The sequence below is a fragment of the Carcharhinus amblyrhynchos genome, chromosome 30 (genome assembly GCF_965287045.1).
Source record: "Carcharhinus amblyrhynchos chromosome 30, sCarAmb.v2.hapA, whole genome shotgun sequence".
Lineage (NCBI taxonomy): Eukaryota > Metazoa > Chordata > Chondrichthyes > Carcharhiniformes > Carcharhinidae > Carcharhinus > Carcharhinus amblyrhynchos.
In genome coordinates this window covers 19,790,451-19,897,281 of record NC_137353.1, presented here as the reverse complement: position 1 = coordinate 19,897,281, position 106,831 = coordinate 19,790,451, and the positions used below count along the sequence as shown (strand labels likewise).

The window sequence follows — 106,831 nt, the reverse complement described above, 5'->3', positions numbered from 1 at the left end:
TGTCCCACTATGGAGATTTAAGCAGGAAATCTAGGCCAACACTCCAGTTCTGAGGAATGTGGTGCTATTGAAGATGCTGCCTTTTAAATACCATGGTATACTATGGTCTAATCAGGCAAAAATAAAGAAGTTCATGGCATTTCTTGGAGCAGGACAACTCTGCCAGGTATCTTGGCCAATATTTATCCTTCAGCCAACATTAGTTAAAAATGCAGGTCATTATCACATTGCTGTTTGTGGGACTTTACTACATGCAAACTGGTTGCTGCATTTCTTTTAAAGTCTATTTATTAGTTGCAAGTAAGGCATACATTAACACTGCAATGAAGTCACTGTGAAATTCCCCTTGTTGCCACAGTCCCGTGCCTGTTCAAGTCAATGCACCCTAACCAGCACATCTTTCCAGAATGCAGGAGGAAACTAGAGCACCCGGAGGAAACCCGCACAGACGGAGAAGGTTCAAACTCCACGCATAGTGACCCAGCCGGGAATCGAACCCAGATCCCTGGCACTGTGAAGCAGCAGTGCTAACCATTGTGCTACTATACCCTTGCAACAATACCCTTAGTAGAAGATGGTTTTGGTGGGTGGTTAAGTAACTTCACCAGTAAATGCCGAGGAAATCCCATTAAAAAGCAGATGAACCAATTCTTAACAAGGAGCATCTTCAGTCTGTAAAATATGATGCAGCTTCAACATGAGAAACATTGGGTAATCCAAAACACCACAAAGGTTGATGCGGTATTTCCTCTGGGCGAATTTCATAATGAGAAACATAATCTCAAAAAATAGAACTAATCCTGTTCATGGGGTGATGTCAGGAAGTAGTTCTTCACATATGATAGTGTGGGGTGGCACAATGGTTAGCACTGTTGCCTCAGTGTCAGGGACCCGGGTTCAATTTTGGCTTGGGCTACTGTCTGTGCGGAGTCTGCATGTTCTCCCTATGTCTCCGTGGTTTTCCTCCGGGTGCTCCGGTTTCCTCCCACAGTCCGAAAAATGTGCTGGTTAGGCGCGTTGGCCATGCTAAATTCTCCCTCAGTGTATCTGAACAGGTGCTGGAGTGTGGTGACGAGGGGATTTTCACAGTAACTTCATTGCAGTGTTAATGTAATCCTACTTGTGGCTAATTAATAAATAAGCTTAAACTCATAATGAGAAGCATAAGCTAAGAAAATAGAGCTAGCCCTGTTCATGGGATAATGTCAGGAACTACCTCTTCACACACACAATTTCTACTCCTTTTGTGGTTTTGGGAATTGCTGGCAAGGTCACTATTTAAGCCATGCTTGATTGGAAGGCTGGTGCAGACATGATGGGTCAGATGGCCCCCTGCGCAGTAACAATTCTGTGATCCGCACTACCTGCTCCTAAACAGTGTCCTGCTGGACCATTTCACCATGCTAACACCTTCTTTCCACTTTATGTAGCAGGCTCCCAAGGATATGCAGCTCGAACAGAGAGATGAACCTTCACACTAAAACCCACTCTGGTGCTTGTGATTTTAAAATCATCTTCTTAAATCCCACTGTAATTTGGTCTTTCAATCCCATTACTTTTTAACCCTCACTCTTGTGTTTGGTTTTAGGATCATTTATTTTCTAAATTGGGCTTTGCTTTTATGTCCCAGTACATGCTGTTTTTTTTAAACTGTTGTGATCCCAGTTCATGTTACTACTGGACAGTGGGATGGAGCCTGACCTAATAGATTCCAGCTTTTATTTCTTGTTTAGAGACATGGACAAACAGTCACAGGACTGCTGATTAACTTCTAACAAAAGAATGGAACATTATTGAATATGATAAGATTAACACCATAAGATGTAGGAGCAAAATTAGGCCATTTAGCCCATCAAGTCTGCTTCACCATTCAGTCATGGCTATGTTTCTCAACCCCATTCTCCCACTCTTTTGCCCATAAACTTTGATCCCTTTAAGACACAGACGGGTTCTTGATTGGTAAATACACTCAACGACCTAGCTTCCATAGCCTTCTGCAGCAATGAATTCCGTAGATTCACCAGCCTCTAGCTGAAGAAATTCCTCATCTCGGTTCTAACGGGTTGTCCCTTGATTCTGAGGCTGTGCCCTTGGATCCTAGTTTCTCCTACAAATGGAAACATCTTCCCCATGTACACTCTATCCAGACTTTTCAATATTCTGTAAGTTTCAATGAGATCCCCCTTTCATCCAAAAGTTCATCAAGTACAGACCCAGAGTCTGCATACATCAAGCAACTACAAGACAATAACTATAATATACTACTCCCATTTTTAAGAATAACATAAGTTATAAAATCCATCTCGTACTCTAATGTTCTCAGTAAGTACACAGTCCATGTAAAACAATAGGCAAATTATGGTCAGTCAAACCACACCGTGAAACCAAATGACAGGAGCCACCCAAAACAACCAAATCCCCAGATGCTTATCACACTGAGACACAACTGGTCTCACAAGAACTGCATTTGACACAGTTTTCCAAGCTCTGCTCTCAAAGAACACACTTTGAAATCTTTGCTTTCTCTCAGTTGCCTTCACCAATGGACCCAGACGAGGATTTTAACCTTTCCTTTCAGTATTCCCCTGCCCTACATTGTTGCATGCATTTACGCTTGCACACTATCTCTCAGGTACCCAGCCATGCCAACAGAACACCACTGCTTCACAGGCTGCATTAAGACATCACCAACCTGAGAATTACTTCAGATATCCAGCTTCTTAGTAATTAATGTTTCAAGGTCTGCACCTTTCAACCCCCTCTTTAACTGGGAGACTTTCTCTGCCCTTTAACTTAAGTGAACAGTACCTTGTTCAGATTCTGGTTCTTTGTCCCTTTGACTTCAGTCTCCCTGGGTCCCCTCTTTACATTCCCTGATTTCTGGAACTTTCTGTTCTTTAGTTTCTGCCCCTCTGTATTGTCTTGCCTGTACTGGCAGCCTTTGCAGGAAGTTTCTTGCTTTTTGGTTGCATGGTTCCAGACTGAAAACAAGTGTTTCTGCTTTTCAGTCTTGGGCCCTGGTTGCTAAACAACAGCCTAATTTTTTTTAACTCTCTCATTCTTACGTTGTAAAAACTTAATTATAATGCAAAAGTGAAACAGTCATAGACCAGCTAGCACTTGTGTTTAAAATGAGACTAAACTAAAATTTCAACTCTTAGCCCAAAAATACAGAAACATGAAAATTAAACTTACTTCTAACACACACTACAAATATAAATTTCTTGAATTATCTCTATTTCCTAACAAAACCACAATCTTGGATTTTCTTCTTTTAAAAGCAAGTGTATTTTCTCTCCAGTTCACTGTGACCATTGCTCAATGAGGTTCCTTTCTCTTTTTAGAAGTCTCACTGCTCCATTATCTTAGGGGGAGGTGATGGCCTAGTGGTATTATCGCTAGACTATTAAGCCAGGAATTTCAGCTGATGCTCTGGGAACCCAGGTTCAAATCCTGCTGCAACAGATGCCAAAATATGAATTCAATAAAAAATATCTGGAATTAAGAATCTACTGATGACCATGAACCCACTCTTGAAAAAACCCATCTGGTTCACTAATGTCCTTTAGGGAAAGGAATCTGCTTTCCTTACCTAGTTGCTGGAGCAGGGTGACTTCTTGTGAGCTGTGCCCAGTACACCTTCTAATCCTATCTTTTATACATTAACGCTGCAAAGAAGTTACTGTAAAATTCCCCTAGTCAGCACAGTCTGGTGCCTGTTTGGGTTAATCCACCTAACCAGCACACCTTTCGGACTGTGGGAGGAAACTGGAGAACCCGGAGGGAAACCTATGCAGACACAGGGAGAACTTGCAAACTCCACACAGACAGTGACCCAAGCCGGGAATCAAACCTGGGTCCCTGGTGCTGTGAGACAGCAGTGCTAACCACTGTGCCACCATGCCACTCCATCTATCAGCACAGTGTAAGAATATTTTGAATATGATAATTGTAGCATATTTTTAAAGTTAAATTCCCCTAGTCTCCTATTTGAGTCAATGCACCTAACTAGCATATCTTTCAGACTCGTTCTATGCTTCTAAAACTTCATTCTAACTCTTCTAAACACTCTAACAATGCTTTAATTCAATTGCTTATGGCTATACCATTACATTCTGCGCTCTCTCGTTTCCTTCTTTATGAACGGTATGCTTTGCCTGTATAGTGCGCAAGAAACAATACTTTTCACCGTATGTTAATACATGTGACAATAATAAATCAAATCAAAATCAAAAAGAGTCTGGCCTACATGTGACTGCAGAGACGCAGCAACGTGGTTGACCCTCAGCTACCCTTGGGTAACTAGGAATGTGCAATGAATGCTGGCCAGCCAGCGCCTCCTATGTTGAATGAATAAAAAAAACTATTTCAAAAATCAAAACATTGCACATTAAGTGAAATTATAATATGAAATTATAAAATGAAATTGCACATTCTCCCTGTGTGGGCTTCCTCTGGTTGTTCTGGTTTCCTCCCACAGTCTGAAAGACATGCTGGTTAGGTGGATTGACCCGAACAGTGCCGGACCGTGGCGACGAGGGGAAATAACTTCTTTGCAGTGTTAATGTATGCTTTAATTGTGACTAATAAATGAAGTTTAGCTTGGTGTAGGGTGTATGAGCTGGAAGGCATTAAGATTAGCTTTTCATTAATTGGGTGTGCCGCAGACAAAGTGTGTGATTTCAGATAAAACATGAGTGCAATAATGGTGAAGCAGTGCTTTACATTTTTATTTCTCCAGAGTTATCTGCGCAGACAGAAGTGAATTAAATGTGAGGATTAAAGACTTTGCTTCCCACTTGTAGGGTTTAAGACATAAACCTAGGGATTATGACGTCAGCAGAGGAGAAATCGAGTTGAGAGAGCAGAGTGCATTGATAATTCGCCATGATCTGAAACTGCCTGAATCAAATGCATTTACAACCTGTCATTACAAATAACCTGTGATATAAACCTCTATTCGACAGCATTTTATTGAAGATAACCTTCGTCTTGTCACCGAGTAAATCACAGCATTGGGTGAGTTCCTGCTGGTAGTGACAGGGGAAAGAATAAATAAACGTTATTTTCCTCTCGCAAGTTAATACTTTAGAAATGCAGCGGTTTGGCATAATGGAAATTCCAGTCATTTGGATCTGAGCATTAAAGATATGCTAGACTTTTGATAAAGAATGTAGTTAAGCGTAATTGCACGATGAGTTATGAAACTACAAGAAAGACAGGTACTTAGGTTGGATGAACAGCTAATGAACGTTCATGCTTTTAAGCATTTTTGTTTAACAGAGGTATTCACATGAACCTAAAGCATAGTTTGTGCTGCTCTTCAGAATCAGCTCCTGTATAGCTGGGAGGGGAGAAATAAAGCCTACACATTTTACAGCACATGTAAGCCGCTGACTTCTACATGGGCCATATGGTGGCAGATGTGAGTGGATGCTTAGTTTTATATCCAGTGCATACAGTAGGTTTATTTACGGCGCTAATATCTCTAATACGTTTTAAAACACTTCCTGATTTACCCCATCTTGCTTTTATTCGGTGACCTGTACTTGGTACCTTTCTCCTTAGCTTCTTAATTTACACCCTGTCATTACAAATATCCCGTGATATAAACTTCAATTCTATGACATTTTACTGAGTTGGGGCAGCACAGTGATTAGTACTGCTGCCTCACAGCACCAGGGACCCGGGTTCAATTCTATGTCACTATCTGTATGGAATCTGCACTTTTTCCCCGTGTCTGCGTGGGTTTCTTCCAGGTGCTCCAGTTTCCTCCCACAGTCCAAAGATGTGCGGGTTAGGTGGATTGGCCATGCTAAGTTGCCTCTTAGTGTCAGGGGGATTAGCTAGGGTAAATACATAGGGTTATGGGGATAGGTCCTGGATGGGATTGTGGTTGGTGCAGACTCGATGGGCTGAATGGCCTCCTTCTGCACTGTAGGACTCTATGCTTCTAATAATATTAATACTAGGTGAGTCTTACTAATAACTGATATTCCTACTTAAAAAAAAAATAGTTGGGCTTTTAATGATGAAGCTTTGTCTCACGTGGAGCCAGGTTTGGTGAAATCTGTTCTCGGCATGGGGCTCGCACTGTTCAGCTGAATGGAGGAGGTCAGTAACAGAGAAAGAGAGAAGGGCCACAGCATTAATTCCCAGTCTGAATCATCTTATGATGGTTTAAAAGAGCTGGCGCTCGATATTTATGCTTCTGTCAAGTGTAGGGGGGGCCGGGCAATTCAGTCGAATGGTGAAGGGGACTGATTGCGTTTGAGTGGACAATTTGCTCTCATTAGTTGGGTTAGGGAGGACGAGGGCTCACAATCTCATGTCATGTAAGGCCAACAGATGTCAAGAAGTGCTTCTTTTGCCAGGGAGCAGTGGATCCCTGGAACAAGTCCCCAGTTTGTGTGGTGGACGCAGATTCATTAAGCTGGGGTTGGGCCTGTTCCTGTCTGTGATAGAAATCACCTTGTGCCAAAGGTAGGTACTGAGTGACATTAAGGAAAGGACTGATTTTCTGGACTGGCTTCAGTTTCCTCTGAGACACTCGTGCATCTCCCAGGAATTTGTCTGGTTAGGGGGTGGGGTGATCATATTGTGACGCAAATCTGCCATTCTTACCCAGCCTGGCCTACGTGTGACTCCAGAGCCACAGCAATGTAGTTGACTCTCAACTGCCCTCCAAGGGCAACTAGGGATGGGCTATAAATGCTGGCCAGCCAGCGACACTCATGTCCTTACCATTGCTGCTTTCGAACTTACTTCTCTTTTAAATGACAAAGGAGTTTATCGGACATATAACTTTGCAACTATTGGTTGCAAGATCCAAACAGGTTGCTGAAATAATTCTGTGATAACAGATCAGTGATCACTGAGCAATTCATTAAGGAAATCGCCAGCTAATCGATGCTCATGTTCCTTGCTGACAAGTCCCGAAGCCTGTGCGGAGTTTTTTGTTTCAATCTCTGATGAGGTCACTTGGCATCATCTCCATCTCGAGCTGCCCTCAAGCTAAAGCCGTAGATCTTATGTTACATTCAATCAAACAGCGATTCAATAAAGTTTATTGATTTATTAGTGTCACAAGTAAGCTTATATTAACACTGCAATGCAGTCACTGTCAAAATCCCCCAGTCGCCACACTCTGGGAGAACTTAGCACGGCCGATGCACCTAATGAGCATGTCTTTCAGACTGCGGGAAGGAACTGGAGGAAACCCATGTAGATACTGGGAGTATGTGCAAACTCCACACAGACAGTGACCCAAACCAGGAATCAAACTGTGGTCCCTGGTGCTGTGAGACAGCAGTGCTAACCACTGTGCCGTCCTTACTGAATACGGACATAAGATATCTATGACAAAAGTATAAATGTTTATGATTCAATGAAAGTGGCCTGGCTCACTTATAAATGCTGTTAAAATACTGAATGCCTGTCAAAAACCAACATTTGCTGAGGATAGGGAATGCTCTCAGGATCTCTAAGAAAAGAATTCTGTGCCTTCAGAACTCGCCGTCCTCGTTCTAGATCCACTCGTGCAAAAATGTTGCTTTTCACTTCAAATCCTGACCTATCCTGCAGCACAGTGGTACAGTGGTTAGCACTGCTGCCTCACAGCGCCAGGGACCTGGGTTCAATTCTGGCTTCGGGTCATTGTCTGTGCAGAGTTTGCACATTCGTCCTGTGTCTGTGTGAGCTTCCTCCGGGTGCTCCAGTTTCCTCCCACAGTCTGAAAGATGTGCTGGTTAGGTACACTGGCCATGCTGAATTCTCCCTCAGTGTACCCGAACAGGTGCCGGAGTGTGGTGACTAGGGGATTTTCACAGTAACTTCATTGCAGTGTTAATGTAAGCCTATGTGAATACATAAGCTTCACATTCCCATTGTAACTACTTCTCATGTGTCAAGCATGAGGTTATTGAGTTTCTGTTTTCACAAATAAAAAAACAAATTTGAAATATGAAATATGAAAACATGAATAAAAACCAGGAAATCTAATGTAATAAGAAGGGTTTTTCACTAATTCAGTCACCTTGTTTGAATGACTCCTGTGATCGCTGTTTATTCACTGGTGTTTAAACATGCATATTGTTTCTTTCAGTAGTCAAATCTTTCACGTTTGCAGGTTGACATGAAAGCTATTCGGCCCATCGAGCCTGCTGTACTGTTCAAGCATACCATGGCTGATTCACCTACCCCTTCACAATCCCAGTCCTGCCCCATATCCCATGATGTCATTAATATCCAGAAAACAATTGATTTGTCCCTTGAACATGCTCATAGCATGGTAATTAGCACTGCTGACTCAGGCCAGTGACCGGGTTCGATTCCCAGCTCGGGTCACTTGTGTGGAGTCTGCACGTTCTCCCCATGCCTGCATGGGTTTCCTTCGGGTGCTGCAGTTTCCTCCCACAGTCCAAAAGATGTGCTGTTTAGGTGCATTGGTCATGCTAAATTTTCCCTCAGTGTACCCGAACAGGTGGCGGAATGTGGCGACTAGGGGATTTTCACAGTAACTTCATTGCAGTGTTAATGGAAGTCTACATGTGACACTAATAAATAGACTTTAAAAACTTTTAAACAGTGATTAAGCTTCCACAGCCCTTTGGGCTGGAGATAGATGAATCAATATTATAATTGGACAAAGCAGAACTGCAGTCTACCGTTCATTCATTTCATGGGAAGTATTCATGCATTACATTAGCGTAAGAATCATATGCAAGTGTGCAATGTACATTGTAAAAATAACAATAGAAACTGTTGCTTTGGGATTTATTATTCTGCCCATTACTTTAATGTAGCATAGGTTAGAATTAATGCAGTGCAACCTAAGTGTATGCAAACCCAATTTAAAGAATTGACCTTTTATCGTCACACATTGACCCATGGTAGATCAATGGTATGTAATGCATTGACCCTCGTGGATTCATATTAATCTCAGGCAGTCTCCAGTGTTTGTTCTGTTCATGCAGTGAGGCTAAAGAACAACTTGTCAGTAGCAACTAGTTCTGCAAAGCAAGTACATCCTCAGATCCGACAGGCGTTTGTTTCCTTTAGAATTCAGTGATAGTAGGAATGATGGAGCCAGTGATTGGGAACCTCTGTTTATAATCTGTGTTCTTGTTTTGCAGAGGTGCGAGGAAAGTCCTCATTATGGATTTGAAATGGCCACATCTTGGGATGGCTTTTTTTATAGTTGTCTCCATCATCATGACTTGCTGTTTTGTGTGGCAGTACAGGCTCCCAAAGCAAGGCGAGGGTAAGTGTGAGGACCTTTGTCACAGACTGAGGTTTGCCGTTGTCATTAGAGTTGTTCTTTTCCCTTTCCATAGCCTTGGGATATCTTTACAGCCCATGAACCTTTTTTGTAGTCGAATCAGCGCTGTAGTGTAGGAGCGGCACTGTGGCGCAGTGGTTGGTATGATGGTGCAATGGTTAGCATTGTTGCCTCACAGCACCAGGAATCTAGGTTCACTTCCAGACTTGGGTCACTGTCAGTATGGACCATTAGATATAAGAGCAGAATTAGGCCATTCAGCCCATCGAGTCTGCTTTGCCATTCAATCATGACTGACATGATTCTCATCCCCATTCTCCTGCCTTCTCTCTGTAACCCTTAATCCCTTAATTGATCAAGAACCTATTTATTTCTGTCTTAAAAACACTCAATGATCTGGCCTCCACAGCCTTCTGTGGGAATGAGTTCCACTGATTCACCAATCTCTGGCTGAAGAAATTCCTCCTCATTTCAGTTTTAAAGGTCCATTCCTTCACTCTGAGGTTATGCCCTCGGGCTTTAGCCTTTCCCACTAGTGGAAATATCGTCTCCATGTCCACTCTATCTAGGCTCCGCAATATTCTGGAGTCTGCACATTCTCCCTGGGTCTGCGTGGGTTTCCTCCAGGTGCTCCGGTTTCCTCCCACACGCCAGAGATGTGCGGGTTGGGTGAATTGGCCATGCTAAATTACCCCTTAGTGTCAGGGGATCATACAGGGTAAATACGTGGTGATGCGGGGATAGGGTGGGATTGTTATCGGTGCAGGCTCAATGGGCCTCCTCCTGCGCTGTGGCGATTCTATTCTATTCTGAGGTGTGGTGACCAGCTACTGCAAAGGGCAATCACCTGATAACATAAGAACATAAGAACATAAGAAATAGGAGCAGGAGTAGGCCATCTGGCCCTTCGAGATAACCTGTTTCAGTGATGTTAATTGGAGGATAAGGAAGATGTTTTCTGTCCTTTCCCAAAATAGTTGTGTGGGATCTTGTACATTCACCCAAGAGAGGAGACTGAGTCTTGGTTTAACATCTCATCCGATAGCGCAAAACTACCTCAGAGTGTCAGCATGAACTTCTGTGCTCAGGAGTGCGACTCACAGTCTGAATGTTTCTAATTCAAAAGTGAGGGAGTGCTATCAGGTCTGAGGTGGCAATGCTGGCGTTGGACTGGGGTGGAGCACAGTAAGAAGACTCACAACACCAGATTAAAGTCCAACAGGTTTATTTGGAATCATGAGCTGTCCTTCCTCAGGTGAGTGGAGAATTGTGTTCACAAACACGGCATATAAAGACAGAGATGCAACTGCAAGATAACTGTGCTGCAATTGTGTCTCTGTCTACATGTGCCATGTTTTGTGAACCCAAATCTCCACTCATCTGAGGAAGGAGCAGCATTCCAACAGTTCATGATGCTAAATAAACCTGTTGGACTTTAACCTTGTGTTGTGAGAGTTCTTATCAGACCTGATGACCAATTTCCTGATCTCAGTTATCTCCCAGAGAAAGCTTTTGGCTGTTTTCCCTGCTGCTATCTCTGTTCGTTTGTGATTAGTCCTTTATTACAGCCCTATGCTGTGGCTCATTACCAAATTGGATCAAGTTCGCCGCTTAGTTAATTGTGTTATTTTTCTGGGAGTTTGAGTCCTCCAAATGAATCTTCCTTGCCGGATTATTTCTCTGTTGGATTTCAGATGAATCTACTTTGTCTAAAGAGCAAGAGGCAGTTCAGATGTGCCCCAGGCATCCCAAGCCTGTGCCGTTGGTACATCCCGTGCTGATTTTAAAAGAAGCTCTTGAGAAGGTTAGTAACTGTGTCCGCGTTAAAAGCTATTGGGAAATCAGGGTACGGTTCTGGCCAACTTGGGCGAGCTGTTAGTGTAAAAATCTTTGGAAAGTTGCTCACGTGTCAGCAGAATAACACCAAGTCAGAGGCGTCACTCGAAGGATGTACAATTAAAAGGTTAAAAATTAGTATACAATAATGGAACCCCCAGTGACATTGCCAATGAATAATTGGAATGGAAAGAACAGCTTTCATTAGATAGGGATTTGGTAAATTTAGCAAGCGATGAATTGAAGTTTATTTGTTAACCCAAAATCTCAGGATTGTGAAAATGAACATAAGAAACTTTGAGAATTGTCATTCTGTCCATTTCTCGGATATGATGTGGATTAGAATTAAGGCATTGCAGTTAAGTGCCACTGATATCAACTAGCACATTGTTTCTCTGCAGGTAGATGAGCAGCTTTTAAGGATTTATGTATCTCTGTTTGTAACAGAATGGCTGCCTTTCCTGTCCATTTCCATATATACATATATGGCTTCCTTAACGGCACCAAAATTCAACTCCAGAAGGGAATGAATCAACTGGGCTTTCGCAATCCTGTATCACAGGATTGTTACGGTGCAGAAAGAGGCCATTCAGCCCATTGTATCTGCACCAGCTCTCCAAACGGGCCTTATGGCTTAGTGTCATTCCCCTGCATTTTCCCTGCACATTGCTTCTATTCAAATAGTCGTCTAATGCCCTCTTGAATGCCTATGTGGAGTCTGCATGTTCTCCCTCTCTGTGTTCTTCCGGGTGCTCCAGTTTCCTCCCACAGTCCAAAGACGTGAAGGTTAGGTGGATTTGCCATGCTATATTCCCCCTTAGTGTCCCAAGATGTGTAGGTTAGGGGGATTAGTGGGGTAAATGTGGGGATAGGGCAGGGGGTTGGGGCCTGGGTAAGGTGCTGTGTTGAGAGTCAGTGCAGACTTGATGGGCTGAAAGACCTCCTTCTGCACTGAAGGGATTCTATGATTCGTGGGTGCTGTTGGAGCTGCACCCATCCAGATTATCCCACCATACTCCTCACTTGTGTCTTATAGATGGTGGACAGGCTTTGGAGAGTCAGGAGGTGAGTTACTCACCACAGAGTCCCCAGCCTCTGACCTGCTCTTGTAACCACATTACTTATATGGCTGGTCCAGTTCAGTTTCAGATCAGTGATAACCCCCAGGATATTGATAGTGGGGCACTCAGCTGCTGAATGTCAAGGCAAGCTGGTTGGATTCTCTCTTGTTGGAGATGGTCATTGCCTGGCACTAGTGTGGTGTAAGTATTACCTACCGCTTAAACAGCCCAAATCTGAATGTTATCCAGGTTTGCTGCATTTGGGCATGGACTGCTTTAGTATCTGAGCGGTTACAAATGGTGCTGAACATTGTGCAGTCATCGGCAAACATCCTCACTTCTTACCTTAAGATGAAAAGATTGGTGAAGCAGCTGAAGAAGGCTGATCCCGGGACACCATCCTTCGGAACCCCTGCAGTCATATCAGAGAATCATAGAATCCCCACAGTGCAGAAGGAGGCCATTCAGCCCATCAAATCTGCACCGACCACAGTCCCACCTAGGACTGACCCACATACTTATCCTGATAATCCCCCTGACACTAAGAGATAATTTAGCATAGCCAATCCATCCAAACCTGGAGTGTGGGAGGAAACTGTAAATTTCAGGTGCTTTCCAGATTTACCCCTAGTTCCTGAGATTGTGTTTTTTTTATTTATTCGTGGGACCTGGGTGTCACTGGCTAGGCCAGCATTTGTTGCCCATTCCTAGATGTCCTTGGAGGGCAGTTGACAGTCAACCACATTGCTGTGGCTCTGGAGTTACATGTAGGTCAGACCAGGTAAGGACGGCAGATTTCCTTCCCTAAAGGACATTAGTGAACCAGATGGGTTTTACTGACAATCAACAATAGTTTCATGATCATCAGTAATTCCAGACTTTTTTAATTGAATTCAGATTCCACCATCTGCCATGGTGGGGTTCGAACCTGGACCACAGAACTTTAGCTGAGTCACTGGTTTAATAGTCCAGCAATAATACCACAAGGCCATTGCCTGCCGCATTGCTGCTGCTACAAACTTGTACCAATTATTGCATTACAGTCAGGACAATGTGCTTTTCTGAAACTTAATTTTTTGGGGGAAGCAGAAGATTTTTTTTTATTCATTTGTGGTACATGGGCGTCGCTGGCTGGCCAACATTTATTGCCCATCTGTAGTTGTCTGAGGGTAATTAAGAGTCAACCACATTGCTGTGGTTCTGGAGTCACATGTAGGCCAGGCCAGGTAAGGATGGCGGATATTCTTCCATCATTAGTAAATCAGATGAGTTTTTCCTGACAATCAACAATGGTTTCATGGCCATCAGTAGATTCTTAATTCCCCATAGTTTTATTGAATTCAAATTCCACCATCTGCCGTGGCAGGATTTGAACCCAGATCCCCAGAACATTAGCTGAGTTTCTGGATTAATAGTCTAGAGATAATACCACTAAGCCATGGCCTTCCCATTTATTATATGATGTGTATTATAAATATATATATATTATTTTAGAGTGGCACAGTGGCTAGCACGGCTGCCTCACAGCGCAAGGGTCCTGAGTTCAATTCCGGCCTCAGATACTGTCTTGTGGAGTTTGCATGTTCTCCTCATGTCTGCTTGGGTTTCCTCCGGGTGCTCCAATTTCTCCCCACAGTCCAAAGATATGTGGTTTAGGTTGATTGACCATGCTAAATTGCCCCTTAGTGTTAGGGGAAGTAGCTGGGATAAATGCATGGAGTTACAGGAATAGGGCCTGGGTGCGGTTGTGGTCGGTACAGACTCGATGGGCCGATTGGCCTCCCTCTGTATTGTAGGGATTCTATGATATTATAAGAACATAAGAACATAAGAAATAGGAGCAGAAGTAGGCCATCTAGCCCTTCGAGCCTGCCCCGCCATTCAATAAGATCATGGCTGATCTGTCGCTGCTCAGTTCCACTTTCCTGCTTTCTCCCCATAACCCTCAATCCCCTCTCTTATCAAAAACCCATCAACCCGCGTCTTAAAAATATTTAGCGAGGCAGCCTCCACCACTTCAACGGGCAGAGAATTCCAGAGATTCACCACCCTTTGAGTGAAGAAGTTCCTCCTCAACTCCGTTCTAAACCGCCCCCCTTTTATCTTGAGGCTGTGCCCCCTAGTCCTACTGTCTTTTTTGAGCGGGAAGAGTCTCTCCACCTCTATCCTATCCATCCCATTCATCATCTTATACGTCTCAATGAGATCTCCCCTCATTCTTCTAAACTCTAACGAGTACAAGCCCAGTTTATTCAGCCTCTCCTCATAGCTCAATCCCCTCAACTCCGGTATCAGCCTAGTAAACCTCCTCTGCACTCCCTCCAAGGCCAAAATATCTTTGCGCAGGTGCGGCGCCCAAAACTGCACACAGTACTCCAGCTGCGGCCTCACCAATGCCCTATACAGCTGCAGCAAGACCTCCCTACTTTTATATTCAATCCCCCTCGCTATGAAGGCCAGCATCCCATTCGCCTTCCTGACCACCTGCTGCACCTGCAAGCTGGGTTTTTGCGACTCATGCACAAGGACCCCGAGGTCCCTCTGCACCGCCGCCTGCTGCAGTTTTTCGCCCCGTAAGTAATAGTCCTTCCTACCATTCTTCCTACCAAAGTGGACCAACTGCACCCAGGCCCTATTCCTGTAACTCCATGCATTTATCCCAGCTACTTCCCCTAACACTAAGGGGCAATTTAGCATGGTCAATCAACCTAAACCACATATCTTTGGACTGTGGGGAGAAATTGGAGCACCTGGAGGAAACCCAAGCAGACATGAGGAGAACATGCAAACTCCACAAGACAGTGTCTGAGGCTTATTTGTCAATGATATCAAATTGTAACATTGCTGTTATATTGCCAATGACAAACCATGTGAATGCATTACAAGTAAAATGTAAGATTTATCATGTATTAGGGTTGAGATGTGATGGGCCAACATTAATCTGGATAATGCAGATTAAGGCAATATGAAAGGATTCTGATTTTAGTTTGGTTAATGGAACTTTGCAATTGAGTTAATATGAGAAAGTCTCCACTGCCAAAGGCTGATAAATAAAAGGATTGGGGAATATTCCTAAATCCTTGCTTGAAAGCATCTAGTCAGTGGAAATAACCAAAGGATCTGGTTGGAAAGCATTTAATGAAAGGAGGCAGGATGATCGAAGATTGAGGGGATTTGTGGCATGGGGCTTCAGAATAATGAATGGTAAACATTTAGTGGACGTTTTGCTTATATTATAATTTGACTTCAACAGAAATAAAACTGGATGAAAGTATAAGACAGAGTTGCTATAACACACATTACACTATTGCACAAAGTCAGGATCCATCCCATTCACTGAGAAGTTATCATATTTCTCACTGTACATTTCCAACAAAATTATGAGCAGAATATTACATTCCCTCCCTGACGGGTTTGGGCTTGGGGGCAGCTCCAAACCTTTTAGCATGACTACCCACCACCCTCCCTTGAGCCCTGACCTCTGCAATTTTATGCTAGTGCAGCCCTGGCCCCCGTTGAAGCCTCCAAGTGGCCAATTATTGACCACTTAAAGATCATTTCCCACCCAACCTCTTAGTTTTTAGGCTGGCTGGAGTGGTTCAGGGGCAGGGGGGGGAGCCCGAAAAGAAACCTGCTCAGGCTTCAGATGGGAAGTTGGTGGGGGGGGCAAGCAGGGTGGGGAAGAGGGGTTTGTTTCCATCTAGAGCCTCCTTTTAACATTGGGCACCATGCTGCGCACCCCCCCTCCCTCCCACATCCCCCCCAGAAAAAAATAGGTCTCGCCTCTGCAAATGCTGTGTTTCCCCCTGCTGGCCTCTCTGTCAATGCTTCCCACTCCCCTCTGGCCATTCCCTGGGCTTCACCTCTCCAACCCACCCTGAGACCCTTTAACTGATCCAAGACTCCCAGGACTTGGACTCTGAGGATTGATTGTTGTCCCAGACCTGTCCAGTGCAACGTCTGTAGCTGCTGAGACTATAGGACTGCCTTCCCGGGTTGGGGTTGGGGTTGGGCTGCGGTCCCATCTCCAGCCAATTAACACTTGTTGGAGCATCAAATGGCTGCGTGGCAAGAAGTATCAGCAAAAATGAGGAGACAGTGGTAATGACATTGAACTAATAATCCAGATGCCCAGGCTAATGATTGAGGGATGTGGGTTCACATCTCATCATGGCAACTGGTGGGATTGGAAATCAGTTAATAAATCTCCAACTGAGAGTTAGTCTCAGTAATAGTGACCATGAAACCATCGCTGACTGTCATTTAAACCTTTCTGGTTCACTAATGTCCTATCTGGTTCACTAATGGTGGGGGGGCAAACAGGGTGGGGGAGAAGGCTTTGCTTCCATCTAGAGCCTCCTTTTAACATTGGGCACCATGCTACACAAGGAATCTGCCATCCTTACCTGGAAGGAGGGAAGGAAATCTGCCATCCTTACCTGGTCTGGCCTATTTGTGACTCTTAACAAGCCTCTGAAAAGACCTAGCAAGGTCAGTTCAAGGGCAATAAGGGATAAGCAACAAATGCTGGCCCAGCCAGCATCCCATGAAAGAATAAAGGGGGAAAAAAAGCAATGTGTTTGCTGCTGACATCTCAGATAGTGGGAAGGGAACCCTCACCACCCCCCAAAGGTCCTTTCCTCTTCCTCTTTGAAAATTCAGAATTAAAAGTTAGGTATATAATTGTGTTTTACAGGTTGACTCTCTTCTATGCAGTCAAATACACACAATGAGTCTGCCATCCATTTCAGCCATTGTCATTTATAATGACACTGTTCTGTGGACTGGAAACTTTGGAAAAAGAAATGTATCAGATGAGTTTTCACCCCCACCAAATGAATATACTGCCTACAGGTAACTTTACAACTCCTATCATTTTCCTATCTCGCTCTTCACAGGAAGCATATTTGTGAATAATTCCATATTGCTTATGTAAGGTACTTTTACCTCAGGCCAAGCCAAGAAATAAGATTTATTTATGAAAGATTTCACTCCACAAATCACCAGATGGGTTGAGGTGAAGGGGCCCATTGATCTCCCACTTACCAAATTGTCCCGTTGCAGTACAAGCTGTATCTTTAGAAGCAAGATACAGCGATGTTTAAACCATCCTTCTGGATAAGATCAGCATAATCAGGATGCCACGCAGTCCGGACATTCTCTCTTCCACCTTCTTTTGTCAAGAAAAAGATACATAAGTCTGAGGTCACACACAAACCGACTCAAGAACAACTTTTTCCCTGCTGCCATCAGATTTTTGAATGGACCTACCCTGCATTAAGTTGATTTGTTTTACACCCTAGCCATGACTGTAACACTATATTCTGCACTCTCTCCTTTCCTTCTCTATGAATGTTATGTTTTGTCTGTATAGCGCGCAAGAAACAATACTTTTTACTGTATCTTAATACATGTGACAATAATAAATTGAATCAAATCAAATTTGTTGCCCACCCCTTGAACTGAGTGGCTTCTTTGGCCATTTCAGAGGGCAGTTAAGAGCCAATCACGCTGATGTGGATATGGAATTAGATCATGTAAGGATGGCAGATTTCCTCCCTAAAGAATATTGGTGAATCATTGTGCCAACTTTTTTTTGTTATATTCATTTGTGGACATGGGCATCGCTAGCTGAAGAGGAGCTAAAGAGTCTTTAGCTCTGACGAAGGGTCATCCATTCTCGAAACATTGACTCTACTCTCTCCATGGATGCTGTCAGACCTGCTGAGATTTTCCAGCACTTTCTGTTTCAGATTTCCAGCGTTTTGCCCTCAAAATGCTGTGACTGTTACAAGAATAAATACTGATTTATATTTTCTGTTCACTTATATTTACATTCACTCACACCGTTCGTCACCTCAGGATGTTCCAAAGAAATATGAGCCGTAGTTAGCATCAGTCTGGCCACCAGGAGAACTTTCCTCGTTGTGTTAAATAGAATCATGGGATTTTTTTTTGAACCTCCATCTGAATGGGCTGATGGGGAATTAAGCCCCACACCAGAATCCATCGTGAAGTTTCAGCTGTGTTTTGGCTCAGGAATTAAGCCAAACCCTCTCGGATGGAAGTAAATGATCCCACAGCATGAGGAGTTCTCCTGGCTGGCATTTAGTCCACAACCAACTGCAACAGATTATCTTGTCATTGTTTCTTTGTGGAAACTTATCATGTACAAATTGGCTTCCACATCTGTTAATATCAGTGCTAGTATAAACCGGAGAAATAATGTAATTGAGCAATAATACAATCATAAAATGTATTTTATCTTCAGCAAGTTTATTCTTCATACAGCTCAGTATGGAAACAAACTTCTTATGCCCCCAACTCTTCCAGCTGCATTCGTTTATACTCTTCATAGAATCCTACAGTGCAGAAGGAGGTCATTCAGCCCATCGACCACAATCCCACCCAGACACCATCCCTGTAACCCTATACATTTACGCTAGTTGTTCCGCCTGACACTAAGGAGCAATTTAGCATGGCCAGTCCACCAAACTTGCACATCTCTGGACTGAGAGGAAACGGGGGCACTCGCAGGAAACCCATGCAGACATGGGGAGAACGTGCAAACTCCATCCAGACAACGACCCAAGCCAGGAATCGAACCTGGGTCTCTGGCGCTGCGAGGCAGCAGTGCTAACCATTGCGCCAGTGTGCCGCCCTCATTTGGAGGTCGAGCCAATAACCATCCTCTGTCTTTAATAAGGCAATTAGCCTAACAATGGAATTGTTAAAGCCTGTACTTGCTGATAGGCAACATTTCATTCCATTACATCAGAACTGACACTTAAAATTAATGATTGACTGTAAGGCACTTTAGGACATCCAAAGGTCACAGAAAGTGGTGTTTGAATGCAAATTATTTCCTTTTCTTTTCTACTCAAAAACATTTGGCAGAATATCCAATGGGACGTGCAAATGGTCAAAGCTGACTACAACTGGGAAGCATGCTTTTATACTGTTTATTGCCTGTGAGATGCTTACAGAATGTGGCATCCAATGATATCAGACTGTCACGGACTGTAGATTTAACTGAGCAGTTTTCAAAAGAACAAAATCAGCAGCATCCTCAGCACCATTTCCACTTGTGAGAGAATTTCTGGGTTTGGAATTTCTGGGTTTAAATTGAAAATTTGGAATTGGTGGTAACAGCCTTTAAGGCAATTAATTCTGGAAGTGATTCCAAAAGATCCAGGGATATGGCTGTTTGACTAGGAACATAAACAGGAACAGTTAGGAGATGTGAAAAGGTGGAACATACAAAGGAATATCACAGCAATCCTAAACTCAGTGTTAATAGTGTCAGTGTCAGGGCAAGCACAACGCACAATGGTTAGCATTGCTGCCTCACAGCGGCCCAATTCCAGTCTTGGGTCACTGTCTGTGTGGAGTTTGTACATTCTCCCTATGTCTGCGTGGGTTCCCTCCCACAGTCCAAAGATGTGCAGGTTAGGTAGATTGGCCATGCTAAATTGCCCTTTAATGTTGGGGTATTAGCCGGGTAAGTACATGGGGTTACGGAGATAGGTCCTGGGTGGGATTGTTGTCAGCGCAGGCTCAAAGGACCGAATGGCCTCCTTCTGCACTGTAGGGATTCTATGATTCGAATCAATGATCCACTAAAAGGACATGTGATAGCGAGAGCTACCTGCTACTGGTAACGGCACAGCTAGGCCAGGATGAGTAGCGACTGAGCCACCATAGGCCCATGGTTTCACTGGGTCAGTTGGTGGAAAGCACTCATGTTAGGAAGCAGCCAGACCTGTACCAATTCAGCTGGGAAATCATTTGAATAATGGACTAATTTGGTTATAAAAGATAAAGCTTGAGTGGTAACCCAGATCCAGACAAAATCAGTGGTGTGGAAAAGAAAGTAATATAGATATTGTGGGTTCCTTGAACTGTCATTTTTTAAGTTTGAGCTTTCCTTAAAGATTTTTTAAAGTTTATTTATTAGTGTCACAAGTAGGCGTACATCAACACAGCAATGAAGTTACTGTGAAAATCCCCGAGTTGCCACACCCCAAGCACTTGTTTAGATACACTGAGGGAGAATTTAGCACGGCCAATGCACCTAACCAGCACATCTTTCAGACTGTGGGAGGAAACCCACACAGACACGGGGAGAACATGCAGACTCCACACAGTGACCCAAGTCAGGAATCAAACCCAGGTCCCTGGCACTGTGAAGCAGCAGTGCTAACCACTGTGCAATCCTAAAAGTTCAGAGTTCACTCTAAGAATGGTACAGGCTAACCATGATGGGGAGAACATCTGGATATCCAGATGCAGTGGCCCTTATGCCCATGGATGTAGACGCCACAGCCAAAGCATCGTTAGAAATGTTTGCTTAGCTCACGTCAAAATTCGGAGCAAATCCTTTTCGTCTTCATCAGAAGGTAAAGGTGGAACAGCGACTGTTCATGCACTTACTTTTGCACATTTTCATTATTATAATACGTATTTTGAGATTCCTTCTTAACGCCACTTAGTGTGTGACACGTTGTGATATCAAACTGGGTGAAAATCTCAAAATCATTTCTCTTGTTTCAGGATTGCGAGCATTTCCAAAATATTCCCTGCTATAATGCTATACAAACTCTGGCAAGATGGGAAAATTACATCTCTGGACGATCCACTCACAAAATATGTCAAAAACTTTACAGTCAAAAACCCACTGGGAAATTCAAAATTGCCAGAACATAAGTACAAGGCAGAAGACTTGGTATTTGAGAGAGGGGAAGCCAGTACAAAAGTATCATCTGTGACCTTGAAACGGATGGCCAGTCAGCTGTCGGGTAAGAAAAATATTTTGTAGAATCCCGACAGTGCAGAAGGAGGCCATTCAGTCCATCGAGTCTGCACTGCAATCCCACCTAAACTTTATTCCCGTAACCCCACATAATTACTTGCTAATCCCCTGACACTAGGGTCAACTTAGCATGGCCAATCAACCTAACAAAATATGTCCTCAAACAAAATACTGCTTCCTCTGACATGGTAAATATTATCTAATTTTAAAAGAAGCAAATATTAGGTCATGAAATAGAGTTAACCTGGAATACACCAAAAACATTCCCAGTGTGTCCCTTAGCTAGTTATAAGCAGAATTTTCACACATATATGCACACATGTGAAGAGCATTGCAAGTCAAAAGGATATATTAGAAATTTCGCACGGAGTTCAGGAAGTCCCATCCTGTAAATTGAATCATAGAATCCCTACAGTGCAGAAAGAGGCCATTCAGCCCATCAAGCCTACACTCACTACCATCCCTCCCAGACCCTGTCCCCATAACACCATGCATTCACCCTAGCTGGACCCCGACACTAAAAGACAATTTGGAATGGTCAATCCACCTAACCCACACAGCTTTGGACTATGGGAGGAAACTGGAGCACCCGGAGGAAACCCACGCAGGCACAGGGAGAATGTGCAGACTCCGTACAGACAGTGAAGCCTGAAGCCGGGAATCACTCCCATGAACTTGTTGGCCTTGATTACAGAGCTAGGTAAATTCTGTCTGAATTGTTTTCCAGGGTTACCCAGGCGCCTCCGGTCAACAAGTCTGCTCTGGGATGGAAACACTGAGATGGCGCTGAACCTTCTGCAGGACGATCTTCTCGTTGCGGATCCTGGCACAAGGTCAGAGTTCATCCTTCAGCACGGAAATTTTAAACTTTAAGAGACTGGGATCTGAGGGCACTGCCTCAGAGTAAAGGAACAACCCTTTAGAACTGAGCTGAGGAGGAATTTCTTCAGCCAGAGGGTGGGGAAATCTGTGGAATATATTGCCACAGGAGGCTGTGGAGGCCAGGACATTGAGTGCGTGTAAGATGGAGACAGGTAGATTCTTGATTGGTAAGAGGATCAAAGATTACTGGGAAAAGGCAGGAGAATGGGGTTGAGAAACATATCTGCTATGATTGAATGGCAGAACAGACTCGATGGGCCGAATAACCTAATATCTTATGTCTTAATCTTTTCATGCTTAATAAATGTTACACTCTTTTGTTAAAAGTTAATCAGCAGCCTTGTGACTCTGTTCATCAATGATTGAATGGCAGAGCAGACTCGATGGGCAGAATGGCCTAGCTCTACTCCTATATCTTATGGTAAAGAATTGATGACCAATTAGAATTTATGGATGATTCTTGATTTTTAAAAATAAGATTATATGTCCTTATCCAGTTAAATATTCCACTGTATTGTTAGTTTACACAAATAATTAATGAAGCTTTTCATGGGAGGAGCATAACGGGGTCTGGCTTCAAACCGCCTTGTACAAAACAAAGGGTGAATCGTGTAACTCACTGCACTAACAGCAGAAGCACTTTTAATCTGGTTTTCATCACAGGCATCAGTACAAAAGCTGCTTCAGGATACGTCTGATTGGGACTTTACTGCTACCATGACTGATCTACAAAGCTCCGATGAGATTGCAGTCACAGGCAGATATCCAGGTGGAATGTGTGCATCTTGTGCTGTTACAGTGGGAGTTGCACCTCAGGCAGGAGTTACGGTGCAACTAACCCACATCCGAGACACATTGGGCTCATCCTGAAACTGGAAAATCCCACCCGAGGTCAGTGGACCTTTCCATCGTCCGCCCCTCGCCCACTCCGATTCCTGTGGCAAGCAAACCGGGAAAATCCCGGCCACTGAGTGAAAGAGGAGGTAGATTACAACAACTGGTGTTATTAGTGCTCTGAAGAGACTTTCTAAGCTTGACTGGCAGTCACTGTGTGCCATTCAACATAATGGGCAATGCTTCACATCAGAGTAACAGAAGAATGTTGTGAGATCACACCCACCACTCGCGATCTCATCATTAGCTTTTAAGAGACTTCTGGATGAGTACATGGGATTTAATAGGATTGAGGTTTATAGGTAAGCCTAGTAGGTAGGGATATGATCAGTGCAACTTGTGGGCCGAAGGGCCTGTTTGTGCTGTAGTTTTCTATGTTCTAGCCTAAGCGTGTGGGGGAACCGTTAACAGAAAGTTGTGCATTGGTTTCCTCAGCAAATCCAATTTTACAATCTGATTTTGGGGGCTGGAGCATGTAAGCAGTGTAACCTCCTCACTGAGCAAATAGCTGCTGGTTCGGGAAGACCAGCCAATCAACCTTATAAAAGGTTGAATTGCAAAAGAAGCAAGTGTGATGTGTGAAAAGAAACTTTTTTACACAGCGAGTATTTTGGGTCTGGAATGCACTGCCTGGAAATGTGGTGGAGGCAGGTTCAATCGAGCCATTCGAGGGCAATAAGATGATTATCTGAATAGAAACAAAGTGCAAAGACATGGGGGAAAGCAGGGAAATGTCACTAAGTCATAACACTCGGTGGCACGGTGGTTAGCACTGCTGCCTCACAGCGCCAGGTTCGATTCCAGCTTGGGTCACTGTCTGTGTGGAGTCTGCACATTCTCCCCGTGTCTGCGTGGGTCTCCTCCAGGTGCTCTGGTTTCCTCCCACAGTCTGAAAGACGTGCTAGTTAAGTGCATTGACCATGCTAAATTCTCGCTCAGTGTATACGATCAGGTGCCAGAGTGTGGCGACTAGGGGATTTTCACAGTAACTTTGTCGCAGTGTTAACATAAGCCTACTTGTGACTAATAAAATAAACTTGTTTGGAGAGGGGTGCAGACATGATGGGCCAAATGGCCTCCTCCTGCGCCATAACAGTTCTGGGATTGCCTCCCCTGTGCATACTGGAAGATCTTCACCTTGAGGAGAAGCAGTAACGTATCTTCATATCACTCTCTGTAAACTTAGCTGCTGTCTGCCCTGAATCTGGCACTGCTGTTTCCACTGAGCTCTCAGACCCTGTTCCTCTCCTTTGGGGCCACTTGTTGATGGAAATGAGCTCTTTGCTCTGCCCAGTAATGTATGTGTTTCTGATGGATCCAGCCATGAGTTAGTTGGCGGTAGCAAGCCCCATTCTGCTTTACTTTCTGCGATGAATCAGACACTGAGGAATTTGTTATCGAGGAATAAAAATTTGTTGGACCTTCAGAAACAATTTAAGTAAATTGGCAGACCTGTGTCCAGATTATTTAATCAGTAACAAATGTACGGAGCAACTCCCTTTCCAAATGTGGATTTAGGACTTGTAAGAACAAAAAAGGCACATTAAAATCACGACAGAATGTTAATAGAACCCTAACCGTGCAGAAGGAGGCCATTCAGCCCATCAAATCTACATTGACCACAATCTCACCAAGGCCCTAACCCCTTATCCTGCTAATCCCCCTGACATGATGTGGACATGCTGGCGTTGGACTGGGGTAAACACAGTAAGAAGTCTCATAACACCAGGGTAAAGTCCAATGGGTTCATTTGTAGCAAAAGCTTTCGGAACTGGCTGTTCCTTCGTCAGGTGGGTGGGAACTCAAATAATCCCCCTGACACTCAGGGGCAATTTACAATGGCCAATCAACCTAACCCGCACGTCATGTGGAAAGTGGGAGAAAACCCATGCAGACACGGGGAGAATGTGCAATCTCTACTCAGAGAGTCACCCGAGACTGGAATCGAACCCGTGTCCCCAGAGCTGGGAGGCTGCAGTGCCACTGTGTCACCCATATGTTGTATTGTCGGTAACAATTTGCTGCATAATTTTGATTTTATTCAATGTGCTTAAGTAAAGAAGAAAATACACAAAATGAACTCTAACTGAGTAACAATTATTATTCTCTCTTTCTTAGATGCCATTACAGTAATTTGGCATTTTCCCTGCTGGCTCACATTCTGGCCAGCAAAGTTGCTGGATCGGAGTATCAGCGCTGGATAACTGAGAATATTTTGGCTAAAATAGGAATGGAGCACACTGGATTCGAGTTCACGCACTCGGTCCGTTCCCAGCTGGCGGTCGGTGTGTACAGCAATGGTCAACCGGCGCAGCTATACAACCTCGGCTGGTACCGACCCTCTGGCCAGATGTATTCGACCACCGCTGACCTGGCTAAGTTGGCGATGGTTCTCCTGGGGGCTGTTCACAGGCACCTCCTGGAGCCTGACACCATCAAAATGATGCTGACCCCAGTGTTCAGGTGCTCGGAGGATTACTTTGCCAGCAAAACAGGAACGCCGTGGGAAATCAGTGAGCTGTTTGGATATGATATCATTAAGAAAGACGGTGACTTGGATGGTTACTCCGCTAGCTTCTCCCTGGTTCCCAAGCTCAAACTGGGATTCATCATTCTGATGTCAGGGGCCCGACCCCAGGAGACGGACTTGACTACAGGAGTTTACAAGCACCTAATACCCGCCATGGAGTCTGCCTTTCGACAGAGCCACAGGGTCCTTTACCCACCTCCCCACTCCAAGCCTTACGTTGGTTATTACACATTCGCAAACTTGACCTTTTATGAGATCAAGAAGGATGAGGATGGAGTATTAGTGATGCAGCAATTTGGCCCTCACATTGAAAAGCTGATACCCGAGAGATACAGGACTATCAAGCTATGTTACTTAGAAGAGAGGATATTTCAAATTGTATTTGAGAAAGAATATCCGTGTGTTCTGAAATTTAGCACAGCCTCAGTGTCTCTCGAAGCACAGGATGGACAACTGTTCAATTTCTTCCAGTTCAACAGGAAAGGCTTGTCCACTGGTTTTGATGCTCCGGGTCTAAATACCTATAATATCCTCCGCATTAACCGAAAACCAAAATTCTGAGAATCGGCACAGAACGTGCAGCTGTTTTAGGAATATTTGAAAAGCCATTTGTCGAGTCAAGAACATTTAGAAATACTGCAACAAGGAAAAGAAACCTTTCTCCCTGCAGGGCCCCTCTATGATCACTCAATCAAGATTTACCATCATCTGTGATCCCACACTTAGTAGAACAACATGGCCAGGAATCGCCTTGCAGCTGTTTCCCCCCTCCCACCCCACCCTGGCCTGATCCCTTGATGAAGATATAACACTGGAAAAGTATTAACTCTAAAGGATATTCCCAACCTACATTTCTGCTGTTTACTTCCTCACAGAATTGTTGTTAGAACCTCCATAACTATTTTTTAAATGTTTATTTATTAGTGTCACAAATATGCTTACGTTAACACTGCAATGAAGTTACTGTGAAAATCCCTTAGTCGTCACACTCCGGTGCCTGTTCGGGTACACTGACTTTTCTATATATTCATAACTTTGGGGCAGCACGGTGACACCGTGGTTAGCACTGCCAGGGACCCAGGTTCAATTCTGGCCTCAGTTCACTGTCTGTGTGGAGTTTGCACATTCTCCCCATGTCTGCGTGGGTTTCCTCCGGGTGCTCCGGTTTCCTCCCACAGTCCAAAGATGTGCAGGTAGGTGGATTGGCTGTGCAAAATTGACCCTAGTGTCAGGGGGATTAGCAGGGTAAATAAGTGGCTTTACAACTGTAGGTGGGATTGTGTTTGGTGCAGACTTGATGGGTTGAATGGCCTCATTCTGCACTGTAGGGATTCTATGATTTACATCCAGCTTTTCTGATCACTGATCCAACTTGTCCAGCTCCCTTCTAATATCAAACAATGGTTTACATCATTGGCCACTGAACACAGTTCAATGTCGTTTGGACATCTTGGAAATGTTTGCCCTTCTTAGTCACTTGTATAAAAGTTACAAACAACACTGATCCTTGTGAAAATCCAGTGGCAAATCCACCATTCCCCCTCTCACACACACACCAGCCACTACCAAAAGAGAAAATGCTGGAAAATCTCAGCAGGTCTGTCAGGAGACAGAAGAGCTGATGTTTCGAATCCAGATGACCCTTTGTCAAAGCTAAAAGGCATAGAAAGTGGGAGATATTTGTGCTGTAGGATGAGGGACCCTACAACAGTACACTATTGTCCACTTCCCAGCCTGATAATTAAATCGTGTCTCTGAACCCTTGTCTGCTTTGTGCAATGCTGTCCAATAGTTACAGGTAAAGTATTAAGCAGCTGGTGAGGATGAGAGTTAGAACGGCATTCATCTCCTGTAGCGACACATCATTGTGTGGGACAGCTGTCTTTTCGCCCGAGCAGCACATTTTTGCACCACGTTGCTTGCTGACTCAAAGTGCTTGATGGAGCCTCTCTGTGCGGAGTGAAGTGAAGAGTTTGCAAACATTGAAGCAGTGCTGAAAATCGTCAAGAGACCTGGCGGAAGATTTTTAAATTCCACAGTCCACATTGTCCAATCCTGATAAAACAACAAGGTCTAAAATTATCAATATTCTCCTGACCCACCAGGACCTGGACTCAGTGGTGAAGACTTTGATGGTAATTTTGCGCCCCAATGCTGGATGCAAAACACCACTTTTAACACAGCTATTTCATCATTCAATGTGTTTGTGCCATCTTTACTATTTGTAGGACTGTACTAATTTATGTCAATAAATAAAATTGATTGAAATTTGTGGATGTAGTGATACTGCCGAGAGCCTTAAATGTGCCCTTGTGATTTTGCCAATTATCATAGAATCCCTACAGAACAGAAGGAGACCATTTGGCCCATCGAGTCTGCACTGACTCTACGACAGAACATCTTACCCCAGCCTACCTTCCTTGCCCTATCCCCATTGAGATCATGTTGAAATTGCTCCCATAAGCTACAGGAGCAGAATTAGACCATTCAGCCCATCAAGTCTGCACTGCCATTCAATCATGGCTGATATGATTCTCATTCCCATTCTCCTGCCTCCTCCCCATAACCCTTGATCCCCTAATTGATCAAGAACCTCTCTATCTCTATATTAACGATCTCAATGACCCACCTCCACAGCCTTCTGTGGCAATGAGTTCCACAGATTCACCACTCTCTGGCTGAAGAAATTCCTCCTCATTTCAGTTTTAAAGGAGCATCCTTTCACTCTGAGGTTGTGCTCTCTGGTTCTAATCTCTCCCACTAGTGGAAACATCCTCTCCATGTCCACTCTATCTAGGCCTCTGAGTATTCCATAAGTTTCAATTCGATCCCCTCTCATTCTTCTAAACTCCATCGAGTATAGACCCAAACTCCTCAACCTCCTCATATGGCAAACCCTTCATTCCTGGGATCCCGGCAAGATCTCCAGTGTTAACCCAACTAATCCATAGTTTTGAGAACTCACAATCATAATGGGTAACCAGTGTACCCCATTCCATCCTAATTACTGACCTGCCTCATGCCAATAGTTAGAAGTCAGGGATTGCTTACACCACTAATGTTGAGAGAGATTAATAATAGCAGAGCTGCTCACAGTTCTAAGAAATAGTTTTAAGAAATAGTGCTTGTACCAAAATGGAATGAACTGGAAGTTAAACAGCTATGCATGAAAGGAGAAAGGGAAAAGTCACTTCGACAAGTTGGTGCCAAGTTAGTAAGGAACCTGCAGGATCCAAAATAAGGAAAATGTTAGAGACTATTTATAAAGATCTTAACCAATGAGCACAACTCAACATTGATTTATAGAGAGTTGGTCACGCTTGACTGATCAAATTCTTTAAGGAAATAAATGTACAGGCAAAGAAAAGACTACGTGGCATAAATCAAAAACAGAAAATGCTGGAAAATTTCAGCAGATCTGATAGTATCTGTGGAGAGAGAATAGAGAACATAAGAACTAGGAGCAGGAGAAGACCAACTGGCCCATTGAGTCTGCTCTGCCATCAAATAAGCTGATCTTTTTGTGGACTCAGCTCCACTTACCCGCCCACTCACCAAAACCCTTAATTCCTTTACTGTTCAAAAATCTATGTCTTTGCCTTAAAAATATTCAACGTGGTAGCTTCAACTGCTTCACTGGGCAGGGAATTCCAGAGATTCACAATGCTTTGTATGAAGAAGTTACTCCTCAACTCAGTCCTAAATCTGCTTCCCCTTATTTTGAGGCCATCCCCTTAGTTCTAGTTTCACCCACCAGTGGAAGCAACCTCCCTGCTTCCTCTTATTTATTCTCTTCATAATTTTATATGTTTCTATAAGATCCCACCTCATTCTTTTAAACTCCAATGAGTATAATCCTAGTCTATTCAGCCTCTCCTCATAAGCCAACCCTCTCAACTCCGAAATCAACCTAGTGAATCTTCTCTGCACTCCCTCCAGTGCCAGTATATCCTTTCTCAAGTAAGGAGACCAAAACTGTACACAGTACTTCGGGTGTGGCCTCACCAACATCTTATACAGCAACATAACCTCCCTCTTTTTAAACTTCATCCCTCTAGCAACGAAGGACAAAATTCCATTTGCCTTCTTGATTACCTGCTGCATCTGGAAACCAACTTCTTGTGATTCATGCACAAGGACACCCAGGTCCCTCTGCACAGCAGCATGCTGCAATTTTTTACCACTTAAATAATAATCCATTTTGCTGTTATTCCCGCCAAAATGGATGACCTCACATCTACCAATATGGTACTCCATCTTGCCCACTCACTTAGACTATCTATATCCCTTTGCAGACTTCCAGTGTCATCTGCACACTTTGTTCTGCCACTCATTTTAGTGCCATCTGCGAATTTTAACACACTGCAGTTGGTCCCTAACTCCAAATTATCGATGGAAATTGTAAACAACTGTGGTCTCAACAGTGATCCCTGAAGCACACCACTAGTCACTGATCACCAAGCAGAAAAACACCATTTACCCCTTTGCTTTCTGTTAGTTAACCAATCCTCTATCCATGCTAATACATTGCCTGCAACACTATGCAGCAGCCTTTGGTGCATGCGGCACCTTGTCAAATGCCTTCTGGAAACTCAGATACACCACATCCACAGATTCCCCATTGTCCACTGTACATGTAATGTCCTCAAAGAACTCTAGTAAATTAGTACATTATTCCAGTAAATTAGATCCAATGTTTTGAGTCTGGATAGCCCTTTGTCAAAGTGAATGTGGTATATTTGGTTTTTCAAAACATGTTGGCTGAAAGGGCACAGGCAACGATGCAAAAACAATTAAAGCTGATGGAATGAACCTTAACGTGGCTGGAGAAAGGTGACCACTTCAAACAGGAAAAGAGAGATCTTACAGAGAAATGTAGATGGTTGGATTATATTTCAGGATTAACACAAGAGGAAGTGGATGTGAGATTAAACTAATAAATGGCAATTTTAGAAATAATACTGTGAAATCTTCACAAAAAGGATCGACACGTGGAATAGAATTGCAGGTAGATCACAGAATCCCTACAATGCAGAGAAGGCCAGTCAGACCATCGAGTCTGTACTGAGCACAATCCCACCCAGGCCCTATTCCCATAACCCCACACATTTACCCTGCTAATCCCCATGAAACTCAGGGGCAATTTATCATGGCCAATCCACCTAACCCGCACATCTTTGTATTGTAGGAGGAAACCGGAGCACTCAGAGGAAACCCACACAGAGATGGGGAGAATGTGCAAACTCCACACAGACAGTAATCCAAGGCTAGAATTGAACCCAGGTCCCTGGTGCTGTGAGGCAGGAGCGCTGACCACTGTGTCACTATGCTGTCCCAAGGTGGTGGTAGAGGTTAGTATTCCAGATAAAGCATATAGTATCCCAGATAGAGTGCATAGTTTCTCAGATAGAGTGTAGTATCCCAGATGGAGTGCATAGTATCCCAGATAGGACAATTAGTACACCAGACAGAGTGTGGTATCACAGATAGACTGTATTATCCATTGAACCGTGCAGAGTAAGGATGGAACCCTCTTGAGAAACAGGAAATATCAGCCTTTGATGGAGAGAACACTTCAAAGAACTGTGATACAATCACCAATGAGGAAAATTCCCAACTCCTCATCAAAGATGATCTTGGACTCCCACTGGATGTGGATGAAGACAAGGCTGACATTAAACCCGTGAGGAATGGAAAAGCCACAGGAGTGAGAGGGATCATCCAGCTGAGATTTCCAACTGGGAGAAGAGAAGAGATCGCCCTCTTCATCACCATTCCGGAACAGGGAAGGAATTCCAGGGATGCCGTCATCACCGCTATCTTCAAGGAAGGAGACAAAGCGGACTGTGGGAACTAACGAGGAATCTCCCTACCCCCCAACACCGGGAAGATCACCTGAATCCTGACTAGTCACCTCCTCCCAGTCTCTGAAGTAATCCTTCCGGAGAAACAGTGCAATATTCCAGAAACAGTGTCAGTATTACAGAAAGTATTCAAGATATACTATAGTATTCCAGACACTAGAGGAAATAAGGAGTCTGGGACTAGTTTAGGACTAATTAGATGCTGCAATGGGTGATTTTAAGATCTTTCTGCATGGGTGGGTTTTTTTTATAACAAATGGTTTTCCACATCTGTGCAGTGTTAGGATCTTGCGAGCAGAGAGTGCTCAAGTTCTGAATCAGAGGCACAATCTGATATAAGGGATACAGGCAGACAGGCCTGTGTTTGAAGGCAAGCTGGGATTCTGGGGTAGCTAGGGATGCTTTTAGTGGGGATGATGACCAAGAGGTGACTTGTTGGAATGAGTCAGTGAGGCCTGGGCAGAGATATAGCTTCTACTTCCATTGCTGCAGATCCCCAGGGCTCCTTAACCCTGATGTGGAGATGCCGGCGTTGGACTGGGGTAGGCACAGTAAGAAGTCTCACAACACCAGGTTAAAGTCCAGCAGGTTTATTTGGTAGCACGAGCTTTCTGAGTGCTGCTCCTTCATCAGGTGGGTAGGAGGGCAAATAAGCAGGGCAAATAAAGACACAAACTCAATTTACAAAATAATGGTTGGAATGTGAGTCTTTACAGGCAATCAAGTCTTAAAGGTACAGACAATGTGAGTGGAGAGAGGGCCAAGCACAGGTTGAAGAGATGTGTATTGTCCCCAGACAGGACAGTTAGTGAGATTTTGCAGCCCAGGCAAGTCGTGGGAGTTATAGATAGTGTGACATAAACCCAAGATCCCAGTTGAGGCCGTCCTCATGTGTGTGGAACTTGGCCCTTAACCCTGCTACTGAGTCGCTGTCGGGCAGGGCAGAAACTAAGCCAGAGGGAACCCTCTCTGCACTGCGTGGATGGCCATTCCAGCACTGAAACCCATGGACAGGATTACATTGACATCCAGAGCATTGAAACCCAGGGGCAGTAGCGCACTGACATCAGAAACCAGGGGAAGTGGTGCATTGGTATCAGGAGCCTAGGGGCAAGGGTGCACGGACATCAGGAACCCAGGGGCAAGGGTGCACGGACATCAGGAACCCAGGGGCAAGGGTGCACGGACATCAGGAACCCAGGGGCAAGGGTGCACTGGCATCAGGAACCCCGGGGCATGGACATCAGGAACCCAGGGGCAAGGGTGCACTGGCATCAGGAACCCAGGGGCAAGGGTGCACTGGCATCAGGAACCCCGGGGCACGGACATCAGGAACCCAGGGGCAAGGGTGCACGGACATCAGGAACCCCGGGGCATGGACATCAGGGACCCAGGGGCAAGGGTGCACTGGCATCAGCCAACCCTTCCGACCAGCCCTGTAGGAATTTTATACCTTTCAATGAGATCCCCTTTCATTCTTCTAAACTCTAGTGAAGGCAGGCCCAATCGAACCGATCTCTCCTCATACGACAATGAGTTAATGCATTAAACAGTGTCTGAATTCACAGAGGATCCGACCTTGGGTAAGGGGTATATGTGGACAGACTGCTTTCTTTTTAACATCAACAGATTAGCTCGGTGCTTAAAGGTGGATTTTGGGAATTTTGATCTGTCGCATTGTTAGTTGTGCCGATAACCAGGCAGCATGGGAGGCTATTTGGCCCATCGTGTCAATGTAGGGTCTTTGTATAGGAATTTTTTTTGTCCCTATTCAGGCAGCTGTCGAATTCCTTACATCTGCTTTTACCATCCTTCCAGAATTTAGCAACTCAGTTAAAGAAATCTTTCCAGTTCTTTTGTAAATTTCTGTCCTCTTGATTGTCCAAACTCCTGCCAGTGGAAACAGTTTCTCTCAATTTTCAAGACTCAATTAACAGAGACCCAATACAGGTTTTTAAAAAATATATTTCCCTGGAATCAGTGACTTTAAAATGTAACCATGTAGATGGCTATATACTTGGCTGTAAGTGCACTGTGCACTTCCATACATTTACATTTCAGCCTGTAGATGGTAGTGTTTGATAAAAAAAAGTCTTTGCCCACCTGATGGTTGACTGCTGAATTTTTTTTCCTTCTTTCAAAGCATTTAATTCCACGTGGAGAGTTGTTTTCCTTCGCAAGGGCAAAACTAATAATTTAAATGGATAAAAATATAGAACCAGTCTTTTTAGTGCCCAAGTTAGTGTAATGCAGGAGGTAGGTCCCATTTCCCAACCTGGTAACAATCAAGTGTGGAGATTACTCTGAACCAATTGACCAACAAACCAGAGCTGAGGACAGTAGCGATCAACACAAACCTTGTTCATCATTATAGGATGGTCTTTGTTATAATTAAGCTGCAGTGACTCAGCCCCTCAGGGATAAACACATATACGCACTCACACACACAAGAGACACTTACACACACACACACACACACACACACACACATACACACAGAAATATATTTCTGAAACTGTACCCCCTGTAACACTGCCCCAGACCTTGGAGTTCAATGGCAGGAATGTCCTCAGTGAGATGGATGCACTGAGTCCCATTTCTTACATTTGATATCTTTCTCATTAACCTGCTGCTTGAATCTCGTAAAGTGTGCTCCCTGCAAAGGTTCTCACACATTAATATGTCCACTGTTGCAGAGTGGGTCAAGTATTACCTTGGTGGGTTTTTTTTAAGAAAGCCTTTACTTTCTCAGGAGGCTAAGGAAATTTGGCATATCCGCTACGATTTTCACCAATTTTTACAGATGCACCATAGAAAGCATCCTTCCCGGATGTGTCGCAGCTTGGTATGGCTTCTACTCTGAACAAGACCATAATAAACTACAAAGGGTTGTGAACGAAGCCCAGTCCATCATGCAAACCAGCTTCCCATCCATTGAATCCATCTACACCCCCCCATTGCCTTGGAAAAGCAGCCAGCACAATGAAGGACCTCACACACCCTGGGCGTACTCTCCTCAACCTTCTTCTATTGGGAAAAAGATACAAAAGTCACGTACTAACCAACTCAAGAACAGCTTCTTCCCTGCTGCCATCAGACTTTTGAATGGACCTACCATATATTCAGTTGGTCTTTCTGTATACCCTAGCTGTAACTGAAACATTATATTCTGTACTCTCCCTTTCCTACTCTCCTGCATTCTATGCCACCACTGCACCACCGTGCTGTCCATGTATATGGTTCATACATATCTAGGTCAGTGCTTCCCAAGCATTTTTCCATGTGATCCCATTTCATATGACTCCAGAGAGAAAATTGTGGAGTTGAAACAGTTGCTCAGTGGGAATGGGGAAATATTTGTTGTTGTGGGGTGGGGGTGGTCTGGGGGAGGAGGGGGGTTGAGTTTAAAACTTCTGGGTTTGCCCTGAAACAAGAAAAGATCCACCTTTTTACAGATTGTAACATCAAATGGGCTTCAGAGAATAGACACCAGCCCACAAAAATACACACTTACATGTTTAATGGGGTTTACCTGTCTGAGCTCCACAGCTGCCATTACTGCCTTTGAGCTTTCAACCCTAAAATCTCATCATGTAACCATGCTGGGGTTTGTGACCCACAGTTTAGGAATCCCTGTCCTAGGAATCAATGTCAACATGGAATAAAGCAACTGAGTAGGGACCTGGAGTCACACGTAGGCCAGATCAGATAAGGATGGCAGATTTCCTTTCCTAAAGGACTTTAGTGAACCAAATGGTTTTTTCTGACATTGACAATGGTTTCATGGTCATCATTAGATTTTTAATTCCAGATTTTTTATTGAATTCAAATTTCACCATCTGCCGTGGCTGGATTTGAATCTGGGTCCCCAGAGCATTACTTTGGGTCTCTGGGTTACTCGTCCAGCGAGAAGACCACTATCCCATTGCCTCTCCCTTGATAAGAGAATAATTCCAATCCTTTCCCAGGGCACCTTCTTATCCAAGAGCAGCAGATGTCACATCTGCCCTTTTATCTCCTCCTTTCCCTCCATCCAGAGCCACTTCCATTCCTTCCAGCTGAAACAGGAATGTGTTTGCATTTCTCTGTGATGGCGCGAAGCTGTGTCCTCTACACTGGGGTAGGGTGGGGGGGGTCAAACACAGACTGGCCATTCAATCGCCAGGTCTGATCCTGGGTTTCAGGTCATTTTATTTCTCCATCCCACCCTGACCTCTCTGCCCTCGACACCCTGCACTGCCCCAATGAAGCTCAATGTAACGCGAGGAACAGGACCTCACCCTTCATTGGGCACTTCACAACATTCTGGACTCAACATTTAGCTCAACAACTTCAGATTCTAACCATTCCCCCAACCCCCTCACCACCCTTCTTTTCCTGGATGCCAGCTGATTGCAATGACTGCCTTTCCCATTTCCACTTCTTCTAGACCCATCTCTTCTTTCTTTTGATGTTATTCATGGAATGTTGGATTTGGTCACCATTTATTGCCCATCCCTAATTGCCTCTGTGTGGCTTGCTAGGCCATTTCAAGAGGCAGTTAACAGTAAACCACATTGCTATGGATCTGGAGTCACAAATGGCCAGACTGGGTAAGGATGGCAGATTTTGTTCCCTACGGTGGCACAGTGCTTAGCACTGCTGTCTCACAGCCTTAGGGATCCAGGTTCGATTCCCGGCTTGGGTCACTGTCTGTGTGGAGTTTGCACATTCTCCCTGTGTCTGCGTGGGTTTCCCCTAGTGCTCTGATTTCTTCCCACAGTCCAGAGATGAAGATAATTGGATTGGCCATGCTAAATTGCCCCTTAGTATCCAAAGGATGTGTAGGTTAGGGGGATTAGCTGTGGTAAATGTGCAGGGATAGGGCAGAGGGCCTGGGTGGGATGTTTTATCGGATTTCTGCACTGTAGGGATTCTATGATACATTGTTGTATATACCTTATACAGAGTGGGCAGCACGGTGGCACAATGGTTAGCATTGCTGCCTCACAGCGCCAGGGACCTGTGTTCGATTTCCAGCTTTGGTCACTGTCTGTGCGGAGTTTGAATGTTTTCCCTGGGTCTTTGTGGGTTTTCTCTGGGTGCTTCAGTTTCCTCCCAAATTAAAAGACACGTTGGTTAGGTGCATTGGCCAGTGAAATTCTCCATCAGTGTACCCAAATGGATGCTGGAGTATGATGACTAGGTGATTTTCACAGTGACTTCATTGCAGTGTTGATGTAAGCCTCCTTGTGACACTAATAAACTTTGAACAGTTGTATGTAACGTATACTTCATTGTATGTCCCATATACACTTAGCTCTATGTAGTAGCTGTATGTATGATATACACTTAGTTGTATGTACCATACATTTTGTTGCATGTACCAAATACACTTAGCTGTATGTAATACATACAATTAACCAAATGTACAGTATATACTTAGTTGTATGTCCATGTACTTTATTGTATATGCCACATACTTTCTTGCATGTACCATATATATTTAGCTGTATGTACTATATACACTTAGCTGTATGTATCCTATATTTTATTGTATGTACCATATACTTAGTTGCATGTACCATAAACACTTAGCTGTATGTACTATATACACTTAGCTGTATGTACTATATACTTTGTTGCATGTATCATAAACACTTAGCTGTACGTACTGTATACACTTAGCTGTATGTATCCTATATTTTATTGTATGTACCATATACTTTGTTGCATGAACCATATACACTTAGCTGTATGTACCATGTACACTTAGCTGTATGTGCTACATACTTTGTTGCATGTACCACAAACACTTAGCTGTATGTACTATATACACTTAGCTGTATGTACTACATACTTTGTTGCATGAACCATAAACACTTAGCTGTATGTACTATATACACTTAGCTGTATGTACTGTATACACTTAGCTGTATGTATCCTATATTTTATTGTATGTACCATATACTTTCTTGTATGTACCATATACACTCAGCTGTATGTACCCAACATAATTGGAAAGACTGCATATCATGTTGCCAACACATTTGGTACATGTACATTGTACACGTGGTTTCATTTCCCCACACACTCGATTTCCTCGGACCCAGACTCTGGGCTGTATTTGCTTTAAGTTTGGAGAGTGTGAAATAACCTCTCAGGATGTCAAGTTTCAGTGAGGGAGTCCCATAGTTCCAGCCAATTAGAAGTCTGTTAAAAGATAGCACCCAACAGCCATCAATTAACACAGGCATTTTTAAAAACATTTTTGGATGTAATATTAAAAATTATGTTGCTTTTTGGACCAGGTCACGCAGTTTAATATGTCTCCACACTCCACCAAGAAAAGTAAATGAATCCCGATTGAATGTGGAGTCTGTATCACAAAATGAGTCCACTTATAGATCTATGATCAATTATTGTAGGAATGATCAAGAATAATTTGCATTTTAAAAAAATCAAAAAATTTACATAAATATTGAAAAGCGGAATTGTCATTTTTCCAAACACATAATAATGGGTCGAGCAATATTAAATGTGTTATATTTCATGCAACTGAAATTTACACACAAATAAAGTGATGCCATTGAAAAATCTTTAGTCTGTGCTATATGGGGCGGAATTCTGTTCTGAGAATCCGTATCTCATTAGCTTTGGAAAGTGTGTGGAGGAGAAAGGACTGAACTCGCTGGCTGGCGTCTTGTGTCTGCGTCTGTTTTGTTGTTTTGAGAAATGTTCAATATTTATCCGGCTGGGGAAAGGGGGCCGAGTGAGTGAGTGGCCAATTCCGCTGTTCAGTGAAGGGAGGTGGAAACAATTAAACAACAGTCCTACAGAGAGGGTGGGAGAGAAGCTGAGGGTCTGTGTCATCAGTTGGGGGGGGGGTCGCCAAGCTTTCATGTCCCCCATCCCCCGCACAGCCCCCTCCCCAGTTAAAACAAGAGGCAGGCATCCCGCACAGGGTCAGAGTTAATGGATCAAGCAGACTCGCCTCTTAGTTCCCCCCTCCCACCCCAAAGGAAGACATGAGGAGAGAATAAAACTAACCCGCCTCTGGAGGTGTTGACAAAGTGCCTGTGAGAGCTAGTCAGTCACTCCCCAACGCCGCACATTCAATAGTCATTGCAAGGAAGATTAGTATCTGGCTTTTTATTATTTTGAAAGTCTTTTCAGTTTTTTGTTGTTGCTGTTCTTGACCTGAGAGGGTGGTGAGGGGCAGGACTGGAAGGTGGTGTTGTTGGGGTGAGTTATAAAGACTCCCCCAGCCAGGGAACTGGGTGCTGTGTGTAGGGGTGGGGGAGAGATTCACTGAGGGTTGGGAGCGGCGGAGGGGAACTGCTCCCAATGAGTTAACTGGATACAGTCAGTCAGCAGAAAAGAAGGACATCTGTGTGTGTGTGTGCACATTAACCAGCGACACTCTGGCGGGAGACTGGCTGCTGCTCACTATTTGAACACTGGGCATCTAAGATAATCCAGTCTGACCATTCACTTTCTTCAAATTAATAGCATTCTCCCCTCTCCCTCCCACACATTCCCTCAAATCCAACATTTAAAGATTCATCTGGTTTGTTTTTACAAGGTGGATCCCGAGCTTGCTGCTGCTGTTTTGTGTTTGTGTGTGTGTACAGCAGCTGATGTTTCTTAATCTTCACCCACGTGTAAGGAAGGGTCGCCGCTGAAGTTTTCTCTCGCCCAGCCCCAGCCACCTTGCAGTGCTTCTTGCTTCCTGGAGCCCATTGAGAATGAATGTCTGCAGAGTGGCCATCGTGAGCATCCTTCTGTGGCAACAGCTAGTCCTCCACAGACAGGCTCTGGGCAAGAAATCCCTCAGGACTAACCAGCACACAGAACCCTACAACACCAGCCTAACCAACAGCGATGAGGTGAGTGCAAGGTGCCTGGGCTGGGTGGGGAGGGGGGGCTGCTCTGGAGTGTCGGGTGGGCTTGCTTGCTTGCTTATTTATTTATTTGTTTGTTTGTTTATTTGTGGCTTGTCCCATTTCCGAGCTGCACTGATTATTTCAGGGCGTGTCAATTTCTCACATTGCTACTTTTCACCCCAGTCCCTATTCCCGTTTCTCAGTCCTTTCTCCAGGTTAAAACAAAAAAAAATCCCCCCCCCCCCCGCAAATACCAACTACTAAGATCGACTCAGTTGCAGCCCATCGCCCCTCTGACTGCAATGTATTGATTTGATTTGACTTATTGTTATATTTAATTATTAGTGTCCCAAGTGGGTGACACAGTGGTTAGCACTGCTGCCTCGCAGTGCCAGGGACCCAGGTTCAATTCCCGCCTCGAGTCATTGTCTGTGCAGAGTCTGCACATTCTCCCCGTGTCTGCATGGGTTTTCTCCAGGTACTCCAGTTTCTTCCCACAGTCAAAAGATGGGTTAGGTTGATTGGCCGTGCTAAATTGACCCTTAGTGCCAAGGGAATTAACAGGGTAAATGTGTAGATTTACGGGAATAGGGCCTGGGTTGGATTGTGGTCAGTGCAGACTGGATGGGCCGAATGGCCTCCTTCTGCACTGTAGGGGTTCTGTAATCTTCTATTCTAAGTAGGCTTACGTTAACACTGCAATGAAGTTACTGTGAAAAATCTCCTAGTTGCCACACTCCCTGTTCGAGCACACAGGGAGAATTTAGCATGGCCAATCCACCTAACCAGATACGTCTTTCAGACTGGGGGAGGAAACCGGAGCACCCGGAGGAAACCCACGCAGACACAGGTAGAGCATGCAAACTCCACACACACAGTGACCCAAGCTGGGAATTGAACCCAGGCCCCTGGCGCTCTGAGGCAGCAGTGCTAACCACTGAGCCACTGTGTCATTCAATATTGTCATCTGTATTGGGATACTGTGAAAAGTATTGGTTTTTGCACACTATACAGACAGTTCATAGAGTACTTAGGGGAGAAGGAAAGGAGAGGGTGAAAAATGTAGCCTTCACAGCTAAGGTATAGAGAAAGATCAGTCTGGGAGGAGAAATATAATTGATTTGGAGGAAACAGAGGGGACCAGGGTAGTGGCTGAGGCTGAGAGGGGTCTGGGTCCAGCATTATTTCAATTGGAAGTTAAACGGCTGTCAGAGAAAATAAGGAACTGCAAGGCCAGTTAGCCTGATGTCAAGCCATTGGGATAAGTGCTGGAAGCTGTTATTAAGGAAGTCTTGATAATCACTGAGAACAGCACAGACTGATTGGAAAGAATCAACATGCTTTAGCATCTGCTCTGACCAAACGCATTGAGTTTTTTTGAGGATGTAACTAGTTGGAGAAAGTAGATGTCGTATGTCTGGGTTTCCAAAAAGACATTTAGTAAGGTGCCACACAAAGGGTTAAACAACAGAAGAACTCCCGGCTCGGGTCACTGTCTGTGCGGAGTCTGCATGTTCTCCCCATGTCTGCGTGGGTTTCCTCCAGGTGCTGTGGTTTCCTCCCACAAACCAAAGATGTGTGGGTTAGGTGGATTGGATCTTAATGTCAGGGGGGTTAGCAGGGTAAATACATGGGCTTATGGGGATGGGGTGGGAGGGATTGTTGTCAGCGCAGACTCGATGGGCCGAATGGCAGGTATCAGAGACTAGAGATCAATGGGGCATTTTCGTGTTGACGGGCTGTGACTAGTGGAGTGCTGCATGGATCAGTGCTGATCCAGCTTACAGTCTGCATTAATGACTTAAATGAAGAGAGAGTAAGGTATCTTGCTGATGAGGGCTGCACGGTGGCACAGTGGTTAGCACTGCTGCCTCACTACACCAGGGACCTGGGTTCAATTCCGGCCTCAGGTGACTATCTGTTTGGAGTTTGTGCGTTCTCCCTGTGTCTGTGTGGGTTTCCTCCGGGTGCTCCTGTTTCCTCCCACACTCCCAAAGATGTGCAGGCTAGGTTGATTGGCTATGCTAAAGGGCCCCTGAGTGTTAAGGGGGATTAGCAGGGTGAATGTGTGGGGTTACAGTGGTGGGCTGGGTGGGGATTGTTGCCAGTGCAGGCTCAATGGGCCGAATGGCCTCTTTCTACAACATAGGGGTTCTGAGATTCTAGGATAGCAAGCAAAGTGGGTGTGCAAATGTAAGAAGGACACTCAGAGGTTGCAAAGAGATGGGTGAAATGAATGGGCCACAAGGTGGAGTACAACATAGGGAAGTGTGAGATTCTTCATTTTGGCTGCAGGAACAGAAAAGCAAAATATTTTCTTCAAAGTGAAAACGTTGTAAATGTTGATGTTCCAAAGGACTCAGATGTACTTGTACAAGGAACACACAAAGATAGCTTACAGGTGCAGCAAGCAATGGCATGTTGACTTTTATTACAAGGGGATTGGAATATAAGAATGAGGAAGTTTTGCCACAGTTGTGCAGGGATTTGGTGAGACTTTATGTGGAATACTACGTGGGGTTTGGTCTGTATATTCCAGGAATGATATACTTGCGTTGGAGATGTTAAAGCAACGGTTTACTAGATTGGTCCCTGGAATGAGAGATACTGAGTAAATTTGCTCTATATTCTCTGGAATTCAGAATGAGAGGTGATCTGGTTGAAAGGTATAAGATTGAAATGTATAAGGTAGACCCTGAGAGTTTGTTACCCCCGGTCAGAGAATCTGAGACAGGGAAATACAGTTTTAGGATAAAGAACTGATCGTTTTCTGAGGATAAAAGAAAGGTTGGGAATCTTTGGAATTCTCTATTCCATAGGGTTGTGGATGCTCCATTGTTGAATGTTTTTAAGGTTGGGATAGACAGATTTTCGGTCTCTCCAGAATTGAGGTATGTGGGCAGCACGGTGGCACAGCGGTTAGCACTGCTGCCTCACAGCACCAGGCACCCGGGTTCGATTCCCGGCTTGAGTCACTGTCTGTGCGGAGTCTGCACGTTCTCCTCGTGTCTGCGTGGGTTTCCTCTGGGTATTCCGGTTTCCTCCCACAGTCCGAAAGATGTGCTGGTTAGATGCATTGGCCATGCTAAATTCTCCCTCAGTGTATCCAAACAGGCGCCAGAGTGTGGCAACTAGGGGACTTTCACAGTAACTTCTTTGCAGTGTTAACGTAAGCCTACTTGTGACACTAATAAATCAACTTTAGAAAAAAAGTTGCAGGTTTGGCTCTGGGCAATTACACAGTGTTAAGGATGAAGCAGTACGATTACTCTCTGCAGGCTGGGATTATCCCCCACATGCAACACACATGCACTGTTGTTCATAATGAAGTAAGAAGTTTCGCGACACCAAGTTAAAGTCCAACAGGTTTATTTGGTAGCAAAAGCCACGAGCTTTCAGGCCTCTGACCCTTCATCAGGTGAGTGGAGAGTTCTGATCACAAACAGGGGACATAAAGACACACACTCAGTTTCCAGAATTAGAATGTGAGTTTTTACAGGCTTTTGCTACCAAGTAAAGCTGTTGGACTTTAACCTGGTGTTGTGAGACTTCTTACTGTGTTTACCCCAGTCCAACGCTGGCATCTCCACACCGTTCGTAATGAACACAGACAGCGTGTGGGCCATTCACTCTTGAGTGACTCTAGCCCTTCCAGCTTTATGGAAAACACATGACATGTGAAGACTTTTGCATAATCCCCTTCATCATGGAGTTCCAATGTAATAAAGTGGATTTGAAACCCAAGATTAGCCATCATGGTATAAAAAGGGGGGGGGGGAAGCAGGCCATATAGTAAACTCCTGCTTCATATATTCTTCTAAGGACTGGATGCATAAAGAGTAGAAATTGGCAGTAGTGGACTGACTATCAGGTGCTGTACACAATGGGCAGTCAGTCTGATCCTGGCCATTTCATACCACCATCCAAGTAAAATTTCTCCCTGTAATGTTTCTCTCTCATCCTTGCAATGTGATGCTTTTCCACAAGAGACAACCCATGGTAAATTGACTTGCAGCATTCCAAAAGGTTCTGGTCAGACCACAATTAGAATATTGCGAACAATTCTGGGCCCCGTATCTATGGAAGGACGTGCTGGCCTTGGAGAGGGTCCAGAGATAGTTCATAAGAATGATTCCAGGAATGAAAAACTTGATATATGAGGAGTGTCTGAGGACACTAGGTCTGTACTTGATGGAGTACACAAGGATGGGGGAGAGATCTCATTGAAACTTACAGAATATTGAAGGACCTGGATAGAGTGGACGTGGGGAAGATGTTTCCATTAGTCACAGAGACTGGGATCCGAGGGCACAGCCTCAGAATAAAGGGACAACCCTTTAGAACCAAGACGGGAAGAATTTCTTCAGCCAGATCGTGGGAAATCTATGGAGTTCATTGTCTCAGAAGGCTGTGGAGGCCAGGTTACTGAGTGTATTTAAGACAGAGATAGATTCTTGATTGGTAAGGGGATCAAAGGTTACAGGGAAAAGGTGGGAGAATAACGTTGAGAAACTTATCAGCCATGATGGAGCAGACTCGATGGGCCGAATGGCCTAATTTTGTTCCTATATCTAATGGTCTTAGAAGATCCCGGATAATTAATTTGTCATAAGGTATACAGAGAAAATCAGAGCAATATCATGATCTGAGATCCATTGGAATCCAGAAAAATAGAGGCAGAATACTGCTGGAGATTAGAAATAGAGAATCAAAATTCTGGATAAACTCTGGCAGCAGCTGTAGAGAGAGAAACAGAGTTAACGTTTCAAATTCAATCTGTAACTTCTATCAGATACTTCAGCTCCGAAGAGGAGTCATACTGGACTCGAAACGTTAGCTCTGCTTCTCTCTCCACAGACACTGCTGAGTTTATCCAGAACTTTCCAAATTTAGTAAAGGTGGGGATGTCCTTTTTCCTTGATTTTAGTTTGATTTGATTTATTATTGCCACGTCTATTAGTATAGAGTGAAAAATATTGTTCCTTGTGCGCTATACAGACAAGGCATACCATTCATAGAGAAGGAAATGAGAGGGTGCAGAATGTATTGTTACAGATATAGCCAGGGTGTAGAGAAAGATCAACTTAGTGTGAGGTAGGTCCATTCAAAATGACAACAGAGAAGAAGCTGTTCTAGAGTCAGTTGCTATGTGATCTCAGACTTTTGCATCTTTTTCTCGATGGAAGAAGACAGAAGAGAGAATGTCTGGGGTGCGTGGGGTCTTTAATTATGCCGGCTGCTTTGCCGAGGTAGCTGGAAGTGTAGACAGGCGGGAGGCTGGTTTGTGTGATGGGTTAGGGTTATATTCAGGACCTTTTGTAGCTCCTTGCGACCTTGGGCAGAGCAGGAGCCCATACCAAGCTGTGATACAACCAGAAAGAATGCTTTCTATGGTGCATCTGTAAAAGTTGATGAGAGTCATAGCTAACATGCCAAATTTCCTGTCTAATTGTCTCAGTGTTACATAAGCAAATCGAGGCCTGCCCTGATTTGCAGGTTTCAAACAGTCTGTCATCGTCAAAATTACACGATTGTTAAAGCATTCAAGATGGCAGTGATCCCTCGAAAAGTTTGCAATTTTTCACATTTTATGATTTCAGTTTAGATAAGACCCTCAATTTGTACAGACATAGTGACACCGTTTAAAAGTTGACTCAGTGGTATCACAAGCAGGCTTACATTAACACTGCAATGAAGTTACTGTGAAAATCCCCTAGCCTGCCACACTCCAGTGCCTGTTCAGGTACACTGAGGGAGAATTTAGCATGGTCGATGCACCTAACCAGCACATCTTTCAGGACTGTGGGAGGAAATCCACACAGACACAGGGAGAATGTGTAGACTCTGCACAGACAGTCACCCAAGCTGGGAATCAAACCCGGGTCCCTGGTGTGTGAGGTAGCAGTGCTAACCACTGTGCCGCACTAGTCACTAGGCTAGTAATCCAGAAGCTAATCCAGGCTAATGCTCGAGACACAGGGGATCAAAGGATATGCCGGGGGAGGAGGTGGTGGGGGAGGGGGGGTCGTGGTGTTTGGGGAGGGTGGTGGAGAGAAGAGTGAATCACACTGTTGAGTTGGATGATCAGACATGATCATAATGAATGGTGAGGGGATGGAAAATCCCACCCCGTGTATCGAGTCAGTCTTCTTAACAACTAGAAGAGGGTGAAATTGCCCACTAAGAATCTCAAGTGGTGGGAGGGCAGGAGGGATGTCCATATGTCTTCCTACTGGATTTAATTGGGGCAGGGATGAGAAGGCAGTGGGGCCTTCAACCACCCACAATTAACTGCCCCCACTGCCAAGCTTATCATGGGGGAGGGCATTAAATTCCACCCCTTGGGTGCAATGTCCCCATGGCACCCAAAGCAGAAACCCAACCCCAAAGATGACAGGGTTCTGGCAATGGAAATGGTTCACCAAAACTACTGCAGAAATGCCAGTTAAGATTTTGATTGGCGTTGAATTAAGGGTGCTTTTAGGAGTGTTTGGATGTGTCACCCATACATCCAGCTCCAAGATAATAGTGCGAGAATAAAACTCTCATAAAAAAACAGAATGACATGGCCTCTCTCTGAGACATCTGCGATTTGATCTGATTTATTATTGTCACATATATTGGTATACAGCGAAAAGTATTGTTTGTTGCGCACCATGCAAACAAAAGCATACTGTTCATAGAGAAGGAAAGGAGAGGGCGCAGAATGGAGTGTTACAATCATAGCTAAGGTGTTATGGTGGCACTGCTGCCTCACAGCCCCAGGGACATGGGTTCAATTTCCAGCTTGGAACTGGACAGGAGGTTTAGGGAGAATGTGAGGAAAAGCGTTCTTACCCAGAGGGTGCTGATGGTCCGGAATGTGCTGCCTGGGAGGGTGATAGAGACAGATGGGATTAGGTGGGAGTTCGGGTGTTTCTAATGTGTTGGTGCGCACTTGATGAGCCGAAGGGCCTCTTCTGCACTGTGTGGGTTCTATGATTCAATTCCCAGTTCAATGCCTCGCTGTGCACCAGGCCTACGCGGGTGCCCATCAAAGTCAAATGGGGCTTTGCCCACAGCTGATGCAGCACAAGTTGGGTATGGTGGCACCTGTCCAATGTCAGGGCACAGAGTTGCCAAGAATGCCGGCCCCGTGAAGTAAAGTGAATCAAACCAATGCAAGAAAAACTGGGCTTTACAATGTACAGTACATTTGACCGCTTCCCCACCCTTCTCCACAGTTAGACTGGTCTCTTGGAATGAAAATAGTTGCTTTGCTGGGGAAGGGTGTAGCGGAATGACAAAGTACTGTCAGCTGCCACTGTGAATGTTAATAGTCCAGTCTTCACATGTTCATCAGTAACTGAGCGTTGTTCCAAACCATATCATTAAGTAAGCAGTTCACATGAAATCTGAATCACATGTTCACCGAGCTCTTTGTCTCAATGACCTTGGCAATCGAGTAAAAGCCAAAGGATCTGGAAAGGCACTCGATTTTTTATCTTCTTTCTTGACAAAGGGAAGCTGACATTTTATGGATGCTTTGCCAAACAAAAATGCAATTAGATAAAGCTTGTAACTTTAGAACCTTCCGAAGCAAGATTCATGCACGCTAACCACTTTCAGCACGTAACCATGTTCGAGTACACAATGCCTGTCGATATTTCACTGAACGGTTGCTGATTAGGTATTAACTATGACCAGAATTAAAATATGCATCAACAGCGTGGCCCGGTGGCACAGCGGTTAGCGCTGCTGCCTCACACCATCAGGGACCTGGGTTCAATTCCCAGCTTGGGTTACTGTCGGTGTGGAGTTTGCATGTTCTCCCCATGTCTGTGTGGGTTTCCTCTGGTTTTTTTTTCCCACAGTCCAAAAGACGTGCTGATTACGTGCATTGGCTGTGCAAAATTCTCCCTCCGTGTACCCGAACAGGTGCTGGGGTGTGGCAACTGGGGGATTTTCACAGTAACTTCATTGCAGTGTTAATGTAAGCCAACTTGTGACACTAATATTTAAACCTGAATAGACATGATATTTATATGAGGCATTTATATCTAAGACTTTGGGCTAACTGGTTTGCCCAGGAATGAACATACAATTGTTGCATTTGTTTTGGTTTTAGGGTCTATGATATCTGACTATCACTTGTTGAGTTTTTCTGAACCCCCCCTTCCTTTTGTGGACCCTCTCCATCCCCTCTGTTTGATGAATGATCCTGTTTTGCTGCCTCAATAACTTGCTTGTGTAGTTCTGTGACTGGGCTGGTGCCAAGTGGTTGACTGGGCTAGTGCCTCTTGTGGCTTGACCTATGTCACCGGTTGGGTGGATGAGGCACTTTGGCAAACATCTCTCGAGGAGAACATCCCCCATCTGTTTCTAGCTCTTTACAGATGTGATTCAATAAGGTTATTCTTTGTTTTGCTTTGTTGTTGCCCACTCCAGTTTTTGTGTCTGGAAGGCTCTTTATCCATCTAATATAGGCTAATGCCCTTTTGGACATCACACTTGTGATGCACATTGTGAGCTGAGTATTATTTAAATGGAGAGAGGCTGCAGAAAGTTGCGCCGCATAAGGAGTTGGGGGGTTCCGCGTGCATAGAATCCTTATAATGCAGAAGGAGGCCAAATCACAAAGTTCAGCAGGTAATTAGGAAGGCAAATTGAATATTGGCCTTTGAGTGAAAGGGAATGGGATATAAAAATAGAGAAATCTTGCTAAGGTGATACAAGGCACTAGTTAGACCAGACCTGGAATACTGGGAACAATTTTGGTCCCCGCATCTAAGGAAAGGTATACTAGCATTGGAGGCTGGCCAGAGAAGGTTCGCTAGGTTGATCCTGGGTATGGGGGGATTTTCTAATGAGGTGAGGTTGAGTAGGTTGGGTCTGTACTCATTGGCGTTTAGAAGAATGAGAGGCAACCCTATTGAGACATATCGGATTCTCAGGGGGCTTGATAGGGCAGACACTGAGAGGTTTTTCCCCTTGTCTAGGACAGGGGGGCATAATCTCAGAGTAAGGGGGCACCATTTCACACAGAGATGAAGAGGAATTTCTTCTCTTAGAGGAGAGTGAATCTGTGGAAATCTTTGCCACAAGAGACTGGGTCATTAAGTATGTTCAAGGCTGAGATGGACAGATTATTAATCAGTTGGGGAATCAAGAGTTAGGGGAGAAGGTGAGAAAGTGGATTTGGGGAATATCCACTTTCACATTGAATGGCAGAGCAGACTCGATGGGCCGATATCTTGGGATGAGTCTATATTGTAGAGTGCTGTTCTGTCGGCCTAGGTGTTCAGGGTGCTGCTTCACAATATCTATTATGAATTCAGTGATGATCCTTATTGTAGGTGTACTCCATTGTTGGCTCTGAGTCATTGGCCAAAGGCTCAGGAGTGAAGCTGAGGCCCCCTCAGTGCCAACCTTGTGCTCTTCCTTCTGATTTGAAAAATCAATGTGTCACAATCAGAAACAGGAATTTGTGTGGCTTTGATCGGGAAAATAAGGTTCCCACCAATTGTGGAGTCATTCACTAGAGGGCTCACATTTGTAATCATCAAAATGTTGGTAACCAGCCAGTTATTGAGCACTTTTCTCCTTACTGGAAATACTGAGGGGGTGGAGTTATCCCCATTCCCGTGGTGGGCAGGACAGGAGCATGCAAAGGACCGTTGACCTCGGACAGGATTTTCCGGTCTTGGGCCGAGAGTGGCTGGAAACCCCCTCGGATCCTGGAATGCACCCATTTTTCATTCATGTCCTCACATTACTTTGAGGGAGAGTGGTGGATTGCCTAATTTGTGCTCATTGCCAAATCCGTATAGCTGACTAAACCCATGGTGTGAAAATTATGTTTAATTACCAAGCCATTGAGGGTAAATCTAACCGCGTGTTATGTGGAAGCTGCTTTGTCTCATGGGTGTGTGAACGATGTTTCGGGAAATCCTGCTGCTTGCTTTGAATCCTATTTTAATTGACGACCTTTTGTATCTTTTTTAAAGCATCTTCTCATTTTGGTCTTCTAGGCATTCGAGGAATGGGGAGGGGAAGTGTGGGAATGTGGGATTGGGACTAGCTGCTCTACCAGGGTAGTTGCCTGAGCTGTGACTGACTCCCTGTTCGCACTGATGGACCTTCTAGGTGAGGGTGAGAGATTGGGGGGGGATCGGTGTGAGATGGGGGGGGATTGGTGTGAGATGGGGGGGGATCGGTGTGAGATGCAGGGGGATCGGTGTGAGATGGGGGGATCGGTGTGAGATGGGGGGGTCGGTGTGAGATGGGGGGGATCGGTGCGAGATGGGGGGGGATCGGTGTGAGATGGGGGGGGATCGGTGTGAGATGGGGGGGGATCGGTGTGAGATGGGGGGGGATCGGTGTGAGATGGGGGGGGATCGGTGTGAGATGGGGGGGATCGGTGTGAGATGGGGGGGATCGGTGTGAGATGGGGGGGATCGGTGTGAGATGGGGGGGATCGGTGTGAGATGAAGGGGGATCGGTGTGGGGGGGGGGGGATCGGTGTGAGATGGAGGGATCGGTGTGAGATGGGGGGGATCGGTGTGAGATGGGGGGGTTCGGTGTGAGATGGGGGGGTTCGGTGTGAGGGGGGGGATCGGTGTGAGATGGGGGGGATCGGTGTGAGATGGGGGGGGATCGGTGTGAGATGGGGGGGATCGGTGTGAGATGGGGGGGATCGGTGTGAGATGGGGGTGATCGGTGTGAGATGGGGGGGATCGGTGTGAGATGGGGGTGATCGGTGTTAGATGGGGGGGATCGGTGTGAGATGGGGGGGATCGGTGTGAGATGGGGGGGATCGGTGTGCGATGGGGGGGGATCGGTGTGAGATGGGGGGGATCGGTGTGAGATGGAGGGATCGGTGTGAGATGGGGGAGATCGGTGTGAGATGGGGGGGATCGGTGTGCGATGGGGGGGGATCGGTGTGAGATGGGGGGATCGGTGTGAGATGGGGGGGATCGGTGTGAGATGGGGGGGATCGGTGTGAGATGGGGGGGGATCGGTGTGAGATGGGGAGGGATCGGTGTGAGATGGGGGGGATCGGTGTGAGATGGAGGGATCGGTGTGAGATGGGGGGGGATCGGTGTGAGATGGGGGGGTTCGGTGTGAGATGGGGGGGATCGGTGTGAGATGGGGGGGATCGGTGTGAGATGGGGGGGATCGGTGTGAGATGGGGGGGATCGGTGTGAGATGGGGGGGGATCGGTGTGAGATGGGGGGGATCGGTGTGAGATGGGGGGGGATCGGTGTGAGATGGGGGGGGATCGGTGTGAGATGGGGGGGGATCGGTGTGAGATGGGGGGGGATCGGTGTGAGATGGGGGGGGATCGGTGTGAGATGGGGGGGGATCGGTGTGAGATGGGGGGGGATCGGTGTGAGATGGGGGGGGATCGGTGTGAGATGGGAGGGATCGGTGTGAGGGGGGGGGATCGGTGTGAGATGGGGGGATCGGTGTGAGATGGGGGGGATCGGTGTGAGATGGGGGGGATCGGTGTGAGATGGGGGGTTCAGTATGGAATGTGTGGGCCTGCATAACATAGTTGTGAAAGAGTGAGATAGTTGTATCTGGGTGATATGTGTGTGCCAGTACCAGATGTATCTGGGTGTTTTGTGTGTGCCAATATCAGACGTGCCTGAGTGATGTGTGTGTGCCAGTACCAGATGTATCTGGGTGATATGTGTGCGCCAATATCAGACGTACCTGGGTGATATGTGTGTGCCAATATCAGACGTACCTGGGTGATATGTGTGTGCCAATATCAGACGTACCGGGGTGACATGTGTGTGCCAATATCAGACGTACCGTGGTGATATGTGTGCGCCAATATCAGACGTACCGTGGTGATATGTGTGTGCCAATATCAGACGTACCTGGGTGATATGTGTGTGCCAATATCAGACGTACCTGGGTGATATGTGTGTGCCAATATCAGACGTACCTGGGTGATATGTGTGTGCCAATATCAGACGTACCTGGGTGATATGTGTGTGCCAATATCAGACGTACCTGGGTGATATGTGTGTGCCAATATCAGACGTACCGGGGTGATATGTGTGTGCCAATATCGGACGTACCGGGGTGATATGTGTGTGCCAATATCAGACGTGCCTGAGTGATATGTGTGTGCCAGTACCAGATGTACCTGGGTGTTTTGTGTGTGCCAATATCAGACGTACCGGGGTGATATGTGTGTGCCAATATCAGACGTACCTGGGTGTTTTGTGTGTGCCAATATCAGACGTACCGGGGTGTTTTGTGTGTGCCAATATCAGACGTACCTGGGTGTTTTGTGTGTGCCAATATCAGATGTATCTGGGTGATATGTGTGTGCCAATATCAGACGTACCTGGGTGTTTTGTGTGTGCCAGTACCCGAAGGCTCTTACTATTTCCTCTACCTCCCAAAATGATACAGAAAAGAAATCCCAGCAAACAGTGAACTACAATAACAGTGACTACATTAAAACAATACAAAGAGTAATTCTAAAGTGTGATTCAATGTTCTGTCATTCCAAGTGGAGAATGATCCTTTTAGGGAGTGTGCCCCAGGAAATTCTGGACGTACAAAGCTTCTTCCCACCAAGGGATAGAGAGGGCAAGGGACGGACCAGGAAAGGTCCGTTGACCTCAGGCGGGAAAGTCCCGGGCCATGGTTTCCCAACTGTTGCTAGATGTGATGAGGTCTGGAGCCACGTGACCCTGGTGGAACTGAAATTTAAGCTAAGCATCAGCGAGTAGGTCACTGGTGTGCAAGTGCTGCTTGTTGGCCCTGTGGAAGAATCCTATCCATTTTCTGATGATTGATAGAAGGGCAGTTGGTCTAGTTGGATTTGTCCTTTACTATCTACCAAACTGACCTGTCCTATTTTCCACACTGTCAGCTTGGTGCCAGTTTTGTACCCGTACTTGGGCCCACAGCGGCTGACGTTTTGGGATCCATAGCTTTTGCCGTGTCTGTTGCACTCAGCTTCAGAACTGAATGGGTCTATAATCTCTACAAACTTAAAATGAGAGGAGAGCTCACAGAATCATAGAATCCCTACAGTGCAGAAGGAGGCCATTCGGCCCGTCAATGCTGTACAGACTCTCTGACAGAGTATCTTATCCGGGCCCCTCCCCTGTCCTATTCCTGTAACCCCATGCATTTGCCACGGCTAATCCATCTAACGTACACATCCTCCTCCTGCCTGCGTGGGTTTCCTCCATGTGCTCCAGCTTCCTCCCACAGTACAAAGATGTGCAGGTTAGGTAGATGGGCTATGCTAAGTTGCCCCTTAGTGTCCCAAGATGTGCCCCTCAGATGGATTCGCTCACTGAAGCACAGAAAATTCTTTCAAGGCTTGAGAGACTATTTCCCCTGGCTGGGGTGTCTAGAGCTGCAGCTCAGAAAAGGAAATTTTGAACTGACGTGAGGAGAAATTTCTTCATTTGGGGGGTTGTGATTCTTCGGAATTCTCGACCCCAGAGAGCCATGCGTCGTTATAGTCAAAATCAAGAGATTCTTTGGATGAAGAGAAATCCTGGGATGTGGGGGTTGGCGATGTAGCTCAGCCTTGATCTTCTGGATGGTGGAATAGATGTGACAGACTTCTTGATGTTACGTCGAATAAATTGAATTGACTGAAGAAATTTTATATTCTATCCCCCTCACCTTTGTAGCGAGGGGGATAGAATATAAAAGCAGGGAGGTCTTGCTGCAACTGTACAGGGCACTGGTGAGGCCGCAGCTGGAGTACTGTGTGCAGTTTTGGTCGCCGCACTTACGGAAGGATATTTTGGCCTTGAAGGGAGTGCAGAGGAGGTTCACTAAACTGATACCAGAGACCAGCGGGTTAGACTATGAAGAGAGACTAAATAGACTGGGTTTGTACTCGTTGGAGTTTAGAAGGCTGAGGGGGGATCTTATAGAGACATATAAGATAATGAAGGGGATGGATAGGTAGAGAGATTCTTCCTGCTCAGAAAGGACTAGAGGGCACAGCCTCAAGATAAGGGGGGGGGGCGGTTTAGAACGGAGTTGAGGAGGAACTTCTTCACTCAAAGGGTGGTGAATCTCTGGAATTCTCTGCCCATTGAAGTGGTGGAGGCTACCTCACTAAATATATTTAAGTCACGGGTAGATAGGTTTTTGGTAGGCAGGGGAATTAAGGGTTACGGGGAGAAAGCGGGAAAGTGGAACTGATCCACTTCAGATCAGCCATGATCTTATTGAATGGCGGGGCAGGCTCAAAGGGCTAGATGGCCTACTCCTGCTCCTATTTCTTATGTTCTTTAAGAGCAGCGTCTGTGATGGTGGGGACTTTGAATGAAGTATTGAAGCCGATGACGAAAGCTTTAGCACAGAGCTCTATTTTCCAACCAATCTTTGACACCATCCTAAAGAGTGGTTAACTTAATTATAGAATCCCTACAGTGCAGTAGGAGGCCATTCGACCCTGTGAGCCTGCACCGATAACAATCCCACCCAGGCCCCATCCCCATAACCCTATGTATTTCCCTTGTTAATCTCTCTGACTATGGATCAATTTAGCATGGCCAATCAACCTAACCTAAAGTGTCCTAAACTCTTCACTTGTCTCCCATTTCATCTTCTACAGCCCCCATCACAATTTGCTATAACTGCTGTGTTGGAACCATTCATGTACGTGCACAGATGTGCTTGAGTGTGTACACACATGTACATATGTGTGTGTACACACATATGTATATGTAAGAGTTTATTTATTAGTTACAAGGCTTACATTAACACTGCAACGAAGTTACTGTGAAATTCCCCTAGTCGCCACACTCCGGTGTCTGTACGGGTCAATGCTCCTAACCAGCACGTCTTTCAGACTGTGGGAAGAAAGCAGAGCACCTACAGGAAACCCATGCAGACATGGGGAGAATGTGTAGACACCACACAGACAGTGAACCAAGCCGGGAATCGAACCCAGGTCCCTGGCACTGTATGTGTGTAAATATATAGTATCTAAATTTGGGCAGTAGATAAAATATCAAAGTTTACGGATGATACAAAATAGACGTTATTGTTCATGTTATTGCCTCAAGATGGCCGTAGACAGGCTCTTAGTTTGTTGGATTGAATACAGGTGAAATGTAAGGGGGCAGGGTGTGCGTGGAAGGTGAGTTGACATCTCTTGGAGGAAGAATAAGGAGAGGACATACACTACATAGTAAAACCTAATCGAGGCAAAGAGATACAGCAAGCTGGAAAAGTGTGTAAAAAAACTTCAAGAAAGATGTTTGCAAAGATAATCCTTCTAATATTGGAGTGGACAAGGGCTCTATAGCCAAGAGGAAAAGTAAAGGAGACATGACAATTCCACTGAGCGAACGCAGAATAAAGCAGCCATGAGGAGAGCACGGACAACAATCTGGCTAGTTTCCAGTAACTAATTAAGAAAGAGGTTGCTAAACTTTAACATGAACCTCTTGGGAGATAAACACTGTGAATTGTGCAAAGTGAATGGGTTGTGCTGATCCTAGAATCATAGAAACCCTACAGTGCAGAAAGAGGCCATTTGGCCCATCGACACTGCACCGATCACAATCCCACCCAGGCACTACCCCCATATCCCTACTTATTTACCCGCTAACCCCTCTAACCTTTCTCCAGCTCCTCCATGTCAGTGTGGAGACCAGACCTGTTCACAGTTCTGTCTGGGTGTGGCCTGACCAGGATCCTATTCAAGATTAACGTCACTTCATCACTTTTGAATTCTATAGTTCTGGAAACAAACAGCAGCTTTTTTGTTAGTATTTTTAATTGTTTTGCTCACCTGCGATGTTGTTCTTAATAATTTAAGATCATACGATTTGAGAGCAGAAGTAGGCCAATCAGCCCATCGAATCTGCTCCACCACTCAATGAAATCATCTGAAATCCACTTTCTCGCCTTATTCCCATAAACCTCGATTCCCTTCCTGATTAAAAATCTGTCTATCTCAGCCTTAAACATACTTAATGACCCAGCCTCTGCAATAAAGAATTTCACAGATTCACCACCCTCTGAGAGAAGAAATTCCTCTTCATCCGTCTTACTGTCTCAGACCCCCTACGCTGAGATTATGCCTTCTGGTCCTAGATCTAGATCCCTTTGTTCTTCCACCCTATTCAATTTCTTGTTTATTCCGGGGGAGGCAATGGTCTAGTGGGATTATCACTGGGCTATTCATCCAGAAACTCAGCTAATGCCCTGGGGACCCAGCATTTAAATTCAATAAAAAATATCTAGAATTAAGAATCTACTGATGACCATGAAACTATTGTCGATTGTCGGAAAAACCCATCTGCTTCACTAATGCCCTTTAGGGAAGAAAATCTGCCATCCTTACCCAGTCTGGCCTACATGTGGCTCCAGACCCACAGCAATGCGGTTGATTTTCAACTGCCCTCTGGGCAACTAGGGATGGGCAATAAATGCTGGCCAGCCAGTGACACCCATGTCCTGCAAAGGAATTAAAAAAAGAATATTTTCAAATATTTAAATGGCAGGAGTTTTAAATCCCTTGATATCTCTCTTTCCCACCCCCAACCAACATATGTACAATTGAGAACCCGTTGTCCCATGAAGGAATAAAAACATTTTCCAAGGTGTTGGTGATGTTTCCTCTCTATCTCCCAAAGTGCTGCAGTTCACATTTCTGTTAAAGTTGCCAAAGTTAAAGTTTCTACTATCTTCTTGCCTTATGTTGCATTTTTCCACAGTGTTAGTCCTACTCCCTCGTCCAGTGTCCTTTTGATCTTGAGATTCTTGTTGCTGAGCGCAGATCATTGATGTACATTATAATAAGGGTGGCCATAGCACTCATACATCATCAGAAAGTTCCTTCGACTTGTGAACCCAGCCTAATCAAACTATGAGTTAATTTGGAAGTCAGATCTATCCATCAGGAAGGCAAGATGTCAGGCAAGATCCTGTAAACGTCATGTCCAAGCACAATGGAACATTTGGCATTTTATTTCCTGCTTAGAATAAGCAAGATAAAGTTTATTTGTTGCTGTCACAAGTAGGCTTACATTAATGCTGCAATGAAGCTACTGTGAAAATCCCCTAATTGCCACACTCCGGCACCTATTCGGGTACACTGAGGGAGAATTTAGTACGGCCAGTGCTCCTAACCAGCACGTCTTTTTGACTGTGGGAGAAAACTGGAGCACCTGGATGAAACCCATGCAGACATGGGGAGAACATACAAATTCCACACAGTGACCCAAGCCGGGAATTGAACCTGGGCTCCTGGCGCTGTGAGGCAGCAGTGCTAACCACTATGCACCATGCTGCCCCCTGGTATCTGGTGTAAAGCTTTCAGCAAAAGGAAGGTCAAATCATGGCTTAATGTCTTGACACCATTTGCCTTACATATCCAAGGAGATCATAGCCATCTTGTACATCTTACAGTGACCCGGGTTTGATTCCGGCCTCGGGTGACTGTGTGGAGTTTGCACATTCTCCTCGTGACTGTGTGGTTTTCCTTCGGGTGCTCCGGTTTCCTCCCACAGTCCTGTGCGGGTTAGGAGCATTGGCCTTGCTAAATTGCCCCTTTGTGTAGATTAGATGGATTAGCCATGGGAAATGCATGGGGTTACAGGGATGTGGTCTAAGAGTGTGGTGGTGGCTGGTTGCCTCACATCCTTTAAAAAGTACCTGGATGAGCACTTGACACGTCGTAAGATTCAAGGCGATGGGCCCAGTGCTGGAAGGTGAGGTTAGGTGGGAGTTTGGGTGTTTCTCACATGTTGCTGCAGAGTTGATGGGCCAAAGGGCCTCTTCTGCACTGTATGATTCTATGATAGGTTAATATACTCTGGGCCCTGGGTACAATATTGTGGGTGGGATTTTATGGCTTCACTCAAGCGAGACTGGAAGTTCCTGTCTGAGGTCGATGGACATTTTTGCTATCTGCCTCGCGCCCACTCTGATTCCGTGGCGGGCGGGGTGGTAGAATTCTGGCGTCTGTCTGAAAATCAGTGCAGACTCGATGGGCTGAATGGCCTCTTCTGCACTGTAGAAACTCTATAATCTTAGGTGTGTGTGTGTTTCTGTGTGTGCGTGCATGTGTGTGTGTGTGCGCGTGTGTTTCTGTGTGTGTGTGTGCATGTGTGTGTGTGTGTGTGTGTGTGTGTTTGTGTGTGTGTGTGCATGTGCGTGTGCGCGTGTGTTTGTGCGCGTGTGTTTGTGCGCGTGTGTTTGTGCGCGTGTGTGTTTGTGCGCGTGTGTGTTTGTGCGCGTGTGTGTTTGTGCGCGTGTGTTTGTGCGTGTGCGTGTGTGTGCGTGCGTGTGTGTGTGTGTGTTTGTGCGCGTGTGTTTGTGCGTGTGCGTGCGTGTGCGCGTGTGTGTTTGTGCGCGTGTGTGTTTGTGCGCGTGTGTGTTTGTGCGCGTGGGTGTTTGTGCGCGTGTGTTTGTGTGTGTGCGTGCGTGTTTGTGCACGTGTGTGTTTGTGCGCGTGTTTGTGTGCGTGCGTGTGTGTTTGTGCGCGTGTGTGTGCGTGTGCGCATGTGTGTGTGTGTTTGTGTGTGTGCGCGTGCGTGTGTGTTTGTGCGCATGTGTGTTTGTGTGCGTGTGTGTGTTTGTGTGTGTGTGCGTGCGTGTTTGTGTGTGCGTGCGTGTGTGTGTGTGCGTATGTGTGTGTGTGTGTATGTGTGTGTGTGTGTGTTTCTGAGTGTGTGTGTGTGTATGTGTGTGTGTGTGTTTCTGAGTGTGTGTATGTGTATGTGTGTGTGTGTGTGTGTGTGTGCGTGTGTGTGTGTGCATGTGTGTGTGTGAGTGTGCGTGTGTGTGTGTGCGTGTGTGTGTGTGCGTGTGTGTGTGTGAGTGTGCGTGTGTGTGTGTGCGTGTGTGTGTGTGTGTGTGCGTGTGTGAGCGTGTGTGTGTGTGTGTGTGTGTGTGTGAGAGAATCAGTAGCTTGTGGCAGATCAATGGTTGTCTTGTGTCAGTCTTTTAAGAGGTCTAAGTGCAATGAGTACAGCCCCCTGTAATTATCGACACAGAGGTACAATCTCCCTGTTGCTTACTGAAAGCAGCAGCAAATCGGCAACCTGTCGATCCACCACATTCATAAACAGGAGCAGCAGCCAAATTATCTTCTCAAAATAGTATTTATTGCTCAGAGAAATGACAGAATTCTGGGTCACATGTTGGTTTCACCTTCTCTGTTGCCTTGTTGTGCCTTCATTTCCAGCCTCATTGGCACAAGCAGCGCAGAATTTGCTGACAGCCTCTCTCAGTCTGGCCTGGTTGCCAGGGATTTGATTTATTAACAGCTCATTAAATTCAATCCCAGGGGATAAAACGTTCGTGTGGGTTACACCAAGCAATATTGTAACGCGTCTTTCAGCACACTGCCTGAAGCGTAAAATTTCTGTTTCTGTGGTGACTTAGAGTCTAAACCACAAGTCAACATGATCGGAATGCTTGTTGCACCTTCCCTGTACAGGAGGGAACATGAGTGTCAGTTTCCAGCGCTGTTGTTTTCCCTGCTTCCCATGTGACATGGATCACTCACATAGGAATTCTGGAATGAAGGGGATTATGCAGAGGTCTTCACATGGCATGTGTTATCCATAAAGCTGGAGGGGCTAGTATCTCTCGCAAGTGAACGGCCCACAAGCTGTCTGCGTTCATTATAGACAAGAGTGTGTATTGCAAGTGTGGAGACAATCCAGACAGTGAGCATATATTTTCACCCTTAACACAAGTGTGATTGCCCAAAGCCAAGCCTACAAGTCTCTTTTGCCGAGATTTTGTTTGTCAGTGCCACAAGTAGGCTTACGTTAACACTGCAATGGAGTGACTGTGAAATTCCCCTAGTCACCCCACTCCGGCCCCTGTTTGGGTACACTGAGGGAGAATTTAGCAATTTAATGTCTAACCAGCACGTCTTTCAGACTGTGGGAGGAAATCGGAGCACCAGGAGGAAACCCAAGCAGACACAGGGAGAACGTGCAGACTCCTCACAGACAGTGACCCAAGCCAGGAATCAAACCCAGATCCCCGCGCTGTGAATCAGCAGGTCTAACCACCGTTCCACCTTTTGAATGTTCCATATCATTTGTTTTTACCACGTGAGTTTTTTATTCAGCAAACCCAGGCAGGACATTGACAAAATATTGTATAGTCTGGATATTTAGAAATTACAATGTGAATTATGTACAAAGAATAAGTATGCAGAACATTTCAAAGTCTTGAGAATATAGGTATTTATGAATTAGAATGAGCTACCCATTAAAAACCCTTACCAGGACTGGACAACAGATACCAGATACATCAATGGTTAGTCCAAAATATTGCTGCTTCAGATCTACCTTTCTTTCTAATTCAGGACAAGTTTTCTTTCATGTTAATATTCAATTTTTAATTTGCAGTTCGTAACTTCTGTAGGAAAGGTCTGACGTCTGTTTTCTTGATGCAAAGAAAGAAGCATTTTTGTTTGGAATGTATCGTAATGTGATGGAACCAAAGAACAGCACAGAAGAAGGCCACTTGGGCCATCGAATATGTGTTGTACTCAGTTCTTTCCTTCTTTTGTTTCCCCGCTCTATATCTCAAATGATTTGACTCACTGCACTGTCCAAGACTGGTGGTCCATCAGAGCAATGAGTCCCAAATAATCCCTGAGGTATTGTTTGAGAGGTTTAGCTCAGTTGGCTGGATGGCTGGTTTGTGATGTGGACCAATGTCAGCAGTGCAGGTTCAATTTCCATATCAGTTGAGGTTATTCATGAAAGCCCACCTTTCCCCTTTGCCTGAGGTATGGTGATCCTCAGGTTAAATCACCACCAGACAACTCTTCGTAAAGAATCATAGTCTATAACAATTTCACTTGTATGATGTCTGGCAGAGAAGGCATAGTGCCTGAGGGAGGGAAGCCAGACCCAGTGAGAAGATATGGTTCAGACAGTGGGATCCAAACTCAGTTAACTCACAGTCTTACTCAATGCCAGAGGAAGATTGCTGTCCTTGAATCATAGAATCTCTATAGTTCGGAAAGAGGCCATTCGGCCCATCAAACCTGCACTGACAGCAATCCCACCCTGGCCCTATCCCCATAACCCTATGTATTAACCCTGCTAAAGCCTCCTGACACTAAGGGGCAATTTATGGCCAGTCGACCTAACCTGCACATCTTTGGACTCTGGGAGCAAAACAGCACCCAGAGAAAACCCACACAGACACAGGGAGAATGTGCAAACTCCACACAGACACCCGAGGCTGGAATTGAACCTGAGGTCCCTGGTGCTGTGAGGCAGCGTGTTAACTACTGTGCCACATTGTCCTTACCCAGGGCAGCCAAGGTAGCAGTCACGTTTTGTAATCCTGCACTTTACCCTCACTGCATTTTATACCCTTGGCAACTTGCCAACTGTTTGTAAAGGGTGCAGTACCACAATATCCTCCCCTTCCTCTCAAAGCTTCCCTCGATCGCAGATCAGCATGTAAAAGGAAGCAATGAAAAACATGTACGGCGTGTAATATCTTGTTTAATATCTTAATAAGATCCTGAGGGGTGGATGTGGAGAGGATGTTTCCTCCCACGGGAGAATCTATAACAAGGACAACTGTTTGCCAGGAGCAGCAAGCCCAGTAAGATTACCCAATGGTGTGCTCCCTCAGTATTCCCCAGGCTGGCAATGTGGAAAGTATTTCCACACGCTTTCCATCATTGTTAAAGTCACTTAAAGGATACAAAATCTGTCTCCCTTTTCTTTGTAAAACCACTGTAACTCCCCTCTGGGCCAAAACAAATCCATGGCTCCTATTTGTCCCCAATCTCCGGATTCTTCTCTGAAGAAAAGGTAATGCTCCCTCTCACCGTGAATGTTTCTGCCGACCACCTCGGAGCTTCCTGAGGCAAGACGTCCATCAAAGTGGGGGGGCAGAAGTCCCGTGTCCAGCCAATGAATGCTCCTCGGAGTGTTAAATAGCTCTTGGGCTGCCCTGAGTGGCACGGGTGTATTCCCCGTTGACTCTTTGGGTGGCGGGTTGAGAAAACCCTCCCCCCCCCCACCCCACCCCTCCCCCAGCCTGACCACTGTGGGAAAAATCCTGCCCAGCAATCCGGCTGCCTCTGAAATGGCCCAGCAGACCATCGGGGTGTGTCAAATGGCTGCAGAAGGTCCACAGAATTCTGAGAGGCATTGACAGAGTGGGGAATCACAGGCTTTTTCCCAGGGTTGAAGTGTCAATTACAAGGGGGCACAGGCTGAAGGTGAGAGGGGGAAAGTTGAAGGGAGATGTGTGGGAGAGGCTTGTCGCGCAGAGTGGTGGGTACCTGGGATGCGCTGCCAGAGGAGGTGGCGCAAGCAGGCACATTAGCAACATTTAAGAGGAATCCGGGTAGGCATGTAAATAGGAAGGGAGTAGAGGGATACGGATCGAGTAAGGGCAGAAGGTTTTATTTTAGTTTAGCCAGGGAATCATGATTGCCATGGGTTTAGAGGGCCGAAGGGTCTGTTCCTGTGCTGTACTTTTCTTTGTTCTTTGTCCTAGAAGGTGGATGTGCCTACACCATGTGGACTGCAATAAGGGTGGCACAGTGGTTAGCACTGCTGCCTCACAGTGCCAGGGGACGTGGGTTCAATTCCAGCCTTGGGTCACTGTCTGTGCGGAGTCTGCACATTCTCCCCGTGTCTGTGTGTGTTTCCTCCGGGTGCTCCGGTTTCCTCCCACAGTCTTAAGACGTGCGGGATATTACTGTTCAGCCGCTGCGACTTGTACTTTTTGTGTCCAAGAAAGCGCAATTCAGTCAGGAAGTGCTGTCAGTCTAATGTCTCATTACATCTGGCCATCTTACTGCTTTGGTGAACTTGTTTGATAGTTTATTGTCTTTAGAACAGCCCCAGGATTGGCAGGAGTTCTGGTAGTGAGTGAACGGGTGGGTATTGCTCTCCCCAATCCGCTGGCACCAGGCCCACACAACAGGCCCTCAGTGCATTGTGGGTCAATTCCACAAATAATTTGAGCCTGCACGCCCATTGGCCAATCAAAATAATGCGCCAATAGGCCCCCTCGGCATGCAGAGTTTCAGGGCCCAAAAACAAAGTCCTCCATTGGAGCAAAATGGTGATTCTTCTGAGGCATGGCAGCCGTATTTTGAAACAGAAGTTGTTTTTTGAGAATGAAATTGCCCCCTTGATACTGGCAACTGACTCTTTTTTTAAATTGATTCCTTTTCCTTTTATTTATGTTCTCCTTTCTCCATCTCCTTCTCTCCAGACCCCCTCCTCCATCCCGGAGGGTGGAAGAACGGAGCGTAGACTTCTGCATGACCTCCGACGCCAGTGCCAATCCATGGCCAGCCAACAGGTGGCACCCTTGTTGCAGGGTGAAACGACCCAAGTGAGTTTTCCCTCTACCCCTGTGGTGCCATCACCCCAACCCCTGGCGATCTGGCAACAACGTAGCTGGTGGACCTGAGCTTCCAGCTCTTGGACAGAATAGGTTCAGATTTTGTACTTGAATCAGATGTTGTGACTGTCTTAACCTTTCTCCCGCCTACGCACACTGTCCCAATCACATTTTTTAAAACTTTATTGGGCTATATTCCACTGCATATCCCTACAGTGCAGAATTAGGCCATTCAGCCCATCAAGCTTGCACCAACCACAATCCCACTCAGGCCCTCTCCCCGTAACTCCACGTATTTCACCTTGCTACTCCCCCCCACACTAATTTTCTGGCCTCGCTTGCCCTAAGCCGGTAAATCCCACCCGAGGACAACCATGATTCTGCCCCTCGGTCACTCTGATTCCCATGGCGGTCAATTTAGCATGGCCAATCCACCTAACCCGCACATCTTTGGAGTGTGGGAGGAAACCAGAGCACACAGAGGAAACCCACGCAGACACAGGAGGGGATGGAGGGAGGAGAATCTACAAACCCCACACAGACTGTCACCCAAAACTGCTATCGAACCCGGGTCCCTGGCGCTGTGAGGCAGTGGTGCTAACCACTGTGCCACCGTGCCACCCTTATCTGTCAATTTCTCAAAACTTTTTACATTCCAGTTTCATGATATTATTTGATAAAGTATAATCTAATTCATTATCACTGCAAATGGGGAAAAGAAATAATGTACTGGAAAATATCTCAAAGACAGTACCTTCCCTACAAGGATGATTTTTAGCTTATTTGCCAATGTCTCACTTAAAGTCTCGCAGCTCCTTCATTTCTCAACTGCCTTGCCTCATGTTACCCCTTCTCTCCTCGCATTTGCCTGTGAGAACATTTTTTCAATGAATTTAGCTCCCTAGCTCCGTATTTACGAGGAGTCGGTACAGTTCAAACAGTCACTTTCATGTTTGCTGATGTTACTTGTATGGAATCTAATCATCAGTCTCTGGGTCACAAGGTATTTTTCTGGGGAGTGTAGAAAATGCATCTCAGCCAGCCGGTCCATCCTAATATGGTGGGTCCCATCATTGGAAACAAGACTTAACTTCCAAAGACTTCCCATTCTTTGCTGATCATGTGGGGGAAGCGTTCTTAGGAGTGAAGGAAACCGGTTCTCCAAGGCCGTTGGGTCAAAGTGAAAGAGTATATACCAATTTGTACTAAACTGACAGTGATGGAGCAATGTGAGGCTTGTTTAAATTTGACTCATAAATTGAGAGGTCAGTTTCATTTGGCTACATTCTTATTATGATTTAGGCTGGTGATGGACAGCCTGGGGACCACATGTGGCCTATCTGGGTTCCGAGTGTGGCCCCATGAGACATTTTGTTGACTGCTGCCCACAGGCGATGTTGCCACATTTCCCTGATTTCCATCTGCGTAGATTTTTTTCCTGCTGGTATGACTGAAGTGATTTGCATGTAAAGCGAGGGCAAGTGAGGTATGCGCTGATTGCACACAACACTGACTGTGAGAGCTGTGCACTCCCTGTGTGTCCAAAGTGTAAAATATTTCTTTTGTTTTACCATTCGGTGTTGATGATAGTTCTATTAATATATAATTGATTAAGCATTTTCTATAACTCGTTATGAAATATTCGGCATGTATTGAATGTATTTAATCTTATTCATGGGGTCAAGGTTAGTGAACAAGCCCCGTTTCAACCTTGTGGAGGGTCACTCATGCAGCCTAGGTTGCCCATTGCTGATCTAAACTGGTGGCTCAGTGTAGGAGTAAGGGAGGGTGACACTGTAGAGTGAGACATTAAACTGCTCTCCCAGGCACTCCTCAAAGAAGTGCATTGTTTCAGGACCTTGAACCATATATCCCTCAACATAATCACTAAGACAGTTATCCCATCGTGCTCAGATAACTGTGGGAGCTGGCTCAGTGTAAATTGGCTGCTGCTCCTCCCCCTGCGTTACAACAGTGACAACACTTTAAATTTCACAAGGGCAACCTGCCGCCTGGAATCTGGAACAAAAGCAGAAAATGCTGGGAAATCTCAGCAGATCTGACAGCATTTGTGGAGGGAGAATGGAGCCAAATGTTATCTCTGCTCTCTCTCCACAGGTACTGTCAGAACTGCTGAAATTCCCCAGCATTTTCTGTTTTTGTTACTTTAGATTTCATAATGTATTAAAAAGTCTTGCATCGATGTACATTCCTTGCCCAGAAAACCTTACTACTTGTTGTCACGTTGTGTTTTTTTAACACTTCCCTGTCGACTTTTCCTTTATAAAGTCCATTTGTAAAGGAAAATTCCTATGTAAACACGTCACATTGTAGTTACACCACCCTGCCAGGAGTGGCACTGTTTTGTATTTGCATGGGTGATTTTCCCATGAGCTGAGTAACTCTGTTTAAGTTTACTTATTTGTCACAAGTGGGCTTGTATGAACGCTGCAGTGAAGTTGCTGTGAAAATCCCCCAGTGGCCACATTCCGGCACCTGTTCGGGTACATTGAGGGAGAATTTAGCACGGCCAATGCACCTAACCAGCACGTCTTTCGGATTGTGGGAGGAAACTGGAGCACCCGGAGGAAACCCACGCAGACACGGGGAGAACATTTAAACCCCACACAGACAATGACCCAAGCCAGGAATCGAACCCAGGTCCCTGGCGCTGTGAGGCAGCAGTGCTAACCACTGTGCTACCCTTGTTCCCCAAACTGCAGCATATTTTCTGAGAATGAATAATGCACTTTAGTACAAACATCAGAATAAGGACATGTTCTCCTATTTTATAACTGGAATGGATATTTATTATTTCAGAACACTTAGATATTAACACCTGATATTTGATTTGATTTATTCTTGACACATGTATTAGTTTACAATGAAAAGTGTTGTTTCTTGCACACTATACAGACAAGGCATAACGTTGTCTATATAGCATTCATAGAGAAGGAACTTATGAGTGTAGAATGTAGTGTTACAGTCATAGCTAGGGTGCAGAGAAAGATCAACTTAGTGCAAGGTTGATCCATTCAAAAGTCTGTTGGCAACAGGGAAGAAGCTGTTCTTGAGTTGATTGGTGCATGACCTCATGACATTTGTACCTTTTTCCCAACGGAAGAAGGTGGAAGAGAGAATGTCCATTGTGCGTGGACATTATGCTGGCATAATTAAGGACCCCACACTGCTGAGACAGTGGGAAGTGTAGACAGAGTCAGTGAGTGGGAGGCTGGTTGGCATGGATGGACTGGACTTCATTCACAACCCTTTATAGTTTATTGCAGTCTTGGGCAGAGCAGGAGCCATACCAAGCTGTGATACAACCAGAAAGGATGCTTTTTATGGCGCATCTGTAAAGATTGGTGAGAGTTGTAGCGGACATGCCAAATTTCCTTAGTCTTCTGAGAAAATAGTAATCCCCACCTGACCCCCCGCCCCCCAACAACCCAAGAAGAGAGCGCCTGATATTATACAACAGCACAGAATCTTAACTCTTCAGCAATAAGTACACTTACCCCTGCTAAAAAGGGAACGACAGTTTAAAACCTGTGACGTTTGGTGGAGGAAACTCTTAACATGTAATCCTTTAAAGTGTTACATATTTTGCTCATGGGCAAAATATTTTAATTTGTTATAACAAAGAGTTGGAATGCTTGGGAAATGGAACGCAGATGTGCTTGTCACAGCATTTACTGATCCAGCCCCATGTTGTGAATCGTTAAGCCTGCCTTTTGGAATTATTGACTGACGAGACACACAAGGGGCTGAATTTTATATTTCCCATTCCGGGGTATGCTGAGCCCTCACCCCGCCTGCCCGTGCTGATGGGAAAATCTGCCGTTGACACCATGTCGGTAATACAGCGCCATCACGTTAGACTCCCAAAACAGACCGAGGCCAAGATTGACAGGCACCTGCCATTTTGAAATCATTAACCAGCAAGCTATTAACAATCCAATCATCCACAATCTTTTGTTGCCCTGTTGCATTTCCCGGATGTCAGGCGAGAAAAGATAAGTTTAGGAATCTTTTATGGCAACTGTAATGAGGGCGTGAGAAATTTGGCACAAGGGGATACAAAAGACCTGGCACAAGACCATGGTTGAATGTATCAGCTGATCGATGATGGCCTGGTGGTATTATCGCTAGTCCATTTATCCAGAAACTCAGCCTGTATTCTGGGGACCTGGGTTCGAATCCCGCCAGGGCAGATGGTGGAATTTGAATTCAATAAAAAATATCTGGAATTAAGAATCTACTGATGACCATGAAACCATTGTCAGAAAAACCCATCTGGTTCACTAATGTCCTTTAGGGAAGGAAATCTGCCCCCCCTTACCTGGTCTGGCCTACATGTGACTCCAGAGACACAGCAATGTGGTTGATTCTCAACTGCCCTCAGGCAAGCAGGGATGGGCAATAAATGCTGGCCAGCCAGCGACGCTCATGCCCCACGAAAAAATAAAAAGAGTTTTGCTGGGGAAGGTCACAGCACCTGTATGTTTCAAATGATTTTTTAAAAATCTTTTTTGAGCTGTCCTTATAAAATATAGGCTGATTTGGAGTGATGGAGACCTTTACAATTCTGTGTTTTTTTGTATTCATTCGTGGGACATTGTGTGTCATTGGCTGCCCACCATTTATTGCCCACCCCTAGTTACCCTTGTTCAGAGGGCAGTTGAGAGTCAACCACATTGCACTGTGCCTCTGGAGTCACATGCAGGCCAGACCAGGTAAGGACGGCAGATTTCCTTCTCTAAAGGACATTAGTAAACCAGATGGGTTTGCTCCTTAGATATTAACAATGATCTAGTGGGATTGTTAATATCTATGGAGCAATGATCTCCAGTTTCCTGGTTTGATTGCTTGACACTGATTTTAGCCAGTAGCAATACAGCAAAAGACCGGGCACAGTAATATCCAGGCCACTGTACCACCAGGGTAAATAATTTGCTTCTTTATTCCTAGCTCCCGGAAAACCAAGAACTTCGTCCAGTGGATCCACATTCCTCCTGGATAAAATTTGTAAAACGAGATGGAGTCAAGAAAAGCAAGAAATGCAAGGCCAACCGGAAGAAAGTATTGGTATCTTTCATGCTTTTCTTTCTTTGTCTTTACACCCTTTTCTCTCAGCCCACCTCCTCACCAGACGTGGGGGGGGCCATGAGGCAGCACGGTAGCACAGTGGTTAGCACTGCTGCTTCACAGCTCCAGGGACCTGGGTTTGATTCCCGGCTCGGGTCACTGTCTGTGTGGAGTTGGCACGTTCTCCTTGTGTCTGTGTGGGCTTCCTCCGGGTGCTCCGGTTTCCTCCCACGGTCCAAAGATGTGCGGGTTAGGTTGATTGGCCATGCTAAAATTGCCCCTTCGTGACCTAAGATACTTAGATTAGAAAGATTCGTGGGTAGTAATACGTAGGGATATGGGAGTAGGGCCTGGGTGGGATTGTTGTTGGTGCAGACTCGATGGGCTGAAGGGCCTCTTTCTGCACTGTAGGTTCTATGGCTCAGACCATGACTTCCTGCCGGGGATATGGTTCTGTAGGTGTCAGCCGCCCCACCCAATATGCATGAGCCTTGACACAGAGACATGGCTTAACCCAATCCTACCAATGGCCGTATCCATATGCATGAAGATTCAGCAGGGATGGTTTCACATTACTGAGTGGGAACCTTGGCCAATTCCCTTCTTCTTGCCTTCTGTAACCGAGGGGTGAGGGCAGTGTGGTGGGTGTGGCCTACTTGAGCTAAAGGAAGGCAATTGAAACAGTCTTTCTCAGCAGGCTTGTCAGCAAAGCCCTGGGGATCCGAGGGAGTGGGGTAAATTGGATGCAAAATGGACCTGGTGACTGGACCTGGGGAATATTTGATGGGTGTTTATGTGACTGGCAAATATAACTTGCGGGGTTCTGTGAGGCTCATCTGGAGCCTGGCTTTCTGTAGTTTATATGAATGATTTAGATTGAAATAGTAAAGGCTAGTGCAGAAGGAGGCTATTCAGCCCATCAAGTCTGCTCTGACCACAATCCCACTATCCCCATAACCCCATGTATTTTGCCCGTTAAACCCCCTGACACTAAAGGGCAATTTATCATGGCCTAATTTTGGACTGTGGAAGGAAACCAGAGCACCCGGAAGGAACATGGGTTTCTCCCACTCAAACATGGGGTGAACATGCAAACTCCACACAGACAGTGACCCAAGGCTGGAATCGAACCCAGATCCCTGGTGCTGTGAGGCAGCAGTGCTAACCACTGTGCCACCGTGCCGCCTTAAACAGAACACCTTAGTAGCCAGTGCAACTCTGAACAATTTCTCAGCTCCCCATTGGGGAATTGAACCCCAGGCACCTGATGGACAGGCGGGGATACTAACCACTATATTAACGGAGAACTCTGATAAAGGAATCTACGGATAATACAAAAATTAACAGTGTGGTTGACAGTGAAGAAAGCTTTAGACTGCAAGAAGGTGTGGTGGTCCTATAAGTTTAATAGAAATGTGAAAAATGGAATTCGATGCAGAAAAGTGTGAGGTCGTGCATTTTGGGAAGTCCATAAAAGGCAAGGGAATGCATAATATTTGGGAGGATACTGAGTAGTGTGGCGGAACAGAGGAAGCTTAGAGTGGATGTCCACAGATACCTGAAGGTAGCAGGATATGTCAGTCAGATGGTCCAGAAGATTTGACATCCTTTCCTTTACTACACAAGGCATAGAATATAATAGCAGGGAAGTACTGCTGGAACTATATACAACCCTAGTCATTTTAGTACAGAACATGGGTATTCCTGGAAAAGACACATGTTGTCAAAGCTTTTCATCTTGCACTCATCAGGACACTCACAAGAATACCAAATGTAATGGGAACAACAATTTATACTTTGTGACTAGAGAATGCTGATTGGACCTTGATCACAAAGTATAAATTGCTCTTCATTTTACATTTCTGAATTTCCTGACGAGTGCGAGATAAAAAGCTTTGATCGCGTGTCTTTTCAGCAATGCAATGCTAGTTAGATCACAGCTTGTGAGCTGCATACTGAGTTCTGGTCACCATATTGTAGGAAAGATGTGATTGCACTGGAGAGGGCGCAGGGGAGATTTGCAAGAATATTACTGGGGCTGAAAATTTTAGCTATGGGGAAGGATTGGGGTAGTTTTCCTTGGAATAGAGGAGGCTGAGGGGTGGCTAACTGAGGTGTCAAAAATTATGAGGCAGCTAGATAGAGTAAATAGGGACTATCTACTTATGTTAGCAGAGGATCTAAAAAAACAGGGGACATAGATTTAAATGAATTGTAGAATTTGTAGTCATTTAGATGCATTCATAATATGATGTTATAAAGATGTGAAAAGAACTCCGTTACATAGAGATGAATATAAAGTGATTATAATTTAAGTTGGTTCAAGAATAATTTTAACCCAATTTGCCCACAGTGGGGTCTAGTTGTTTGGGGTATAATGCTGCATTTTTATATCCTGTCCTATTTCACTTCCCACTGGAGTTGTTGGAGGATAATATTGAAAAAAACTAGCCAATCCTGTGGGATTCCAGCCCCAAAACAGATTGGGTTAACCTTGCCCTGTAACCAATATTGCAGTTAGTTTGCTTTTGGCTTTTAGACTTTATTAAGAATGTTCTACGCAGACGGAGCAGAATCATTGTCCATTGATGTCTTTCTACATGTTACTCCCCAGCCTAGCCTCTTTGGCCCACCGGGACCTCCAGGACCCCCCGGACCACCAGGGCCGCCCGGAGCTGAGGTCACACAAGAGATATTGCTGCGTGAATTTAAAGATATGATAAGAGGTAAGGTGTGAATGTGTCCCTTGTAACATGGATTGACACCAGAGTCCTGAGGGTTGACATCCCTTCTGTGCCATGGTCAGTGAAGAGATTGGAACGGACTATTGGATGGGGCTCATGTCTCAGTCTCCAGGGCTTGTTTCTAGCTCCTGGTATGACAGATACAGAGTGTAAATTTACAACCTGGCCTGGAGCTTAAGAATCCACATTAGTTTGTGAACTTTGAAAAACTAATGTGGTATTTTGAATTCAATAAAAAAATCTGGAATTAAAAGTCTACCGATGACCGTGGAACCATTGTCGATTGTCATAAAAACTCGTCTGGTTCACTATCCTTTAGGGAAGGAAATCTGCCATCCTTACCTGGTCTGGCCTACATGTGACTCCAGAGCTACAGCAATGTGGTTGAATCTGAAATACCCTTAGGGATGGGCAATAAACGCTGGCCCAGCCAATCTCACCCAAAGCTCATGAATGATAGAAGAAAATTGTACAGGGATAGAGGTCCAAGAATTTCCTGTTTGTTTAACAGTCATGGTGAATTCTACAATTTCTGTACCCCGCCTCCCCCCCCAGAGTTTTGATACAAAAAGGAGACTTAAATAGTCATTTCTCCTTTGATATAACCCATCAGAGTTGCTCATTATCACCGTTGAGGCAGCATGGTGGCACAGTGGTTAGCATCACTGCCTCAAGCATCAGGGTCCCAGGTTTGATTCTGGCCTCGGGTGACTGTGTGGAGTCTGCATGTTCTCCCCGTGCCTACGTGGGTTTCCTCTGGGCGCTCCAGTTTCCTCGCACACTCCAAAGATATGCAGGTTGGGGTGGATTGGCCATGGAAAATGCACTGGATATGGGGATAGGACAGCAGGCTGGACCTGGGTAAGAGGTTCTTTTGCAGAGTTGGTGCAGACTCAATGGGCTGAATGGCCTCCCTCTGCACTGTCTATAGTAATACCAGTCAGATATGGGTCTGGCACATTAGCTTCCTGTCCACTGGAAGCAGTACAAGGCCACAGTGATTTTAACCTCTGGAATTTATTTAACTGCTACTGGGTCACTTCCCGTGATGTGTGAATAGTGCAGCGACAGCTGTCAGCAATGGGAGAGGTAGTTAATGTACTTATTTCTTAGTGTCACAAGTCGGCTTTTATTTATTATTGTTGCAAGTAGAGCTACATTAACACTGCAGTGAAGTTACTATGAAAATTCCCTCGCCGCCACACTCTGCCACCTGACATCTTTGTCCCCTGGTTCTCAATCCTTACACTAATGTCAACAATTTCTTTCTGATTCTTCAGGACCTTGAATACCTCTATCAATACCAAATCTTATTGATTTAATTGTAACACCTTCTATCCAGACTCACTGCAATGAATGAACAACATGGATCAGGGATCTGTCCTGGGTCTCTTTTGACCCGTGTTGTTCAGTAGTCAGTAGCATTGAAGGTCTAATACAGATGAGAAATATACAGTAAATGGCAGAATCCTTAAGAATATTGATAGGCAGAGGGATCTGGGAGTACAGGTACACAGATCAATGAAAGTGGCAATGCAGGTGGAGAAGGTAGTCAAGAAGGCATGTGGCATGCTTGCCTTCATTAGCCAGGGTATTAAGTTTAAAAATTGGCAAGTCATGTTGCAGCTTTATAGAGCCTTAGTTAGGCCGCACTTAGAATATAGCGTTCAATTCTGGTCGTCACACTACCAGAAAGATGTGGAGGCTTTGGAGAGGGTACAGAAAAGATTTACCAGGATGTTGCCTGGTATGGAGAGCATTAGCTATGAGGAGAGATTGGACAAACTTAGTTTGTTCTCACTGGAGCGACAGAGGTTGAGGGAAGACCTGATAGAAGTCTACAAGATTTTAAGAGACATGGACAGAGTGGATAGTCAGAAGCTTTTTCCCAGGGTGGAAGAGTCAATTATTGGAGGGCACAGGTTTAAGGTGCGAGGGGCAAGGTTTAAAGGAGATGTACGAAGCAGATTTTTTACACAGAGTAGTGGGTGCCTGGAACTTGTTCCTGGGGGAGGCAGTGGAAGCGGATATGGTAGTGACTTTTAAGGGGTGTCTTGACAAATACATGAATAGGATGGGAAGAGGGATATGGTCTCCAGAAGTTTTAGTTAAGTTGGGCAGCATGGTCGGTGCAGGCTTGGAGGGCCGAAGGGCCTGTTCCTGTGCTGTAATTTTCTTTGTTCTTGTTCAACACTGATCCAATAAGGTGTTGGGAAATCATTAGCCTTGATCATTGTATAGTTTCCTTAACTCATTAGGGTACGCGATGGTTTAGTGGTATTAACGCTAGACTATTAATCCAGAAACTCAGCTAATGTTCTGGGGACCCACCAGGGTAGATGGTGAAATTTGAATTCAAATAAAAAATATCTGGAATTAAAACGATGACCGTGAATCAGTTATCGGAAAAACCCGTTTGGTTCACTAATGCCCTTGAGGGAGGGAAATCTGCCGTCCTTACCTGGTCTGGCCTACATGTGACTCCAGAGCCACAGCAATGTGGTCGACTCTCAACTGCCCTCAGGCAACTAGGGATGGGCACTAAATGCTGGCCAGCCAGTGATGCCCATGTCCCACAAATGAATTTTAAAAAATTAGAGAGACTGGAAGAAAAACAGAGGATGGAATTTTCTGACCTTTCACACCAGCGGGATTTTCCGATCCCGCTGCAGTGAACGGAGATTTGGTTTGTTGCCAAAATCTCCATCTTCGCTGCGGTGGGAGTGTAGCATGAGTGGCTGGTAAGATCGCACCCAGCGAGTCTGAAAATACTCAACAGACCTGGCAGCATCTATGGAGAAGGAGGGTTAATGTTTCAAGTCGACTATGACTCACCTGCCGAACAAGAAGGTAGTGTCTTTTAATAATTGTGGTATAATCAGTATATTAGGTGAGCAGTCTCCACCATGTTTTCCATTCATGTTGTGAAAGAAAGCTAAACATCATAACAAGTTGCAGCATATTGTGTTGTGAACACAGTAGAAAATAATGTTCTCCCAGCTGGAGTGACTCACTCTTCCCATCCGAAAGGAAACCGCAACTTTCATGCTTGGCACCCCTACAACCAGAAACAGAATCTGGGCCACAAAAATGCTAGGTTTGCACCCACGGCCTACTGCTCCGTGGCATGCAGTGAGGTTTCGAAAGCATCCTTGTGTTCTTAACACTGAAGGGTAACATCCGAATTCTAGTCCAAGTCTCGGCCAGAGTTCGTAGACTGATCCTCAGCTGAGCCACGAGAATGTCACGTTGACAAAGCTTCTTGATATCCAAGAAATGAGATTCTGAACTGGCTCCCAGAGCAGCCTCAGGGTGACAGAAATTTCTCGGAGCGTGCTTTCCCGAGGAGGAAAGGACAGCCGGAGACGTGACCGAGTGGAAAAGTCACCACACCCGAGTGAAGTTTCCGTAGAATCCCAACAGCCCAGAGGGAGGCCATTCAGCCCATCGAGCCTGCACTGGCAACAATCCCATCCAGACCTTATCCCCACATATTTACCCTACAAAAGGGTCAATTTACTACAGCCAAACAGCCTAACCCACACATCTTTGTGAACCTACCTGCACGTCTGAGGGGAATTTAGTGCAGCCAATCCATCTAACCAGCACACCTTTCAGACTGTGGGAGGAAACTGGAGTACCTGGAGGAAACCCACGCAGGCAATTGTCTGCACAGACAATGACCCAAGACCAGGAATTGAACCCGGGTCCCTGGTACGGTGCAGTAGCATATAGAATATATGAAGTATATGGAAGAGGGTAGCACCAGAAGCCACTTTAAGAGCACAAGCGTGGACATTTCCCAGCTCCGCTAACCCTAACCCAGGAAAATCTGTCCCAGAGTTTGAAATTTTGGTTGGGGGACCTGGTGAAAATGAGAGTTATGTCAGGCGACCCTCCCCAGAAAAGTGTCTGGAAGCTTCTGGGTGCAGAGGTGGGCATGGCGAAAATCTGGTCTCAGTGCACTTTATAGAAAAATTAATAAAACAAAAAAAGAGCCTTGCCCTCCACCACACATGGCCCATGTTCCAACCATGAACTAACCCCCGTGACCTTCCATACCCTCCATGTGTCCTTCTAGCTGCCTCCTTGGCTCCTTATGGCCCTAATACCACTTAGTGACAACTCATGCCAACCCATGACCCACCCCCCAAAACACGCCCAGCACACCTACCATGCCAACTCACCCAGCATCCACCAGGAGAAAACTTTAAAATAGGCGGGATAGTAAGTTGCAAAGAAGAAATAAGAAATTTACAAATAAAGATACATAGGTTAGGTGAGTGGGCCACAGTGCGGCAGGATGGAGTTTAACATGGATAAGTGTGAGGTTATCCATTTTGGTCAGAAAAATGGAAACTTATTATCTAAATGGTGAAAGATTTTGAGATGCTTTGTGCAGAGGGATCTGGGTGTCCTTGTGCATGAGTCCGGAAAACTGGTGTGCAGATATTAAGGAAAGCAAATGGAATTTTGGCATTTATAGCTAAAGGAATGGAGTATAAAAGTAAGGAAGTGTTGCTGCTACCATACAAGGCATTGGTGAGATTGCACCTGGAATCCTGTGCACAGTTTTGGTGTCCTTATTTGAGGAAGGATGTAGTGGCATTCGAGGCTGTTCTGAAGAGATTTACTGGATTGATTCCAGAGATGAGGGGTTTGTCTTATGAAGGCAGATTGAGCTAGACGAATGAGAGAAGATTTAATTGAGGCATGTAAAATGGTCACAGATGTCGATAAAGTAGATGTATAGAGGATGTTTCCTCTTCTGGGACAAGAAGTTATAGTTTTGGGATAAGGAGTCAATTTAAAACAGAGATGAGGAGAAATTACTTCTCAAAGGATCGTGAATCTGTGGAATTCACTACGTCAGAATGTTTAGTTGAGTTTAGCTTGTTTATTGGTGTCACAAGTCTGCTTACATTAACACTGCAATGAAGTTACTGTGAAAATCTCCAAGTAGCCACACTCCAGCGCCTGTCCAGGTACACTGAGGGAGAATTTAGCATGGCCAATGCACCTAACCAGCATGTCCTTCGGACTGTAGGAGGGAACCAGAGCACCCGGAGGAAACCCACATCGACACGGGGAGAATGTGCAGACCCTGCACAGACAGTGACCCAAGCCGGGAATCGAAGCCAGGTTCCTGGCACTGTGAGGCAGCAGTGCTAACCACTGTACCACTGTGCTGCCCTATGGCAGTGGATGCCAGGACATTGAGTAAATTTAAGAAGGAGATAGATTTTTCATTAGTAATGGGTTGAAAGGTTATGGAGAACAGGCAGGAGAGTGGAGTTGAAGCTGAGACAAGATCAGCTATGATCATATTGAATAGCGGAGCAGGCTCGAGGAGCTGAATTACCATCTCCTGTTCCTATCTTTATGTTCTTAAGTTCCATGCTGAGATTGAATAATTTTTAAATGTCGATTGATGAATTCACAATTTAAAAAAAGTTTCATTGATAGTAACCCATCCACTACACTTAACTTCTTTTAATTCTTTATAAAAACAAACATTTGTATTCATAGTCCCACTTCAGAAACTTTATAAGTGCTTGGAGTTGTTAATTTGCTGTGAACTTACAAAAACTAATTGCTTAATAGTGAGTTTCAGGCTTGTCAACGGACTGAGTGAAATGGCAAGTACTGTTTGTTTTAACAATGCAAAGAGGCTGTGATGGTCCAGTGGTATTATCTCTAAGCTATTCATCCAGAAACTCAACTAATCTTCTGGGGACCCGGGTTTGCATCCTGCCATGGCAGATGGTAGAATTCAAATTCAATTTTTAAAAAAGTCTGGAATTAAGAATCTACTGATGACCGTGAAACCATTGTTGATTGACACAAATCCCATCATGTTCAGTAATATCCTTCAGGGAAGGAAATCTGCCATCCTTACCTGCTCTGGGCGGGGGGGGGGTCCACATGTGACTCCAATGTGGTTGACTCTCAAGTGCCTTGGCAACTAGGGATGGACAATAAATGCTGGCCAGCCAGCGATGCCCATGTCCCATGAATGAATAAAAGAAAAGAGCATCTTCAAATATTTAAAGGGTAGGAGTTTTAAATGCCTTGACATCTCTCTTGACAGCTTTCCTGCCTCCAAACCACATATGTGCAATCTAGAAACCCCCGTTTCCACCCCCCCCCCCCCCCCCCCCCCACCCTCCACAATGTGAAAATTACGGTGATAGATTTGCTGTGGGATTTCCAGGTTTGTACATCCATCACCATTTCTGAAAGAAGGAGAGCATCTCCACCTGCGCGAATATTCTGGCCCATATCTTTCCGGTTAAGATCACACAATGCTTTAACCACAACTCCAACCTGTTCTTTTGCTGTAATTTTGTCAGGCATTCATTGTTCAGTGTGTTTGCTTTGCCTTTCTCAGAATCAGCGGAGAGGCGGGCAGTCTTGCTAACCGACGTCCACGCAAGTTTGAGTCCACCACCTTCTCTCCCATTTGAGGACATCGTCAGTCCGTACAAAAGAGTGGAGGAAGCGTTTCACTGCAAGCTGAAGGGGATTGTTATTGTGGACAAAAAGACACTCTTAGAACTTCAGAACTTCCAGACAGTAAGAAAGTCTTTATTCAGATATCACCTGGAATCAAAGGGCTAAACAAATAGCAAACAAAATGCTAATAACATACTGTGGAGCAAGAAATATTAAGATAAAAGTATTTAAATTGGGGACAAACACAGCACCAATCTGCAATGTTCTGCTGGTGAATTGAAGCAGCTGAAGTTTGGTTGTTTGGGCCTGATTAAATTTATTTTTGTTATTTATTATGGGCAATGGAGAAAGTGCTGGGTTTTTTTGCTTATGTTGGTGTCGGGCCTGGAGACAGGAATAGGAGATATCACAAGAAGGCCAAAGTTGTGAAGCGATTGTCCCCTCTCTCTGTCAGTGGAAGTAGCTCATTATAATAAACTATCATATTACTATCTGACCCGTACGGCAGAATCACACCCCCACACACGCCAAAACATTCACCGCGGCGGTGCGATGGCAGAAGGCACACAGCACTCCCAGGGGAGCGTGGAGGTGAATGCAGTCCGGGGGGGGGACAGGGTAATACCAGGGGGTGCCAACTTGATGCCAGTAGGGTGCCAGAGTGAGGGTTGTTTCCTGGTTTGCTCGCCGCGTGCTGGCGTGCAAACCACCGGGTTTCAGATTTGATGGCAGGCGGGCGAATCAGACGCCCATGTCCCACAAATTACTAGAAATAAAGTGTGGTTATGGGAACAGGACCTGGGTGGGATTGTGGTTGGTGCAGACTCGATGGGCTGAGTGGCCGCCTCCTGCACTGTAGGGGTTCTATAATCCTGTGATGATTCTATGAGAATTTCAATTAGAGCGGGGGAATAACAGAGGGAATCGTGAGGCTTGTCGAATCTTTTGCTGAATTGATAGAGGTGTGCCCAAATTAAGGGATTAAGGCAATAATCTGAGCTATTCCCATGGCAGTGGGCGAAGTTAATGACGGGAGCTTCCCATACATCCAGGGGAGAGGATGTAGCTGTTCTTGGTGTGATGAGTTTTGTAGTGTGGCTAACGTGTTGTCACTTGGCGAACTCACCACATTAAAGAGGAACGTTTGTGATCCAAATCGAGGTGCGTTCTGAGGATGCGACGAGCGGCTGAATGCGCTCATGTTTTGAAGTTGTTAATGAGCGGATTATGAAATAAAAAGGTATGGTAATAACTGGGTTTCTCCCCATTGTGTTGCACTGCTTTGTGAAAGGGCAGTTCCAGTTAATTCCACCCTATTGGTCAAGATAAGGAAATCTGCTGTAAGTCTGGTATGAACCTGCCTGTTATTGTTCCCGGCAGTTGACACGTTGCTCTCCAGCAGTCAGTAAATAGCGCAGAAATGTGTCAAAGCAATTGCAGATGCCTGGAAAATTATACCGTTCCGATGCCATGCACATGTAATGTAATATGATTTTTGTCAGGTAGTGTATAATTTTCATCCCACACTCCAATTGGAGGCTTAGAAATGAGACTGTAAGCGTGACCAAACAAGAATAAACACATTTACAAGCCGCATACTTTCACTGAGTAATAATGATTTCCATAAACCTGACTTGCACTGTGTAGTTTTTAGAATTGGGCCAATTAGGCAGACTTATTGGAGGATTTTTTTTGTTTGTTTTATATTCAATGTTTCCACTCAGGTTGTTGCCAGGGGAGCCACTTGGTCATGTGGCATCAGTACAGGCTTGGTTGAGGGGCAGATGGATGTGTTACCCTGAGTGAGTGGCATTCCCATTGCACTGTTGCCGATACGTCTCCATCAGCACTTCCACTGACCCGCAGGAGAGCAGACTCCTGGAGATCTGTGGTGTTCTGAAGTCCCTATTTATCTGTTACCTCAGCCTGTCCCAAGGCGAAGAGGTCATAAAATCCAGACAGCGCAGAAGGAGACCATTCAGCCCATTGAGTCTGCACTGCAATCCCCCCCAGACCCTATTCCCATAACCCCACATGTTTATCCTGCTGGACCCCCTGACACTCAGGGACAATTTTGCATGACCAATCAACCTAACCCACACATCTTTGGAATGTGAGAGGAAACCGGAGGCAACCCATGCAGACACGGGGAGAGCATGCAAACTCCACACAGACAGTCACCCAAGGCTGGAATTGAACCCACGTCCCTGGCTCTGTGAGGCAACAGTGCTAACCACTGTGCTACCATGCCGCCCTTAAAGAATGATGGAGTCCAGAGCCTACATGGTGCCAGCATCGGAATATCCATTAGTGAAGAAGCCAGAGCCTGCTACGTGGAGGGCCCAAATCTAGTTTTCCACTGAGGGAGGTTGGCTTCAGGTTGTTGATGTTGTGTAGACTGAATGTAAGTTGCTAATAGACCATCTTCCATCATGCTGCAGAAGCTCCCTCTGTTGTGTATTCACCACTGACCCAGCAGGAACTTGCTGGCATATAGAAATCAATTTCCTATTAAAAATTGGACATCCAAAACATCGGAATTAGGAGCAGAAGTAGTCAATTCATCCCTCTGAGCCTGCACTTGTTCCCTCCTCAGCAGAACTAGGATATGAGCTTGGCCTCTGGGGAACTGTTTCCTGGACTATCTTTGTACACATCCATCCTGCTCACTCTTTATCAGCCCCTCACTCAGTGCACACTCCTCCAATTCATTACTTGTGCCATGCAGCTTGAGACTGATGTCCTGGTATTTGCAATGGCCAGAGTGGGGTTTCTCTCCATTTATCCTGGGCATTTTTCACACCTGAGTTGCCTAATAGGTTTTGATAAAGGACAGACGGCCAATTATTAACACATGATGGTGAGGAGAAGCAGGAGCAGATGAGTGGCGGTACAATGCAGCAGAGGATTGTCAAACAGTTTGCGATGGTTCGAGAAGAGAAGATGGTTGTGGTGATTGGAAGTTACTCAGCTCAGTTCCAAGACGTCACTGCAGGAGTCCCTCAGGACAGTGTCCTCGACCCAACCATCTCCAGCTGCTCCATCAATAACCTTCCTTCCATCACAAGGTCAGAAGTGGGGATGTTCGCTGACAATTGCACAATGTTCAGCACCATTCATAATTCCTCAGATACTGAAGCAAACCATAACTCGTGCTGACAGGTGATGAGTAACATTCGCACCACGTAAATGTCACGTGATGATAACTAGAGAGAATTTAGCCATCATCCCTTGACGCTCTATTGCATTGCTCAATCCCCCACCATCCACATCCTGGAGCTTATCAGTGACCAGAAACTGAGCTGGACTAGCCGTATAAATACAGTGGCTACAGGAGCAGGTCAGAGGCTAGGAATACTGCAGTGACTCTCCAAAGATGTCCACCATCTACAAAGCACAAGTCAACAGTTGATGGAATACTCCCCACTTGCCTGGATGGGTGCAGCTCCAACAACACTCAAGAAGCTTAACACCACCCAGGATAAAGCAGCCCGCTTGATTGGCACCCCATCCACAAACATCCATTCCCTCCATCTCCAATGTTCAATAGCAACGGTCTGTACTATCTACAAGATGCACAGCAGCCTGCTGATCAGTATCCCTTCCTCAAATATTCACTCCCTCCTGCACCGAAGGTCAGTGGGTGTGTACCATCAACAAGATGCACTGCAGAATGTCACAAAGGCTGTTTAGACAGTGCCTTCCAAACCTACAACCTCCACCATCTAGAAGGACAAGCGCAGCAGAAACACGAGAACATCACCACCAGGAAATTCCCGACCCAAGTTACTCACCATCCTGACTTGGAAATATATCACTGTTCTTTCACTGTCACTGGGTCAAACTCCTGGAACTTTCTGTCTAACAGCACTGTGGATGTACCTACACCACGTAGACTGCACTGGTTCAAGAAGGCAGCTCACCACCGCCTTCTTCAGGGCATCTAGGGATGGGCAATAAATGCTGGCCTAGCTAGCGACATTGCTGAACATGGCTGACTACCCCAATCCATCCGGTTGTCTGACATGTTTACAATGTGAGTCAAGAAGCCCTCAGTTGGGAGGCGTAAATGACAAATAATTCCATGAATCATTTCGTTTGGAACCAAGACTGTCAGATACAGTTAAATCACCCTGCCAGTGCCAGGGGAAAGCTGGTATGTTCTTACTGCGTTGAATTCAGTATGAGGTATAGGCAGATCAAAGGCATATAAAGCACCTTGCCAAGACATTGTAAAAGAGAAGAGGATGAATTAGTTAGAAGCAATTCTAGTCTGTAAAGATAGTCTAGGTTAGCTCAGCTCCTGATCTCATTACAGCCTTGAGTCAAACATGGAGAAAAGTGCTGAATTCTAGAGGGTCTGCCCTTCACATCAAGGCACCTTCAGAAAAGGGAGCAATAACATTGGCACGAGATGTAGATTATGAAGCAATGAGACATTCTACATTCACAGCTCAAAAACAGTATGCCTCAGTGACTTAATATAAAGAATTGCACAGTTTCTGTACTTCTTAATATCACTGCCAATAAGTAAAGATACTCACTGGAAGTGGACTAAGGAGAGGTGTATCAAGAATCATAGAAACCCTCCAGTGCAGAAAGAGGCCATTCAGCCCACTGAGCCTGGACCAACAATAATCCCACCCAGGCCCTATCCCCATATATATTTACTCTTTATATAATGCTATATATTTACTCTGCTAATCCCCTGACACTAAGGAGCAATTTAGCGTGGCCAATCAACCTGCATATTTTTGGACTGTAGGAGGAAACCAGAGCACCCAGAGGAAACCCACGCAGACACGGGGAGAATGTGCAAACTCCACACGGACAGTGACTCAAGTCAGGAATTGAACCCGGGTCTCTGGCGCTGTGAGGCAGCAGTACTAATCATTGTGCCACCATACCGCTCCAATTTCCATCTTCTGGACTAACTTGGAGCAAAGTAACGATGCAGCGAGCACCGGTAATCTATTGGACTGCTGAGGGTGAAATGCAAGAGATTGTTACTTCTGGATCGTAATAGAATCATAGAATCCTGCAGTGCAGAAGGAGGCCATTTGGCCCATTGAGCCTCCACTGATCACAATCCCACCCAGGCCTTATTCTCCAAATAGCATATTGCAAAAGTGCAGAGGATGACATGGATATGAATGTTTAAAAGCATTTGATAAGGCACTGGAGCCATTCAATAAAATGAAGGCACAGAGTAATTGTGACAGGTTGGATGAGAAATTGGTTAAAAAGATCAGTCACTATTTACTGACTGTGGGGAGTTAAACAGATTTGAAATGTTAACTCTGTTTCTCTCTCCACTGACAGGCCTGCTGAGTTTATCCAGCACTTTCTGTTTTTATTTCAGATAAAACACAGTGCCAGGGACCTGGGTCCAGTTCCCAGCTTGGGTCACTGTCTATTTGGAGTGTGCATGTTCTCTCCATGTCTGCGTGGGTTTCCTCCGGGTGCTCCGGTTTCCTCCCACAGTCCAAAGACGCGCAGGTCAGGTTAATTGGCCATGCTACGTTGCCACTTAGTGTCAGGGGGACTAGCAGGGTAAATACATAGGGCTACAGGGGCAAGAGCTGGGTGGGATTGTGGTTGGTGCAGACACAATGGCTGACTGGCCTTCTTCTGCACTGTAAGGATTCTATGATTTTCAGCATCATTCAGTATTTTCCTTTTATTTTGGGCGTTAATGGTTATTTTCGGGGGAAACGGTGGTGCACGTCTGGTTTCTGTATTGGTGCCCTTGGAACATATATAACCGATCTGGACTGGGGTTTGGGAGAATAACAGCAGCTTTTGCAAAATGCAGCATGATTGCAAAAGTGGCTAATTGTACACAGGATTGTAAATCCCGACAGAAATCCAGTTACTGATTGCAGCAAGCAGATACCAGAGCAGTTTAATGCAGAAAAATGTGAAATGATATATTTGCAAGAATAAGCAGAGGATAGATACACTAAATGGTATAAAAGGGGTTGTGTAAACAGAGACTTGGATGCACAGATATTTAGAAGGGGGATCCTAGGTTTTAAGAAATCGGAGAAGCAAGTATGAAAGGCAAGAGTGGAATGCAATCAAGTTCAACAATATTGTGACAAAATTCAATAAAATTCAGCACGAAGCTCAAACAAGATAAAATTTCACTCGAAATAACTACTCCATCAAACTGAAACTTAATTCAGCAACCTTTGCAGGCCGCAGGGCAAAATATAATCAAACCCGATTTTGAGGTGATGTTCACTATTGCTCCCATTCCTAGGAGAACGCAGTCTGTGCAATTTATTCTTCCTCTCTCTTGCAGTCTCTTTCGGATGTGCTTTAGGTGACACAGTGGTTAGCATTGCTGTCTCACAGCACCGGGGACCTGGGTTCGATTCCCAACTTGGATCACTGTCTGTGCGGAGTTTGCATGTTCTCCCCGTGTCTGTGTGGGTTTCCTCTGGGTGCTTCGGTTTCCTCCCAGAGTCTAAAAGATGAGCTGGTTAGGTGCATTGGCCATACTAAATTCTCCCTCAGTGTACAGGTGCCGGAGAGTGGAGACTAGGGGATTTTGACAGTAATGTTTGATTATTTGATTTATTATTGTCACATGTAGTGACATACTGTGAAAAATGTTGTTTCTTGCGCACTTATAAACAAAGCATACTATTCATAGAGAAGGAAATGAGAGGGTGCAAAATGTAGTGTTACAGTCATAGCTAGGGTTAGAGAAAGATCAACTTAACGCAAAGTAGGTCCGTTCAAAAGTCTGACAGCAGAAGAAGCTGTTCTTGAGTGAGTTGGTGTGTGAACTCAGACTTTTGTATCTTTTTCCCGATGGGAGAAGGTGGAAAAGGGAATGTCCAGGGTGCGTGGGATCCTTGATTATGCCGGCTGCTTTTCTGAGGCAGCAGGAAGTGTAGACAGTATCAATGGCTGGAAGGCTGGTTTGTGTGATGTATTAGGCTACGTTCACAACCTTTTGTAGTTTCTTGTGGCCTTGGGCAGAGCAGGAGCCACACCAAGCTGTGATACAACCAAAAAGAATGCTTTCTGTGGTACATCTGTAGAAGTTGGTGAGAGTCGTAGCGGACATATCAAATTGCAGTGTTAATGGAAGCCTACTTGTGACGCAAATAAATAAATAAACTTTAAATGTCTTTGATTTGATTGGAGTTCACAGGGAAGCCAGAAAATCTTCTCTTTCAGTGCCAGGATGGTTTAATTGCCTGCAAACACTTTCTTTTCCCCTGTGGAAGCTATTGTTGAATCTGTTTCCACTGTTGTTTCAGGCAGTGCATTCAGATCATTTCAAAAATTGCTGCATAAAAGAATTTCATTTCCTTCCTGGATGATTTTTCTTTCCAGTTATAGGAAATCTGTGCCCTCCGGCTAATGACTCACTTGCCAGTGGAAATAGTTTCCCCTTATTTGACCCTGTCATCACCCTGCGGATTCTGAAGACCTCTATCAAATCTCCCCTTAACCTTCTCTGTTCTAAGGAGATCAAATCCAGTCTCTCGAGTTGCTTCACATCACTGAAGCATTCTTTCTGGTTGTATCACAGATTGGTCTGGCTCCTGCTCTGACCAACACCACAAGAAACTACAAAGGGTTGCAAATGTAGCCCAGTTCATCATGCAAACTTGTCTCCCATTCATTGACTCTGTCTACACTTTCCGCTGCCTCAGCAAAGCAGTCAGCATAATCAAGGACCCCATGGACCCTGTTCGTTCTCTCTTCCACCTCCTTTTGTCAGGAAAAAGATACAAAAGCCTGAGGTCACATACCAACCGACTCAAGGACAGCTTCTTTCCTGCTGCTGTCAGACTTTTGAATGGACCTACCTCGCATTAAGTTAACATTTCTCTACACCCTAACTATGACTGTTTCACTACATTCTGCACTCTTTCATTTCCTTCTCCCCCTATGCATTCTATGAACAGTATGCTTTGTCTGTATAGTGTGTAAAAAACAATACTTTTCACTGTATCCCAATACGTATGACAATAATAAATCAAATCATTCTGCTAAATCTCTTCTGCACTGTCTCCAAAATCATGACATCCTTTGAAGAGTGCAGATTCTCAGAACAGGCCTGCTCAGGGATTTGTAATGGTTCATTGCAGCTTCCTTACTTTTGCACTCCATGCCCTTGTAAAGGCAAGAATCCTGCATGCTTTTCTAACAGTGTTATTCTGCCGCAGCTGACTGTTGATGTGTGCGAACTCCTGCGTCTCCCCTTTTAAATTATGCCATGTCATTTATATTGCCTCTTCACATATTTCTCTTCCAAAATGTATCACTTCACACATCTCTGCACTCACTTTCATCTGCCCTGTGTCTGCCCATTTCACCAGTCTATGCCCTCCAACAACTTTCTATAGGAGTGCTTAAACAGGCCAAGCACTTGCTGTGAGCACACTTTGGAGCTTTCCAATCTCTGATCCATGAGGATTTAACATCAGTGACATTAGGTGAAAGGCTGCTGCTTACAGCTGATGTAGTTTCTGTAGTTGCAAATAAATAAATGTTCCCAATTGATCTAATTTCAGATCTGTTCCTTTACTCAATTACTTTCGGATATCAGATTATGACTTAAAAGATTGTGGATGATGGCACAGTGGTTAGCACTGAGGCCTCACAGCTCCAGGAACCCAGGTTTGATTCCCAGCTTGGGTCACAGTCTGTGCGGAGTCTGCACGTTCTCCCCGTGTCTGCATGAGCTTCCCCTGGTTTCCTGCCACAGTCCAAAAGACGTGCTGGTTAGGCCCATTGGCCATGCTAAATTCTCCCTCAGTGTACCCGAACAGGTGCCAGGGAGTGGTGACAGGGAATTTTCACAGTAACTTTATTGCAGTGTTAATATAAGCCTATTAAATAATACTATTTACACTATTAAATAATAAAAAAAATTAAAGATCGCTTTTAAATGCAGAGTTTCAAACCTAGTGCAGGGTAGCACTGCTGTGTCAAGGTTTTCAAGCATCTGTAGTATAAGGGTCTGGCACATATAGGGTTAACATGGGACTGAGTACAGTATCACCCACACAGTGATGGACACATGACCCACACCTAGGGATCAGTCTGGTGCTGGGCAGAACCGTGTGTACCAGCAAGCATGGGGGCAGTTGCTAGCTCAAACCCTTTCCTGTGTCAATGTACACAGCCCTTGTAGTTAATAAATACATACAGTTAACCTATTAGATTAACCTCACCAATGGGTCCTCAGGTACAGCATTGCTTTATCAAAAGGCTTACACCAAACCAAGGCCTTTGTTCTACGTAACCCACACTCCAGGCTGTGAGTGCGGGTTTTAAACTCTTACCACTTGCCTCTCATTGGCAAACCCCTGCTCGCTCAGTAGGAAAACACACGCTCCATGAAGCCTACAGGGAGACGTATTAACGATGCTCCCCTTTCGTTCATGACCACTGGAACACCTACCCGAGGCTATGAAATCTCCATTAGGACCTGCCAAACATTAACCAGTTGCACAGCTTGAGAAAAGAGCACACCATTCACAGCGAGGAGAAACTGTACATCAACCTATGTTTTGGTACTTTACTCATAGAATCCCTACAGTGCAGATGGAGGCCATTCGGCCCATCGAGTCTGCACTGACCATAATCTCACCCATATCCCCATAACCCCACATATTTACCCTGCTGATCCCCCTGACACTAAGGCTCAATTTATCATGGCCAATCAACCCAACCCGCACATCTTTGGACTGTGGGAGGAAACCGGAGCACCCAGAGGTGACCCATGCAGATACGGGGAGAACATACAAACTCCACACAGACAGTGACCCAAGGCCGGAATTGAACCCGGGTCCTTGGTGCGGAGAGGCAGCAGTGCTAACCACCGTGCCACCCGAAAGGTAAGTTTTGCCTTGTTGCCGATTCCATTCCTGATCAAAAAGCCAATTGAGTCCCCACATGAGGGACAAACCAGGTCCAAGCTGACAAGATATATATCCCACCTTGGGCTGGATCAAACTAGACCCAAGTTGACGAGGATGATGCATTGCAGCCACTCCTGGGCTCAGTCTAATATTTCATCTTAGCCAAAAGGCCCAGATGGCTTTTAAAAAATTACATCACGTAAAGCCTCGGTTTAACATCATTGGCTACCTTGGGTGCTTACACTTCATCTTTGCCAAAAGATCACCAAGCTGGAAAGGCACAAGTACACCAGTACCATGGAGAAACCGTGGAAATGCACGGACTGTGGAAAGGGATTCAGTTTTCCATTCACAATTGGGAAACGGTATCCAACACCCTACAGCAAGAACTTTCTCACTATCTACTATGTTATCGAGCTTTTTCAGTTGAAAATATAGTTTGTTGCTGTATTAGACTCAGTAACAGAAAGCTCAATTGTTCAAATTAAGATTTTAAATGAAACAGTAAAAGTTACACAATTACATCTGTGAATGGTGTACACACTGTCCTGATTGGACCATCATTGTTACTGGATTTCCTCCAGAGCATCAATGAGAACACAGCAGCCCCACAAGGACTGCAGTGATTCAGGGTTCAGCACAACCTTCTCAAGGGCAACCGGTGCTATTAATACACTGTTAACGTCCTGTATTCTGTGTCTTTTAATATCCTGTGAAACCTTATAGCCTGCTCCAAAAGCTTGAGCTCTGATTGATAGGGCAGCACGGATAGCACTGCTGCCTCACAGTGCCAGGTGCCTGGGTTTGATTCCCAGCTTGGGTCACTGTCTGTGCGGAGTTTGCACATTCTCCCTGTGTCTGCATCGGTTTCCTCTGGGTGCTCCAGTTTCCTCCCACAGTCCAAAATTGTGCAGGTTAAGAGGATTGGCCATGCTAAATTGCCCCTTGGTGTTCCAAAATGCTTAGGTTAGGGGAATTAGTGGGGTAAATATGCAGGGTTATGAGGAAAGGGCATTGGGCTGGGCTCTGTCAGACAGTTGATGCACACACGATGGGCTGAATGGCCTCCTTCTGTACTGTAGGGTTTCTATGGAGTGGATATTTCAGTAACCAGGAGCACTCAATCACCCTGTGTATTCTGAGCATAGAAACATAGAAAAACTACAGCACAAACAGGCCCTTCAGCCCACGAGTTGTGCCGAACATATCCCTAACGTTGGACTTTAACCTGGTGTTGTGAGACTTCTTACTGTGTTTACCCCAGTCCAACGCCGGCATCTCCACATCATGGCCTCCAAAAAGCATCATGACTGAGTGCCATTCTCCAGCCTTTTCTCCTGCATTATGTTCAAGTAACCATCTAATGCCCTCTTGAATGCTTCAATGAAACCTGCCTCCACCACACTTCCAGGCAGCGCATTCCAGACCCCAACCACTCGCTTCATGGAAAAGTTTTCCTCTTACATCACACTTGTTACTTTTGCAAATCACTTCACATCTGTCTCCTCTCATTTTTGATCCCTTTGTATGAGTGGGAACAGGTTCTCCCCGTCTCGTCTGTCCAGCCCCCTGGTGATTTTGAACATCTCCTCTCGGCCTGGCTTCTTTCCAAGCAGAGCATTCCCAGCAGTGGGAGGAATTTTCCAGTCTCCACCTGCAGTGGGAAGCAGGGCCAGCAGGCAGGAGGAAAAGGGAACCTTCCCCACGGCAGGATGAACTTTAGCATTCACGTTCCCAGCACTTTAAAGGTGGGCCAAGCTTCCTGAGGATGTCGGGAAACCCTTTTTGCCGGTACACGATGGACCAAATGGCCTCCTTCTACACCACAACAATCATGTGATTCTGTATAAGGTGACAATCCGATTGCATTAAAGTGTGTTGGTTCACTTTAAGTTCATTTATTAGTGCAACAAGTACATTAACACTGCAATGAAGTTACTGTGAAAATCCCTGCGTTGTCACATTCCGGCGCCTGTTTGCGTACACTGAGGAAGAATTTAGCACGGCCAGTGTATCTAATCATTTTGTGACCTTGGTATTTACCAGGAATATATGTGCAGAAATTGGCTCTTTGTTCGATTTGGAAAAGAAGGTAGTTTATTTTCTAAATGTCTTCAGGTAGGGACTTGTTGACTTGAGTGGAGAGAGTTTGCAGATACAGTCGGATCTGTAAGTGGGCCAAGTAAAGAGAATGATGGATGGAGAGGGGACAAGGTGTTTTAACAATGGTTACCCCAGGTTGTGTCCTCATCATCCCCACGGTTACTTAGCCCGTGAATGATTTTATAAGTCTTTTAGCCCTGGCAGACTGCTAAACTGAACTCATCTAGGACTCCTTAATCCTGCTCTTAAACTGCAGTTGTGTGTTTTGAGGTTATTTATTCTGTGCTTATCTGAAATCAAGAAAATATTAAGTATGCAGACAGGATAAAATCATTTTATACTTTAATGAGGTTACGGATGGATGAAAAATCTGTCTGTGCCTCACTACAGATATCAAGCAAAGTACGGCAAAGTTTAAAATTTATTGCTGGCAAAAATTAGAAGCCAATTAATAATTGCTTCCGACATTCTTTGGTCTGTCGCAATACAGCCATTAACCTATTTTCAAATAGACCTGTTGATGTCTCCAGGCGTAGGAAAGTGCCAACACGTTTGCTGTAATTTAATAGGACCTGCAGTGATTTATGGGCAGTAATTTTTTGCATTGGTTTCATTTAAGATCCTTACAAAAACATGTCCTGTTTTCCTATAGCCACCTGCAAAAGGTGCATTCCTTAGAGGAGCTGGAATGAATCTATCGACTGGGCGTTTTACAGCACCAGTAACTGGCATCTACCAGTTTTCTGCCAACGTACACATTGGTAAGTGCCGACTCAGAATCCAGTCATTTTTCAGTAGATGTTTGTTTAAAAAGGAAACAGTCATTCCTTCTTTTATTCTTTCAGGGAGTGAGGGCGTCACTGGCTGGAGAGCATTTATTGCCCATCCCTAGCTGTCTTTGAGAAGGTGGTGGCGGGCTGCCTTCTTGAATCACTGCAGTCCACATGGTGTGTTAGGGAGGGAGTTCCAGGGGTTTTTTTTGTTAATGGGACATGGGCATCGCTGGCTGGGCCAGCATTTATTGCCCATCCCTGAGGGCAGTTGAGAATCAACCACATTGCTGTGGCTCTGGAGCCACATGTAGGTCAGATCAGGCACCGCAGTGTGTGCGACTAGGGGATTTTCACAGTAACTTCATTGCAGTGTTAATGTAAGCCTACTTGTAACACTAATAAAGAAACTTTAAAGAAAACGTAGCTAGGTCACAAGGTAAGGAACAATAGTCTCAATTAGGATTTCTCAGTGAGGGATTTACAATTTGGGGAGTTGAATTAATCTGGCACAGGAAGGACAGGAAGCATCCAGAAAACGGGGGTGTTGCCGAACAATTTATTGGAATTCCTTGAGGATCTTGCTGGCAACTCATGCTGTGCTTCTAATATTTCAGCATGGATTTTAATGCCATGTTATACGAAGAAATCGTCTCGAAGGGAAAAATAAACAGAATGTGGCAAACATCTAAATTGGATTAAAACTTGGCTAAATGGCAGAGTGAAGAGATTGTTGTGAAGGGAGTGTTCATCCAACCCCCAATTGGTTGAAAGGAACATATAGAATTGCTTCATATGAAGTGAGATAAACAGACAGTTTAAAGTTTAACCATGAATAATGTGCATTGGACTAACCGGCGGGGGCGGGGGGGTGTGGGGGGTTTGCAGCACCGTTGTACTGTGCTGGTTAGATGCATTGGCCATGCTAAATTCTCCCCCAGTGTACCCAAACGGACGCCGGAGGGTGGAGACTAGGGGATTTTCACCATAACTTCATTGCAGTGTTAATGTAAGCCTGCTTGTGACACTAATGCTTAAAGTTAAACATAACTCAAATAAAACAATAACCACCTGTTGCTTTGTGTTTTAGGGCTCAGAGTACTAAGTTGTTCCTTTAAAGTTCTTTGCGGTGCAGCATTGCTGGCATTGGGGTGGCACAGTGGTTATCACTGCTGCCTCACAGTGCCAGGGACCCGGGTTCGATTCCCACCTCTGATCACTGTCTGTGTGGAATTTGAACATTCTCCCCGTGTCTGCGTGGGTTTCCTCCGGGTGCTCCAGTTTCCTCCCTTAATCCAAAGATGTGCAGGTAAAGTTGATTGGCCATGGTAAATTGCCCCTTGGTGTTAGGGGGATTAGGGTAAATATATGGGGTTACAGGGATGGAGCCTGGGTGGGGTTGTGGTCAGTGCAGACTCGATGGGCCAAATGGCCTCTTTCAGCACTGTAGGGATTCTATGATTCTGTTTCAGGTTTGCTGAGGTGAATTCCCCAACCACATGGTTAAAGCCAGAGACACGCACGTGGCAAATGTCACGACTCTGGAAAGAGGGTGTAAGAAATTCCGTTTCATTGGTTCAAACATTCCAGGTTCCTCAAAGAAGTTGAAGATTGGGATTACTGCAGCCTCTGAAACAAGGGGTTAGTGACTCAAAGCTTGGAAGAGGGACAGTGCAAAACCACCTTACCTCCCTGACATCGATGTGGAATGGACAGCCAGGGAGGCAGATAGTGTAGCAAAGATAAGTGTGAATGAGAGCAATGTTTGTGGGAATGGGAATTGAGAGGTGTTTGTTTCTGGGATGGGGGATAAATGCGTGGCATGATGCACGAGCCAGTTTGTGCGACGACAATAATCTCTCCCTCAATGTCAGTAAAATAAAGGAGATAGTCATCGACTTCAGGAGACACAGTGGAGGACATGCCTCTGTCTAGATCAATGGGGATGAAGTGGAAATGGTCAAGAGCTTCAAGTTTCGAGGTGTTCAGATCACCAACAACCTGTCCTGGTCCCTCCATGCCGGCGCTATAGTTAAGAAAGCCCACTAATGCCTCTGCTTTCTCAGGAGGCTAAGGAAATTCAGCATGTCCGCTACGACTCTCACCAACTTTTACAGATGCACCGTAGAAAGCATCCTTTCTGATTGTATCACAGTTTGGTATGCCTCCTGCTCTGACCAAAACCACACAAAATTACAAAGGGTTGTGAACAAAGCCCAGTCCATCACTCAAACCAGCCTCCCATCCATCGACTCTGCCTACACGTCCCGCTGCCTCGGAAAAACAGTCAATATAATCAAGGACCCCACTCACCCTGAACATTCTCTCTTCCACATTCTTCTGTCGGGAAAAATATACAAAACTCTGAGGTCACGTACCAACCGACTCAAGAACAATTTCTCCCCATCTGCCAAGAGACTTCTGAATGGACCTACGTTATATTAAGCTGATCTTTCTCTACACCCTAGCTATGACTGTAACACTGCGTTCTGAACCTGCTCCTTTCCTTCCCCCCCTATGTATTCTATGAACAGTATGCTTTGTGTAGCACGCAAGAAGCAACATTTTTCCCTGTATCCCAATACTTGTGACAATAATAAGTCAAATCAAATCTGGGTTGAAGTAGTCTGGCTTTGGGGAGCAGCTATCAGGCAAAGATGAGGCAAATTCCTTCAAGGAAAGAGAAAATCAGAGGGTTAGTCCCTGTCCTACACGGCTTTCATTATCCCCTAACATTGAGCAACGCTGCTAGTGATCTTAGGGCAGACGGCAAGTCTACATAACGGAGACAGCGTCAGAAAATCTGGTAGACAATGTTAATGAGAGATAATTGCACTAGACTTATAATAGTCTCCCACAGTGAGTTTAAATCAACAAGGAATGGTGTTTACACTATGATGTCTTGCTTGCAAATGGAAAAAAATATATTCTTCACACTGAGCCACAATGTTGATTGTTCCATTTTCATTAGAGCAAACCAGAATCTTGACATTTTCTTAGCTGGAGCAATAGCTCACGGTATCTAATTCATAACGCTCTTTTATCACCTGATTTTTCATTCTGTCCGCCCTAGATCACAGCGAAATGAAGAGCAAAGGACCACTCCGTCCAAGGGACAATGTGCGAGTTCTTATTTGCATCGAGTCCCTGTGCCAACAGAATATGTAAGTGCTCGAAACTCATTTTGAACTGACTCCGCCAATTATTGGCTCAGGTGTCCTCCTAATTCTTAGCAAGATGTCTGTACAGACCGACCAAATGATCGAATCCACTGAAAGCCATCACTTTAAAGTGAGAATTTAAAAACGGGCTGAAGTTGTTCTATCAGAAAGACAAGGATAGGCCTGAAAGATTGTCCTCGAATCTGAGGCAGAGTAAATGAGTCCATACTCTGCGGAGTTCAGAGTTTAACGTTTATTTATTAGTGTCACAAGTAGGCTTACATTAACACTGCAGTGAAGTTAGTGTGAAAATCTCGAGTCACCACACTCTGGTGCCTGTTCGGCTACACTGAGGGAGAATTTAGCATGGTCAATGCATCTAACCAGCATGACTTTTGGAGTGTGGGATGAAGTCGGAACATCCGGAGGAACCCCACACAGACACGGGAAGAACGTGCTGGGATTTTTGGTCTTTCAGGGAATCAAGGGAAATCAGGAGTGGTGGGGATAGGGGGGGCACAGTGGCACAGTAGTTGGCACTGCTGCCTCACAGTGCCAGGGACCCGGGTTCAATTCCTGGCTTACGTCACTGTCTGTGTGGAGTCTGCACATTCTCCCCGTGTCTGCGTGGGTTTCCTCCGGAAACTAGCTTGGGTAAATCCATGGGTTTAGGGGAAAAGGGTCTGGGCGGGATTTGTAGTTGGTGCAGACTCAGTGGGCCGAATGGTTCTTAACTCTACAGCGACTCAAGTCGGGAACCCGGGTCCCCGGCACTGTGAGGCAGCAGTACCGCCTCGAGGAGAATGAAAGGAGGATTCTGAAGGAGCTTGATAGGATAGACACTGAGAGGTTGTTCCCCTTGGCTGGGGAATATAGAACATGGCAGGGTGGGGGTACAGTCCGAGGATAAGAAGCGGATCATTTAGAACAGAGATGAGGAGAAATTTCTTCACTCAGAGGAGCTGTGAAGTGTTGGAATTCTCTGTATATTGTGGATGCTCCTTTGTTGAGTACATTTAAGGCTGGGATAGACAGACGATTCGTCTCTCTGTGAGTTAAGGAAAATGGGGAGTTGGGGGGGGCAAGTAGAGTTAAGGCTAAAGATCAGCTTTGATTGTATTGAATGGGATCGAGGGATGTATGTTTAACTATTTTTTATGTTCTTGTATCCAATCTTTACATACTTCAGAATTAACTTACAGAGCTACAGATTACAAGCATAAATCTCTAAAGCTGACTGCAGTTTCAGTCTGTGTCTGTTCGTACAGACTCCAGTGAATCTCCAGTTAATGCAAAGCAATTAATATTCAATCAGCGGGAGGAATATTGAAGCTGAAACGGGGGGATATTCTCTTTCTAAAATGCCACTGAGGTTTCATTTACTCTGGCGATTTGTTCATTAACATGTCCACAGTAAATTCCTTTGTGTGTATTTTTAATGCAATGGTTGACTTGCTAATTGAACCTCTTGATGCATTAGTGTCAGCATTGAATAAACAGATTTTCTTCCTTTGTATGAACTTCTGATTTTGGGTACTTTCTACTCCTGTTACCCCAGGCTTTAGATCATTCTTCCATCAGATTCCAATATCATTTCGTTAAAAGGACGGTCGCTCGCATTGAGATCAAGTTAACCTATTGTAAACATGCCCAAAATAAGGAACCGTTCCATCAGTTCTTTGACATTGCCCATTTTTAATAATCTTCACAACTTCAGACCTCGTTCAACGTCAGTGTTGTTAAACTGATTAGGGGTGGCACGGTGGCACAGCAGTTAGCACTATTGCCTCTCAGAGCCAGGGACCCGGGTTCAATTCCAGCCTTGGGTGACTGTGTGGAGTTTGCATGTTCTCCCTGTATCTGCGTGGGTTTCCTCCGGGTGCTCCAGTTTCTTCCCACACTCCAAAATGTGTGGGTTAGGTGGATTGGCCATGGTAAATTGTCCTTTAGTGTCCAAAGATGTTTGGTTCGAGGGGATTAGCCACGGGAAATGTGTGGAGTTATGGGGATATGGCGGGGGAGAGGGCCTGGGTAAGATACTCTGTCAGATAGTGAGTGCAGACTCAATAGGCCGAATGGCCTATTGTGCACTGTAGGGACTCTATGCTTCTTTGACTGCTGCTAGCTTTTCCGTCTCCTTTGGCATCCTAATTGGAGCTAGATGTGCAACCGCCAGATCAAAATGGGATCTCAAAACCCTTTAATTTTGTTATAGGAAGCAACAAAACTACTTACTGTGGTTCCCCATCAACTAGCTCAACCTTCTTACCTCTGAACGAATAGATCTGATTCCTACCCAATGTTTTCAGTTAATAATTGAAACGGATGCCCCTGGAGTAGTGAGGGTGTGTTAAGTTAAACATGCTAATCTGAATTTTCACTCCTGAGTCAGACCCCTCATACCCTCTGTGTCAATCTATGTCTCTCCACCACCCCATGGCCCTTTATAGTGCTTATGCCATCTTAGTGCCAACTAATGCCAATGCATGTGTCCCAGCCACCACGCTTTGCCATTACACTCTCCAGACGTTCTCATCCGATATTCATCATGTGTAAACTCAAGACCCAAGCTGACAGGAAATAAAATAAATTTCCAGATGTCTATTGATGAATTTACTCTTTAAATAACACTCTTTTTGGTAAAAACTCACTCACTACATTTAAACTCCTTCAACTACTTAGTCCCTTATAACGACAAGTATTTGTATTCACCGCCCCACACCAAAGACTTAATAAGCATTTTGAGCTGTCAATCAAACTGTGAACTTACAGGCTTTCCATTGTGATAAGGATAGGTTTTGAAATCAGTCATGTAGCACTAATCCTGCAATGACAACCCTCAGGCTTATGACAACAGAGAGAAATAGCAAGCACTGCTTTAAAGGCCAGAAGATTTAAACAGCCTGACCGATCCTTGACAGTACATTTGACAGTTTGACAGTTCTAATGAACTTGACAGTTCCAACTGGTTTATCTACTTTCTATGCATATTTGTGTCTACTATTAACAGTCGGAAAGGCACGTGACCTCTCCCAAAGGGCACCATATCTCCCCATAAGGACCCCTTGCCTCTCCCAAAGGTGTCCTGGACCTATCCAAAAGAGTACCGTGCCTCTCCAAATGGTTAAAACGTGCGTACCTCTCTAAGTAACTCTGCAAACCTCAGGCCTTCTCTTGCCAGGTCTCAAGTGCAGGAGTTCTATTTTCCACTTCCTCATTCTTTGCAGAAAGCAGCCTGAATGAAGGCAGCTGCAGTATTAAATGTGCCGCTGTCTATGTGAAAAGGGCATGTCCCAAGTGTAAGATGCCTCCCTCCATGTCCTCACCCTCCATCCCTCCCCCCGCAGCCTGCCCACAACCCAAACACCAGTAGAAAGGCTGGGGGCAGGACTTTTGGATTCCGGATTCCCGGTACAATGGAGAGCCTCTCTACCTGCACAAAAGTTCAGGCTGTGATTTCTTTGGCTCTGATGAACCTAGCTGCTTTATTGAAAATATAAAGCAGAGATTATTCCTCCCTTGACCCCCTCCAGCAGAAGTGGAACATTGCTTCTTGTGGCACCCCATTCTTGACCACCTAGAGTTTGCCTTTGTGACAAGACCTTCAAAGCAATTCTTAGATAGCTGTCGAACGGAGAGACAGAGGGATGCGGGCACATAGTTTGTTGAAAGTGGTGTCACAGGTAGACAGAGTGGTGAAGAAGGCATTTGGCGCAGTTGCCATCATCAGTCAGTACAGGAGTTGGGATGTTATGTTACAACTGTACAAGACATTGATAAGGCCACATTTGGAGCACCGCGTACAATTCTGGTCACCCTGCTATGGGAAGGATGTTATTAAACTGGAAAGGGTACAAAAGAGATTTACACAGATGTTACTGGAACTGGAAGGTTTGAATTATAAAGAGAGGCTGCATAGGCTGGGACATTTTTTCCCTGGAGTGCAGAAGGATAAGGGGTGACCTTTATAGAGGCTAATAAAATCATGAGGGGTATAGATAAGGTGAATAGCCAAGCTCTTTTTCTCAGGGTAGGAGAGTCCAACACTAGAGGGCATAGGTTTAAGGTGAGAGGGGAAAGATTTAAGAGGGAGCTGAGGGGCAACTTTTTCACACAGAGGGTGGTGTGTGTATGGAATGAGCTGCCAGAAGAAGTGGGTACAATTACAATATTGAAAAGACATTTAGACAGGTACATGGATGGGAAAGGTTTAGAGGGATATGGACCAAACGCAGGCAAATGGTTCCAGTTGAGTTTAAGAAACCTGGTCGGCGTGGACAAGCTGAGCCGAAGGCCTGTTTCCAACCATATATCTAGGAGATATAAGACTTTTCAGATTATCCTGTAGAACGTAATGGAATGCCAAAGCTGTGTCTCCTTCTGTTCCTCCTCCCCTGCCCTGTAGGAAAGGCAGACTTAACTCCACACCCACACTCTTGTTTTCAATTTTAAAAAGCTAACAATTTGTGTGAGTTACCCCTCTTCATTTTACTCATCCGTCCGTTCCTGCCAGCTCCGCCTGGTGCTTTTAAAGGATGAAAACAGCAAGGCAAGAGTATATTTATAACAGCACCTTTCATCACCCCCAGGACACCCCGAAGCTCTCCGCGTCAGCCTGTGGGCTGTATCGTTGAAGTATTATCACTGTTGTGACTTTGGGGAAGCAAAACAGCCAATTTTCTCACAAACTCCCAAAAAAACAGCAATTACCTCATTCGTCTCTCCCTCACCACTGACTTGCCTTCATTTCCTTTGCATCTTTAACACCGTGCTCTCGCTGTAACATGTGCCGCCCCGTGGTTATTTATTAATTCATGTCACAAATACGCTTACATTGACACCGCAATGAAGTTACTGTGAAAATCCCCTAGTCGTCACACTCCGTCACCTGTTTGGGTACACGGAGGGAGGATTTAACTCGGCCTAGCCAGCACATCTTTCTTTGGACTGTGGGAGGAAACCAGAGCACCCAGAGGAAACCCACACAGACATGGAGAGAACATGCAGACTCCGCGCAGACAGTGACCCAAGCCAGGAATCAAACGCAGGAACCGGGTGGTGTGAGGTAGCAGTGCTAACCACTGTGCCACCATGCCATCCCATTTGCCCCAACCTCTGCTATAGGCCAAAGAATTCACATTCTGTGACAGAGTTATTGAACGTTAACTGGGAAATTAATACAGACACATCAGTTCAGAATAATTTCAAAATTTTCTGCTCCCAAAATGTCAAACAAGAGAACCTTTTCTCCAGCATTAAACCCCACTGTTAGTCTGACCCTTGACTCACATAATAGGGGAATGGTGACCCAGTGATACTGTCACTAGATTAGTAATCATGATGTGGAGATGCTGGCGTTGGACTGGGGTAATCACAGTAATTTACTATCAAATAAATTGGTCGGGCTTAAACCTGGTGTTGTCAGACTTCTTACTAGATTAGTAATCCAGAGGCCCTGTCCTATGCCCTGGATTTGTATTCTATTAATAACTCTGCAATTATAAATCCTGTCTCAGTCATGGTGACCCTGTCATCGATTATTATAAATAAAACCCCATCTGATTCACTCAGGTCCTTGAAGGAAGCAGAATTGTTACAATGTAGAAGGAGGCCATTCAGCCCATTGTGTCTGCTCCAGCTCTCCAAATCAACATCATGACTTCGTGCCATTTCTTGCCTTCTCCCCTGCACATTGTTTCTGCTCAAGTAACCTCCTTGCTCTTGTGCTGAATGCCCCTATGAAGAAAGCCCAGAATACCGTATGCTTTATTAACTGCTTTCTCCACCTGTTCTGCTGTCTTCAATGATCTATGCACAGACACACCCAGATTCCTCTACTCCTGCACCCCCTTCAGAATTTTACCCCTTATTTTGTGTTGCCTGTCCATGTTCTTCCTACCATCACCTCACACTCCTCCACAGTGAACTTAATGTGCAGTACAGTGGTTAGCACTGTCACCTCACAGTGCCGGAGATCTCGGTTCAATTCCAGACTCGGGTCACGTTCTCCCTGTGTCTGTGTGGGTTTCCTCCGGGTGCTCTGGTTTCCTCCCACAGTCCGATCGACATTGGGTGCATTGGCCATGCTAAATTCTCCCTCAGTGTACCCGAACAGGTGCCGGAGTGTGGCGACTAGGGAATTTTCACAGCAACTTCTTTGCAGTGTTAATGTAAGTCTACTTATGACACTAATAAATAACCTCTAAAAAAAACTAGGCCCTATCCCCATAACGCCACACATCAACCCTGCTAATGCCCCTGACACTAAGGGGCAATTGAGTTGGCTAATCCATCTAACCCGCATGTCTTTGGACTGTGGGAGGAAACTGGAGCACCCGGAGGAAACCCATGCAGTCATGGGGAGAACGTGTAGACTCCACACAGACAGTGACCTGAGGGCAGATTGGAACAAGACCAAGGAGGTTAATGTTGAATTTATATAAGATATTAGTTAGAACCCATCTGGAATATTGTGTACCATTCTGGGTGCCACACTGGCACTATGAGGCAGCAATGCTCACCACTGTGCCACCATGCCAGTTCAGTCAAAGTCCAATTCCTGCTTTCTTTGAAGGTGCCTCAAAAACAAAAGGATTTGAAAAAAACGATACTTCCCTGAATTTCCTTTGCAGATTAACCAGTCACAGGGTGCAAAATGGCAGCCACCCTGCAGAGAAAGCTGCCAAAGTAGAGAGGGACTGTAGGCGGCCAGACAAGACGCTTTGATCTGAAATGAATCGTTTCAATTCATGGGCCTGCACTAAACATGTGACCTGTTGGATGACGCTCCGTCCAAGCGTTATTAAAACAGCAGTCAACCTACACATGCTGACCAGTAGAAGATGCCTATTTCTTTTGCCTTCAGGAATAGCTAACAGTAATATTCTTTCCCAGTGGTTGCACTAGAAAGAGGGCAAAATAGTCCACAAACCTTCAGGGGTTTTTTTTGCCACACTTACCTCAGCGGGCATTTTGTCAGGGACAATCCTCAAGCCAAGTTAATTACAAATGTGAATCGATCTTTTATTGTGGGTTTTTTTTTGCTGAACACATAATTATACAGGAATCTGACCTTTACTGTAGACACTTGGCATTTTGTATCATACTTTATTTTTCGCAGTTGCTTTCCCTCGGATTTTTTTTTCCCTTGGACAATCTTTCCATTTATTCTCCCTTCCCAGATTTTTCAATACTTTTCAGATCTCCCCACACACGGGAAATATGTCCGTCTCAAACCAGACTCCGATAACAATACTTCTGTTTATTTTTTGAGTCGGTTGATGGTGTAAATGCCAGCCCACAAATTGCATCATTCGATTTTCACTGACTTTTAATAGCATACCAATGTGATCTTTTGCCTCCTCTATTTCAGCTCCCTTGAAGTTATAGCCGGACTTGAGAGTAACAGCAAAATATTCACAGTCTACGTGCACGGACTACTCCAGTTACAGGTCAGTCTGCACCTCTAACATAAGGTCATCTGTATGAGTGCTGGCTCTGCATGGTGGGGAGGTGGTGGCCTAGTGGTCTTACCGCTGGACTATTAACTCAGCCGGGGACATGGGTTCGAATCCCGTCACAGTAGATGGTGGAATTTGATAGGAGTTTATCTGGAATTAAGCAATCCACTGATGTCAGTTGTCAGGAAAAAACCCCATCTCTGGAACGCTGATAACACACAGTATAGTATACGACCCCATTGTTATCCTTTCACTTGACAATAATGTTTTAATTTGATTATTATTGTCACATGTATTGGGATACAGTGAAAAGTATTCTTTCTTGGTGCGTTATACAGACAAGGTATACCGTTCATCGAGTATATGGGGGTGAGGGAAAGGGGGGGGGGTGGTGAATGTGGGGGCCATTCTCCCAGCCCGTTGTGCTGCTTTTGTGGTGCAGTGGGCTGGGAGAGTCACATGGAGGCTGTTTCACGCACTCTCCAATGGACACCATGGTCTCCGTCATTTTCTGCGCACTGGATTTCAGGTCTTGTCAGCTCCACACCAGAAATTTGCACGGAGCTGTGTAATTCATGGAAATGGCTATTTCTATCTATTTTAAATCTCAGTAGCGGGCCTGGGACTGAAGTTTCCAGGCCCGCTAGGATTCCCCCTGCCTTCACCCCCTGTCAGGACCTTTCACTCTAGCAGGGTTTACTACAGCTCCACACTTGTGGGGAGCTGGTGGCCCAATCCCAAAGGGAGAGAAGGGGGGGCAACTGAGCCCTCCCCCCAAGAGATTCAAGCACCAGGGGTGCCCCCGGGCATTGCCACCTTGGCAATGCCAATTAGGGGTCCCCCAGCATTGCCCAAGGGGCAAAGTGCCAATGCCCAGGGAGCACCTTGTCACTGCCCATGGGGCATAGGGCAGAGCCAAGGGCGCAGAGTATATAGGGTAGGCCCTGAAGGGGCGGGGCCTTGGTGGGGGTGGGGTTCCAGCTGCCACTCTGCTTTTGGGCTGAGTGAGAGAGGGAGGCCAGTGATTGGGGCTGGCCATTGGGGTGGGCGTGGAGGTTCAGGAGATCAGGGCTGTGGGGGTGCGATGGGGAGGGGACACTGAAGCGGGCAGGGTGGGGGTGTAATCATGGCTGGGCCCAGGAATGTTCGGGGGTGCCAGCAGTCAGGCCTTGGTGGGGTTAGGAGGACCAGCAATGAAGCTGGCCTACAACTGGGAGGCCTGCAGTATGAGGCTACTGCCCATGCACCCATCTCCTCACTGACAGTTCAGTGCATGTGCAGCCCCCTTCCTTCCCCCACCGGTATCTGTCAGGTTACCATTTACATCTCCCATTTTGGCTATTGTTTTGCCCATTTTATCATCACAAGAGTGCAAACCTGCAATAGGTTTAGGCATTCAAAAAATATTCCACAAACATGCTTAACCCACTTCACACAAAATTAAAAGCTTTTTGTCTGCATTTACCCCAAGTAGCCCCACTCCTCCCTCCCACCAGAGGAGGAGTGAGATTTCAGAGCAACATCGAAACCCCATCCATCAAACTCAGATGGCCAGTTGGCGTTGTAGCATTGCATCCATAGGGAGCATATTAACGTTACCACCTTGGATATAATTGGGAACTACTGAAGCTGTGCTAAAGAATCCGAGGTTAGACTGGAATGCCATGCCAGGGATATGCCACCTGGGAAATAAAAGAACAAATTTAGTGTTGGCGTGTCACTGGCAGTACAAGTCACCATGACCCAGAGTTTCTGTACCTTCAGATTGTTTCTGGCAAGCATTGGAGACATTTGCATCCTGAGCCAAGTTTCCATGCAGGCTGGTGACTGATGCCTCATTCTGCTCCGTAATTTATTTTTCAATGCATCAAGCACCATTAGGAAAACTTCCTGGCTTTACAAGAGCTCAGGAATTCACTGATGGCAGCCAGGCTCTGGTGCCCACTAAGTAACATTGAGGTGTTTTCGTGCAGGAACTTTGAGAGCATTGATACAGAAATGAACCAAAGTCATAGAATCCCTACAGTGCGGAAGGAGGCCATTCAGCCCATCAAGTCTGCACTGGCTCTTCAACAGAGTATCCCACCCAGGCCCTATCCCCAGAATCCCATAAACATACCCCGCTAATCCCCCTAACCTACACATCATGGGACGCTAACGAGCAATTTAACACGGCTAATCTGCCTAACCTGTATATTTTTGGACTGTGGGAGGAAGCTGGAGCACCCAGAGAAAACCCACACAGACACTGGGAGAATGTGCAAACTCCACACAGACAGTGACCCAAGGCTGGAATTGAACCCGGATCCCCAGCACTATGAGCCAGCAATGCTAACCACTGTGGCACTGTGTCACCCATAGATGTGTGTGTGGGAATTTGTATGGTCAATGTCTTCAAGGCAATTGTTTATTTCATTGGTACCTTAAAGAGAGAGGAAACGTGAAGCTAACAACAGAATCTACCCCCTTCCATGGGAGTGGGACTGGGAGGAATGTCTGAGAAATGCATCCCTCTGTCAGATCAATGGCCTAATGCATTCCCCTTTCCAGGTGATCTTTCAGCACTGGCAGAGGTTACCCACCTACCAACGGTAACTCCCCAACTGCTTCATTAAATACTCGTGTGATTGGGAATGCTGTTGGTATCTTCCTAACTGCAGACGGGACCCTGACTGACGGGAGGTTCTGGAGGTGGTTGGCCAGAAAGGTCTCGATTCCTGAAGCTTCCCTCCCTACCCCGGCCTGTCCACTCTTCCCCCGTTCCACCACAGCATCAGTGGGCCTCAGCTGTGAACGCCAGACACTCTGAGGAGAGGCTTTCCCTCCACGGGCCTGACCTGGCTGCCATTTGTTGTTAAATACCACCTTTCAGAGGGTGTAACAACATGGAGCCACCCTGGCAGTCTCCATCCTGAAGTGGCAGTGCCTTTACCGTGGGGCAGTGCTCCTTCCATTCCCCGTGATTGGGCGTTTAGCCTCAGGAACCTACCCTACCGCTCTTTAAATTGGCACCTTCAGTTAAGATCTTCCAAGTGGATATTCTGACAGCCAGTGTATGTAGGATTAGAACCCAAGAATGGTCCCAACTTAAGAGCAAAAGGTTACGCCCAAAGAGTGCCATATTCGACCGTGACACATTGCCCCGTTGTGCCAAGCACCAACAGACACTGAGTGCAGGCCATGCCAATGACATTATCGAATGTACAATCGAGGTCCTTTAGCACTAACTGAGGACCAAGGTTGGCTCCATGGCAGGTGTACCACTGAAAGACAAAGAGAGCAGTTAATAAAGCTGGGGAGGCAGGGGCATAGTGGTACTGTCGCTGGACTAGTAATCCCGACACACAGGGTAATGCTCTGGGGACCCGAGTTCGAATCCCACCATGGCAGATGGTGAAATCTGAATTTAATAAAAATCTGGAATTAAGAATCTACTGATGACCATGAAACCGTTGTCGGAAAACTCCATCTGGTTCACTAATAATCTTTAGGAAAGGAAATCTGCCGTCCTTACCCAGTCTGGCCTACATGTGACCCTAGAGCCACTGCAATGCGGTTGACTCTTAAATGCTCCCAGGGATGGGCAATAAATGCTGGCCCAGCCAGTGACGCCCATGAATGAATAAGGAGAAATGCAGTATTAATGGGGCATTGAATACAAGAGCAAGGAGATTATGTTGAACTTGTACAAGACACTAGTTAGACCTCAGCTGGAATATTGTATACAATCCTGGGCACCTCACTACAGAAAGAGTGTGAATACTTTGGAGAGAGTGCAGGCAAGGTTTACAAGATTGGTTCCAGGGATGAGAAACTTCAGTTACGAGGATAGATTGGAGAGATTGGGACTGTTCTCCTTGGAGAGGAGAAGGCTAAGAGGAGATTTGATAGAGATGTTCAAAATCGTGAGGGGGCTGGACAGAGTAGATGGGGAGAAACTGTTCCCACTTGTAAAAGAACGAGAGGCACAGATTTAAAGTGATTTTGCAAAAGAAGCAAATGTGATATGAGGGGAAAATACATTTCACGCAGTGAGTGGCTGGGGGTCTGGAATGCGCTGCCTGGGAGTGTGGTGGAGGCAGGTTCAATCGACGCATTCCAGAGGGTATCTAACAGGATTAGACAGGGTAGATTCAGAAAGAATGTTCCCAATCGTGGAGGAGTCCAGAACTAGAGGCCATAGTTTGAGGATTGGGGGATAAACCTTTTAGAACTGAGGTGAGGAGAGATTCCTTCTGTGGCAGTGAATGTATGGAATTCACTACCACAAAAAGTAGTTGAGGCCAAATCATTGCCTGATTTTAAGAAGAAATTAGGGCTAAAGGGATGAAAGGATATGGAGGGGGAAGGAGGAGATCAGGATATTGAATTTGATGATCAGCCGTGATCAAAATGAATGGTGGAACAGGCTCGAAGGGCCAAATGGCCTAGTCATGCTTGTAGTTTCTATGTTTCTATTAGATGATTATTTGAATAGAAACAATGTGCAAGGGTATGGGGAAAAGGCAGGGGAATGGCACTAAGCCATTCGGAGAGCCGGTGCAGACACGATGGATTGAATGGCCTCCTCCTGCACCGTAACAATCCTATGGTGCTGTGTACTTCTGTCTGTGGCCTGATACCAATCAGTTTCTCTCAACCAACTTCATTTGAATTGGAAATTTCCCTCAACTCCAGTTTGCATCATTTAATCAGTGATTCAAGTGTCAATGGTTACAATAAAATGATTGTATTTTCATTCAGAGGAAGATTGTGCAGGCGACAGAAACTGTACCATTGCTCAGGTTGGTGTATTTTTTTGTGTGTGTTTTCCAGGCTGGACAGTATACCTCCATATTCGTGGACAACAGTGCTGGAGCACCATTATCAATCCAGACTGGATCAGATTTCATGGGGATACTTGTTGGCGTATAGCAAGTTGCATTCCCGCTCGGAAGAAACTAACTTTAACACCGACTTTAACGTTATTAGAATCTCAATCCTTAAAAAAAACAAACAAATCTGAGACAGAATTATTCATTCAGCTGTGGATGTGAAGAAACACTGGTGGGATTTTACCTTCAACAACCTGCTTACCTTTGTGCCCCGTCCATCGGGGTCCTATCATCAGCCTCTTAGAAATCCGCATTTCATTAGAACCTTTGCTCCAAACGCGTGCACAGTGTCACCCTCCGTGGCAAACAGTAACACTGGACTGCGATATGTGATTGTGCGCACCTCCGTCTGCCAAGACAGTAGAAAGGCCGAGCGTGAGGTGTACATTCGAGCTCTTATTCCCTTGCTAATGACATTAAGAGACTCCAACAGAATTATTAATTTTATTGATCAGATATCATTTCAATATTGAAACCGTGATCATCAGACGCTCAGCGATTTATGGTATCTGGCAGCTTTTACCTTAATCCAACGCCGCCCAACAATTTTTGAGATGTTTCGGTGGACACTGGGTTCCTGGGACGGGCCTTTGGATTCACATGAGGGCAGGGGGTGGCGGGGGCTCAAATTGTACAGGAAGTTCCAAAGAGAAGGGTTAGCTGGCGTCTGGGAGAAACCGGACATTACACACGGGAACTTGAACAAAAGAAAAGTCCAATGTTGTGTCGGAGGCACAGAGCAAATGGCTTGCAAAGCAAATATCCAGCGGACTTGAGCAACAAGAGATGTTAATACCTGAAGCTAGTTGAGCAATCAATGTGTAAAGGGCGAGAGTACCCCGGGGGTAAATTTGTGGGTTTGGAAGTGAAATTGCAAAGCACATTCTATTTGTATAAAAAGCGAGAGAAACCCTAGGGGTAAATTTGTGGATTCGGAAGTGGGATTTGCAAAGCACATTTTATTCTTGGCATTTCCCTGTAAGATTTAGACCTGCGACTCTTGGCTGTTATTTCAAACATCTTTGAAGTACGGTTTTGATATATTACACGTAGCTATCCATATATATAATTGGTTTGAAATCTTGTGTGTGGTGTGTACTCCATTGAAACTTTGAATAATTATACCCATGGTACACATACTATTACCTGTAATGCCACCCTTTGGCACTGAAGTGGAAATCCCATTGTTAGAAGATGCCATCCTGTTACATGATTAGGCAACACTATGTTATCTTTGCCCCACAGATCACTCAACATGTTTAAGAACTGCCATTTTTTGTCTTGATAATTGAAATGGCTACTGTCCAAAGGAAGGTCGCAAACACAATTGTGAGAATGTGGTTTAATTCGCTATGATAATCCCCCACTGAATTGTCTTTGTAATACCTTCATTAAAGTTCTTTATACTTCACGACCTCAACAGCTGGTTAACTTTATCACCCAGCTGTTTGATACGCATTTAGGTTTTTGTGAAGCATGAACCACTGGTACAAACCAGTGAGGTCAAACGACCTTATTCTGAACATTGTAGACATCCCAGTTTCCTAGAAGAGTCTTGTATATTAACAGGAGTTGAAAGAATGGTTAGAGTCCCATCACCATATTTGAGAATGCCTGTGCTTGATTTTAAAAAAAAACTGTGGAAAGCAACCATCAAATTCTTAAAGCTTTTATTTCAGACAGATGATGATTTTTACATAAAGGGATTAATTTATAAATGATAGTATTCCCAGATTTTCCCTTTGGAAATAATGAACGAGATTTTCCCATCCTTTCCAGAATGTGCAGGTTAGGTGAATAGGCCATGCTGAATTGTCCCTTAGTATCCAAAGATGGGTAGGTTAGGTGGATTGGCCATGTTAAATTGTCCCTTGGTGTCCAAAGATATGCAGGTTAGGTGGATTGGCCATGC

At 45.3% G+C, this 106,831-nt stretch overlaps 2 protein-coding genes across 3 annotated transcripts; both read left to right on the top strand.

The window, feature by feature from the left end:
- Nucleotides 1-4,907: 4,907 nt before the first annotated feature.
- LOC145360118 (beta-lactamase-like protein 1) lies at nucleotides 4,908-27,499 on the top strand. The gene is made up of 7 exons (XM_080215085.1): nucleotides 4,908-5,019; nucleotides 9,135-9,262; nucleotides 10,975-11,084; nucleotides 16,874-17,031; nucleotides 20,731-20,975; nucleotides 21,717-21,822; nucleotides 24,884-27,499. Exons 2-7 carry the CDS (start codon nucleotides 9,157-9,159, stop codon nucleotides 25,854-25,856), a joined length of 1,698 nt encoding a protein of 565 aa, XP_080071211.1. The 5' UTR covers nucleotides 4,908-5,019; nucleotides 9,135-9,156; the 3' UTR covers nucleotides 25,857-27,499.
- A 10,618-nt stretch (nucleotides 27,500-38,117) lies between these two features.
- c1qtnf12 (C1q and TNF related 12) lies at nucleotides 38,118-106,330 on the top strand. 2 transcript variants are annotated; one of them, XM_080215266.1, is made up of 9 exons: nucleotides 38,118-39,027; nucleotides 62,239-62,361; nucleotides 67,342-67,452; nucleotides 70,073-70,184; nucleotides 76,594-76,778; nucleotides 89,307-89,415; nucleotides 92,498-92,588; nucleotides 99,958-100,036; nucleotides 104,861-106,330. In XM_080215266.1, exons 1-9 carry the CDS (start codon nucleotides 38,887-38,889, stop codon nucleotides 104,957-104,959), a joined length of 1,050 nt encoding a protein of 349 aa, XP_080071392.1. In that variant the 5' UTR covers nucleotides 38,118-38,886; the 3' UTR covers nucleotides 104,960-106,330. The 2 variants fall into 2 exon arrangements, with proteins under 2 accessions (XP_080071392.1, XP_080071391.1); XM_080215265.1 differs by having other exon boundaries at nucleotides 38,120-39,027; nucleotides 67,342-67,458.
- The last annotated feature ends 501 nt before the right edge of the window (nucleotides 106,331-106,831 follow it).

Coding starts and splice junctions, on each gene's coding strand:
- LOC145360118 (XM_080215085.1), top strand. CDS start 9,157: ATGGATTTGAAATGGCCACATCTTGGGATGGCTTTTTTTATAGTTGTC. Junction 11,085..16,873: donor TAAAAGAAGCTCTTGAGAAG/GTTAGTAACTGT, acceptor TGTGTTTTACAG/GTTGACTCTCTTCTATGCAG. Junction 17,032..20,730: donor AATGAATATACTGCCTACAG/GTAACTTTACAA, acceptor CTCTTGTTTCAG/GATTGCGAGCATTTCCAAAA.
- c1qtnf12 (XM_080215265.1), top strand. CDS start 38,887: ATGAATGTCTGCAGAGTGGCCATCGTGAGCATCCTTCTGTGGCAACAG. Junction 39,028..62,238: donor GCCTAACCAACAGCGATGAG/GTGAGTGCAAGG, acceptor CCTTCTCTCCAG/ACCCCCTCCTCCATCCCGGA. Junction 70,185..76,593: donor ATTTAAAGATATGATAAGAG/GTAAGGTGTGAA, acceptor TGCCTTTCTCAG/AATCAGCGGAGAGGCGGGCA.